Source organism: Colius striatus, chromosome 7 (genome assembly GCF_028858725.1).
Source record: "Colius striatus isolate bColStr4 chromosome 7, bColStr4.1.hap1, whole genome shotgun sequence".
NCBI classification, from domain to species: Eukaryota; Metazoa; Chordata; class Aves; order Coliiformes; family Coliidae; genus Colius; species Colius striatus.
Genome location: NC_084765.1, coordinates 31,535,387 through 31,643,336, shown reverse-complemented (window position 1 = coordinate 31,643,336; position 107,950 = coordinate 31,535,387). Strand labels below are relative to the sequence as shown.

At 39.2% G+C, this 107,950-nt stretch overlaps 2 protein-coding genes and 1 long non-coding RNA gene across 7 annotated transcripts; 2 read left to right on the top strand and 1 right to left on the bottom strand.

Annotated features, from left to right (window-relative positions):
- Positions 1-7,736: 7,736 nt before the first annotated feature.
- SYNM (synemin) lies at positions 7,737-30,479 on the top strand. The gene is made up of 4 exons (XM_010208764.2): positions 7,737-8,624; positions 13,629-13,753; positions 21,479-21,552; positions 23,022-30,479. The coding sequence occupies exons 1-4, from the start codon at positions 7,839-7,841 to the stop codon at positions 26,789-26,791; spliced, it is 4,755 nt and encodes a 1,584-aa protein (XP_010207066.2). The 5' UTR covers positions 7,737-7,838; the 3' UTR covers positions 26,792-30,479.
- On the bottom strand, positions 11,686-18,297 carry LOC133625761 (uncharacterized). Its single transcript, XR_009819062.1, has 4 exons — positions 17,646-18,297; positions 14,824-15,395; positions 12,925-13,000; positions 11,686-11,840 (listed from the first exon to the last, which is right to left on the bottom strand). It is a non-coding gene; the product is annotated as an uncharacterized LOC133625761 (long non-coding RNA).
- Positions 30,480-30,579: 100 nt separating the features above from the next.
- On the top strand, positions 30,580-107,476 carry LRRC28 (leucine rich repeat containing 28). 5 transcript variants are annotated; one of them, XR_009819061.1, is made up of 11 exons: positions 52,357-52,451; positions 56,020-56,248; positions 60,617-60,657; positions 63,276-63,313; positions 64,049-64,186; positions 86,334-86,540; positions 93,595-93,697; positions 97,123-97,298; positions 99,985-100,144; positions 102,978-103,242; positions 103,990-107,476. XR_009819061.1 is itself a non-coding variant. In XM_061999821.1 (10 exons), exons 2-10 carry the CDS (start codon positions 56,081-56,083, stop codon positions 103,048-103,050), a joined length of 1,104 nt encoding a protein of 367 aa, XP_061855805.1. In that variant the 5' UTR covers positions 30,580-30,827; positions 56,020-56,080; the 3' UTR covers positions 103,051-107,476. The 5 variants fall into 5 exon arrangements, 3 of the variants coding, with proteins under 3 accessions (XP_061855805.1, XP_061855804.1, XP_061855806.1); XR_009819060.1 differs by having other exon boundaries at positions 102,978-104,057; positions 104,864-107,476; XM_061999821.1 differs by lacking the exon at positions 52,357-52,451 and adding an exon at positions 30,580-30,827 and having other exon boundaries at positions 102,978-107,476.
- The last annotated feature ends 474 nt before the right edge of the window (positions 107,477-107,950 follow it).

The following is a 107,950-nucleotide window of genomic DNA, read 5'->3' as shown; positions in this document are numbered from 1 at the left end:
CTTAAACAACGATTACAGCCAATGCGAAGCCATGGCCAAAAGATTGTGGGGACACAGGAAAACAAGATTAATGTCAGAGGTGATGTATCTATGTGAGCAGATCTACCACTTTTCCCCATGTTCTCCTGCACAGCCACCCGACTGACAGACAAGAAGAGGAGCACTGCTGCTGAGGCTCGTCTGAATATTTTGGGCCTAATTAAATTCTGAGTGCAAACGCTCTCAGCAGTTTCCTTGCAAACAGCCTGCTGCTAAAAAATGTGATCAACAGCCTCTCAGGTGTGTTTTCCAGAATCTAAAATCACCCAGCTGGGGTGCTGCCCTTCACAAAACTCCAGACAGGGGTACCCAAAACACAGCTGGGAGGCCAGGACAAGCTTAGAGGCCAAAAAAGTGTAGAAGGCTGTAAAGGGGTAAGAAGATGAGAAGGGGTAAGAAGATAAAAAAAGGTCTGAAATAGGGGTGCCAGGCCAAAAAGAGGGTTGCAGACAGAAAACAAAAAGGTGGCAGGCTGGAAACAGGATTGCAGGCCCAGAAGGGGAGGGAGGTAACAAAGAATGAAAGGTTCAAAAAGGGAAGGGAGGCTGGGAGAGGGGTGGCCAGCTGAAAAAGGGGGCAGCAGGCTGAAAAATGGGGTGGTATGCCAAAAAGGAGGTGGGAGTTTAGAAGAGTTTGGGAGGCAGAAAAGTGGTTGAAGGCTGAATAGTGGGGGTAGGAAGCCAGAAAAAGAGGGTGAGAGGCAGAAAAGGGGTTGAAGGCTGAATAGTGGGGTAGGAGGCCAGAAAAGGAGGGTGGGAGGCCAGAAAAGTTAAGAGGCAAAAAATAGTCAGAGGTCTGGAGGCAGCGGGGGCTGCAAAAGAGTTGGAGGCTGGTGGAAGTGAACAGGAGGGAGATAAAGGCTGAACAGGAGGCCCATAAGTAGGTGAGGCTGGAAGGGAGTGGAAGGCCTGCAGAGACTGGGAGGTTGAAGAAGACAAGGAGGTGAAGAGGTGGGAGAGGGACAGACGTGTCCTCCAAGAAGGCTCCGAGTGTTATCTTTTCCCATGGCTCCCGTTTTGCAGCAAGGAATGTGTCATCCATGCTAAAACTGGGGGACATAAATCAGAAAAAAAAGAAACAAACCCCCAAGATGTCAGAATGAACCTCAATACCCACCTCCAGCATTTGGAACTGATGAAGAACATTGCATTAAACCAGGACCCAACAATAACTACGTGGCTGCTCAGCCCTGCTCACATAGAGCAAAACCAGAGAGGGGCTCAGCAGGAGAGGTGCTTCTGATGGCATTTATGGGCCTCTCAGCAGTGGGAGGAAACATCTCCTAGTAAAAAGCTAAAGGAAACTCTCCAGCAACACCCTGTGATAACCACATGAAAGCCTAATTTCTGCGTGGTGGCCTTTTGTCAGGGACCTGCCGGTGGAGCGTGAAATGTCACACGCTGCAGCGAAGCAGCCCTGGTTGCACCCTCACCCCTCCCTGGGTTGCTCCTGGAGAAAAACAGGGTATTTAAGCTGTTTATATCCTAAAGTGTTCTTTTACACTTGGGAACTGAGAGTATAGCCTCAGCATCAAAAATAACTTCATAATAGCCTTTTAGTGGAAATAACCCTTATTTACGAGGAAGTTCTATCGCTAAGCTGAGATGTAAAATAAAAGCTGTAGGTATTACTCATAATGCACCTGAAAAGTTGATTCCATACAAGGCCTTTTTTTATTATTATTTACAAAAAAAACCCAAAAAACAAAAAACAACCAAAAAACTTCTCAAAGCAGCAATTTCAGGTTAGAAATCACAGAGAAAATCTTAGGCCCATTGAAGTCGGCACGAGCAATTTCCTTACCTGTGTTATGAGGAACATTTTAGCTTATGAAAGCCCAGTAGATTTATTTGATCTTCTTTCTTTTTATCATTTATTCTATTTGATTACTTTCTGTGAGTTTCAGTTGGACAGTGTGAGCAGGTTGGTGTCTTTTCTGCTCCTTGTTAATTTAACTGTGCCATTCCTTTGCCCGAGAACGGTGAAGACAACGACATGTTCTTTCAATTTATTTAAAAAAATATGTAATTTAAAAACCAAGCAAACACAAAACCTCACCAAAAAGACAGCAAAACCTAACAGCTCTTATCCCTAGCCCCAAACTAGGGATATCAATTCTCTGCATCCTTCTTGTTGCTTTTCTAAGGGGATCAAAACCGGGCAGTTAAATTATCTCATATTGTTCCTTTAAGAAGGGAAATGTTGACATTCAGAAGGAAAACCACTCTGTATTTCATGTCAATCACAAACTATGTATCTTGGATAGTTGGCTAACCAGGATATGTCACTCACACTCCTGGATACTGAAGGGTATTAGAGAGTCAAAGCAGAATAACATAAGCTGTGACACCCATTCTTCTCAGACATACTTCTGTGCATTTTCCCCATGGTCTATCATAAAACAGGTAAAACACAAAATCACAAGTCTACTGATAGATCAGATTTTGATTCTTCCAAGACATTTTCACAGAGCAACTCTACAAGTTCTGTAGTACAGCCCAGCACAGCCCTACAGAGATGTAACGTGTAACTCCCTGGTCATTGCACATCCCACAGCAAAGCAAATCTCTGCCTGCCATTCTCTTACCATCACGGGAAGAGTTGTAGCTGCTGAGATGCAAATTCAGACTGCAGGGAGCTGAGATCACCCTCCATGACATGAATCTGATAGTCTTGTGTGTTGTTTGCCCAGAACTGTTGTGCTACATATTTAGAGCAGCTGTGATGCGCTGAGAAGGGCCTGGGACATGAAGATCATGTCAAAGTCACTTAATCTGCCTCACAGAAACGTTTTAAATCTTAATTAATTAATACTTGGAAAGAGTTCTTTGGCTTTTTGGGCAGCATGCTCCACAGAAACCATCTTAAAACCATTTTGGAATCGTCTGCCCAAGCAGCTTACAGCTCTTAAGGAGCTTCAGAAGTCTGTGGGAATGTTACACACTTGCTAAAATACTCCCCCCCACCCCCCACTTTCAAAGCTTCAGAGCTCCAAAGAAGTATAAATAGCGTGGACCGGGTTATTTGCAACACCACCACCATTTTAGCCTTGTGGTATTACTCATCTTTGTTGTTTCTGTCTTTCTTTACATATAAGCCCAAGAGCAGAGGCATTGTATTAAAAAAAAAATAGAAGGAAGGTATGCAGTAGATACATTACATAGTAGGTATCTTGCATGTCCAACTGAATGTGCCATATAACACACCTTTTTGAAGCATTTACGTAATACATTTTTCTCATTCTTGTAGTTCACTGCAGCCAGATTCTCATGTTAAGAAAACAAGGAAACCTTAACATCCGTGGGGTTTGGTGAAGGAGTGTTTGCAACCTCAGATAAGTGAGCTTGAAGTTATGTAAAAGGCCCAGGCATGAAGTTTCTGTGAGTCAAACACACCATCTAGAGGTGGGCACCGCTTCTACAAGTGCTCTTCAAAAAATGCAGACGGGAGCTATTAAACCACTCACAGAAAAGAGGAAAACTCACGTCGATAGAGGCAACAAAAATACCTGAAATCAGAACCTCTGCATTCTTTGAAATAAATATTTCTGAGAGTTTCTTAAAAAAACCCACAAAGAACAGGCACTTCTGTACCAAACCAAATCGGGCTTCTGTTTTCAAAGGCCTTGTGAAAAGAAAACCGGGTTACTGCTCATACTTCAAACATCCAAAGGTCACAGAAGACAGGTGCTTACTCTCAGGGGCTGTGGCATGTATGAACAGAACAAACGCCTCTCTTGATAGTTTCCTTCAGGTTATATATTTGCAAAGTTTTTTTCAGGTTATATATTTGCAAAGATCTACCCAAAGGTGTGCAAATATGACAGGGCATGTAGGAAATTGATCTTCCTAGGTATCTCTCCCAGAGAAGTCCATTAACTGTGAAACTCCTGCTGAAGTCAGTGAGGACAGAGGAGACACTGCAGGGGCTGTGGGAGCAGGAAAGCAGTGCCCCAGGTCTGAAAGACCAGAGAAGATCCTCAGTTTCAGCCCACAGTGAAACATTCCCTCTCTTGCTGATATTTTTAGCTAGTTTTTGAGGGTTCTCAGGCTTTGTGGGGCTCAGCAAAAGGGATGCAGAGAGATGAATTCCAGCTTTCCTCAGTATTGATATATCTGATATTCATTAAAATAGTAAAGGCATAATGTTTGCTTTATTATCTGTACTATAAATGTAGGGAATGCAGGGTAGCCTGAAAGCCAAAAGGTGAAGGTGAGAAATACTGCACTTCACACTCCTTCCCCACACACCATGGGGGAATATTCCTACACTGATCTAATAGCAGGAACTGTCTGTAACCAAACGTGTATTGAAATTCCCATATAACTAGGCATCACAACATAGAATCACAGAATCACAGAATAGTGGGGGTTGGAAAGGACCTTTAGAGATCATCTAGTGCAATTCCCTTGCCCAAAGCAGGTCCACCCAGATCAGGTTACACAGGAACATGTACAGGTGGGTTTTGAAGACCTCCAGAGAGGGAGGTTCCACACCCTCCCTGGGCAGCCTGTGCCAGGGCTCACTCACCTCAGCAGTGAAAGAGTTTTTCCTTATGTTTAAATGGAATTTTTTGTGTTCCAGCTTCTTTCCATCACTCCTTGTCTTGTCACTGGATATGACAGAAAAGTGTTGCCCCAACCTCTTGCCAAAAACGCCTTCCAAATGCTTGTAAATATTAATGAGATCCCCCCCCCCCCCCGAGTCTCCTCCAGACTAAACAGCCCCAGTTCCTGTAGCCTTTCCGTGTAAGAAAGATGTTCCAGTCCCCTGATCATCTTGGTGGCCCTGTGCTGGACTCTCCAGCACTTCCCTGTCCCTCTTGAGCTGGGGAGTCCAGAATGGGACACAGAACTCCAGATAAGCCCTCACCAGGGCAGAGTAGAGGGGAAGAAGAACCTCCCTGGACCTGCTGGCCACACTCTTCTTGATGCATTCCAGGATGCCATTGGCCTTCTTGGCCACGAGGGCACATTGCTGGCTCATGGTTAGTTTATTATCAACCAGGACTCCCAGGTCTCTCTCTGCAGAGCACGTCCATTCTCAGCCTGTCCTGGTGCATGGGGTTAAACATCTTGCACCATTTTATCAAACTGTGTTTTCTTTGTGTCAATCTATCTCAAGAATGTCAGAATTGGAACATTTCCCCTGTGACAGCTTCATCCTTTAAACTCCGCAGATGAGAGAGCATGCAGAACAATATTTGCTGGTGCAGGATTAAATGTTACCAGGGTGACACTTTGTAGTTTGCAGGATGCTGACAATGAGCCTCTCAAAACCACAAGACCTTCACTGGAGCTGAAGAGGCCACAGAGACCCAATTTACCTCTGCTGTCACTGAGGTGTCAATGAAGATTGTGAATTGCCCCTGTCCTTTCCCTTCCTGGATCTGACTACTGCCTTTGTGTTAAAGCTGACTTCCTAGGGGCAGGATGTGACCCCTGGCACCAGGGATTTACCTTGGAAAGAGGGATACTCCATGCCATTGCTTGTCTTGGTTATGCCAAAGGTCTGCTGCTTCCCTTTCTCTTCTGTCAGGCTCTCCTGCAGTTGTTGGCAGTGTCAGTTAGGGCACAAAACCATGTCTTCAAAACACTTCTTCCTACAAAGACAGTGAAATAACAGTGGCAGCAAAAGCCTCTGAGTGTTTCTACTTTGCCCTTTATTGGTAGAGAGTATCAGATTTCTTTCCCTTTTTTGGCAGGTGCAAATTAATTCATTAAAGTCTTCAGGAAGAAGAACTCAAATGACTCACTTGCATTTCAGGTCTCTGTGTAATTATATGGGTTAGGGGATCCTTAGTGGCTTATTAAGTGTTGGAACCTAGTTAACAAAATTTCCAAAATTTCCAAGATTCAGAAATCCTTTGCCCAAACTTTGCTCATTTCAAGCATTCCTTGTCCTAGACCACAAAGTCTTTGGCCAATTGCAGGTCCAGGCTGAGAAATTAACTAGAGGCTGTTTAGCATACATCGGTAGATAACACTGATGGAGAATTAGATCCTTCAGCCTGGGAAGCTATCCAGCATCTAGAGAGAGGTTTATGGTGGATTTTTTTCAAGAGAGACAAGAACAGAGATTCAATACCTACTGTGTTTTCAACAATGAAATCATAAAAGTTTATGAATACAGTTGCGGGAACAAATTTGTCAAATTGTCAGTAAGGAAAGACAGGCCTGACATTGAGCAAGACATCCAGTGAGCCCTGACAAGCTCATTGAAACCAGCCCCTAGCTCCTGCCAACGCAGCAGGATTATGCTGTGCAGTGCACTGATCGCCAGTGAGCTCTTTACTTGGGGTTTTTAGGAAACAGTGACATCAGAGGCAGAAAAAGCCTCATAAACCACAGGAACTTACCTCTTCCCAGAAGCATAGTGGTTTGCCTCATAAAAGACCAGCAGGTGTAAGAGTGTCACCGAGGGACTTGATTTTGACCACAAAGACAAGTAAAAGCAAGTGTCTTGAGTAAATCTGAGCTTCTCAGTGATCTCTGATAGAGCAAATCTGCCAAGGCAAATTGGCTGACTTTTAGGCCAAAGCCAATGATTTATCGGTGTTGGTTGGGCTCAAATCCTGGAAGTTTTATTGAGATTAGAAGGAAACTTACTCAGCAGAGAGCAAAGTAGCAGCCAAAATTTGGCCTTTCTGATAGCTGGGAGATGTGGTGCTGAGGTGGAAGGCTTCAGGAAGGTGGGATTGAGCAGGGAAGGGAGTGAGGTGCCCGGAGCAGATTGGTGCAATGGAGCTGTGTCCTGATCCCACCTTTGCAGCGCTTGTGCCAAATCGCAGTCCTTTTCCTGTGTGAGCTTTGGTTGGGAGCAGCCCCAAGGAGTAAATGCAGAGGTGGTAGCTGTGCTGCCTTATGTGAGACAGCAAATCTCTGCAAAACTCCCAGTGCTGCAGCACTGGGTGAGATTTAAATGTGTGTGTGTGTGTGTATCTAAGCGAGAGAGGGAGAGGAAGAATTCCTGAGGAGATGAAAAAGGTTGAAATGAGTCACTCATCTTTTTGTCAAATTTGGTGGATGATATAGGGTGTGATGCTCCACTGCCTCCTTGCTGAGCGGCCAGTTCCAGTGCAGTCAGTGAAAGGACTTCTCTGGATCCAGCCCATATATGGTGCAAAACAAGGCAGAGAGGAATGGGGCCCAGGGACACATTGGCTGCAGGCGCTTCTGCCCTGCGTCAAGCCTGGGAGGTGGGACGCTGCTGTGCTGCGCGAAGATGTTATGGTAGCAGCTCAAAATTAGGAGGCATTCCAGCGGCTTCCTCAACTGAAAAGTGGTGTTCTAAATTGGCATTTGTCACTTTGTATTAAGTAACGGTCAGAGCAGCCAATGGATCGCAAATACCTCCCGTCTGGGGAATGGAGGTGTCGGGAAAGGGGGCAAGCTGAGCCCCAGCCTCTATGGCCCACACCGGTGGAGGGGAGGACAAGGGGCGTCGTGAGAGCGGTGCTGGGCTCTCCCTAAGCGCGGATGTGCCCCCTAAGCGATGATCCGCGCCCCGGTCGAGGCCCTGTTCCCTGGGCGAGGCTTCGCTTCTCGGCGGGGCTTCGGCTTCCCCCTCAGAGCAATCGGGGGACACGTGGCAAAGGGCCGGCAGGGGGCGCCTGAGGGCAGCGGCGCGGGGCGGGGCCTGGAGCCGGGGGCGGGGCCTGGCTGCGCGGGGCGGGGCTTGGCGGGGCCGGGCCGGGCCGGCGGCGGGAGCGGCGGCCAGAGGCGCGCGGGGGCAGCCGCGGGTGCGCAGCGGCGGCAGCAGAGGGGCCACCGCGCGCCCGACCCCCCGTCCCGGGCAAGATGTGGCGGCGCTGGGAAGCGGGATGGGACGAGAAGAGGGAGCTCCAGGAGCTCAACTCCCGGTTGCGGGTCTTCGTGTCCCGCGTACGGGAGTTGGAGGAGGAGAACCGCTTTCTGGCGCAGGAGTTGGCGGAGCTGCGGGAGCAAGAGCTGATCGGGCTCCGGGTGCCCGAGCAGGAGCTGGCTTGGCTGCGGATGCAGCTGGAGGAGCTGAGTCGGGCGAAGTTGGAAGCGGAGCTGGAGCGGGACGGGCTGCGGCGGGAGCTGGAGCAGCTGCAGGTGCTGGGCGCCGAGGTGCTGGCGATGCGGCGTCGCCTGGAGCCCGAGCTGGCCGGGCAGCGGCAGCTGCTGGAGCGGCTGAGAGGCGAGTGCGTGGCCCTGGAGGAGCTGCTGCTGGAGTTGCAGGCCGAGCACGGGCACCTGGCGGAGCGGCAGCGGCGGGAGGCGGTGGAGATGCGGGAGCTGCGGATGGACCTGGCCGCCTTGCCGCCGCCTTTAGCCGGGCTGAGCCTGGAGGAGCTGGAGGAGACCTACGAGATGCTGCTCAGCCAGAGCTGCCGAGAGACCCTGCTGCGCTACCAAGAGCAGATCCAGATGCTGCAGGAGCAGGAGGCGCAGCGGAGCCGGGAGAACCTGGAGCTGCTGCGGGAGGAGAGCCGGCAGTGCCGCCAGCACCTGGAGGACCTCCACCGCCAAGGCCAGGAGCTGTGCGGGCTGCGGGAGCGGCTGGAGTTGGAGTTGCTCGCCTTGCAGGACCGCCACGGCGCTGAGGTGGAGGAGTACCAGGTGGGTCCCCCTATCCCAGCCCTCGTCACGGGACTCTTTAGCCGTGCCCGTTTTTGCCCGCTGTCCCATGCTTGTTGTAGTGCTGCTTTTTGCCCGTCCTCCGCTGCTTGTTTTGGTGCTCGTTTTGTTGCTCCTCCGAGTCTCGTTCCGCCCTCCCACTCGCTTTTTCCCTTCCGTTCTGGCGCATCGTGAGATGCGAGTCCGATTTCCCGTGGCCCTGGCGCTCGAATCGCTTCCACTAACGCACATCCATCCTGCTCCTTCAAATGCCTAAATCCATCGGAAGGCTCCCTGTGACTCTGACCAGGACTTCCTTGCCCCACGTTGCATCCTTGCAGTAGGATTTCCGCAGGCTGGGAGAGGAGGTGGCCCAGCAAGCGCTTGTTGCAGCTAAACCCACCTCGGTGGTACAGGGAAGTCTCTTTGGCAGCTGCTGCTCTGTTTCGGGAGAGCTGGGTGTTAAGGGTGGGGATTGACAGGGAGATGGTGACCCTGTGGACATCTTTCCAGTGACAGGTGCCCCATTCCCAACCTGCCCTCGGCAAGTACCCAAGAACATGGAGCTGGCACAGAGGCTTGCCAGGGCTCCTGCTTGGGTTGGCATAAGCACATGGGACATGGAGTAGACCCTGGGAACAGATGACCTGAGTCCCTGTGTGGTGGGACACAAAGCTTTCCTTCTAGCCTGATGCTCCTATGCACTTTGAACCTAGGGAAAAGCTCATGAGCCTCAGCATAGTTAAGGAAACTTTTAGGTGTTTCAAGGCAAGAAGACTCATTACCATGCTACGGGCAGTGAGCAGAGTGGGATTTTTTTTTAAACGAAACTTTACCAATGCAGGTGACTGGTATCTGTTCCAGGTGGATGTTTGATGGTGTTAACCAGAGGGCTATAGCATCTGCAGCTGAGATTTGCTTGCTGCCAGAATAAGGTTTGGTATAAAATGATGTATAATGGCTCTGTGCGTGTGAACAGATCAGCAACTGTCAAAACAGCAAAATACCAGTTGATCAAATGCAGAGTGGAGAGCACATATTAGATCATCCAAATCATGGATCCATGTCCTGAGGGCAACATTTATTTTGTTCATCATTAGACCTTTTATTAACACTCTGCCAGAGCTTGGTGTTGCTCTGAGCCCCGTGTGCTGATCATCACATTGTGTCCAAGAGCCATGGTAGATAATGGAGGTGCTGGCAACTGGGAAAGGACTGGGACCTGTTCCTCTGTGTGTGTTTGGCTTTTGTACATTGCTGGATTGTTTGTTGCATAGTTTGCAGATGCTGTGAGTGGAGGCAGATACGTTGGAAGTAATCAGGAAGGCTTTTAACTTTGTAATTTTTCAAGAAAACTTTTGACAGGACAATTTGTTCTTCCAGGGTTTTTTTTCTTCATCATTATTTCTTTCATGGATAAAAGTCTGTTCAGCTTGGATTTTTAAACTACTTAAAGAGCATCTATTCCATGATTATTTAATGCAAAGTGTCCCGTAGAAACGATATGTACGTACAGGTTTGAGTCAAGTGCTTACTGTTCATTGCAGCTCTGATGGCAGTTAGATTTATTCATACTTTCCATATACCCTCCAGTCGCCTTATATGTCCATCATTGCCTCCTGCATTGTCCTTATCCTAACTAAAGGGTTCAGCAATGCTAAACAGAAATAGGTATTTGGAATTATAATTTAACTGAACCAGGCAAGCTGTGATTCTTTGGAAAGTTTTCATTGGTCCTGGGTGCTGAAGGGATGAACTCAGCAGGTCTCTTACTTCCATAATTTTAGCTGTGAAAATAATCATGAAAAAACTCACAGTGATCTGAGAAGACCCTGTAGTTTTTGGATGTAGAAATGGCCACAGCTCATCTTGCTGCTTTGAAACAAGGCAGATATTTTTCAACAATATAGTGGATTTAGAGTCAGCTTCTTTGTCAGTGTTGTGAGCTCCAGAGGAGAAGAAAGCATCTTGTCAAATAAACAATATCAATATGTCATGCATTTTTTTTATGTACCAGTTTGTAGCCAGCTAAGTGCAGAGTGTCAGTTCCTCCCCTGCTGAGCTGCTGAATGAGCTATGGGATCAGTAAATGGTACCAGATGGAACAGGCTGGAGCCTGGAATCCTCTGTTTATTCCCTGAGTAGGTGCAGCTTGGACAATCCAAGTAAATTCTTTTCCCCCTACTGCCCTTCTACAATTTCCCACTGCTGCCTGGAAAGGAACATGTGAAGGGTTAGAAAGTCACTTCCATTCAATTACTTAGTTCTAGCAGGACATCACCAGCATGGTGGGGGGGTCGGGGGTAGTATGGGATTGTTGTGGTTGAGAAAACTTTCCAAGCAAGTTTTGTGTGAAGCAAGCAGAGAGAGCTGCAACAAAACAGGTTACCTTTTGCAAAATGGAATTTTGTCAGCCTGCCATCTCCTTAACTTTTGCCTGAGTTGTTTTGTGTACTTTTTGGCATGCTTGGAATTAGGACCTAAGACCAGCCATCCTTTGCATTATGTTTAAGCATCAGTGACTGGAGCGCCAGAAGAGTGGCTGTCTGCCATCCAGGCTATCCAGTGTCTGCTCCTGTTGGAATGAATTCCTTTGGAACTGTTACACAGCTGGCTAAGTTATGTTGCCCCTTATGGTAATCATTAACTCAAACTTTTGGCTCATGAGCGGTCTTCAAATCCAGTGGGTAGAACCTAGGTGGCTATGTCTTTAGGTGTGAATATGCCATCTGTCAGAGCTCCACACACCCTGTAGTCCAGTGTACAGATTCTCCATATAGGTTCTTCTGGGACTACAGCAAGACCTGTGCATAGTGAAGCTCTTTTTCCCATCTGCATGCACATGTATAGGTTAGTCTCTGTGTTTAATCTGGGGCGGGAGGAAACCAACACCTGAATCACTTAGTGTCAGAGCTGGGTAGTGGTTGGTCCCAGAGAGCTCTGGTCATTTGTTCCTTTTGCTGACGACTCTGATTCTGTAAACAGCCTGTTCATTCTTGCTTGATAGCCTTTTCCTTTTAAAAGCAGGGCCTGGCACTTTTCTTCCCTTCTCATCTTGGGATTTTCCATTGTGTCAGTTCTTGAACAGTTCTTGCTAAAGGTCAGAGGCTCTGTGTGCCGCTGTGCATGGCCATGCAGGGTGCTGCCTCTGCCGTGGGCTGCCTGAGGCTCTGGGATGGTTGATGGTACTTGCTCAGATAGACAGATAGGATTTGCCTTCTGTTATGAAACGGAAGTTTTAGGTAGACTGAAGATTAGGCAAGGTTTGTCACGTCAAACAAAACATCAGTGTAATAATTCAACAGTGTCTCCAAGTGTAGAAATGGATTAACATCTGAGATATACACACATGTATGATGTGCAGCTTACTTCATAAAGGTTTTTTGTTAATCATTATAAACCGCAAAGCTAGTCATATTTGAAATGCCAGCACTTTACATTCTGAGTTCTAAACCTTCCTTCTCCCTAGCATTTTATACTGGCATTAAGCAGTCTGGGGAGCCTCCTGCTGTATCTTCACTTTTATGCTACTGTGATACTTGATCATTTGCTGCATATAAATTATGTATCCTGAATTTTTTTAGAACTAGACTGTTGGGGTCTTGATGTTCCAGTTTGCAATCCAAAGCATTTATTAGGATGCAATCTAAAACAGGCTGTCATGAATTTCTGCTCAGTGTTTTATTTTACATGTGTTTGAAGTTTTGCTCTCAAATGACAGTTCAGTGTCATTGTATAGTGCAGGGTGATGTGAACAAACTCAAATCAAGCCTTTGCCTGAGATGTAATTTCTGTCTTCCCAGCCCCTAGAACAAGGTATAATCTATAGTATTCCAGACAGCATCAGTTTGCCATTTGAGGAGGTCTGGTCTGGGTTAGCAGGTTCTCTCCACAGCAAGTAAACCATTAAGAACCACACTGAACAGCTAATACTGATAGCTTTAGTTCTGAGTCTATACTGAAAAAGCTCCTCTCCATTAGCAGAGGAGAGTTTATTTTCCAGAAGATGCCAGTTTACCCTTCAATTGGGAGGTTATACCACTGATTAAAGCACTTGCTTTCTGCAATGCTATTTTCAAAAGCATCAGAGTCAGTTGTCTTGCTCTAAATCACATTGCAGTGTTCTGTTGCATTGAATCTTTGTTGTATTTTCTGGGATGTGCAGTAACTTAGTATTTGATCCTCCATTTAGTATTTCAGAGTATATTCAAATTCAGATTATTTGGGACTTTGGTATTTTTCTGCTCATCAGACCAATTCTCCCATTTCTAGAACTTGTTAAAGAAAGGTGGGCAGGCCTGACCTGCTGTCATCAATGCTGCTGCTCTCAAGTCATTTGTGGGTGCCATACAAACTTCAGTCCTCCCATACACACAAACCTGTGAAGGTACAAAGTTACATTTGGTTATCAAGATGAAAACCAGCAACCCTTTGTATATCTTTCATGTAGCAGTTGGGACAAATGAAGCAGGTATCCAGATATTGTAGAAAACTTAGCTCAAAGAAACTACTGGAGGTTCATCTTTCACATTCTAGGTACTATGAACACCTTCAGATCCAAAAACTCATTTGGACTCGCATGTCTATGGAACTGAAGCTACTGATTAAGACAAATAGGCCAGGTTCTTTTGGCAAAGCCATCACCGAAATTCCTGACCTTGAGTGTGATTTAAGCACGTGCATCTGTGCTCTTCAAATGACAAAATGTGTGACATTGAAGTCATATTTCTAAAGGAGTGTATTTTCCTTGCTGTATATACTTGGTAACTTTTGTACAGGGCATCTGAGTGGGTTTTACTGAAATATTTAACTAGCTTAGTAAGGCATCAAATCTAGGTGTAAAACTCTGCTTCAGATTGCCAATATTCTGATTTTGTTAAATGATGTAACATAGTACTTTATTGCTCCCTCAGACTTTTTTCTTTACTGAAAAGGTTAAGTCATTAGGCATTCAAATGTAGATGTCTTTATGCTATATTGAAACTAAAAATTATTGTTTCTCTTTAGAGGATCATTGATGCTCTAGAAGAAGAAAAGCAATTCCTGACCATGTCAATCACAGATTACCTGAAGGACTATCAAGAACTACTGCAGGTGAAAGCAGGCCTCATCCTTGAAATTGAAACCTACAGGTAAGAACTGTGATCACACTCAATTGTCCAACTGGAGGATCATTTAAATCACCTGTTTATAGATAGGGGAGCCCCACTGATCCTCTCTCCAGCATTTAAAATACAGATAGCTACTTGGAGAGTCTCAGATCAAGACTTCTTGTATGAACTGCAGTTTGTTAAATAGAGTGAACGGACTCCTCATAGCAGCTTTTGGCTTGTTATTGACTTCTTCTGTGACATGGGTGACCATGTTGTTCTGTGCTTGACTGTGCTGTCTGTGAAATAAAGATAAAACCCCTTCAGAAGGCACTAATATGTGTGGAGTTATCAGAGATCTCTGGGAAAACTGTAAGAACAGTAGAATACCACTATTATTTAGTAACACTGATACGTACTACCAATGGGCAGAGGTGGCTGGATTTTGAGCACTTGAGCAAAACTATTTCTGGTAGTAGTTCATTCTATTCCTCTGTCCCCAGAACAACATGTTAGGGAATCACACAGAATCACAGTATCTTAACATTTGGAAGGGACCTGGAAAGCTCATCCAGTGCAATCCCCCTGCTAGAGCAGGACCACCTAGAGTAGGTCACACAGGAACTCCTCCAGCTGGGTTTGAATGTCTCCAGAGAAGGAGGCTCCACAGCCCATCTGGGCAGCTCCTTCCAGTGCTCCCTCACCTCAACAGGGAACAAGTTTTTCCTTGTATTTCTTTGGAATCTCTTATGTTCCAGCTTGTACCCGTTGCCCCTTGTCCTGTCATTGGTCATCACTGAGAACACCCTGGCTCCAGCCTCCTGACTCCTGCCCTTTATGTATTTGTAAACATGAATGAGGTCTCCTCCAAGCTAAAGAGCCCCAGCTCCCTCAATCTTTCATCAGAAGGGAGAAGCCAACATAATCCATAGGAATCCTATTAACTTTGTACAAATACAGTGATATGTAAGAAACCTCCTTAGTCCTGGTCAGATTGATATCAAATTGATGTGAATTGTGGACGCAGTATTTGTTTACAAGCTGAGGAGCCACTATCCCTAAATTGCAATCATTAAAACATGAGGTAGTGTAGTTGCCATCTGTCAACTTACATGGTATATTTCATTGTTTAAATATGTTGATAAGTGTCCACCTGCAGCATCAGTTCAAGGAGTGAGTTCCCCATTCTTGTTTCAGCTGTAGGATTGTGGGAAGATAACAGAAAAGTCCGTTTGATTAAATCCTGTCTTTGTCAATCCTTGGTTATGGAATCATGTTTGGATTGAGTGTGAGGTATCAGCAAACAACATCTCTACTAATGAATCTTCAATGTGTCTCTAGCCACTTAGTAGCTGTGGGGTTGAAAAGGCAGATCAGTTCTTCTGTCTGGAGAAACATGATGTATCAATTGGCACAGGACATCACAATTGGTTTTGTTTTTCCTTCCAGCACACTTTGGAGTAAGATGTTGCCTTCTTGTAAAGATCATGTAGTTTTCTACAACTAGCACAGTATTTTTAATACATTTTGTTGAGATACTGAACTTCACATACAGTGAAGTGCAATCTAATTGAGCAAAGTAATAACTTGAAAAATTGTAATGTCAGCCTATGTCTGTATTCTTCTGAAGGAACACACCTCAGTCGTAAGCTTGTTGATGTTGTCTACATGATTCATGTTCAACCTGTGGAAACAAACAGTGTTATTGCCAGTTATATATTCTATCTGCTGCTGTGTCCTAAAGTGTTAATGCTGTGTTCTACAAAGCAGTTCACTGATAAATATGTTTAACTGTAGTTGCGTAACTGAAAATATGAGAAGTTTGAAAGATTAACTTGTGAGTAGCTCAATAATAGACTAGTGAGCAAAGGATGTCAAAGAGCAAAAATCCATTCAAGATGCCTTGGGTATTATGTGCTACAAGGTACAGACCAAGGCTGGCTTCTGGAGGAGCTGAAATCACAACCAGTATCATGGAACAAGTAATTTGCAGTCAGCTTATTGGTGAAATGGGATTCCTGTGACCCTTGGAAAGCCAGTAGTGTCTGGAGCACGACTGGAAGTTGAGAAACTGTGGAAGCAGTAGCCAGTCTCCACATCCTTATCTGTGTATGTTAATTCTGCATACTTTGCTAAAACATGTGATTCTTCTAAACATAATCCTAGCTCTGATGTTGACTTTTACTCTTGTCACTTAAACTTTCTCCTTTCGTTTATGCATCTGCAAAATGGGATTAGCACTTTCACAATGACAGAATTGTCACAATTGTTTTGATGATTAGTATTCATCCAGAAGTAGGAATGATAAAGCCCAGATATTTAGTTGTTTTGACAGGCTTTTAGTTAGTTAGTGAACCATCAGTGCTTCTGCTCTGTAAAACCTTGTAAACCCATTAAATTCTGGAACTAATACAGAGGTCATGTCACTGATGATATGATGACTGTTGGCTTGTCTAAGGATTCCCTGCCCTTGTTAACTAGAGGAAATCAATCTAGCATCACCTGCAGCATGTGTGTGTTGTCCAGCTCCTGAACCTGCAGGGTTTCTTGATCTGATTTTAGTGAATGCAACTCTTATCACTGATTGTGTGGCAAGGCAGACTTCAGTAGACAAATGAGTAGCTACCTACTGAAAATGATCTACAGATGTAAACAGAGAAATGGGCCTTGCCACAGAGCAGTAAACATGCTCTCTGATGCCTGAAGTGGAAAGTTGATTGTTCTGATTTATGTTTTCATGTTTCTGCATTTTTTTACACACACACATACACACACACACACACACGCCCTCCCCATAGTTCAACATCCTGAACTTGCCACTGAGGGCCCTGCTCTCCTCCTGACATTATCAGTTAACGGTGTGGAATCTGCTTTAATTCTGAGAGCTTTCTTTGTACGTCCCACCCTGCATTTTCTCTTTGTTTTACAATTCTTGCTGGTCCTGGTTTGAAGCCCTTAGTCTTTCTATTAGTCAGCATGGGATGAGGGATCACTGTTGAAAGTAACACCCTTCCCCAAGGACCAAGTGTACTTCCTCTCTGAGTCTGTTCACCCTTCCTGCTCTGGGAGCTGATGCTCACTCAGGAAGTGAAATATACATCTTATGTGGCTTTATGAAGTTATACCTTGTGGGACTCTTCATTCCCAATCCTTTTTCACCTCTGTCGAAGTAAATACTTATCAAATGTCTAGCAGTTATGTTCTGTCTTCTTGGAACTCTGCAAAACTGCAACAACTTATTCTATGCCCAAGTTTTATTTCCAGAGAAAAGTGATGAATCATTCAAGGTATAAGACTCTTAGTTTTACAAGGAGATAGGGAGTTTGCATAGGATCAGAATTACTATCAAGCCTTGTTCCTCAGCAATCAGAAGCTGCTTCTGTTCAAATAGCAGAGGCTGCCCAGAACCTCTGCCATAGGTTTAGTTTTCATTAAAAAAAAAAATAAATTAAGTTTTAGTTTTTACTAAAACTTTAGTTTTAGGGATTTTTTTAGTTTAGTTTTTCTGCCCTCTCTAAAATACATTGTTGTAGAAGGGTAAAAGATTTTACTTTGAAATGCTAGTGTCATGCAAAGGTTCTGCTCTAGGTTACCACCCTGCGTTTTGAAGCAGCGGAGGCTACAAAGCTTTGTTGTTTGTTCTCTATTTTTTGTCATGGTCATTGTCAGGATCTCTTCATAAAAATTTGGCTGGCATACTGTCCAACCCTCCTTTGGTTTGTTTCCTCCATCAATACTTCTTCTGACCCGTTCCATGCCTTCCTTTCAAGAAATCACCAGCATTAAAGCGTCCTCAGCTATTTGCCACAGTTTTTTCATCATTATTTCTTGTTTACAACCTGTATCATCCAATATGTCCTATTCCTGTATTTGATGTATTACGAGAACAGTCAGACTTTTCTGCACCCAAGGAATTTGTCATGCAGTCAGTTACCTCCTGTTCTTCACGCAGTCCTTGTCCTCCCATCTGGTAATGGAAAAAGAGATGTGGAGTGGCCTTTACCACTAACAATGCTTCCTCCATTCCTCTTCCTGGAGAGGTTTATTTCTGTAACTCCTTACCACGTAGACAGGATGAATTTTTACAGCCTGTTGGCTAACTGTGCCCATCTGAGATGTTATGTTTCAGTTGTTGAAAGAATGACCTTGATAACATCTGCATTGCACCCATTTGGTTTTGATAACCTTTGTCTCCCCACCCCAACTACTTAATCTCATCCACCTGCTTTCACTGACTAGTTACTCTGTTGTCATCCAGCACACTGGGGCTTCAGGCTAACAAGCATCTCACTACTATCTTGAGATAAATGACATGAATAATGAGATGAGTTGAAGGTGCAGTTGGAATATTTTCTGGCAACTTAAACTAAGTATTAACACAATGTGTGTATATGTGACCAGAGGTCTGATTTCCAGGTTATTTTTTAGAACATTGCTGCTTGAAGGAATCCTTTTTTTTTTGGAATTACTGTGAATACAGTTGAGACTATCACAGAATCGCAGAATGGGAGGGGCTGGAAGGGACTTCTAAAGATCATCTAGTCCAACCCTCCTGCTCAAGCAGGTCCACCTAGATCAGGAACATGTCCAGGGGGGTTTTGAAAACCTCTCTGGGCAGCCTGTGCCAGTGCTCTGTCATCCTTAAAGTAGTTTCTCCTTAACCCTGTTCTTGAGGCAGTCTAAAAGCAGTCTTCACCACAGAGAAGTTAGTTTAAGTGATTACTATTAGGAAAGGATGCAAAGGAACAGAGAAACAAAATGACTTGCATAAACTAAAGCTATGGTCAAGCTGAGGAACATAACCTGAGTTTGCTGGCTTCCAAGCCAGTGCTCAGAACATTGCACTACATTTTCTCGTGCTAGTCTATTAAGCCAAAGTTGGTTTAACTTTTTCTTCATGCGATAAGCTTAAGAGCAACACATATTAAGGACTGTGTGCATTAAAATGCTGAATCACTGTCAGTCCAGTTGTATACAGGTTTTGTGAAGCTTTGCCTTTCACTTTCAAATACAACATATTTTAAGTGGTAATATTTCAGATCCAGCTATTCTGTGTGCTATTGCCCTTTGCCATATACAGTTACCTCTTGGAACTTATTTTTAGTGACTTCATACGTTGCTGCAGCAACTGAACAACTGTTGTTTTAACAGCAGCCAGAAATCCTTAGTCAGACTACCCACATTCCTAGTTTCATTCGTCATGGTTAACGTTTTCGTTGCCAGCTCCTTGATACGTTTCTGCAACGTCACCAACAGCTTCCTTAGTGTGTGTCCATCAGAGCAATTTGTTTGGCACCCACTAGCTTCATCAGATCAGATTTTTGGTCTTGGGAACGTTCTCTGTATGTGTTGAAGTCATCTAATTCCTATATAGCCTCTGCTAATGGAGGAAGACAAATTGCTGTCTCTTCATTCTTTTGACTAACAGAATAAGAGCAGAGGTGTTCATCTCAGCCTGTTTTAAGGGGCAAAGTAACCTATAAACATGTTCAGTAATTCTAACCTGTCTGTTCTTCTGAATCTAGGCAAATCTATGTTTGCAAAGAAAATCATCCTAATCATATTTTGCTGATATAGCATAGTTTTACTGAACCTAGAGGCAGGCAGAGGCCAAAAGAAGCATAAATTGTCCTAAGTGATCAATCATATCAAGTGTGAAATACACAGGTGGCATTTAAAATGCCTGCTTTGTTAGTATTGTCAGACATGCCCAGCAAATGTGTTCATGCCACAATCCTAAATGGCTTTCAAGTCACCTCCTAGGGAGTCAGAAGCCTTGGCTATCATAATCCTACAGCCCTACTCTTGACAACTTTTATGTTGCAGCTGTATGTTATCAGTGCAAAACATCTGGCAATTCCAAAACAGGAAATGATGAAATGAGTATCTCACTACTAGAAGTGACTATGAAAACACCGAAGTTACTGTACTGATGGTAGTGTTCTGTTGCCTGTTGAAAGAACCTACTGTAGAATTTCTAGGCTGTTGCACCAGAATGCTGCAGCTGAGCACTTTTAATTTTTGATGGCATAGCTTGTGGCCCTGCAGAAGAAGAAAAGGGTCAAACTGATTTGCTTTTCCTTTTTTTCTTCTTTTTAAAACTGCTGGACATAGTTTATGTCAGACAGTACAAACACAGATAGCAGAAGGGAAGGAAAGCAAAGAAAGATTTGCAGAGAATTTATCAGGAATTCTGAGACTCAATTCTAGTGGATAACCATCTAAAACTTCTAGGACTGAATAAGATCACCCTAATACCTACTTTCTGTATTTGGTATGTGGAAGAAGCCAACAATTTTGTCTTACTTTTTTAGAGCACTTGACAGATTCTAGGGAATGTACTTCATTGTGGTCTCCTCTGGAGAGGACAAAAGTATGCTGTGTGCATTTTTGATTGCTCTTAATGCAGAGCAATTACTGCCAAAAATATTTTGCTCCTCAGCTATTAGCATAGCTGAGGTAAATGTACCTGTGGAGTATTTTCCATCACTGTGGAAAGGAGAACATGTAGGATAGTAACCTTATGCAGGAATAGAATAAGCCTGTGGTTGCTGTCAGGTGGCTCTTGAAGGAATGTGGTTCCCGTGCATGCTGTATAGAGAATTAAGTTTGGCGTAAAGGAAGGATAGCCAGTGTTCTCAAGCAATCAGCTGGGTATGTCTCCAAGAACAGCTACTGTGTGTCACCAGCATAGAATAGGCAACTCCAAGAGTCTCCCTTCTGTGTGTCAGCACACCAAGAATAAATAGTAGACACAATTGTGAAGCAGATATCAATGGTTGTTGCCCAGTTTTGCTGTTTGCTTGGAGCAATAGAGTTTCCATAGTGTAAAGGTAAGTAAATCAGTCAATTTCTGGTCAATTGCTGCTGGTTGGTCAACAAAAGGGAGCCTGAACCACAGTAGTTCTGTGGAAATACTGGCTTCATGGAACTAGAGGAGCTATTAGAGAGTTGCTGCAAAAGCTGCAAAAGAGAATGAATGGAAGACTGAGAAACAGAGGGGGCAAACAGATGTCATTAGAAGAAACCAAACAGTTTCTGTCACAAAGAATTTCATAGTCCTTTGTTGATTTCCAACTGAATAGAAAATAAGAATAGTTACTTTGATACTGTAAGTTGTTTCTTCCAGCACTAGCCACTTTGTCAGTAAAGTAATATATCCTTCAGTTTTCATTTGGACAGGATAGAACTTAAAAATCCAGTCTGTAACAGTTCCCTTGGATATCACACTGAGGCAACACCTTTAGTACTATACTACCAGCACAAGCTGCTGACTATTTGCTTGCAAATGTGTTTTTCACTTTTGCCTTTTCTTTACAAAATATCTCCATGTGTGTTTGAAAAAAACTGTACTGAATATCTGTTTTGTGTGGCTTTGCTTTCTCCTACCTCTATTACAAGATTATCATTCCAGAAACAGTTGCTGGCTTGTTTGATTCTGTAGTGGAGGTCGGTGCATCTGGTCCACATCAAGAAATGCTATATTGGCCTATGCTGAAGATTTGATCTAAAACTGTACTGTGGCTGCTGCTGTTAACCTACTGTAGGACTACTGCATTGTTCTCATCAACCGGACTCTACAAACTAAGAGTCTGGAAGATGCTAAGGATCTCTCATTCTCAGTAATAAAAATAAGGGCTGTGAAAAGCACTCAGATCTGACCCAACTTGCAGGATAATTGTTTCCATTTCTAAGATTGTAAAGTGTTAAATATTATGATTTTTCTTCCTAATATTTTAATGGAATGCCTTTTAATGTGCTTTGCAGAGCTTTGTTAGAAGGGGAAAGCAACCAGTGGATTATTACGTGGAGAGATCAGCATAGAGGGAAATTGCCTCAAGGTAAAAAATGAATATTGCAAAATGAATGTTGAATGAAATCAAATAACTGGAAACTATTGCGTTACAGTATTGCTGAAGAAAATCTTTTACAAACATAATGCAAAGTGAATATCAAATTATTTTGGAGTGTTAATATTTTAAATCAATGTACTGCTATTCTATATGAGATAATTTATAAAATCGTGACTAGAGTGGAGAAGGTAGGTAGGGAGTTTCATAGCTCTAATAGTACAAGAACTTTTGGATGCCCGTATGTCTTAAAGTTTTGAAATACAAAGCAAGAGGTCTTTAACAAAACATGTAGTTAAAACCAAGAAATTCATCATCCTGAGGCATTGTGAGTGTTAAAAAGTTTACATGGGTAAGAGAACTTTTAGCAGAGTAATGAAAGAGATATCAAAGACTTACTAAACATAAAGATACCATTTCTATCTTAGGAGCTGCAAATCTCTGGAGGCTGTGAGAGTATACCAGGGAAGTATCACCATTTACTTGCCCTGTTCTTATACTCTTCCCTATATATCTACTGTTAGCCACTGTAAACAGGATATTAGAGAAGACAGACCTTTGATCCCACTGCTGTGGCCATTATGAAATTATTCTTGATAATACTCCTGAGTTTAACCATGTGTTGGCCTTAAAGCCCTCAGACTGTTGCAGGCAGTAGTCCCAGAAGAGATCTGAAAGCTGTATCCGTTGTAGGAAAGTCAACAGATTAGAGTCTCAGTTGAAGGGCTCACATAGAATTACGTATGCTGTTAATCACTGTCCCTGGCAGAGTTGTGATTTGAACTAGCCAGTCCTCTTGCAGACAGTGCTTGGGCGTATTCAGTGGTTACCACAGCCCAGGAAACACTACCAAAATCAGAGGGTACATAGCTAGCTTTTTAGGAGTAGGAGATTTGAGTTGTACAGAGCTGGTTGGCCAGACAGTGATTCCTGGTAAATTTTATTAAATGGTGTAGATACAGCTGAAAAAGTTTGCTGTTTCTCTCCCTTGTACCTTGTGGCTGTGAAGGGTTGTATTTGTGTGTTTAGTTTCCAGGATATGGTGGCAGGTATGCTGTTAATTTTCAATAAGAACTGAGAAACTTCAGGCCAAAGAAGTGAGAAACCCAAGCCTAGGATATTAGCATACATTATTTAATAAGGAGTTGTAAATGTAAACAAGCATTAATATAAATACTAAAGGTGTAATTCTTAAGTAAATGCTACAATACTCAGCTCGCAGCAGGTAAAATTAGCAAGAACTTGCAGCTTAGTAAAAAGCTTCCCATTGAATTTTAGTGTAATTTATGCATAGACTTAATTTTGTAAAACCTGCAGGAATGCCTTTACAAAGCTCCACTGAAAATAAACCCGTTATTTCTTTCAAAAACTCAGTGTGATGTTTCTTAGTTCATGCCTTCTATTTGGTAATAGATAAAAGACATTATTTTAATGTTTAGTTCTGTATGCTCTTTTTGCAGATGTTATAAACACTTCCTATAACTACACAGATATTTACTCTACTTACCAAGAAAGAAATAGAAATAAAGCTTCACCAGCTATGAGGATCACTGATACAAGACACAGAATGCCAGTGACAAATACTAGCAGTTCTGCACACTACTCAGCTCACTCCGCACAGGCTGGATCACACACAATGGCCAGTGGAAGAGCTTTTGGAAGAGATGTACTTGGTTCAACATATCGCCCTTCAACAACTGTTACAAAGGACGAAAGGATTGTAACAGAGCAGAAAGAATCAAGAACCTTTACTCCAGCCTACAGTAGCTGGAAAACCACGGAAATGCAGCAGAAGATAATTCCAGAAAGAAAGAAAACAGAGGTTACTGCTTCATCTACAGTATCTTTTTCAAAAGAATCGGGAAATGTTGAAAGATCAGACAAGGACCACAAGCCTGACACCAAGCCAGGGATTTCTGAAAATTCAAGAACAAAACCAGGCTTCACTAGATTTCCAACTTACGAGCTGAATACCAATTTTAAACCATCTAAATATGAAGAAACAATAACTGAAATTAAGACCACAGTAAAAGAAAAAAGGGAAGGCAGCAAATCAACTGAAGAGAATAAATCTTTGCTGAAAGAAAAAGATAAGCTAGAGAAGCAAACACAGGAGGAGAAAAAGAAAACTGACGGGAAACCTTTCACAGAAGAAAGAAGTTTTGATTTTGGAAGGAAGACTGAGCAGAGAAAATACATCCATGAGGAAGTTGTTGACCAGAAGTTAACAGGGAGTGATATTTCTAATGCAAGATCTTTGAAAAGCGAATTAACCAAAAAAGATAGAAATGTGACTGTGGAATCCAGAAGCAATGAGGTCATTGAGATACCAATCAGTCTTGAAATGCCTGTTCCTGACAAAGAATCTCAGAGTAATAAGGAACTTAAATTAGGGGGATTTAAGACATCCATAGGAAGAGAAACAGATGACCATGTAACTAAGTCTGCTGAAATTCACAAAGTCAGTATTTCGGAAGAGGAAGCCAAGCTGAAAGATGAAAACCACCTTAGTGACAGAATGTCAACTGAAAATATGGCAGAGAATATTGTTGCTGACATCCTTAAAAGTTTTACACAGTCTTCTAGTTCACAAATATCAACAGACACGAAAGTGACCTATTTTGATAAGAAAGAACAGGCAGATGATGGGAAAATGAAGACTGAGATCACAGTACAATCTCAAGTTAAAGAAAACATAGATATTTCTGGCAAAGCTGACATAGGAGGTCTGTCAAACCAGGATGTAAGGAAAGTGCTTCGAGAGGGTGTTGAGGGAATTCCTTCCAAAGAGGAGATAGAAGATATAGTACATCATGGCCTGAGAGGAAATGAGGACAGAAAGAACATATCTGTTAATGTTGAGATCGTAGAGGAGCCGCTCGATTACGCTGCTGATGAAAAGACTGATTTTTCAACACCTTTTGAAGTGGAGGAAGTGGAAGATACATTCCCTGAGAGAGAGAGGCGTTACGGTGATGAGGAAGAAAATGTAACATTCACATACGGTGATGCCAAAAAGAAGAAACAACGCCACGAGAGTTTCACTCATGTGGAAGAGGTAACTGAGGAAGATGACTCGCCTATTGAACAAAAGTATTTTGTATCTGTTCCTGATGATCATCCTGTTATTAAAGAAAAAGATGATGACTCAATATATGGACAAATTCATATAGAAGAAGAATCAACTATTAAGTATTCTTGGCAAGATGAATTTTTGCAAGGCACACAGAGTAAGAGAGATGAAGGTGTAAGGTCTCCGGAAGAAACGTACCATGTGGTAGGGGAGGAAGCAAGTGCCCATATTTTAAAAGAGCATCCTGAAGCCGAAACGTCCCATGTTGAATCTGTTGTTATTGAAAAAGAAATAAAAATTCCTCATGAATTTCAGACTTCAATAAAAGGGCTTCTATCAAAGGAAACAAAGGACCCTAAACATCAGTTGAAGGAAGCTTTGGAGCAGTTGGAGGGCAGTCTCCCAGAAAGTGTGAAAGAGGAACTGTCTGCGTTAACAAAAGAAAATAAAGCCGACTCCAGTAACTTAGAATTTGATATCAAAAAAGTTAATCAAACAGAGGAGGATGGCTTGGTGACAATTGTTGCTGAAGTCAATCTGTCACAGACCCTTGATACTGATGAATTTGATGTAGCTCAACTTGATGAAGTAATTTCAAGTGAGAAGGAGAAGGCAACATTGCACTCTCTGAAGAAAGACAGCTCAGAGACAGTTGTTGATGGTAGAAGCCGTATAGAAGTAGATGTTTCTTCCCCTAGTGATAAACACATGCCTTTGTCTGACCAAGAAATTTATAACTCGTCTACAGTGAGAAGGAGTGGTGGCACAGAGTATCATGCCACTGAACAAGTTATTTATGACGGTTCAGTTTTGGAAACTGCAGATTTTGGAGAAGCCACTCGCTTGCCACAATCTGTAAGGCATATTAAGGTTGGTCCAGCAGAAGTTCAGAGATACGAGCAAATCATATACGAAGGGCCTGGTTCTGAAACACTGGAGGTCAGTGCTACAGAAGGACTTGTTCAGACAGAAGGTTCGTCAGAGTTCAGCCGATCTGTGAAGCATTTTAAACTGGGTCCTAAAGAAATTCAAACTACAGAAGAAGTGATCTACACAGGCCCTATCACCACAACTGTAGAAGAGATTGATTCAGGGAATCTTTCTCAGAAGTTTTCAACAGACTTCAACAGGTCCACAAGACACGTCACCGTAGGATCAAGGCAATTAACTGAAGAAGTCTCTTTTGAAGGGCACACGTCAGACTCTGTGGAGCTCAATAGCTCAGGTAACCTTTCTCAGACAGAAGGGTCTGTGGATGTCAGCAGAACAGTAAGGCACTTTAGATTAGGTCCAAAAGAGATTCATACCGAGCATGTTATCTTTGAAGGACCAATCTCTGGTAAAGTGGAGGTCACTGACACTAGAGACTTCTCACAGACAGAAAGTTCGGTCAGACACGTTCAGTTGGGTCCCCAAGAGTTTATGACGGCTGAAAAAGTCATCTACCAGGGGCCTATCTCTGAGCATGTGGAAATCAGTGAACTGGAAGACCAGACTCTTTCAAAAGGCTCAGTAAAGCATGTTAGACTAGGTAAAGTGGGAGTTGAAACAACTGAACGCATCATATATCATGGCTCCCTTTCTGAAACTCCAGAGATCACGAACAAACAAGGACATCATTCAGAGAGCGAAGGAAGCTCCGATACCAACAGATCTTTCAGGCACGTTAAAATCAGTCCTGTAGAATCTCATACTGAGCAAATAATCTTTACACAACCCATTTCTGAAACACAGGAAGTTCTTTCACAAACAGGAGAGTCATCTGTAAAGCACATGAAAGTAGGATCCAAGGAAACATCTTTTTCTTTTCAAATGGATGTTTCCAGTATGGGGGGAATATCTACAGTAAAAAGTGGAGAACAGCAAGCAACAGTGCTCATAGCCAATAAGCAAGACCCTTCTGTTAGTCAGTCACAGGTTGTAGTTAAAAGTGCTCAGACTGTAGAAAATGACAACGAAGGAAGAGGCTATGTTGTCTCCAGTTTTTCTCAAGATCATAGTGAAAACGTAGCAGAAAAGTCATTTTTTGATAAAACTGTCCAGTTGCAAAGAATGGTAGACCAAAGGTCAGTTATTTCTGATGAAAAGAAAGTCGCTCTTCTCTATCTGGACCGTGAGGAGGAAGACGATGATGAAAATGATGGACAGTGGTTCTGAAAGGACTCTAACAAAGTCTGCTTAGCAGCGTCTTCACACATATTTTTCATTATCCTTTTTTTTAAAAAAGAGAAAAAAAAGGGATGGAGAAACACTCAGACTATTTAGATTACTAATAGTGGACTGAGAAGTGTTGAATCTAAGCCTCTACCTATTCAGCACAGTTTTTATTGCAAACTTTATGTGGGGGAGAAATCTTGCTATAAATATTTTCCTCAGAGACCTGTGTCCAATAATTTCAGGTTTTTCCACCTGTAGTGACTGTAGGAATTTGCTACTGGGCAGTTCAAAGGATTGTGTTTTCTGTTTTATAGCAGGTCAGTTAATAAGTGTGTGCTTGAATAGGACTTTTCCATTTCAGAAAGATACTGTATTTTACTTGGTTACTACAATACTCAGCAGCTCTATTTAAACCTCAAGCTACTAAGTACAAATATAACAAACTACAAGACTTGTGAGAGTGGTAGGTAGCTGACTTTCAGTTCCATTTCTATGCACTTCTATGCAATACCTAATCAAGACATTTTAAGATACAGTTATTGCATCCATTAAAAAAATACAATTCTATAGCATCAAACTAAGCACAACAAGAATTAACAGAAATTGTTTTATTTGTATAGCTGGAATGCAGTGCAAAGAAGAAAGATAACACTGAAGCAAGTGTTTATCACAGTATTCCCGATGAGAAATGGTGATTTATTATTTTTTTATGGTTAGACAGTAGTACATTTAAGATCTTAAAAAGCTGGATAGTATTTTCACTGAAGTAAGGAGAATATCACTTCAGTGTCTAATAACATTAATATATTTGGCAGTGTACAGGTTACATTGATGCTAGGTATTGCTTATGGTAAGTGTGAAGTGTCAAATTATTACCTGGTGCCTAGTTTCTTAACACAGTGAAATTAGCTAATACATGTTTTGTTCTGAAGAGAACTTGTGAAAATGGCATTGACAACACTTACGATTCAGTGTATTCAGTAAACTTCCAGATGATCTTTCCTTTGTTTACAAATGAGAAGATGCCCTTTTGAATTACTAGCCCTGCAAATCCAGCCTGAAGATTTGGGGTTTCTCTTCGATTTTTTTTTTTCTTTGTTTGTTTTTTTTTCTGATTGTGATATTTGGCTTCAGGCCAAAGTTGCTTTCTACTTAAATTACTTGAAAATAAGCTAATTTCACTTGGATTTTATGTTGGTTAAATGTAGGACATAATTTACAATCATAATTCAGTGACTTCAAAGTCCAGATCAGAAATCAGCACCACTAACTGTATTGAACTGTGCAGTGCTCACAGATGCATAAATAGCAGCCAAAATATTTTTGTCACTGGGGTAAGAAGATATCATACTGGACACATATGAGAAATAAGATACATAAATGAGAAGCTGCTATTTTTACATGCACGCACACACACACACACACACATGCACATTGGCTCACTCTGTCACACCTTCTCTGCATAGCAGAAACACGCCTGTATCCGGATGGCTGTGTTGTGCCAGTCTGGTGGTCGCTGACTCCCACTTTTTTCCCTGTGGTTATGTAAGCAGAATTTTGTATGTGCTAATCCATATTAGAATCCAGTTAAACTATCTTAGTCTGGCATGGCTAGTCATATTTTCAGTTTCCTTAATATTAACAGAAGCTAGATTTCAAAACTGACTGCTCCATTATGATATGAATGTAAATGCAAAGCTGAAGAGAAGCTCCATGCTGACTGAGATATCACACTGTTTCAGAGATGAGACAGTTTATGTGCCTTAGTAACTAAGTTTGAAATTGTACAAAGCTATTAATATTCCAAAGATTGACTCATGAGGTTTATCTGCACTACAAATTTTCCTGCATGTTTCCTCATTTTGTGTAACTGTGAGTACCAGTGTACTCAGGATCGGATGTTTTTCCATCATGTACTATGAAATCATTTGTTGAAGTTGGAAGTGTAACCAAGAGCTGGAAAATGAATAGGAAACTGAGTTGCACAGAAGTGCTGAAAGCATGTATGCTAAGCTTATTTATTCTGGTGACTGTGTAACGGATAATAATATCTTTAAAAATTATTCATATATGCTTAAAAAGGATCTTGTGCTTCCATTTATAAACAGGGTGTTATGAATGGTAATACTTCTTATATTATCCTATACTTCCGATTCCTAGCTGACCTTATGATTTTAAAGATAACATCTCTGTGTTTGTTGTAATAAGCATGTGTAAGTCTGAGTTTTCCAGCTAGATAACTAACTGCAAGCAGATTCCATACTTCAAGTATTAAATAAATGCATAAAGGAAGAAGTCAGGTCTGTAAGAAGGAACAGAATTTAACAAAAATAATCAGTGTTAGTTTTCTTGAAGTGTTATTTTAAGATGAAACTTACACATTCTCTGTACAACAGGTATAAGAATATCTGCAGAAAATGTGTAACTGTCAAAAAGCTACTGCCAAAGTCAAACCCATCTGTCAATAACTTGTGGAATCTTTGACAGATGTGCTCCTTAGGAACAACTCTACAAACATTCTGTTACATTTATCTTCACCTGCTCAGAAGACGATAATTTTAGATGAAGAGATAAACCAGTAAGGAGCATGGGAATCATAAAATGTAGATGGCCTTAGCATTGAAAGAGAGAAAAAATCAGTACTGTTTACACTGAGGTGTCAAAAGCTCTTTAAAAATTCCTTTACACATCACTGTAAGATACAGTAGGTTATACCAAGATATATTTCTGTTTTGATTGTCTGGAGGGAGAAATTTGTTCTGTGTACTTTCTTCAATTCTGTTTAAGATCAGGATTTTAATCAACTGTTGCAAAGTTAGTTTAGTACAGGGAACTGGAAACGGGCATTACCATAACATTTAACGATATGCACAGTTCCTTTGCGTGAATCTTTTCAGACTGTGAAAACAAAGATATCTCACATAAAAAGAGTGTTAAGTTTTAAGAATGTTTGTGTTAGCAGCTCATTTTCCATTTAGTTCTTAATAACCCAAGATCTTTTGCCTTAATATGATGGCTTTTGGATACTACTACCTTCAGGCAACAAAACGTACCTAGGTGGACATTCACATCTTGCAGGCTTAATGGTTGCATTTGCAGAATCAGGGCCATAGGAACATACATTGCTACTAAAAGCAAATAAAACCTGCTTGCTGATGTGATAACTCACCCTATATGATCACTTTCTGCTTAAATATTATAACCTGTAGCTGAAAGGATTGGTGATATAACCTCAGTCAGCATGCACTTCTGAAGCTTACTCATATAATTTGTGCTTTTCATTAAATGCAAGTAAGAACTTTATTGCTGAGTTTGGATTAAACAAAATGCTTTAAAAATATAATTAGTAATCTGGGGGGGATTTAAAACTATGTATTTAACAGCTGATATAGATCAGAAGTGGGGCACTGTTTTCCAAATTGTGTAAACCACTGGACTAGAAAACAAATATAGAATATAACGAAAGATGTGTGAGAGATCTAGAACTCTGTATTGACTGATGTTTGTGAATAGCAGGTGTTTAAAAAGACGGTAAGAATGTTGAAACGGGGTTTGTTGATGTCAGCTGTGTGAAACTTTGCAGACAGCTTGTGTTTTGGTCATTTGCAATGAAACTGCATTTTTGTGGTGGTACAAGCTTCGTGATTTTACACTTTTTCACTCTTGAGTATTAAACTGTAAAAATCAATACTGATGTTTCTCTTTCTTCCTGTCCAATGTGTTTAAGGCTGCATTGTCAGAGAAAAAGAATTTCATGTCTATAAGTATCTTGCTCTAAGGCCTCTCAGACTGAGGAATTAATTTTAGTTCAAAGAATGAACATGATTTTTCATTCCAGCCAAGGCATACCTCTTTCACATTGATAACAGAAATGATAACAAAACACAGAATTTTTTTTACTGCAACTACATACCACTTGGGTCGACAAGGAGTGGTTCTTGACTTCAACAACAGGTAGAGAGGCATAGTATGTAACACAGAAAGTGGAACTCATGCCAGCATCATAGTCTTCCTTGGATCCTGGGACTTGGCCAAGGTAAGTCTTAACTTATACCATTTTCTAGCACATCTAAACCTTTAATGGAAGAGAATATATGTATTCTTTAAAAATAGTACCATTCTCTGCTGTGAAGTTTCTTTTTAACCACATAATTTATTTGTAGTGAAGAAAATAACATTTTTAACCTAATTTTCTGTGGACTAAAGAAATGGGTCATAATGAGTTTTCTGTATGAGATCATCCATCTTGAATACACTAGGAAAGAACATATAGGTCTCAATTTATTGGAAATAGGGAAAAACAGTATCTGAAGCTACTGACTAAATCACAACATATTCTGGAGATGGTTAACAGATCAGCGAAATAGTTTCCACTCAAACTGGCCTCTTTCAGGAAAATAATTTGTCAGCCTTCATCTACTAAGTTAAGTACTATTATTGCTGTTTATCTCAGTGGTGAAGATCTGACTTCTCTGCAACTTGAAGTGTGTCTCTGAATAGTAAGAATGGGACTCACAGTGGGCTGGTGTTAAATACACTGCTTCATATTTCAGTTTTCCTGCTCACCTGTTCTAATTTCATTCCTATACTCATCTGTGTAACCAAACCATCTTCAATGAAATATTTTCCCCCAGTATTTCGTGTTAAGAAGAGACATTGGGCTTTCCTCATGGAGAATAGAAATGGAACAAATTGATTCATTTTCCTTAAGAATGGGAAGCCTGACATACTAGCCTTATTTCCTGATAGTCATGATGTGCTTTGGGACAACAGAATGACAGTCATGGTGGGTTGATGCTTCAGTGTGTTGGTTTGTACTATTTGAGTTTTATTTGTCAGCTTTTATTTGTGGCCTTTAAAAACAGGCAGGAAGATACAGGTTGTAGTTTAATATCAGGTCAGCATTTTTTTCTCATTTGAACTTTGTGTTGTTGAGAGTGTATTCCTGCAAGATATGCATCTATTTCATACAACTCTGTAGAAAGGCAAATTCTCTTAATAATTGGAAACTGATGCTTTTGGTTGGTTGATTTTTCTTGTAATTTGGGCTTTATTTTCACTTAATGTCATTGCATCATCCTGTGAAAACGATGAGATGTTGTATGACCTCTCTCCCTATTTCCTATTATCACTTAAGCAGAGGGGTTATCCAAGAGAATTACTGATTTTCTTCTTTTTGTGAACATATTCACTTCTTATTTTTCACTGGCTGCTTTGTTTAATCGAGAAGCGTGATGGTGGCACATAATCAAATCTTTTCAGGCAACGGCTATTAAATCAGTGATACATCTGACATTTAGTGGCGGAAAAAGTCTGAAGAGTTAGTGGTCTGAACTGCTGCCCTGGGAACTTTCCAACAGTTTGACTCATCTGTCTTTTCCATGAGGTACTGGTGTGACTCTTGTGCCTAAATATCTTTGGGAAGTGCAAAGGAACATACATTCTAACAAGATGCAGAAAGATGCTCAGCCAAGAAGAGATCTAATTAAAAAATCACTCTGAATATGTCAGCAGTTTCTTGAATTGCTATCAATCCTTTTTTTTTATTGTGGGTGCCAAATGAGATTTGTAACTGAAGGTAGTACAACATATAACTCAACAATACACATTTCTTAAACTCTCACTGGAGTAAACAGAGATAGTCAAATACGTCCATTTTCCACTAGTATATACAGATGTATTGAAAAATATTGTTACTCTGACTAATACAGTTATCCCTGTGCCAGTGAAACTCAATGAGGACATGGTTAATTTCATTAAACCTCTCAGCTTTCATAAAAAGATTGCTTCTGGTGCTGTGCACCAAGGTGGGAATGAGATTAAGATAATTTTGTATGTGCTATCACATTACTGGGAAGTTTATTTATTGTAAATAGCTTTGGTGAACATGTATATAAATACTGGTTGCTATTTAGGTGTCATTGACAGTGCAGAATACGTTCTGGTCAGCAAGATGTTTTAATGAAAGCTTGGCCAAAGGTTTCTATTTTTTGTTTCAGGCCAAGGAAATTGTTCTTATAGCAGAGCCCTAGAATTTTGCATTAGGATTTTAAAAAGACATTAAAGTCCTTAAATTACCAAACAAAACTAGGGCAGAATGCCTTGAAAATGAGTAAGTTACTGAGAATTAATGTTACTGTATCCTTTACTACCATGGTTTTGGTTTTTTCCTTGGAATGTATAAACCAGAGTTTTTCACTTCCCTCATTTATAACAGCAATTTTATGCAAACCAAAAAAATGTTTAAAGGGAATGAATAATCTGGATTTACAAGATTAGACTTTAGAGAGTTGGGGGTGAGAAAGGGGATTGAGGCTTAGTGTTGTAATACTGTATTTATTAAATCTGCAAGTAAATACTGTGGAAAAAAATACACTTTTAACTGCATGAGGTGATCTGGAAAAAAAGAAAACAAATATGTTCAGCTATGTATATCTTTCTTGTTCTTGGGAGATTAAGGTTATTTATTCTCACTTACATGATCCCTTCCTGTTGAATGCAGTGTGTGCTGGGTGTTACACCTGTAGACAGAGATAACATGCTACTTACACAGAGTCTGCCTCATCTGAATTTTAAGTGAAGAGTACAAGAAATTGGGAGTTTTTTAATAAGTAGTTTTATGGTTGGTTTTAAATGCAATAATAGAAATCGTTAACCTTTCATTTTTGCTGTTACCAGTTAGATACAGACGTAGATTTTGGAGATCTCTTTCAAATGCTAGTGATACTTCATACAAAGGTAGATCTTGTTCCTGTAGTGGGAGGAAATCTGAGTTCTTTCAGCCCACTAGCTGTAAATGTCAAGATTTAATTTCAGCACACAGTATACTTGAAATAAATTATTTGCAAGCACCTTTCTGAGTGGCAGTAACTGAGAGATGAACATGAAATACTTGATAAATGGTACTATATCTGAAAAATCAGATGGTTTTTCATCATCTGACTGACTGTTCATGGTATAATGTACGGATCCTGCAGTGGTTTGGAGAGGGTAAGAGAGAAAGTACAAAGTAGAAGGTCTAGAAATTGGTACTGTAAAAATATTCTACAGAAAACCAGCAATAGGCATGTGTCTGTCCCTCCCTGTGAATCCTCCTCTAATAAAACAGTCCGAATCCCAGATTAGGTGAGCTAAATGAAAAGCTGTAACTTTCTCAATTTGGTCTTTTAAGCTACTCCTCTAATTCAGCAGTAGCAAGTGTTACACTAAACACAGCCCAAGTACTTCACAGCTGACATAATTCAATACAATACCTGTAACAGAATAGAATAGACTGTACTCAACAAAACTTCTGATAAACTGTAAGGTAATATAGACATTGGTCTCTGCTAAATATCAGAGTTCAAGTTGAGAATTCCTATTCTACTAGAATGCCTAACTACTACAATATTATAAAGATGCTTTTCTGATAGCTAAGTTGTACCTTTGCAGAACTGATTTATTTCATAAGATTCCATTTCAATGCATGGTAAATAAATAATTAGGTTGGAAAGTTGGTAATCTGTCCTTTTTGAGTGAATAATTAGATATATACTATACAGCATTAATGGGTGTTTCTTATGTATAAAATCCATTTTCTGAAGCCTTAATGGAAATCTCTCTGTCTTAATATAGATTATTAGACAATTTCTATTACTAGGAGGCAAAAAGACAAACTTGTAGGGGAGCAGAAGGGAAGAAAGCTTGGACATATTTTTGTATCACTCTCCAGATGAAGCCTAGTGGAGCCATTAAATTTTTTGGAGCTGGCAGGTTCTTTGAGCTGAGCATTGATTAAAGCTTCTTAACTGCTAAAGCACTGTAGTCTCAGCTTCCAATTTGCTTTTTATACTGAAGAGCCAGACTGTTTGGCACACTCAAACCTACATCTGGAAAAGCTTCTATTGAAATGGATTTCCAAATGGCTATGCTGGAAACTAGCCTTGCAGCTGCTGTTATAATGCAGGATGGACAGTTAAAACAGTCCACAGAAACAGCCTATGTTAAGAGACTACTGGTCTCAATTTTTTGAACCCTGAATCGGGCAACTTCTGTGGCTTGGGTTCAGCTTTGTAAGTTCTGTCTTTGTTAGATGTTGCTACTTGGCATCAGGTTAGTGATTTCAGTGAAATATTTGGCACAATTCTCATTGAAGGAAAAATCTTTTATTAAACTTGATAAATTTTTTTCAATTTAAATTAAACCAGTAACAGCACATTACTGTGTAGAACAACAACCTTTTCCTGCAGAAGAAGATTCTGAACAATGTCATGTGAATAAGAATTGGTTTTTATAGTGTTCTGTATTATTTTTTTGAAGTTGAAGTGAGCCACAATATCTCTTACACTGCTATAGCTGCTTTTGAAATGAAGTGTAAGACTGCATTTTCATAAAATCCAGCAAGCTACTTGCATTTTTTGGGGGAGGGAATGTTTGTAAAAAAAAAAAAAAAAAACCCAAACCCCTAAGTGATTGTTACTTTAAATAGTGAATTTACCAAAGAGGGGAGGGCTAGCAGGCTAATTCCCTGCTTTAAAATAAATAAGGAAAATAACACATAAACCGTTATTTTAAATTCCTTAAAGGGAAATGTAATGCAACCCAATTTTTTCTTTTGCAATTCCTGTACATCTTATTTTGAACCATGGTTCAATTAAGAGTAAACACAACAATAGGTTAAACTGGTATTATAAAATCTGAATTGGAGATCTGCTGCTTATTCTATGTGACACCAAATATGGATTTGCTTACTTGTAGCTGAAAATAGATTAACCTCATTTGAAGCATGGGAATTCTCTTTAAGTGTTGCTTAACACTAGGGAAAAAGAACAAGATAAGTAAAAGTTGCTGGGGGAGAAGAAAAGGAATGTTTCTTAGCAATTATCTGAATATAGTATGATTTGCAAAGAGTGGCTGATAGTTGAGATATCAAACCCATCACAATGTAGCCTGGTGACTCCCTTTTAGGACTTCTTTTCAGAGGAATAAGATGAAAAAGATTATTTTGGAAAGCAAACAGTGACAATCTCTCATCTTCTGTCTTGAAGCAGAGCAAGTATTTTGTGGTATCCTAAATGAAAAACTTCCTGCTGGCAAGAGCAAAGAGGAGGAACCTCCACTTATCAGTGCCAGTGAACCACCAGCCAAATTCCTAAGAGTGCAGGAGGGGTCTGGCAGATGGGCTCTGTCACTTGAGGAGATTATTGCCCCGTTATCTGCCAGTCATTAGCTAGCACTCTATCAAGGACAACAGAAGGGGACGTGAGGAACTTCTTCAGCTTTTACAATTCACAGACATGAGTGTTATTGTCAGCTTAGGCTGAAATAGTGATGGTTAAATTCTATTTCTGGATCCAAGCAGATGAACAGACTTGGATGTTATTCCGGCACCTGGAACAGGTGCACAAAGCTGGTGTCTTTTAGTCCACACACTGATGTTGTAACTGATGCTTGCTTGTTGCCACAAAGCCATGATTCACAGCAGAGGAAAGTAGGGAAGATAGCAGAGATAATATCAAGTCTGTTATCCCCTATGGAGATGAGTACTTGCCTCCCACCATAGCCAAGTTCTCAGAAGTGCTGACAGAATAAGAAATGTTAGCTATGGGTTAGTATTAGGTGGCAGGGCTGAAAAGCATAGCTTTTTCCATGAGTTATGGAGTGTAGGTGCCAGTGTCAGATTCTCCATCGGAATCAGTTAGCATCAACTACAAATATGGGATTTATCTCCACCGCTTGCTTTCGTGCTTCCCTAGTTCTGTGGATGATTTGGATGTGCCAAGTTCCCATTAGCGATATGAAGAACCCTTGTTCTTTACAAAAAGTCAGCCAGCAAAAGAGCTGCCAGGGTATAAATTGCTTATCTGCAAAGCATCTTTATAACATTGCCAACTCTTAAGCTAACGGTTGTACCTGCTTAAGTTTCATGTATGCTGTATTTGTGTGCCCTTTTACCTGTTCTGTTACTTCTCGGCGCCCTTCTGTCTCAGTTACTTCTGGGCTAGGATCCATGTAGTAGCCATTCTAATTCCTGGGCCTTCTTTCCACAGCACAGTTGCTTTTTGTGAGAGAAACAGTGAGCAAAACATTTAAGAACTGGTGCTCAGAGAAGAGTGGAAAAAATATCAACTCTTACAGAAGCTAATTAACTTCCATTTTTGTTACAGAAGAGGGTGGAAAGTAATCCTACTTATTACAAAACCCAAATCTTCTCTGTATGTGGCCTAATCTTAAAATGCTCTTCGATAAGACAGGACAGGAGGACATAAAATCACATCAGGTGTTGCCACCTGAATTTCTTAATTTTAACAGAGAGGGAGCCATTACAAAGAGAGTAGCAACTAAAAGTTTACTTTTTGGGATTCAACTAAGAGAGGTAATATTTTCCTGTGTTTCTGCTAACTTGCTTTTGCAAATGGTCTCATCTGAAGCCTTCTGAATAGACAGGAGAGCTTGCCATTATCTTCCATGATTTTCACTTTGATACTGTAATTCTTACCCTTAAATGTAATCCAAATGTGTTTGTCACAGTTTTTGTCTGTAAAGCCTGTTGATTTCCTGGGCTAATGTTTGCAAAATACATGTCTTTTCTGAAATACAGAAGGTCTCTATTGGTAACAAAAGAAGCAAATTGTGGCTAACAAAGCAAATGTGTAGTTGTGACTATTTTCCGTTGTGGAAGTGCTCTCCTAGCATGTGAAAATCTATGCTGTATATACAAGAGCATCTCCTTGTTCATGGCAATAGCTCTGTGAGCCTGAAGAGTAACCCATTGCGTTCTACTTCAATCAGCACCGATACATGAGGAAACTCTTATAGAGGCACTGCAGATGAAATTCCTAGCAATCACAACCTGATGTCAGTGCCATTTAACTCATTCAGCAGGAGGAAGAAGACCAAATTAGTATCCATGTTTCTCTTTATTTCTTTACTGCTATTCATGGTAAGCTGAGTAGAAAATTATAGTATTATATGGAAAGACTAGAGCTAAAAAAATACCATATACATACTGCTACTGACTTAACAAGTCAAGACAGACAGGCTATTGTACTGATCTTTGCATTTTTTCTTTTGAGGCTTGAAGAAACAGATAGGAATAGGCCTCAGTTTTAAAGCATTATTTTCCACGTTACCCTCAGCTTTGTTGAAAGAATTCAGGAAGTATATTCTGGCCACCTAAACAAAAGCTAAAAGCTAAAAATGCATCCATTAGTAATTACCTTAGCTATCCCAGAATACAGCTGTAATGTTAAAAATGGGATGTAATGTTAAAAATGGGATAAATTGACTGTTTGAATGGGGGAAAATAAAGAAATCCATAGGTTTAGCTTTTAATCATAAACTTATAAATAGTTAGGGGAAACAAGAATTAGTTAAGAATTTCTGAATATTGAATTATTTCACTAGTTCAACATGATAACGCAGAATTCTTTATATTTACAAGGATATTTTTGTCATGCTGCTTTAAAAGGAGGTCAGGATGAAAAACAAGTTATTGATTTCTGTTTGGTGAAAGAATCTGAGAATTTTTCCATGTAAATTCTGTGGAATTTTGCTAAACAGGTACACCTTTAAAGGACATGCTTTGGGATTTTTTCTTTCCTATGTGCTGTCCCTTGTGCCCTCAGGGATACATTGTTTTTTCTGTGGTAAGTTAAATGCTTTACTTAGATTAAAACACATTTTAGAAAAGATTTTTAACTTGCTTCCAGAGAAGATTTAGAGCAGAAATAGGTTGTGACTGATGTGGTATACTTCGAAAGAGGTATGTGTAACTTCTGCACTTCGTTTGCTGAATGACAGACTAAATTATTTGTGGATATACATCTGGTAGCCCATTTTTCTAACTGAAAACAAAGCTAAGAAACATTTAACTTGATCTTATTTAAAGGCAAATCATGGAATTATCACTGTTTTCTGTGGTTGTGTTACTGAGTAGCATCAAATTCTGTTCTTGACGCATAAGTTGCCCAATATATATATTCTTGTTTAGAGCATTAGCTCACTTTCTAAGCCTTTGGCATTTGGGCCAGTCTGTAACTGGTACCTCAGTGGTAGCTATTTTAATCTTTCCTATGATCCCTAGTCACTACCTGGTGAAGCAGCTCTTTCTCTTGTTTTCTTCAGGCCTGTACAAGTGAAAGGAAGTATTACTCCTGCAAGTCCTTATAGTTGTCTTAATTCTGTGAATGGCAATTCAGCTCCATAAAGAAGGGGTTAGTTTCTATTCCAATACACTCTGTTTATGACATTTGTTTGTACCTCAAATATATAGATCAGAAGTGCCTTTCTAGGTTGTTGTACTCAAGCACATGCTATTTTAGGCTGACATTTTCCAACCAGGCCTGAGGGAGTTAGATGTCTAAATTAAATTCAGTTTGACTGATTGGGACATTGAACATCTCTGAACTAAAATCCTAGTGATAGACAGTAGGTCTGTGTGTATTTTATTGAGTGACAAGCAAGTAATTCATTATAGCTGGTTTCCTCATGTAAAAGAATGTATATATTTCAAGCTTGACTTTCGATAGTAGAGATTAAGTGTTAAAAATCAACAGCATTGAACCTGATGCACGTTAAACTTCTTATCACTGTCTCAGAATAGTCTTATGCAATGATAGTTCTGGACAGAAGTGTGAACAAGAATCTGGGTTCTATTCCCAAATTCTCGCTTGCTTATTGTTGGCATTTTTAGCAAAATGATGTGAGTATTCTGCATCCCAGCTTAATCATCTCTCAGATGAATTTAAAAAACTCAACAGCCTTAATGAGGCGCAGTAGTGTTTATGAAATGTTTTTAGATCATCATATCAAAGGTGCCATAAAATGGTAATACTGTTATTTGTATAGTAAGTTATAAGCAAAAACCTAAAGTGTTTTGTACAGCACAAGGGATGACATCTACAAGCATGAAATACAAATTGAGAAAGTTGACAGCAAATAGAACTCATTCCAAAATAACCATAAATGTGGCCCAAATCTTCTATTGAAATTCAGTACAATTAACCTGGTACCGAAGTGTGACAATTGCAACCTGGGGAAGAATAGCAGAGTTAAAGAAATGTCTCTCTGCCTGGTGCCTGCTGTGTTGTGCAGGCTCTGTATTCAAATGCTCTTTAAAGAACACAGTCTGGAAGGGGCTCAAGCATTGAAAAGCACAGGGAAACAATTCCAAACAAGGCCGCCTATGTGCAGCTCTGTTTCTGGTATCACCCTTTGAAGGTTTACACTGAAGTACTCTGTCTCACAAGCTACTTCAGATTAATATCATTTATGGAAAGAGCTATAAACAAAAGGCAAATGTCTGGAATTCTTTTCAGTGCTGGGAAGAATCATTGTTACAGAAGTCTTATACCAGTTGACACTGGCCACCCTGGTAAAGGCCAACCTCCCTCAGATTATCATCATTTTAGAATCATAGAATTGTTTCAGCTGGAAGAGACCTTTAAGATCATTGAGTCCAGCCTTTGTCCCAGACCTATCAACCACTAACCCATTTCCCCAAGTACTACATCCACCTGTCTCAAACTCCACCAGGGATGGTGACTCCAGCACCTCCCTGGGCAGCCCATTCCAATGCCTGACAATGCTTTCAGGCAAGAAATTCCTCCTCAGATGGAGTCTGAACCTCCTCTGGTGCAATTTGAGGCTGTTTCCTCTTGTTCTATTACTTGTTACCAGGGAGAACAGACCCACTCCTGCCTGGCTACAGCTTATTTTCAGGTAGTTGTAGAGAGTGAGAAGGTCTCCCCCGAGCTGCCTTTTCTCCAGGCTGAACAGCCCCAAATCTCTCAGCCCTTCCTCATCTGAGATGTGCTCCAAATCCTTTCCTGGCTTGGTACCTGCCTCTGGATCCTCTCCAGCACCTCAATGTCCTTCTTGTAGAGAGGGGCCCAAAACTGGACACAGAATTCAAGGTGTGGCCTCACCAAAGCCAAGTCCAGGGGAATGATCACCTGCCTGCTCCTGCTGACAATACTGTTCCTGATCCAGGCCAGTATGCCCTTGGCCTTCTTGGCCACCTGGGCACACTGCTGGCTCATGTTCAACCAACATTGCCAGGTCCCTCTCTACCTGGCATCTTTCCAGTCACTCGTCCCCAAGCCTGTAGTGCTGCTGGGGGTTGTTGTGGCCCAAGTACAGGACCTGGTCCTTGGCCTTATTGAAACTCATGGTGTTGGCCTTGGCCCAGCCATCCAGCCTATCTAGATCTCTCTGTAAAGCTTCCCTACCCTCAAGCAGATCAAAGACCAAAGTTTATCTAGTATAGCTCTTTCTACAGTCACATAAACCGGTATGAGCAGTTACCCACAATGGCCTGTGAAACTTGCAGCTGGGAGAAAGTGTACTTGTATCCCAAATGCTATGGGGAGGTCTGTATTTGAGGTCTGTATGTCTTTGGAATATCAGGAAGTCTAGCAAAAATAGTTTTAACCTTGTTAAGTCATTAACAACTGACTGTCTTTTGGAATTGATAGTAAAAGTCTTGGCAGAAAGTTCTCAGCTCTGGGAGTGATTTTTCATGGGACTTCTGTGCCTCAGGAGGAAAAAATTAAACATTTTTAATTTTTTCACCTTCTTTCTTCAATCAGCTTAACAACAGAAGGACAATCTGACTTCTGTTTTTTTCTGACAGAAACTTTTCTATCTGAAATAAGAGCAATGGCTTTTCTTCCCCTTTTAAGGAAGTGCTTTCTGTGGTCTCTTAAGATTTGTAAATAGCAAATCTCTTAATTATCTAAGTTAAAATAAGAAGGCAGATACCTAGAAAAACACAAGGGAAATAAAATGGTTTGTTGGCTAAAATACTGGTAAGATTAATGTAAACTTAAGACATGACAGTAAGTTTGCTTTTCTGATTATTGTTTTCTTCTTTAATTTCAGTGGACTTTATATCTAAGCACTGTGAAGAGAATTTACCTCTTCAATGAGGGATGGCAATGAGGAAATGTCCAAGGGCTCTGAAAACAGAGGGAAACATAGCTAAGCATCATGAACACAATGTCAGAAGTTTGCTTATGCCTATCACATGGGTTAGGAAAGTCAAATACTGCTGGAAAGGGGTTTTATTTCCCTTCAATTTAATTTCCTTTTATAAAATTGACCTCCACAAATCTTTCATAGCCTTCTTGTCTCTGGTCACTTGAAATAGCCTTTTAAAATATGCATGAGACTACTTTGCTACCAGCACTTTTACAAACCAACAGAATCTTGAGCATAAATCACTCTGTGGAAATATCTTTTCCCCACACACTGCATTTTACTGATCTGCTTGAACTGGAGAGCTAGTGCATGCAGGAAGGTTAAAGGACGTGGGCCTATCTTTATCATCCAGTGACCCTCTGCAGTCAAGGTGTTTGTAATATTTTAAAATAATTTATTCAGCTCTGCAAAATCCCTGGTTTACCTTGGTTCCTTACCAATTCCTAGTAAATGAGCATAATTTCTTCCTTGTGCTAACATTCACTAGAGTTTGCTGTCACTGAACTTCCAGAGATGAGAGTCTGTACAAGCCCCTGGACATTTCATATTCTTGCACTCAAAGCTATAATATGGAGTGCAGTATTATGAAACAAACTGCAGAGCTCTCTGAATTGAGCTGAGTTTCAGTTTTACTGCATAATGTTTTCTTGCAAAAAGATCCTCCCCTATAATAGCTTTTTATAAATAAAAGCATAGGCAATACTACTAGCTTTTGAGCAGTGTTGCAATGTTGTTCTTGTAATATCTGCATATTGCAGAGTTTTGTGCCACAGAAAGAAATTGAAGTGAAAAGAGAAAACTGAAAAATCCCAAGGAAATGTTGAAGAAGTCAAATAGGACAACATCCTAGTAGTGGAACAGTCCTAAACAGACGTCAGTTAAGATGGAGAAAATTGATGGTATTGCCCTTCAGATCAATGTTATCCAACTGCAACAAAGATGTCCAGCAATATACTCAAACTTAGGGCTAGTTGGATGTTATACAAAGCTAAACCTTATCGTTATTTTATGGCCTATCACAAAGTAGCTGTTTGTGTTACTTTAAGTAGTTCCAGCTGCTAACTTAAATACTGCTCATAAAAGCCATCAAGCATTAGACAGAGAGAGGGCACAGAGTTAATACATAGCACAGAAAACTGCCAAGATGCTGTGGGGAAAAAAACAATATTCCATGAAAACTACCATATAATAAGAAATAAGTAGTTCAAAAGTCCAAATATTTGACTTAATGACACAGATATGATTGCCCTCTGTGGGATAAGAAAAAAAAAGTCAGTTGTAAGAATATATTTTCTGAGGGAATAAAACCTTAGAAATACAGTGTTCTGTGCATACTAACATTGTTTATCTCATTGCCTTCAGCTGACTTGGTATCAGACAGCTTCTAAGTACATCTATTAGTCATACAAATCAGCTTCCTTTCTGAAGCAAAGGGCCTTAGTCTAGAGAGCTTCTTACCAACTTGCTGAATTACTTAAATAGCTATGTCATTTATGAGATATATATTTTGTAACAGTCACTGAAATGTTTAACAGAGGGGAAAATACCAAATTCCCTCTTACTTAGATACTTGACTTACTGTTGTTTACCGGGAGGTACATAAATATTACAACACCCAAAACACCAAACCCAGCAGTATTTTTAAAAACTTAATTCAGCAACATCAAGGCCAGTGATAATTTTAAACTTATTACAGATGTGTTGTAGTAGGCAGCAAAACGCCATACAGCTCTCACCCCCAGTGCGATGGGGGAAGAGGAAAGGAAGAGTAAGAGCAAGAAAACTTGGGGGTTGAGATTAAAACTGTTTAAATTAAGAAGAAGATGAGAGAAAATCATGGCACAGGTTACTAAATGTGAAACACACCACAAACAAACTAGCCAAGTGAGTAAAGTCTTTCTGATATAAAGGACAGTGGGTACAATATCCATGTAGGGAAGCCTCACAGACTAGTCACATCCCACTGCCCTGAACCTGCAAGTGTCATTTCCTTGATGTGGTGGAAGTAACAACTAGGGGAGGCAGAGTGAGAAACAGATGCCTTGATGCTATGCAAGCACTGCTCAGCAATAATGAAAATATTAGTGTATTACCAGAATTGTCTTGGTCACAAATCTAAAACGCAGCACACTTTGAGCTGCTGTAATGAAAAATAACAGTCTCAGCTAGGCCCGTACACCCTCTAAATCTGCCAGGTCCAAAGTACTTTTAAACTAGTATAAAAACTGTGCAGAATAATCTTCTTCCAATATTGAAACTAAACAGTTCAACAGTGCTCAATAATGCTGTGTTACAGTTCACAACACAGACTGAAAAAAGAAAACTATCTTGAAGAAGGGAAAAGAAAATACTTGTGTATTTAACATGGAGCCACAATACTAAAGTTAACAGAGCACCTGAAAAACACTGCTCATTGCCAGTTCTCTGGGAGATGGTGTTCTGTCTCAATAGGGCTATTACAGCATGAGTTCCATCCTTACTGAACATGGGAATTCTCCTTTACATGTGACACCTGTTGTAGTTTCTGGACTCTTTTTCTATTAGATATTGAACAACTTCAAATACTTTATGACAGTCAGAGCACTGAGACTCATCTAAGCAGTTATGTTGTGATGTTTTAACTACTTAACTTTGCTCCTTTCCGTTTTTGCTCTTATCTTTCACTATTGCATTGATCCTTGGCTCGGTCGTTCAGCAAAGAAAAGTATCTTTAGTACTTGTTTCACATTGTTTAGGTACAGTCCTTCCCCTGTTAGACTGTAGGAAAAGGACTGGATGTTTTTCAAACAAAAAGGATTTGTCATTCACCCTGTTTTGCTTTGACACACGTGTGGTGAAGAGGTCAGGCAGGGAATACCTACAAACTGAAGCAGGAAAAAATTCTTTGCTTCATTAACACAATTTTCTCTGCCAGAGGTGGCAAAGTCATTGAGAGGTGAGCCCCCTCTTTGTCAAAATGGAACTTGCCCTGTCATCAACCCATACAAACTTGATATATGTTGTTACATGCTGGCTACTGTACCACATAAATCTTCCATGGAAGTGTGCTTCTCCATTTCCTACTACCACAACACATTATTAGTTTCACCTCTTTCACCACTTATTGAAGGGTATATTAAGACTATTAAGACTGAATTTTTAAAACTTAAAGGCCAAACCAAGGTGCATTTATTCACCTGTTTTCCAAATCCAGGTGGATCTATTTCTCACCACACCATCTCAAGGCCAGATTTATTTAAATACATGTTTCTGCTTTCCTGAGTTTTTGCATTCTTTCCCTAGACTTATGTTAGCCCACAGACCTTTGTCAGCCGTTCTTCATGTAGGCAAAGAATAATAATTAAAGAGTATTTTCTATTCCTGTTTCCATAAAGTAACTGGAACGTGCTAAAAGAGTAAATAATTAAATGAATAGTTCCTTTGTTGAGAAAAATGAAAGTCATATAGCAGTATCTAAAGAAGTAGGAAAAAAAAAAAGTAATAACATGATCTTGGAAGTTTTGTATCCCAAAAGAACAGTAGAGGGGGAAACACAGACACATCTTCAACAGGGTTTAAGTAATGAATGAAGCTGGAGCAGTTTCAAGGCTCACTGGTATCTGATCGGTGAAAAGAACAATAAGAAAGTGACCAGTACCTGAATAGATTCTGAGACACATGTCTTCTTTTGTGCTATGAGAAGATTAACAGAAGCCTTTTTATATGTTTTGACAAGTTTTGGGTTAAAATAGTCTCTGCTGTGGTGCATATGTGTCACCTGAAGCTCTCTCCTGACTCTACCAATACCAAATTCCTCAATTTAGAATTCACTCTGAATTACAGCTATACATACATCTCGATTCTTCCAAAATACTTGCTATTGTAAATAGTCTTTAATGTAAGGCACAGTCCTGCTCACATATAAGATCATTTAATACTTGTGTGTTTAAGATACTGTGTACAAAAAAAGGTAAATTGATTAATGCAAGGGCTAAAAATATTGTAAGATATTTTTACCACACATTTGATAAAAGACACACAGAGAAACAGTACATGCTCTGAAATAGTTATATCTATACATGTACAAGTAGATTTGGATCCTTATTTACTTAATTTTTTTCTTCCAATGAAATAAAAGGAAAAATTGCTTATGACTGTAAACTACAGACTGTAGCCCTGATTAAATTAGAAACATTATATTCTTGCAGCAAAATAACAAATAGGTGGGTGAAAGCAAATTTTAAATTAGTTTTCTTTTCTGTTGTTCTAGGAGATCCTCGGTAATTCATTGAGGATACACTGGCTTATTGATCCACTAATTCAAGGCAGGGTAAAAATGCAACAGAACCAAAAGTCCATCTATGGTGATTCCCTTTCAGTTGCTTAATAGGACTGCAGCACTGACGTGGTTGTATTCTCCAGCACACAAATTTTGTGTTTTGTATGTCTGGCTTCTATGTTATGAAAGAAACAAATATTAATTCAAGGCTTGTAATAAAGTTGCAGCTGGATTTATTTTGTAATCTGGTTTGGTAGGGCTATCTCTAATTTGTATCTCTATGTATCTATGGATTACCATTTTCAAGATACAGTCACCCACTCAGGATAGCTGTTACATCAATGTGTATTTAAGAAACTTGAACTACTTAAGCATGACTTCAGTGCTAAAAGCACTAGATCACTAAAAAGAGTTTAGTAGACCTAATTACTTCACTGTCCCTGAATTATGGGGTATTAATTCCTGGAAGAGAGTAAAAGGCACGTGACTCTTTCTTTCTTATGCCATTGGTACAAAATGAAAAATAGTTTCAGTGTGAGGGTCTAGTTATAGTCACTTGAAGTTACTCTGAGTCTCCATTTCTGATTTTGAATGGAAACTAAATTAGCTCTTTTTGTCAAGACAGAACATCTTACCCTGCTACAGACATATGGTCTGGAACAGTTCCCTAGGAGCAGGGCTGGTGCCAGACACAATGCCATATTGTCCAAAACACTCATTACATCAAGGATGGGAGCTGGGATCTAGTAGCATGCCTCAATTTTATAATCTGAAAAAGATTCTATCAGTGTTGTATTGTAAACGTGACAAAACCAGGAAGAAAGTAAGGACTCAGAAAACAGTACATAAGCTAAGCAGCCACTACTGCAAGAGTGTTAATTGACCACTACTGAAGAGCCTCCTCAAGCCCAGTTACATCTTGATGTGTGTTACCTGTTTTAGCTCAAATTTTGACTGTTAGGCTTCCTAGTAACAAAATGCTCAGGAATACACATGAAAAATTTCTGGGAGGATATACAAAACATAACAAGAAAACAAATACTTTTGATTTCTCTGTTTTGGTCTCAAAACCAAAAAATTCTGCATTTAATGGGAAGCAGTTTACTGAGTATCTCCCCAACACATGGAACATCCAGGCAGATATTTAAGCTATCGCTAGTGTGTTCAGGAAACAGAAAGGTCAGACCGCAGCTATAACTAAGTGGATAGTTGATGTGAAAAGAAGAAACCCTGCTAGCTCTCTAAAAGCAAGTCTCCCTCTGGTCTCAGGAACAGAAGATTTCTATATCTGAGTTCACTGTAACAGGTTCCACAATATGCTTGCATAAATCAAAGAGCCGTGTATACACTATGCTTCCCCCTTTCACTATTTATATTCACTTGGAATGAAATATAGCTCACCACCTGCCTCAATTCTATCAGAATGTAACAGGCCACAGAGTTAACACCCTTCTGATATGAATGACAGAATAAAATTACAAAAACAGTCAGTCTTACACAACCAAGGTATTTGGCAGCTCACTTGGAACTTTTCCATAATACAAACATCTCAGAACATGTACATCTCAGAAGTACGTGAAAATATGGCATTTCAAGTATGTGTAATGTCACCAAAAACTAAATGCAGCACATTTCGATTTCAAACTTATATGTACTAAAATTACATAATTCAGTGGACAAAAGTATAAGTAATTGATATTTTATCAAAGTTTAAATTTATAGGAACAATAAACCTTTACTGACCATATGGAGTTTGTCTACAAAATACGACCTTGTTCTGACACACAGAAGAGCGTGGGACTTCTCCTTCAGAAAAAATCAATGGCTAAGAGAGGAGAAAAAAAAAAATTAGGCAGCAATAGTCATATCAGATTAAAGAGTCAGAGTAAATTTGGTATCAAGAAGTAGGAATAATGCAGAATAAGCTTAGAAACACTGTTTTCAGGTGAATGAATCTTTCGGTCTGATTAGATCCAATCAATCATTAGAAGTTCTTTAGATTATTTTGACCACTATTGCAAATTCAGAAAATCTGTGGGTTGAACTGAAGGGAACAGCAGTGAAGAAGAAAGCAGATTTTTGTGCCAGGCAGAAAGACAGAGAAATAACCACCATAGTGTCATTGACAGCAAAGGGCGGTAGTAAAAAATAATAGTATTGAGGTCATATAAAAATAGACCAAAGAACATGTCATGCCATTTGCTGCCTGAAACAAATAAACATCCACAGGCTGCCTAAATTTGCTATTTAAGTTTTATTACTTTTCCAGTTTAAAGTGAAGTAAAATTCGAGATAATATATGAAGTGGCTTTAATTGAACAAAATCAGTCAAGTTTAAGGTGTTTCATAAAATAAATTCCAAAAGATAGAGTTTTATTCATTTTATTCATTTGTGACATACAACAATGTTGATAAGTTGAAAAATACTTGGTTGATTGAAATTAATTTTAAAGTTTCCATTATCTTGTCAACAAGAGGCAACACAAAATATCTCCATATCAGCTATATGCACCTATAGCAGTCATTAAAGAAGGACTAACAGAACTATGAATAAGCCATAGAGAGGTGGCTGCTGTGTTACTTTTGTGGGTATCCCATATTGAGGTTTCCTGATGGAGCAGAGGCAGAAATGTTGATTCTGCCTATTGTTATATTTGCTTAGCACATTAACAGAGGAATTTAGTTTCTGGAGCAGTCAGTGAGGCATTGTTCTTTTTCCAATTGAGATTAATTAGATCAGTGGGAATTTAGAACGAGCACAGACTGCATCATCAGGGCCAAAATCCACTGCTAGCTTATTCTGTGTTAGAGTTGTTCCATTCCAATTGCAGTTTGTCCAAGTTATTAGTTCTTTCCACTACTTCTTAGGAAATCTATTCCAGAACATAATCAATGTGATTACTAAGAAGTTTTCATAAAAAACCGAGTTCAGCCCAAATTAGTGAGAGACTTTTAAAGGCAAACCTGATTTGAACCATACCAGGTATGACAAGTAATTTTCTTTCAAATTAGTTTTTCATTAACATTGAAAAAGGACAATGAAAAGGGAATCGAGTGAAGTTTAACAAATATAATAACAAACTGAAAAGAAAAAGATTTAACCCAGAGGTGGATGTATAAACATTAAATGCCGTCACGTTAGCACTTGATATGCAGGAACACCATCTGCCGTCAGTTTTTGGTACTGCTGCAGGATCCGAAGTTTTAAGTAAAAGGTTTCTGGAACTGAAGTTAGAAGCACTATGATGAGTCACTGTAACTTTATTCCACTCGAATAAGGCAGCTTTGTCACTGCAACAAAAGTACTAACTGGAAGTTTAGAAAAACCTCCTACAAAGAGCCAGGACTCCATCAGTAAACCAGAAGATTCTAGTGTGTTTATTTCTTCCTGGTATGAGAGACAAACCAATGAATATTTGTGGAATGCAAAAACCCCTCCTACAGAAAGACTAGATACTAAATTCTTGATATTTATACCAACTGAGATCTTGTATCATTGTCTATATGAAAGCTTTATATACTATAAAAGCATTATGTAAGACACTGTAAAGTGAAAACATGGGTAAGTAGAATAGATATGAAATTGTAGAAGAAAAAATGCAAAATGAAAAAATTCTTAGCAGTGGCAATCACACCAGAGCATATATTGTCTCTCCAGTAAAGTAGGCAAGCCTGCTTCTTAAAGGCTCAGTTTGCAGAATCTGGTGATGACTGAGAGGCTGTGGCTGCCCCATAACTAGAAGCATTCCAGGCCAGGTTGGATGAGGCTGGAGCAACCTGGTTTAGTGGAAAGTGTCCCTGCCCGTAGCAAGGGGTTAGAATGAGATGAACTTTAAGGTCCCTTCCAACCCAAACCATTCTATGATTCTTGCTTTGCTATAATTCACAGAATACAGTGACATACAAGAAAGCCATCTTGTACCACTAGTTGACACACTAAAGAGTGGAAGTTGAAAAGAATTGCTAATTATCTGGTCTTAAAGGAGAAAAAACTCTTTTCCTATCATGTTTCACTTGGCAAAACCAAAGAAAATGGTTGCATAAAGCTTTACGATACAAAGATGTTGCCAACTGCAGCTTACTAAAGTTGTTAGTCTCAAATACTAACCTTGTGTAATAAATCTGATAACACGGCATCATCTCTTTTTAATCACAATACATTGATCTGTCTTGTGTAAGTTCAGCACAAACAAAGGATCACAGGTGAAGCTGTGCTCATTTGCTCCAATTGCTGTATTTGTTTCAATAAACCAACTGCTGAAGGTTGGTCTTAAAGACTGATAACTGCAAACTACCTAAATAGACCTACTTCTTCAAAGTGGCACTTAAAATCAAGTACTATCAGTTTCTTTATGTAGGCACAGAGAAGAACAGTCATCCTTCTGAGCAAGATGTTAATTTCAAGCCCCCCTGTTCCTTGCTCTCACAAGCACAAAACTAAGAATTAAACTAGACTAAAGAAACAATAAAAGTTTACTTAGCAAGGGGTATCCCATTAATCTCACTTGTTAGATGGGAATGACTTGGTAACCACGAGGCAAGCACTATCCATAAAAGAATAACACATTCCAGTGCCCCCTGTGCTGCTCATCATTTTTAGCCTTGTGACTACACAGGCAAGACTGTACACTTGTGCTGTGCAGGATCAGAGCTTCAGAGATCAGCTTTCAGATCTGAGGGAACTGTGCTTTTAGAAACACAGAGCAGAATTTGTTGCCACAAGCCTAGGAGACCCTGATGGCACCAGTCAAGAAAAAAGTATATCCAATGTATGTGTAAAGAAGCACATTAAGTATTCTGACTCTGCTAACAGCAGGTCTCCCAAGAAAAAAAAAAAGCAAAGCTTCATCTTTCTTGTCTGTACTGTAGTGGAAGAAGGCAGGAACAGAGCTTCTGTCCTGATCAATGACTAAATGTCATACAGAACATTTGGTTTGACACCTCATTGAATTCCCTCTGAGAAATGTACTGCTAACTGTGCTCATGCTCAACTTGTACTTTGGACTCCAGTATGTATAACTTTTAATTTCTTAGGTATAGACAACGTGGGACCAACCTGACATTAAAAAGTATAATGTAATGCTGGTTTTGAAACCATGGTGGTATATAAACAAGCCACTTCCTGGGATTTAATATCCAACTGAAAGAAACAGACAAGCACTGTCAATGACAGTGAGAAATAATGTGTGCAGTATGGTATGATAAATATGGAAGATGCTGAATTTTGAAGGGTAAATTACTTAATCTCAAATTATTTCAACAAAATCCAATCTATTTATCTGAAAAAACAACTCCCCAAAGACTGTGAGTGGCAAGTAAGAATGAGCAAATATACTTGTCAAAATCAATTATTGCCTTCCAAGTGTAGGAAAATGACAAATGAGCGATTAGGAACTGGTATTCCTTATTTAGAACTGAGAAAGAGAGAAATGAGCTTTTTCTCCATGTTGCCTTGCTTACGTATTCTGTGAATATACAGGAGAGAAAAAATGCCTTCTGCGAGGTATTAATCTTCAGTTTCTTGGTTCCCCTGCAGATCTGCTATGTGAATCTTGTTAAGACAAGTTTATGTTGATTAATCTGTGGGAACTAGAAAGAGGGTTTCTGCAGCTGGGCTTACTTTTTTAGGCAGCTGGTAGGGCAAATCTTCAGCAAGGAAGAACTTTTAATACCCACTAATGTTAAATATTCCAAGTATCACAGAATTTGCTGTCATTAGACTACTGATATGACACAACCAGTATCTTCCCTAAGATAAGATTTATGCCTTGTGTCACCTCATTATGCGTGAATGCACGTAAAATAAAAATCGAGTGAACAGTATGTAATTAACTGAGCTTCCATAATTCCTTTACTTGTTTCAACAGGCCAATTAACCACGGGTAAAAATAGTCTTGCAGGGCAAGTTGGGGCTGTAGGCAGGATTGCCTCAGGGTCTTTAGTTTGCTGTTAACAAAAAATAAAGACAATGCTAGCCGGCTGGCGAGATGGCCTCTGGCCACCCCAACTTTTACCTGCAAATGCCGTTCTCGGGATGCACTTTAACATCGGCAACAGTGTAAACATTAGGAAATGCAAGTTGCGGCTGCAGGTCCCCTCAGGAGACGCCTGGGCGGGAACCCCGCGCCCACTCCCCTCCCTCGGCCACAGCAAAGAGGCGGGCGAGCCGCTGAGGTGGGGCGCCTTCCCATTGGCTGGTAAAAGGGAACTTGTGATTGGATGGTGGACGCTGGATGCCTTATGATTGGCCGAGGGGCGGGTGTGGGCGGTGAGGGGGCGGTGTTGTGGCGGGATGTGAGGCGGGGCGGCGGGGTGGTTGGGTGGCGTCTCGCGAGAGTGGCGGGGAGTGGTGGCGGTCTCGCGTGGCTGAGGCGCGCTCCGCCCCCGGGGGCTTGGGTTGGTGGAGGGGCGCCGCTGCTCGTTCTGGCGGCACCGGTATCGGTGAGTGACTGTCCTCATAGCGGGATGGGGGGCCGGGAGCGGGACAGGGCGGCTCAGGTTCGGAGGGAAGTATGTTTTCTGCCTTACTGCTCTGCCCACCAAAGCGTCCGAGCGCGGCGCCTTTTCCCTGAGGGGGTGTGAGTCTTCCCCGGGCCCAAGCTCCTTCTTCCTGTCTCATCAGCCGGAGGGGTGGCCCCACGCCGTCTCCTCACCCCTCATACGCCTCCGCCCGTGGCGGCCCGCCACCACTCCCCAGACGGCTGGGACAGGTCGATTCCCCTTTCTCCCACCTGTGACAGACCGGCTTCTCCCGTTTCCCAGGGCCCAGTGGGCACCGATCAGGGCGGCTCCGTGCAGCCCCACCACAGAGACTCGTTCTCTTGTGCCCTGAGGCTCTTCCAAGTTTTTACCCGCATGTTTGCACTGTTTTCCCCCCAAGCAGTCCCACTCAGCTGGAGGCAGTCTGCAGGTCTTCGGGGGTCTCCTGAAACTCCCGGTTGTCACCACTTCCCTGTCCTGTTCTCAGTGAGAGTTTATTCTTGTCTTCATCATCTGTGAAACGTTGGTTTTCTATCTTGAATGACTGAACCTCACACGGGAGCCTCTTCACTGGCTGTTACCTCACCTCATCTTGTCTTCTTCCAGACCGTGATTGTGCTTGTTCCTTTTTGTGTCTCATCTCTGGAAAACGAGTGTTTACAGACAAAGAGTTTGACTGCTGGTGGAAGGGAATATGAGGGTTTTCCTTTGAAGTAGGAGCCAAAGTAGAGTAGGTTATGGCTGGACTTTGAGTTTGTGAGTTCATATGTCTATGTAGTTGTGTGTGCCATGGTTAACTATCATCCAGTTGGAGTACAGAGACACAAGTCTGAAGAGACAGCCACAAGTGGAGAACACCTAAAAATTGTCTCTGGACAAACTGACAGGCTGTAGGATACTTACACATGTGCTTTGTGACTTCCAAGGTTTTAATTAAAAAAATATATATTTTGGGGAAAGATGAGCTTTCCGTTACTGTTTCTTAGGTTGTATCGGTTAATGTTCAAATAATGATCTCAGGTTATGCACATGAAAGATTCCGATGCTTTTCCTTGAATGTTTTTAATGCTAATCACAAGTGTGGAGTTGCAGTAGCTTTATTTACTGAACTATGATAATTTACTGAACTAAACTAAACTTTAATGTTTTTAGGGCAAGGACTAGCATAGCGTGTGTACCTTGTCTCCTTAACATAGCTATAGCTAATGAAGGCAACTGTTAGACCGATGGTTCTTCTCATTTGAATACCATCAGTTAAAGTTGGACTGATACTTTCTGATGCTCTACAGGATTCTCAACAGCGTAATCATTTGCTTGCAGAACTGATCTTAATGTGTTTGAATTAGGAGAACTCATGCCTAGAAAAGGTGTGCAGAATATTACACCCATGGTGTGATTAAGAGACTGTAAGAAAAGAAATGCTGTAATCTAGGACATGGATAACTAGTAAAAGCTGCCTATCTGCAAATCAAGTGTATTACTGAAACTGATGAAGCAGAGTGATTTAAATGTATGGTCCAGTTGTCAGTCTTCAGCTGGGTAAGGAGTTTTGTTTATGAAGGCTACCATTTAATGAGACTAGGATTCTTGTTTGTAACTCAGTACCTTCACTTCCAGTCTCTCTTATGATTAGAAATCTCTCTTTTGGTGAAGGAATGAATCAGAATAGATGATGTTGGTGGAAAGCTTTTTTTTTAACAGAAATTAGTTTGTATACATGAGTCTGTAGCAAACTGGTAACCTTAAATTAATATATAGTCTGGATTTATTTTAGCCTCTTGATTTCATAGAATAGAATGGTAGGGGTTGGAAGGGACCTTTAGAGATCATCTAGTCCAACCCCCCTGCAGAAGCAGGTTCACCTAGATCAGGTCGCATAGGAACATGTCCAGGCGGGTCTTAAAGACCCCCATGGAAGGAGACTCCACAACCCCTCTGTGCAGCCTGTGCCAGGGCTCCCTCACCTGAACAGTGAAATAGTTTTTTCTTATGTTTAAGTGGAACTTTTTGTGTTCCAGCTTCATCCCATTACCCCTTGTCCTGTTGCTAGCTACTGTAGAAAAAAGGGATGTCCCAACCTTCTGACATCCACCCTTTAGATATTTATAAATGTTAATGATATCACCCCTCAGTCTCCTCTTCTCCAGACTAAACAGCCCCAGTTCCCTCAGCCTTTCCTCGTATGAAAGATGTTCCAGTCCCTGATCATCTTGGTAGCCCTGCGCTGGACTCTCTCCAGCACTCCCCTGTCCCTCTTGAGCTGAGGAGCCCAGAACTGGACACAGGACTCCAGATGAGGCCTCACCAGGGCAGAGTAGAGGGGAGTAGAACCTCCCTTGACCTGCTGGCCACACTCTTCTTGATGCATCCCAGGATGCCATTGGCCTTCTTGGCCATGAGGGCACATTTTGCTGGCTCATATTTAGCATGTTATCAATCTGGACTCCCAGGTCTCTCTCTGCATAGCTGCTCTTCAGCAGTTCGTCCCCCAGCCTGTACTGGTGCATGGGGTTGTTCCTTCCCAGATGCAGGACTCTACACTTGTCCTTGTTGAACCTCATGAGGATCCTCTCTGCCCAACTCTCAAGCCGGTCAAGATCCTACTGTGCTCCCGCTGAGCACAGCCTTTTGGGGAATCAGACAGTCCTCCCAATGGCAATTTCTGAGACAATTGAATAGATGTAGCATTGCTGCCATTATCTAAATCTAGAGAACATAATAATGATTACAATTTTGGTTAAACTTCAAAAGCAAGCTAAGTAAAGTCTGGTTTTGAGATACAAGTTGATTTTTAATGTCTTCATGATTTTATTTTCTAGGTTTGAAGTTGTCAGTTTAAGCTTGTCATTTAGTTCTTTCTGGACTTATTTTTAGATAAGAGAGATGAAAATATCCTCTCACATGTTGCTCTCTATAAAATTTCTTGCTGTAGGTTTCCTGTTTTTCATATATTAGTTTATTATTCTGAAATGCCCTAGCTGGCAGTCCTCCTTCAATATCTCATCCAACTGCTAAGTTATTCTTAATACTTCTATATGGAAAAGCCTAACAAACTTTCATTGCCTGTTGCCATTCTGCTTTAAAGGCCACATGAAGGCATTTTAGTCATCTGAAGGGGGCTGAAGATGATGGAAGAAGTCTTTAACAAATTGTGTGTTTTTTCTTATGATCTATGCGTTCTTTATGTGTGCTTCACAGAGCAGATGTAGGATGTCAGTAATGGGTGGTAGAGAGAGATTTATTTTTCTTATGGTGGCAACTTTAACAAAGTTATCTGAAATATCCATGGAAAATGGGTATTATGTACACGTTAAGATCTTGTTACTGCTGATCCAAAAACATTCCACAACTTCATCCAGAACATAGTCAAAGACTTGCTTCTAACATGTCTTATGGTGTGTATGTTTTGGTACTGTATTACTGTGTTCAGATAAATTACTATGTAATAACTAACTTTCAAAAAAAAAAAAAAAGCATGGCATACACCTTGATGATGGTTTGGGTTTTTCTTTCTCTTTTTGTCTTCTAGAAATGAGTCTGCTTTCAGAAGATGCAATGCACTAGATGTGGTGCTTGGAAGAGGATTAGTCATGGCATCAGAACTATGTAAAACAATCTCTGAGGCAAAGCTGGAAAGGCACAAGAACTTATTCTTAAATTACCGAAATCTTCATCACTTTCCTTTGGAGTTACTGAAAGATGAGGGGCTGCAGTACTTGGAGAGACTTTATATGAAAAGAAATTCCCTGACCACATTGGTACGACAACCTCTTTATTGCAATGTTTACTTGTCTGTATGTTTAGGAGTTCTGAGGAATACCGAGTTTTGGAACAAAAAGACCAAGATAGCTTTTAAAGAAATAATTATATAGTGAATCTGATCGTTAATGATGTCATCCATTGTGTAATATGAGTATTTGATTGTATTCTGTTTTCACTTGCATAGGTCATGCAGAGCATAATAAATGGAAGCTTGACATTTTTATGGTTACCTTTTTGAAGCTTTGTGAAGATCTTTTGGGTTTGTTTTGAGATTTGCTAACTGCTGTGAATTCAGCTCAATGTCAGTGGTCACAGCTCTCTGCTATTAGGTGGTACTGTGCAAGTCTAATCTACGTTCCTTCATTGGCCAAACAATTTTTATCTTGGTGAACGCCTTTTAAAGGCATTATCAGTCCCAGGGTGTAATTCGAAGCTCGTTGTTAAGGTACCAGTGGAAACTCATGCCTATGTGTTGATAGGAGAACAAACAGTTAATTTCAGGGATTTTAGAGGGATTTTATGTTGTCTTTTTGTTTGTTTGTTTGTTTCCCTAAACTGAACAAATTCTTGCCCTGAACTTACCTTGTGATCTCAGAATTCAGTGTGGGCTAGTTAAGTAACTATGTGAGAGATTCTGAGCTGGTTAAGACTCTCAATAAAGCTTGCTGTTGTTAATAGGCTCAAGTTTCCAGGAAATTCAGTTGGGTTTTTTCTTGATCTTCCATGGTATTGTGAATAATAGCCAGGGCAGAAGAACTGGAAGGCCTAATTACTTAAAAATCACCAAAAGGATTCTGAAGGTTTTATGCCTTTTCTTCATCTTGAATGAGTAACTTAGGTTGGCATATACTGCAGAGAATTGTTTTGGCACTTTTTGTTTTTGAGTAAGTCCTTTGCTTAATAATTTAACAGGACGATAGGATTCATGGTTAAAAATTGAAGCTGCTTTAAAAATTAACCGTAGGTTGTAAACAGTTCTGCTCCAATGCTTTGTGAAATTCGGTGATTATTTAGTGGTGTAAGGTTCATGAAGTTTTTATTGCTCAAAAAGTGAAACAATAATACGGAGAGTTTTGCACATAACTTTTCTGCATGTACTTAATGTAGGTGAACCTGCTTAAGCAGGAGGGTTGGACGAGTTATCTCTAGAGGTCGCTTCCAACCTGTGCTGTTCTGTGAATCTGTTACAGCCTGTTTTTTTTTTTTTCTCAGAGCAATTAGCAAGTAGAGACAAAAACTAAGTCTTGTAACAACTTAGTTTCATTTATTTTTTATGTTTGTTATTACTACCAGCCAATAGAGGTGTAAAATGTCATAACCCATGGTTACTATCAACAGAAGATGTATCAAATGAGGGAGGCAGCTCTCACCCTGTACTCTTAGGTATTACAATTGAGGCCTGGAGTAAAGGAATTGAGACAATACTTAAAATGTAGCTCATATCCGGGCAAAGTTACTTGCAAACAGTGTGAAGTAGAGCATTAGGATTCTAAAGGAGCAGGGTAACTTATAATAGGTGGTATCTTGTACAAGCTTGTGGCCCTGTAGATACCACCTAGGCAAGGGAAATTGTATCTAATTCACTGAGTGTCTGTTCAACAGAATAGATATTGGAAGTTGTAGTGTACCAAAATAGATCAACTCATCAGCATGTTACAAAAGACAGATGTCTTTTTGGAACATGCAAAGTTTCACAGTCTCCATCAAAAGCAGAAGGGAGTCACTACTGGATACTGCTAAAGCATAAGGTGGAGCAAAGACTGAGTCTGGGATTTCTTACTTGGGTAAATTGGAAAGAAGCTCAAAAGCAACCACAACAAATTTTTAGAGAGCATGTCCTATGAAAGAAGGTTGAGCGTTACAGGTTAACTCTGCTTGCAAAAAGAGGACACAGAGGAAAGCAAAATAGAAGAGGAGGAATGGGGAAGAGCACACATCCGAAGTATTTTTACAAAGCTTTTTTTTTTTTCTGGCATGACAAGGAATACTCTCAATTTCAGTAAAGAATTATTAAGTTAGTTACATGGGAGGGGAAGGGTTAGGGTATCATCTGGGAAGTTGAATAGATGATTGAAGGAAGCTGTATTTATTTCATTAGGAATTTTGAAAGGGAAAATGTACCAGTTTCTTTGAGAGGTGATCCTTTCTCAGGAGTAGTTTTAAAGTCTTTTCTAGCCTTGTTCTCCTTTAATTTTCTGCAATACGATGAATATTAATTATGTTGTACATAAATACTTTAAATTGCATATGAATTGTTAGCAGCCATCAAAACTAAATTTGTGCCATATGTCTTTCAAATAAGGTGATACTTTTGTCCCACTGCTTCATGGTTCAGTGTTCTGAAAAATATTTTGTTGTTATTTGGTCTTCTAAAATGACTTGTTCTTGGCAGATGGTTCCTATGAAGATGTCTGGAATAATTACACTGACAGAATTTACCCATACCTTGCCTAAGAGTAATTTCATTTTGTCCTCATTGGCAGGATGGAAATGATAGAGGGCTATGACATAATGAATGGATTGAGAATCTGTATAGCACGCTTGTAGCTCAGCATCAAGTCTTCTAACTTCTTATTTAACGTTTGACTGAGAGCTTTAGCCTTCCAGTAATCTTATTTCCACATCTATCAAAAGGAAATCTGCATCTGCCTTGCATCACGCTTCTGATGGTGCTGTCAGCTTTATCAAAGAGTAATTGTTCTCTTAACTTGGAATATGGAATGCTCTCCTGTTTAGACAGATCAGCAGGTTCACTTTCTAAGTGTCCATTGAGTGTGAGGGCAAGGCAGACTTCCATAAACTGGTGGCAGAATTTATGATTCATTTGTTACCACATGACCAACAGAAACCAGAGTTAGTGTTACCTCTCAAATGATGAATCATGAATAGTGTGTTTATCTTTCATTGTAGGATGTTGTGTTGAGCAACTTTGAGTCAGATACATTGTTTTTGTGGAACTCCAGAAGATACCAGCAGAACAGGGTTACAGAACAGTAGAACTGTCAATCTCCTGAGTTTAACTCTTATCATATGAAGCAATTAAGGGCAAGAATAAGCATAACTTTCATGAAAAATGTGAAAATAATTTTAGTAAGGCTAATATCCTTATTGTAATAAATCATGTAGGATGAAAGTAAGGTAGTTGTTTTATGTTCCCTTTTCAGTCTTTCAAATTGAAACTTGATTTCGTGTGTGTTTGTGTGTGTGTGTTTGAACTTGTTGCAGTCTGTCCTCATTTCACACCTTAAGTGTTTCTCTGACAAAATTATGTGCCGAGAAGACAACTGTTCTGCAGCAAATCTTCCAGCAGGTGGCAACAAATGATTAGTTGTAACCATTCTCTTGAGTCCTGACGTCAACGGATTTATTGGTTGAGCGAACCATCATTTGCTGCTCCCTTGTTAAAAACTATTTTTTGTACTCTGATCTAGGATGTGACCTGCTTGCTACACAAAAATATTATGACATTGTTTTTTCAGGTTAGCATATTCCTTCATAATAAGTTTACAAACACAAAGTTAAGTATTTTAGGTGATATACCTTAAATTTACGTAACAGTGGAAATAGCTAGGTATTTTTTAACAGGAAATTGACCATGTGATCAGACCACTTAAAGAACTCATTTATTTTTGCATATGTGTGTATTGTAAACATTTTTTTCAATAAAACATGTCTATGTTTCAAGTAGATTTCTTCAGCAATAAAACTGTATTGATCTTAAATAATTTTGAGTATGGTTACCAATATGACTTGTGAAACTTGTGAAGCTGATTCTGTGATATACTAATGGTTATCAATGCTATCAAGAAACAGAATGGCAGCTAGGGATCCATTAACAGTTAGGAAATAATGTATGTAAATATGCAAATCTAGTTTGATGGATTCAGCACTTCTGGCTTGGTGGTAATTGATTAAGCTACACAAAGTTTGTAGGTCATTTCCCAGTTTAGCAGCATTAAAAAATAAAGTATGTTAGGATTAGGTGTTCTCCATAGTTCTTGCACTGCTCTTGGCTTCAACTAACATGCATTTGAATATATTGTAAAAGGAAGGTTTTGGTAATCCATCCTTTCAGCCGCAGAAGTCTGACTACTACTTGGTTAAGGACATGTTCATGTCACTTCTAGGCTATAGTTCTGTTTCATGAGTGAGTGGTTCACACTTACTGCATCGCAGATTGCTCAGATGGAGAACGTGCAGGGATGTGGGAATAGGGTATTGTATACTACCTCCTTGTTGCCATTCATTCTGTGACTAGCTGTTGACATGCTTTAGTATGGTTATTAAAGTGAGTTGAGTACACAATATGTGTGTGTCTATTTTTTTTAATTGCAAAACCTAAAAAATCTCTAACTCTTTTTCAGCCAGAGAACCTTGCACAGAAGCTTCCAAACCTCGTGGAATTGTGAGTTTGTGTAGGAGTTCTAATATATTGTTATGCTGATCTACCTTTATAGTAATTCTAGAATGTTTTGCTTGCACATAACTTACCCCTTAAGTGTGAAGGGTTTTCTTGGAGGGCAAGAAAGAATCAGTTTTTGGTTGGGGTTTATTTTTTTTTTCTTTTTAAAGGAGATATATCCAGATGTAGTCAGTTTCATGTTAAATGTATTTATAATCTGTGGTTTGTTGTATAACAAGAACCATGATGCAAATGTCTACACTGCTATTGGAAAATATACTCCTTAACTCCTGTGTAGACTCACCCTGATAAAGTACTGAAACTTTCAGATACAGTGGTCAGGTTGTTGTGTCAGAACCAGGGTAACAGGTTACTGCCACCAGCCCAGCCCTGGTTCCTCCTTTCCACCCCAGCTACTAGAGTTATGATGTTTTCAGTCTTACTGACTATAGTAATAAGGTTTTTTTGGAACCTAGTTCAATAGGGTTGTCAGAATCAGGAATGAGCAAGTAGGAGTACTAAGTATTTCATTATAACACTATTTGGTCTAAGCCAAATCCAATCTTGTCCAAAGAATGAATGTCACATGAACTGTGTTATTTTGGCAATTAATTTTAAGCCATAAGCCCCTGAGTCAATGTTCTCTTCCCTCCTTGTGTAAGGTAATGATTTCCTTGTATGGTAGGATTGGCAGGGAGGTGGTGTGTTAAAAGGGACATTGTCTTCTCCCTTTTTAATGCCTTTGACTCACTTCCAGTTGAGTAACTGTTGGACCATTGATTCTGTTTATTTAATAGAAAGCTCCAAATGGGAGGAGGTGTGTATCTGAGCAGTCTTAATTCATTCAGGTGCCTGATCTTGTCATCTTAATTTGGCCCTTGAAACCACACCTTTCTGGTACATGGGACCAAAATGTAATTGAACTGCTTTGTAGGTCACCGCAGTCTTGGACTTGCTTAAGAGACAATCTTGTCTCATCGTGCCTGAGTCTTGAGAGTCTGTTTATGCTCCAAAGCAGTAAAATAATACCTTTGCATTTGATATGCATGGTGTTTAATTATTTGCCATGGGGCATCAGGAAATCTCCATCTTATCTGATGGTACTTTTAGGAAAACCTGTATAAATTACATCTTAAAACAAAAAAATCATAGATGTCAAACCTAATTTTTTGGGGTTCAGCAAGCTCAGTTGTACCACTGTTAGCCCACGCGTTCTGGTGATCTAGAGAGAACTACAGTGGGCCTGTGGTTTGTGTAGCTGTGATAGTACAAATCAATTTTTGATCAGACAGTTAGAATTCTGTTGTCAGAAGAGACCACTAAATTAAGGTCTACTTAAAGAAAAATTTGTTACAATACCTTTAAGTTTTTAAAGACAAATGTAGCTGATTTTCATTTTCATGGAAGTTACATCCTTGGCATATTCACTATATATGTTTTTTAAAAGTTCATTATTGTCTGTGTTTCTTTGTATATTGTGTACCTCACCCTGGGATGCTAGGTGTAGGTCCTCATAATATACATTTTCTTTTTTAGCTTGAGTGAAATATTGTACCAGCATTTTCAGGAGCTGCAGCTGAAATGAATAGGAGAATTCTCATCCTGAGGTGTTACATAAGGATTTCTACAGGCATATCTGCTAACGAGCATAAATTTGTTACCATTTTATTAGACTTCTAATGTCTGTGTTTTTTGAAGAAAAAGATAGAGCTCAGACATTCCATTCAGTTGAAATGTTTATGTCTCTTTTTCTGCCCCTATCTGCCTGAAAAGACTCCTATTTGGGGAAACGCTGCTTGTGTAGACTAGAAAAGAATGAGCTGTGCAAATAATTTCCATGTGTACCTAAGCAATGGGACACTGAGTACTCAGTATCAATATTTGAATTTTTTAAGCTATTATTTTCTACAGAATAGCTTTGTTCATTTGCAGCAATGTTGATAGAAAAATAAATAATGTAAAATTGCAGAATAGATGTTGTGTTACTGGTAGTACTGGAATGACTCCAGTAGGGAGTGCTGAATATTCTGAGTGCGAGTTCTGGCCACCCTCAGGAACTACCTGAATGTAAAAGATAAGTGTTTTTCTTTTGAGAACTGTACTCTAGGTTTGTAAAAATAATAATCAGGGAGTAGATAACATTTGTTTCTCCAGTCATTAAAGGGGTAAGACTTTATGTGGAGGGAAAGATGTATAGATTGTGTAACTTGTATGGGTTTGGGCTTTTAATTTCTCTTGCTTAGCTTTTAGTGTGGAATAACTAGGTGATCAAATATGGTTTATTTTGGTTACTCTGTCTGTTTTATCCTTTTTTCCTTTTTGTTTTCCTCTTAATGACTTTCAAAACTAAAGCCCATTGTTAATACAACTGCTAATATTTTGTTTTAAATAATTGTGTATCCTTCTCTTTTTATGTTAATCATTTAATAGTCTAAGTGAAACTTAAGTACCTATCCACTGACAGTTTATACAGTTTCCACAGCTTTTGTGGTCAGAGGGAGGAATGGCTTTGAGGGTGCTCTTTCAGTCTGAAATTGAATATTTTGCAAACTGATTATGTAGCAGAAATCCTTGAGGGTAACAGGTGGTGTCCTTTGCTTTTTTTTTTCTCCTCCCCCTAGGTACCTTCATTCAAATAACATAGTTGTTGTACCTGAAGGTAAGTAATCTACCAGCTCACAATAAGTGGCAGAAAGCATAAAATATTAATTTTTTTTCTTTAAAGAGGCCCATTTTTTCCTTTATTTTCCCATAAAACATTAAAGATATTCATACAGAATATACCAGTGCAGCTCTTAGTTGATAATGTCTTGTTTATGCTATGTTGAAGTCTTTTAATGATTCCTCAAATGTACCTAAATGCTGTTTGCTTCAGTTCTAATTGCAGAAAGTGAGAAGGCTAAATGGCACTCATCTACAGAAAGAAAAGGTGGAATGTCTTCTGTGTTCAGCCAGTTACCACACAGAATACTTAATTTTATATCATGATGGAATTGAAATTTAAAGTATGAAGGACTTGCACCAGTTTCTCTCTCTTGTCTTAATTGTAGAGTTATCTGCCCAACTCCAGGAAAGTGTTTTAAAGTTGTTTTGAATATTTAAATTGGATAGACAGAAAGCAAAGGAATAGAAAAAGTTATTCCAGAACAGAGTTCTGCACATCACTAGTTGTTGACTTATTCTCCCCCCTCCATCTTACTGCCAGCAGTACTATTTCTTAGCTAGATGACCATTTCCACAGATCATGTCATTGAGTGGTGAGACTGGCTTTAATACATCAAATCTGCTCAGACATAGGCATTAGGTATTGTGGCTTTTTATCCTCTCATAGTCCTATTAAGATTTTAACGTTACCATTGGGTCACATTCATGTTTTAATCTGTTCTCTCACAAGCCATTGGCTCCCTCGTTAAACTGCAGTTTCTGGACCTAAGTGATAATGCCCTCGAAATCGTGTGTCCAGAGATTGGCCGCCTGAGATCTTTACGTCATCTTCGCTTGGCGAACAACCAGCTGAAATATTTACCTGCAGGTAAGTAGAAATGCATGAAGGATTACAGCAGTGACAAATTCCATTTGAACAAAATTTGCCTAGTGATCTGCTCTAGGTTTATTGACATCTTACAGTTGAAACATGGTACAACTTGCATTTAAAGACCGGGCAGGGATTGCCATTGTATGTGTTGGACTAAATACACTCTTTAGTTAGCGAAAAGCCACATTGTATGTAATTTAGGCAGAGAAAAGGCATGAAAAATGCTTCTGAAGTGAGAAAACAATGTATGTATTTAACAGTCTTTGCCATACGAAAATATTTAGCTTCCTTGGGAAGACAAAAAATTCCAGTGACAACTGTCGTTATGATTAAACGATGTTTCTTCCAATTTTCCAGAAGATAAAGGGTTCCAGTCCTTTCTTTTTGCCTAACAGCCCCATTCTTGTATTTTCTAAAGAGACACATGTCTAATAGGTCTGCCTATGGCAGTTCTACCTCACTGTGACAGTAAATAACAAATGTTTGACTTGCCAGTTGATAATAAAAAAGAAAAATTTATTCAAAGCCAATGTGACAAAGTCAGGAGAAGTTGGCCATAGGCAGATTTTGACTTTTTTTTCTCATTGTAAATACTTTGAGCAGACATAACCAAGTATTATTCTTCCATTGCCCTTATATCTTTCCAGGTAAGATGATGGTGATTTTTGAGTTTTTATTTTCCTTTATTTTTGGATCTTTCTCTGGTGTATTTGTATTTTCTGATAGGTAGAGATGATAAACATTTGAGGCCAGCATTTCAAAAAACTGCTCTAATATAATTGAACAGGATTAACTTTTTGCTGTAGTTTCTTCTAATTTCTCATTGTGACCTTCATGTGTTTGTAATCTCACACTGCTTCTTCCCAGGAAATACATTGCAATCACTCCTTGAAATTTTGGATGTAGAAGTCTAGCTGTCCTTTCCTTGTGCTTTTCTAGTAATAATAAGCTTAGTAAGAACAAGTCAAAGGATGATTATGATTAGCAAGAAAAAAAATTCATATGACTATGTAAATTCTCTGGAGTGAAATTAGATAAACCTGTTAAACATTATGACCCAAGGCCAATAAAATTTCCATCAATTTTCAAATGTCCTACATTCAAAAGAAAGGCGTGACTTGAGTGTGCTTTATGTTCCTCAAAGATAATTTACCTTTTGGTGCTGTACCATGAAAGAAAGACTTGTTCAAAGAAGAAGTGACACATTTTCTGCAAAACTTCACACATTAACTTAAAAAGGTTCCAAAAAACGACTTTCAAAAGGATAATTTACATTACTGAAGAGCTGATTTTGCGTCTACCACATTTGATTAGGAACTGGTATCAGCAGCATAGGCATGCTGCATTTAATTTCTCCTGAGGTTTATGGGATGTTGGTACTGAGCATGGTCCCTAAGTGAGTTTAGTTTTCTGTACATGAAAATTTTGCATGCTTAGAAATAATAGTACTCTTGCCAACTTTTGAACTGTAGAATCCAGTGTTGTCTGGTCTTTCTGGTTTTGCTGGTGGACTACCATCAGTTTATATGTCTGCTATTATACTGCTATCGTTACAAAACTTGTCTGTTGAGATGCTGTCACTATCAGCATGACTGGATGTCATACAGCTTGAGTGTTCACTTAGACTGGAGAGTTTGCCCACTGGAGACTTAATCTACTGCATTGTTTCCTAAACATAACACTTCCTGAAGAGGGTTTCCAAGCATATTTTAATAGTTTCTTTTTGTACAATGGTAAAGATTTCAAAGGTGACTTTAAAACAAAGTCTTTGAGTTGGAAAAGAACATTTATGTTCAACAATTACAGGAATAGGGCAAAAGAGTAAGTTTTGATGGATATTTTTCTCCTTAATTATATTGTTAGCATGAATCTTCGTAATAGTGTTAAACAGCATTCTGTCAAGAAAGCTAGCAAAGTTAATAATAGTCTAGAGTCAGATGTGATTTCACTGTAGTACATCATTTTACTGTGTGCTAACTGCTTTCTTTACAGAAGTTACTGCATTGCAATGGACTGCTAGGGACCAGAGCTCTTAATTGCGCTTAATTTTGATAACCATGTAAGATATTATTATTCTACTAAGTACAGCTTGTGCAGAATTTCAAGGTCTGCATTAAAAGCACATTTCAGGTATAGGTGAACAGCATTCATTGAAGTAACTTTTCAAATCTGGTGACAGTCATTTTCTTAGTCCTGCCTGAGATGTCTCACAAATGGCAGTGAACTGTTGATCACAGCAGAGGACCCAGTTAAGAAAGGCGGCTTAGTATTCATTTGGTGTAACCAGATAGAGCAACTTGTAGTGTAATGCTGTCATGACATAAAAAGCTTACTTCAGAGCTGTTGCCCTGTCATTCCTCTTGGCTCTCCCTTCCTGATGTCTCGTGTTATAAGTACTACATTTTATGTTTTAAGAATGATTCTGTGTCGAGTCTTCCTTAATTGTGTTTAGGAACGGAAAAAAAATGCAATTAGTAGTGTATGTTAATTCATTATTCATGTTTAATGTTTTTGTTCCACAGTTGTGCTCTTAACTTTCATTTTAGTACTTAAGATTTACCTTCTGTATGTCTAGCATAACAAATTCTAAAACAATTGAAATCATATCTATAATGAAGCCATATAAAGATTTGTGTCTTCAGTCTGATTGTAGACATTGTTCAGACTTAAATGACGTCACAGACTCAACCTTTATTAATCTGAGATGTGATTTAGAGATTTTTAGTCTCTAAATACCTGTTTTCATAACAACTCAGTGAATTTAATAATGAAGACCTCTCTTTTCTCAGATTTGGGCAGGATTGTCAAAATAGTTTTTAGATGTTACTTTAAGGGAGAAGGTGAGGGAGAATGATGAAAATACATGCAGACAGAGTGAATATGTAAGCCTTAGTTTTACGAAGGAATCGGGCAATACAGGACTGATGATGGGCAAGAAGGATATTAGATGAAGCATGAAAATTGCATTCCTCGGCAATTAGATAACTTTTTTTTTTTTTTCTGTAGGACTCTTGTAGTGTAAATGCTAATATTACCTTTGCCCTTAAAACACTACCAAATCAATGTCACCCATGGACAAGGTAACGTACTTTGGCCTGAAGGCACTTGGTTTAATTGTGCACTACCACTGAAACAGTCATTGTGAGAGTTGTTGAAAGATGACTAAGCTAAACTGAATGAGAAGTTAAGGGAAAAATATATCTAGAATAAGCGTGTTGAAATGGAAATATAAAATGTCTGCAAGAAAATTCTCTTGAAGTCATGTTTTGAATATACTTTGGGTATGTTTAATAAGTGGACCAGCTTCTCTGTAATGCAGAGTCATCCATATCTAGATTCTGTGGTAATCAGAATCACTGAGATACTGTTTTTGAGAGGACAACTGATGAAAAGAGTTGCAGATAAGTAGGAAGATGAATTGTAATATTATTGAGTTCTCTTGAGCACTCTTCATTGAAATGCACAGTGGCTTTTTTTCTGGTTTTTTGAGGGCTATTTGGAAATATGTAATGCCAGAGATCTTATTTGAAGAAATATTAGACCTGCAGTATAAATATTTCATATTATTACATTAGTTCACACATAAGCCTGACTTAATGACATTATGTTTTCACAGTAGCCTAACTTTATTTTTTCTAGATGTCCCATAAAGATGTCTCTTTATTCAGAGAATAGATGTCCCATTAATTTAGAGTTGTGGAGTTAGTCCTATACGAATATGCTGTCCGAAGCGAACTTCCTGAGTCTTCTTGCTTAGGAATGACTGTTAAGAAAGCTCCCCTTGGTTTCTAATGTTTATAATGCATATTTCAACTAATTTCTTTTTTGAGAAATGATAATTATTTTCTCCTTGTGTAAGAATTATTACATCACTTGTAAAAAAAAATATAAACATCTAGTGAGACGTAATGGAAAAATGATTCTTCCGGAGTCGCAAAGTTATCTCTCAGTTTTGTGTGTTACCATTTAGATTTGATTTGACTTTAGTCTTGGAAACTTTTCTTGTGGTGTTGACTCCTCAGGTTTACAGGTTGGTCTTATAGTTAGTGAATGCATGTTTGGACAACAGATGACTTAAAGAGTCAAAGTTGGACTTAAGTTTCATATTTGACAAGGATTAAGGTTTTTTTATCGTGCATTATTGAGAGAGATTTCTCTTCAGAAATGGCAAGTTGTAGCATCTTGTTCTAAGATTTAATTAAAAGTGAGGTTATGTTTACTCAGCACATGTTGGAGTTAATTATAGATTTACTGAAATGAAAAGCTTAATGTTTTGCCAAGTCAAAAGCAAAAGCTAAGTAATTAAACAAAGAATAGGGTATGGTTTATGGTCCCAGCCCATCTTTTGGCAAAGTTCCCTTGAAGGGGGGGAAAAATACAGGCAGTTGTCTTTACATGGGCTAGACCAAATTTCCTTTTGTGTTTGCTGTCAGGGAACTTGAAAAAACAAGAGCTGAGTGCATTGAACGGCAGGAAAAGGAAAAAAAAAGCGGTCAAATAATGGAAGTCAAACTTCATGAAATCTTGGCAATGCTGTTTCTTCAATCTGTAAAGTGAAAGTGCACGTGACTGAGGAGCACAAGCAGTTGCTGGTGCTGAAGGAGGGATGCAGATCCCTGCAAGAATCAAAGGCAAGTTTTGAATCATAGAATGGTAGTGGTTGGAAGGGACCTTTAGAGATCATCTAGTCCAACCCCCCTGCAGAAGCAGGTTCACCTAGATCAGGTCGCATAGGAACATATCCAGGTGGGTCTTGAAGACCTCCAAGGAAAGAGACTCTACAACCCCTCTGGGCAGCCTGTGCCACTGCTCCCTCACCCTCATACTGAAATAGTTTTTTCTTATATTTAAGTGGAACTTCAGCAAATGCTTTTTCTTGCCTATATGAGGAGATGTGTGGCTTCCATTCCAAATTGATATTTTCGTACTATCTCTTGAGATTTCTGCATATTGCATCAACTTGTTGCCATTTTGCTTCATAAAGGTGCAATCTGAAGGAAAACGTATTCCTCTGCCTTTGGTGTTTTTCAAGTGCAAACTGCAACAATATTTGAGGGAGGCTAATGCCACATATACTCATCATTTCTGTTCAAATCCTTCTCCTCTTTAAGGTAAAATATCTTAAGAATATAGTCAGTTTAATCCTAATTAAAAGACATTTGTAGACTTACAAAACTTCATCTTCAAAGCATTTGAGAGAGATCCTGTGAAGCTGATAAGGGAGTGTTATCCTCATTTTACAGAATGGAAAAAAGTGTTTTTAACAGAAGTGATTTGCTCGAGGCCACAGCAGGAGTCGGTGTCAGCCAGAAATAGAACTTGGGTGTTCCCATTCCATTTAAGACCACACCTTTTTGAGGTTGATGGTATTTTATATTGGGGAGGATTGAGTCTTTACACCCGTTATTAGGAAATTAATAATTACCTCTCCATAATTAATAACCTTCTAAGTTAATAGGAAATTAACAGCAGTAAGATCAGTGAGGTTTTTTTTTGTAACTGAAACAACTTGTGCTTCCAGAAGACTGGAAGAGTTCATGAAGATGAATTTGAAAAACTATACATGAATCCTAGGTAACTTTCTCTTGCATAGGTGACTTCAGTGGGAATGGCAAGAAGGGTTTCATTGTTATTAAAATTATAAATGAAACTGTAATTGTTGATTACTGCTTTGTCCATTTATAAAGTAAACTCTGGAATGTTTACTGATTATTGCTAAGTCTGTTTTGCTTAGGAGTTTGCTTTGCTAATTGGGGGCAAGAGAAACTTTGGGACATGAAAACTGCATATTCATTTCTCTCACTTTTTTAAAAGTTGCTATAAAGTACAATATTTGTATTTACTATTCATACCAGTATTTCACTGGTAAAGAGTTCTTGAATACCTAACTTAGCAATTCTGAACAGAGCTCAATATAAGGTATTTCAGTAAATCTCAATTAAAGGCATGTAAACACGACTTCTTTCCTACCTCCTTTTCTCAGTAGATTTCCACTGGTGGTAGGTACAGCATGCCATTCTTATTCTAGGCCCTGCCCTTTTTTCATGTTTTGATTTAGAGCCTTCAAAATGGAGGGGAATAAATTCACCCTTTATCATCCCCCCTTCCACTACTTCCCTTCTGCTTTTATCACTGCCTCAGATCAGGGCAGATTGCTGTCATACTGAAAGTTAATTTTCTTTTTAATATAGATTGTGACTTTAAAAGCAAAGGCACAAAGTGATGCAGACCTTGTTCTTTCTTCAGAGTTGACATAACCTCAGTCCACTCTGCTTTCCTAATTTAGTAACATGGATAAAAATATTCACGATGGGACAGGTTTGGTACACCAGGCTCCCATCCAGGAGTGTGGTGTTTTTAAATAAATGGACTTGTGGGGATTTGAGGAAAACCCGGATTAGGTTACATGAGCTTTTCTCTAAGTATGTGTCTGTTTGAAGGAGCATGGACTCTTAAATAGAAATCTCTCAATTATTATCAACTGTTTTTTTCCTTGAAGTAGTCTGATGCCTAATTACTAAAAGTTAGGCGCTTTTTTTCCCCCCCCAGATCTGTAAAATCTATACTCTGTTTAATAATTAATTTTTAGATTCAGTTTACTGTATAAAACTAGAGTCAGCATACTAAGATATACATTTAGGTTCAACACAAAAACCTTTTTTTACCTAAGTCCATGCAAATCATACCTACACTTGCCTCTTACTGAATTGTTTTTTTTCACATCAGAATTAGTAAGGCTTCAGTAGTTCTTATCATCATTAGAAGCACAATAAAAATATCTGATGGGAGTGTGAAGACATTCTTTGGGTTTCTAGGAGGAAAGATTTTTACGTGTTCTGGTCTTATCTAAACTCTAGTACAGCTTTGTCCTCACAGCCTGAAAGGACTGAATCTTACAGAAGAAAAATTTTCCCTAGGAAATAATAGCAGAGTGTCATCTCTGAAGAGTCAGGAACAAAATGGCAATTTACTGATTGTCATTGGAGTTGGTGGCCTAAATAGAAGAGAGCAAGGCAAAGGGCAGTATATTGTGCAGGGAGTGTTTTTTACAGATGGATTTTTGTGCATATCCAAACATGCACAGTGGTACGTGTTTAATTAAAGGATGTTGGTTGTGTGAGATTTTATACCAGTCTGCCTTGCTCAAACATTTGATTTGAGTTCAGTTCTCAGGAGGACTATTAGTACTTCTGAGCACTTTAAATTTATGGGAAATGAACTGAAGACAGATTTTTAAATTTCCATTAACTTCTTGGAAATGTTCAGTAACTGAAGATTTTTCCTGCATACTCTCACCTGTACACTGTGTCAGAATGAGTCATCTTTGTATACATAGCTGATCACTATTCTTTACTTGTCTGCTTACCCCTTGTTACAGTTGTTTTTTTCCAGGTATACTCCATTGAGGGGCTTTTAAAAGCTTCTTTGTTAGTATTATACATCACTTTTTAGTATCGATTCATAATGTCACTAGATGCTGGCAGCAAAAACAGTAGCATAAACATGTAGCCAAAAAATGCCAAAGCTATATTTTTATGTTCAAAATGATGTTCTAATATATGTCTTTGTTCCAATACTTCTTCCAGATAGGCTTCTATTGGTCATACTGAAATGTTTCCTGTAATCGTAGCACAAATGACGTTAAGAAACAAAAAAAAACAGCAAAAGTATCTCTTTCCACAATGGCCTGTGGTGGTACTCCTGGTGTTGCACAGCAGGTTCTCAAAAATGCATGTACTGAGTATGTATGTGTTGTAATTCATTAATCTGCAAACTAATAGGAAACAGTTGCAAGAAGACATCAGTGCCTTTTGTTGTAACATTTAAATTCAGTATTCAAATCCTGCTTTGTGTACTAGGCTTATTGGACTAGAAAATTCCAGCTTAAAATTTGCTATTCTAATTTAATGCAATCACTGGAAAAAGTGTTTGGAAATGAAGCTACTTTAAAGAGAATGGTTTTAGTTTAAAAAAAATAAGGAAATCGTGATATAGCTCAATGCATCATATTTGCAAGTACCATGCAGTTTTATAAAATGTAAATCTTAAGTAATGACCACAGAAGTTGTTCCATCTGGAGAAGGGATCAGGATCCAACTTTAACTGGCATTGAGGTTTCATGTCGATTAAACTGAAGGTTAAAATCCTCTGGAAGCAAAACTGTAATGACCAAGCGTTTGAGTTTGAAATATTCTAAAACTAATTGCACAAAATTCTAATAGAACTTTACTCATTTCACTTTTTTTCTTCTTTCCTATTTTTTTTGAGCATGGTGGTAATGATTTTGGCTCGATCACACTTTCACTAAGATGGGTGGTGCTTTTATGTGAAAAATCTCAGCCTGTTTGAGTTTTGACTATTTAAGTCAAATAAACTGTAATTACTGAGTTAATGAATAGATCCAAGAGTGTCTGAGAGTAGGGTGCTCTACATGTTTCAAACTGCCTTAACGTCATTTGTGTTCTTTCTTTGTGGGCAGAGATTGACCTGTAAAGGTTCCGTTTTTATGCAAGTTTTTACTGGCCACTAAATCTTAGGGACAGTTAATGGTGTCATCACAGAGATATAGAATCATAGAATGGTAGGGGTTGGAAGGCACCTTTTAGAGATCTTCTAGTCCAACCCTCCTGCAGAAGCAGGTCCATCAGAATGACACCACATGAATTCTAATCACTGAAATATTTATTATATTAGAGAACAAACTCAATGTCTAAGAATGGACTGATGTCATTGGTTCCCTACTCTTCCATTGAGATGCTTATGGAAGTTACAATGCATCAGACTTGAAGAATCTTGCCCTGACAGCCCCATACCTTTTTTTTCTTTCCTTCTCCCTATTTCTCTTTTCCTTCTCTGAAAGGAGTTAAAAACCCTGGTGAGGCATAGGTGAAATCAGGACGAAGCAAAGAGAAGCCAACCTAATTAGTACCAGTGGTGCTCTTAAGCCTGTTGTGCTTCTGGCTTTGCAGTATTCCACTTGTGAAAATCAAAATCCTTGCAGGAACATGTATCTCTTCTGAGCTCTGGGCCATGGGCTTTCCCCCTGATAGCTGCCCCCCTCAAAGGCTTTTAGATAGGAGATAAAGGAGTTGTGCCAAGATGAAGGAGTTTTCATACTGTTTCTGATGGTGAGGCACTTGGCCAGTTGGTACATTCCTGAGAATATGGAAGCGGATTGAACCGGATCCTCTCTTGTTAAGAGATTTGGTACTGCCTCTTGAATTCTGGCTCATTCTTCTGTACTGCTGTCCTTGGTTTCTCAAGTCACTATTGGCCTTGTTTCTTCAGGGGTTTTTTTCTTGTCTGTGGCGGGTGGGCAGGAATGTTGGAGATGTTGGGAATGTTTTAAGTAACGGTGACAAGCATTCATCTTGAAGCTTAAAATTGTATGGAGCTGTTGAAGATCTTAAATGTAACTGTAGAAGTATGGTAGTTATGTTGCATGTTCTCAAGCCTTTTTAGGAAATAAGGAATCTTGAGTACAACTCCTTTCAACACAGTTCATTAAACATAGAATTGCATCATTTTCTAGTACATATGAAATTTTTCAGTAAATGGTTAAAATGCAGCTTTTTTTAAGAAAAGAGTCTTGCATGTCCAAGTAACTGCCAAACTTTGCTTTAAAAAGTCAACCACTCACATGGCATATGTGAAATATTCAATGGAAAGGGATTTAAAATGAAATATTGATCTCAATACTAGAGTCAGGTCTTTAGGTGATAATGAAGTCAGTAATAGGATAACGTGGAAATGCTGCCACCACCTACGAATAGTTTGTACAGTGGCATATAAAGAAGTGTTTTGATCATCTGATAGAAGAAATGACAACCTGAATTTTCTAGGGTATATGAGTATAGAGCCCTGATGGAATTATCTACCCCATGCTTCACTCCTCAGTGATTAGAGGGCTTCTGAAAGAAAGTCTCTTGACCTTTGAATATACTCCCAATGACACGCTGAGCCAGAGGCCACAAGACAAAAGTGGGAAGTTTACGCGGCAATATATAACTTTAAAGAACATTAAGTTGTCATTGCTACTTTGATCAGTGATAGAGTATACTTTGATAAAACTCAGATAAAGGGCCTCCGGCTGTAGCATCAAAACAATGCATTCTCTTCCTTTTATTTTGAAAAATGTGTCTCTACAGTCTGTTTTTAAGAAGTGGAATGTACTTGCGAGAAGTGATTAGACCTGGCACACAGACCTAAATAATGAAGGTCAAACAGAATTATTTGTTTTTTATGTTTTGCATGTTTGAAAACTTGGGTATGAGATTTATGGAGAAAACTCACTGTGACATAGTTACATACCACAGAAAAGTATAACTATGGAAGTGGCCACAGTTGTGTTTGAATTCAGCAATTATTCCATTTGTGGTGTTTGTTTTATGGGAGTCGACTGACTGCATAGCAGAGGAGAGGAAGAAGTGTAGAGGGTCTTTGGTTGCTTTTGATCAATCTTATTCCTGTGGAGTTCAGTCTAAGATGTAGAAAACCAGATTACCAGGAGTTTAATTTTGTGGGTGTGTATTTCTATGTTATATAGTCTCTCTCTGAGTGTTTGAAGGTGCCAGTTCTATACACTGATTTGAAAATCCATAAAGACTATGGAAATTAACGTTTCTAATTGTTTTAACGCATTACCTGAGTGGGCTCTACAGATCATTCATTATTTCATTAGTAGCTCTGGCAAGTGCTCTCCCACCCCACAGACTGTTGGTGGCATCTCTGGTAATCTTCCTAATGGAGAAGGTGTGATGCTTCATTGCTTGTCTAGCTGCTTTGGTGTACAACAGTCTTCAGTAATATAATGACTGTTGTGTTTATTATGATAGAATGCTTGGATCTGTATGAAGATTCACGTGTGGGATTTTCTTTGCCTTTATACTCGAAAAAAAAATCCCAAAAAGGAAGCTTTAGGGTTTTTCAACTGTATTATTAGAGATATAAAAATTTAAATAAAATTCCCATGAGTTACTGTAACCTTTATTTTTTCATGGTGTCGTTCCCTTCCTTTTGAAACTTCTTCCCTCAACATGCTGAATCCTCTACTGAGAGTACAGCAAAGCCTCTTTGGAATTTGATACCAGGGTTTTTCCATGTTATGGCTGGCAACAGGCACTTTCTGAGCAATATAGCTTGGGGCAATCAGGAGGTGGATTCTCCTTCTTGCGCAATGCATGTGGTAGCCTGTCTTTGAGAAGAATATGGGACTTGGAATAAGTCTCTTCCCTTTTGACTGACTGTTCTTTAAAAAGTATCATCACTAATTATTGAGAGTTAACATATTGTTAGAAATTGAACTGAAGTTGAGTGATTGTATAGTGCCTAATATCAGACTGACAACTTCCTAAGTAAAGGAATTTCAAAAAACATTTGTTGAACTCATCTGTCAGCACTGAATTCTTCTGCTGATGATTCTGATAGGAAGGGTCTGACTTTACTGATTTCCTGGTTGAAGGCACATATGATAGATATGAAGTTCATTTCTGAAATGGAAGTCTGTCTTTTTAGAACTGTTACCCAAAGCAAAACTGAACTTAAAAGGTGTGTTAGAGATGCTCAGGGCCTCTTTCATAAACATTTGCAAATAGCTGTTCACGTGGGTGAACACAGATGTGTATTGACAAGGCTGAGACTAAACCTCTGATATGGAGAGTTGGATGTGTGCTAGGAAAAATGTGTTTCATAAACGAATGATAGTTCTCATACAACAGAAACAAAACCTCTTTAATACAGACAATCTGTTCAATAGCAGTCAGGCTTTCAAAGAACCTCAGCTTTGAACAGATATTAAACTGTGGGTCTTTTTTCATTGGTTTGTAAGCATGTGAAAAAGGAAATGGTAATAGTAACTGCTTTGCAAATTCCAGGTTTACATTAGAAATGCCTTGCTGACTTCAGCGTGCCGTAATGCCAAAGGGGATCTGACTTTGTTCTGCTGCATTGACATATTTCAGGAGGGTCCTAAGGAAAGACCAGGCAAGCCATGCAGCAAAATGATGAGTCCATGTTTATTGCCTTTACTGACATTGTTTTTAAATAAATAAATAAGTGAAAGCTGAAAACTGCAGTTCATTGTATCCTTTACCACCATAAGGAGGTCAGTAAAAGTTAAAATATGTCAGCTACAACAGCACAGGGCTGCCAACTTGTTTGTGAAATTCAGCACTGTTAGTTCATGCAGCCTATTCAGCTGTTTAGTTTTCATAAGAAAATTACCTGTTAACTAAAGTAATTTGCTACTCATTTTTCCTGTAAAACCTCTTGCTAATTGGAGATTTTTCAGATGCTTTTGTTGCACCAAATTAACATTTATAACAAGCAAAGACTGTCAAAGCTTCATTTTTTCTTTTTTTTTCAGGTTTGGATTTTAAAAGTTAACTTACATCCAGCTTAATAAATAAAGACTTAAGAGTTCATTATCTGTGAATGTACTTTTGTCTCTTTGGTTGCCTTGTTTGGTTTTTTCCTTTCCCTAAGCTCTGTGTAATGTATGTGCAGTGATTAGCTACATTAACGGGTAGTTGATTTTACTTCTGTATTAAGCAAATGCAATTTACTAGTAGGGCTGGAATGCTCAGGGAAGCTTGGAGAACAAAGTCGTTCAATCTTTGAAAGTGAACAAACACTAATGAGTAGTGCTGTGCAACAGAAGAATTCTAGTTTGTATCAATTTCCATCTTGACCTTACTGGCCGAATATAACTTTTAAAACACATACCATTTTGAGAGTTAAAGTACTACTTGTTATCGACATCCTTGTGTTACTCAGCTAGTCTATTAAATAAATTGAGACAAAATAAAATGCATCATTTACTGACACTAAATCTAAATGGAAAAGGCCTTTAAAGGAAATGTGTAGAACTCGAGATATTATGTGAGATTAACGTTCCTCTGGTTCAAGTCACACACACAGAGTTTGATACCTCTATTCCAGTTATCTTAACTTTATTGCAGTGGTATTTAAAATAAAGACCTGTGTTTAACTTAGCTTTGTCCAAATCTGCATTAAATTGTTACTCTTTATGCTAGGCTTTGATACCAAGCAACTGCAAGTATACTCCAGTTGGTAATTATTTAATGTTTGAGAGCTTTATGGACTAATACTACTACTTTGTGTTGCTCAAGGAATACGATTCAGAATGACTAAGTGAGGGTTTGGACTATGATTGCAAGCCTTACTTGTCTGCTTGGTGCTGATTTGAAACACTAAGCAGCAGCATCTTCCACTGATTAAGGCTTGCAGCATTTTGAAAACAGGACACTGCAGCAGCTGGTTCAAGTCAGTTGTTGTCTTTATTGGTCATTATCTTAATGAGAAACTGTTAGTTGTCAGTTCATGCCATTTTCTCAGTAGTAACCATGTTCATTGTAGTAGCTCCTGCCAGCCCATCTCTAGTGATGAACTAGCCATTCTGCTGAGTGCCCATAGAGACGTTGCTCAGCACAAATGAGCCAGGCATGTGAGGAGGAGCAAGAGAAACTCCTGTTACTGCTGCAAGTAAAGGGCACCTGAATCTATAGTTCACATCTGAGAAAGATGCATCTCTGTTACAGTGGGAATATTTCCTGTGTCTAGCCAGTCTCTCCCTTGTAATTGCTGTTGCAATGGCCTCAAAGAACTCTAAACTGTCCTAGGACTTCAGTTTATTCCATCCATTAGTGTTCCTTTGGAAAACAAACATGGTGACTCCACTGCCTAAGAGGTTCCAAACTAACAATCTTCCTTTGATTCTTTTCCCTCATCAAGTTTGTAGTTGCATATTTTGTTAAGGAGACAGAGTTTACCTTCAGGGAAGAGAGTTCTTTGATATCTCCCAGTAGTAAGATAAGTGAGCATAATTTGGCTTGATACAGTGTAATACTTCTCCACTGAGGGATAAAAATCTAACCTGGACCTATTGCTTTTATTATGTGTTTAGTTACTCTTGAAGAGGAACTAAAAAACTCAAACTCACTAACCTCAAAAGAAAAAAAGATGTCTGACGTTTCCAGTTGGTTGGAAACAGTTGATAGCAACAGTCACAACAGATAGGTTTTTGCTTGGATTATTTAGTCACTAGTGTAGTAACGGGTTAGGAGCTACTAATTTATGTTTGTCAGAGAGACCAGTTTGTTGTGTTGATCTGGAGTTTTTCCTTTGAAGAAAAAGACAGGAAAAAGTGTCCTAGAATTTATAGCCAGCGTTGGCCCTGTCTCTGTGGCTTCCTGGTCTACCTTTAATCACTTGTTAGGATACTCATTTTGTTTGCCTTAATTTTGGGCAATTACTAGTTTGTTGAACTTAAAGCAGGATATTTAAGTAGCCATCTCTAGCTGGATAGCATCTTGAGTTCAGATTATTAGCTGATTATTTTCTGTACAAAGGTTTTTCTGGAAGGCTTTCCTTTCCCCTTCCATGTAGTGATATTAGCACCCAGTGAATTGTAGATGTGCAGCACTAGCGATAGTAAGACATAAAAAAAGAAAGAGAAACATAACAGATGTCATGCTGTATTCATTTACATTTGTTTATGTTCATACCACCCAGGAACACCTAGAAAAATGAAAACAGCTGCTTCTCAAAGGAAAGTAAACAGCAAAAATACATCACTTCCTAAATAAGAGACTTTTCTGTAAGGTGCTAAAAAAGGCGAAACTTTTCATGCAATATCCTTGACAAAGTAGCATTCTGTCTGTTCACACTTCATGTGGGGTCCTCCATACAATTTTTTGGAAAATAAAACCTTAGAATAATATTAACGGATTAATGTGACATCTACTACTTAGTTTTGTAGCAATAGTACCTTGCTGTGGGGCAGAAAAGTACTAGGACAGAGTACACTAGAAGAAAATGAAAGGATAGATTGTCTTCTAAAAAAAACCCCAAACAAACAAGGAAACAAAAACCCAAAGCTAAACAAAGAGGAAACCTCATGGTTTCATGGCCTTGAGTTACCTTTGTGCATAAACAATTTTTTCTCTCTCTTTTGCCCTTTTACCCACCTTTTCCCCTTTTCTCATGTATGTTCATTTCTGGAGTTACCTCATTTGTTCTAACTGTTCTCATGGAGACCATTAAATTAAGTAAGAAAATGGAATTCCAAACCTGTGTTGAGTAATATAGAGTACAACCTAAGGAGCATTCTGCAGCTGTATGCTCTGACTGGTGCTTCAGTGCTGATGCTGAGGAAAGCCCAGAGTGTTGGACTCACGAAATACAGAAGGTTGCCAGTTTGTTAATTTAAGCTTAATTATGGTTAAAAAAAAGTGGAACCACTGACCTTTACAAGAATTTGACTTAACAAGACCCTCATGCCTGGTGCCTGTTTTCAGTCACTTTTAATGGAACTTAAATTACTGTTTATCAAAATTGGACTTTGGAAAGCCACTTCTTTCACATTTTTTGTGAAGGATGGTAGAAAATAATTAGGTTCAATACTAAATTTGCTTATGACATTTAGCAAGATTGAGAAAAGATTCTATTTGGGTGTGTTCAGTACAGGTATGTATTTTTCACTTGGTTTTGGTTTTTGTCTGCTGCTTAAATGTTTTGGAGAAGAGTTGATACAGTTTATGGCTGAAGTAGTTGAAACTGAGAATTGGGAACATCTTTGAGGTGTTACTTACATGACTGTTCATTCACAAAGGCAATCCTGCCCCAGAAAACCTTACGTCCTGTCTGGAAAGAGCGGGGCAATATGTGAACTGCAACCATAAGTATCATTAAAAGTAATTTATTCAAGTTTGATCAGCTGGCATAGAGGCTTTTTTTCCTAGAATTTGTATGGGTTTGAACTCACATTCAGCACCTTATTTAAAAACAGGTTATTCACAAAATAGTTGGTGCAGTATCACAATGTCTCTTCTTTCTTTTTTTCCTTAAAATATTGAGCAAGTATTAGTCTACATGGGGAAAAATACAAGGAGGAAAAAAAATAATCTTCAGGTCTTTTAGGCTTGTGGAACAGAACATTTTTGCAAGCTCTCTCGCTAACAATATAGTATCAGCTGCATACAGCAGTAGGAAAATGTTAATGTAATTCGTTTTGCTTCCCCTTTCTTGGTCCTTAAACCTAATGAGGCCAATTTTCAGTTATGGTCAAACTTTCTTCTTTGAAGATGGCACAAGTCTATCATAAGTGCCAATTTGAGCTAGAAAATTTAATTTTTATAGGCTGTGAAATGTGACCTGTGTAGTAGGACAGTAAATGTAATGTAATATATAATAGGCTATTTAATTTGTTTTAACTATCTTTAATTCTATTTAAGTCCTCCTGAGACATCTCAGAGCAGATCTAAAGGAGATCTTTTCCATCAAGCTCTTAGTGATTAAAAAACTTCTAGTTCCTTTACGTGAGAGTTCCAAACTCATAATAGTATCACAATTCAGATTCACAGGCATGGATAGGGACTTGCTTTTTTTTTTTTCCTCCTAATGGGACAAGTAGTAAGCTTTGCCAGTATGAAAGATTTTGAGTGTCTTTTTCTCACAGTTGCATGGTTTTACTGGTCTAATGAGAAAATGCATCTTGTGCTCAGGTTCATGGTAGTTGACTCAAACATCATTTCAATGGTGAAGGATGGTAGCCACTTTCAGCACCTTCTGTGCTTTCCCTGAAGCCAACCAGCTTTCTTCTTACACCCCAGGATAGAGAGGGATCACTGACTATATGAGGTCCAGTGCTTCACAGTTGTAGCCAGTCATCATGATTGTGTAAGGATTCTAAGGCTATATCACAAGCTGGAAAACATGACTCCATGGTATTTAGCAAAGATAAAGTACAGAGCACTGCAAGCTTGGAGCAATGACGTGCTGTTGGCATTGCAGAGTGGATGGCAGGCAAGAGAGGATTGCTTTGGTGTTGGAACCCTTTGGTAGCAGGGTGGTAGATGTAAATGTATGATAATAGCAAGATCATCATTATTGCCTACAGTACAAAGGTACATTAAGACCCTTTCTTGCTGACTGTATATACAGGTTGCATTAGTTATTTTCAGTGGTGGGTCATTATCTTTCTCTAGCCACTCCTTCTCTTCCTATAGTGTTCCAAGCAGAGGCCTGACTTGCAGCACTTTCTTAGGCTTATTTTCTATTATTTTTCATTCCATTTCAGTCAGTTAAGTCTAAAATTTCTTGCTTCTCTTCTTGTATGATAATGTGGTTCTCTGTCATGCCAGCACTGCTTTAAACGCTTGTGTTGACAGAAAACCAAAACCAAGGTAGAAAATGGAAATTGTAAGCAAAGACCCTTGGGGAACACCACCACTAGTAATGTTTTGGCATGAGATGTGATTCTCATGTGTTGTCATTAACCAAGCAATTTCATGAAAGAAAGTCAATATAATATGACTTCCATTTGGAAAGATCTGGATTGCATTTTCTTTGTGTTTTCTATTTATGTTCCAGTTGTTCGTTACTCTTGGTTACTCTTTCCCCTTACAGCAGTTTATCAGATAGTGAAGAGCCCTGAGTTCCCTGAGTTCACATTAATGGGGCTTTTTTGAACACAGGTTCTGTGTTTTTCTGCAACCATAGGCTGCTATCACAGAAAATGTCTTATTCATTGAGAATCCTCGTGCCTGAGCTTGCAGTTTTGATATAGAAATGTTTTTCATTTGGTTTATTTGAGACAGAAATTTTTTAAACAGCCTCATTTAATTTTAGTAATGGATGTGGTGATTTTTCAGTGCTTTGTCCTTGTTCTCATGAGGTATCCTGTTTCTGTCCTCATACACAGCATTATTCTTAAAGGAAAAAATGATGCAGAAAGCTAATCTAATATTTCTATCCCCTGTTGACACAAATTCTTAATTTCTTTCTCCTTATTTCATGTTGAGAAACCTTTTGTTTGTCTGTGAGTTCCCATTTTCCTGGCCTTCTGGCAGTTTTCATTTAAATTCTGTGGCCTGACCTCTAAGTGCCAGCTCTCTTTGCTCATCAGTCCCTTTTTCCATTCCTTGTAGGTGCTCTGCTTTCTCTTAATATCCTGCTTTGAGGTGCATTCTCATGCAGGTAGGTCTGTAGCACTCTCCTATCCCTCTTTTTACCTTTAATTGGATGGAAAGACTCAGCATTTGGTTTAAAGTAAATCCATGCCTTCCGTACAGTCAAATACAATTGTGTATGTGTTTCATATCTCTTTGGATGCTTTTTTGGGTTATGTCCCAATAGGGAAAGGTGGGATTGCTCTTGAAATGTAAAGAGAACTGTTAGTTATTTTTGAGTTATGCAGCTGGTGAGGCCTGTACCCCTAGAAGGCTGAGGAAGTTTGAATAGCCTTTTGCAATTATTATGTGCTGTATAGGCTGCTTACTTCCAGATGGGATTTTTTCCTTCATGTAAATCCACGGGAATGAATTTTAAAAACTGGCATCTAAACCATCTGAATGAAAAACTAATTTCTGTCTTTTTTTTTTTTTTCCCCTGATGCTAGGTATGTTTATACAAATACAACCAGTTTTGTTAGGGGTCAATAATTCTGGAAATACCCTGAAACTTTACTTTTTTTTTTTTTTCCCTTTGTGTTGAGAAACAAATGTATTTGACAGATTTTCTCTTTTGTTAACCCAAATACATGTGTTGACAGTTCACTTGTCCCTTTCTCCACATGATTGGGAAAGCTATTACCATGAATGCAAAGGCTGCTTTTTGGAGCCACAGTAATCACTTCTGAATCTTCATATTATCAAGGATGAAAAAGATTAACTAATTACTTGAGTGCTGGCAGTTTTTAGAATGCAGTCTGAAGTATTTCTTTGTATGTCTGTGACACTGGAACCACTTTCAGAAGGTTGTAGGTAGCACTTGGGGTATAAACCTGCATTTACGTTTCTGTGAGTAGCATGTGGACTGTAAGTCTGTCAAGCCACTTTGTGTAGAGTCATAAAATCGTTTCAACTGGAAGCTCATCGAGTCCAGCCTTTGTCCCAGCCCTATCAACCACTAGACCATTTCCCTAAGTGCAGTATCCACCCATCTCTTAATTTCCTCCAGGGACGGTGACTCCAGCACCTCCCCGGGCAGCCCATTCCAACGCCTTTTCAGGAAAGAAACTCCTCCTCAGATCCAGCCTGAACCTCCCCTGGCACAACTTGAGGCCATTTCCTCTTGTCCTATTGCTTGTCACTATGTACTGTGTCATGAACCCATTTGTACCATATGGCCAAGGCAGAGAATTGCCCAGCTATATGTGAAGGTAGTAATCCAAGCAGGTGGACACAACTGAAACACGTGGGTCTAAAGAGTTGGAGAGGAGCTTCATGTTTGGACTCGAGTCTTTCTGAGTCAGAGATTTAGCAAAGCTGCTGGGGATTTTATTCTTGCTTCTGATGTCAAAATGGAGCTCGGTGCCATGCTGTGTGTTCATCCTAGAGCTAACATACTTTAAAAATAATATATTTATTAATTTGATTTCAGTGTAATTGTAACTCTTCCAGGTGGTTCAGTGGTGATGGATAATGTTTGTCTCTTCCTTATCCTTGGGACTGGAGGGGATCTCTGAATACAAGTCCTTTCTTTCTCAGTTCTTTTTATTTGGGAATGGTTAATTCCTTTTCTGGATCTGCCTCAAATTTCCAAATCCACCTTTGATGCATGTCTGAGTGCTTGACGAGGTGATAGCAAGAGAGATCTGTAAGCCTTTCACTGTGTATGTTAGCCAAGCCATTTATGTTGGAAGATTTTTAAAGCATGGATAATAATATTTAGTAACTAAAGGCTTGAAAAAACTTAATGGACTGTTTATTATTTTCTCTTATTCCTCTTTATTGTTTTCCTTAGCTTTATTAGAGGGAAAGAAATTTAGTGTCATTATTAAATGTCTGAGCATCTCCTTAAGAATGAGATTTCAACACTATGGTGAGGACTCTGGGCCTTATATCTTCAGTGTGATGGCACTTTGGTTTACTTTTCAACTTCACGGGTCAGTGGGTGTTTCTGTAACATATGGCACTATCTGTTGAAAGTGGATGTTTACATCTGGTATGCATTGGAAGATTAAGGTAGAGAGGATGAAGTTTGGGCAAGTATGTGTTTTTTGGATGAAGGATAAAGTGAGAAAACTTTTATTTCCTTTTAGATTTGAAACATATCATTCTAGCAATGCCTTTGAAACTCTGCCAGCTTTGCCAACCGTAACATTTATGGGATTTGGGATCTAAACTGAATTAGAAAACTGTTTTTTGTGGCAGAGAAAAAGGTTAGTGGATGAAAATAGCTAGACCTGTTATTGACTGCATGTGGTCAGTGGTTTGGCTGAATGTAGGTGGCTCTTTTCCTGTCAGTGTTTTCAAGCATATGGCTTTGTTTGTGATGAATATAAAGCTCTTTAAAAAAAGTTCTTCTGCAATTCTTTTGCACAGTAGTCTTTTGCTATTTAGTAGTGATTATTTTGCATTTGCCACTTTGTTTTCTTGTAGTAAAAAAATCCCATACTTCAGTTAAAGCTTATGATTCCTGTTGACATCAAAACTAAGAGATTTGAAGAATGTAGTCATCTGTGTGTAGCAGCTGCTTCTGTCAGTAATACCTTCTAAAAAGGATGCATATGCTATGTGTGTGTCATTGCTTCCTGTAGGTAATGCTGGGATGTTTGCAGTGGGCAGAAGCTCTTTCTACATGTGCACATACATTTTGTTTGATTCTTATTTCTGTGACAATATCTAATACTAAATTACAATGTCTCTTTTTTAATGTTTTCTGTCTTAGAAGTAATAGCAGTTTTACCATGGTCAGCTTTGGATTTGCTCTTCTTTTTTCACATTGTCTGGAAGACAGCTTGAAATTCAGCTAACATTTGGTTGCTTTCCTTGGGTGTGGTATATAAGATGCTACATCAGAGGTCAGGAAATAGTGTATTTTCTAGCTCCTGTTGCCTAGAGAGCTTAAGGGCACAACAGGTTCTGTTTAGATTTAACTTGAAGAGTGTTACCCTATTTATATCTCTTTAAAAAATCTGGGTGGTAGAACTGCAGATTGTGGATTGTGTAGATTGTATGGTGTTTTCAGGGTAGAAAATTCAAGTGAATCTTGTTTTAGCAGCTTATCAGATGCAAGAGCTGGTTTCATTCAGCCAAGAGCTAAGTACACTTGGTTCTGCAAGATGGTGAGAACTGCAGTGAGAATTAGGGATACCAAGCACTTCATGAGTTAGTTCCATTGCTGTATTTAAAAACAAAGCAAAACTGTTTATAGTTTCCCCACATTTGCTTGGGAAAAATAATCTATAAAATTACCCTGTAGTTTTAGAGTAACTGTAAAAGAATCACTGAACAAACAATGAGAACCTATAGAGTTGCTTAATATATTTGTTAATCAGTGCATTTGGTCCCACAGGCCAGACACAAGGAAAATTACTCTGTTGCCCAAGTGAGGCTACTTGTGTGATCACATCTTGCAGCCTCTTAAGAACTTTGTTACCTACATTTAAACAGTATTGTATAATTTTTTTAAACACGAAATGTAGTTTTAAAATACTTAAAATGTTAAAAAAGAAAATCTTTAGAAGCTGTAATTAACTCTAGATTAGAACTTGCTGTAATGTCTTCCTACAATATAACTTACAGTTATTAAGAATGTCTTTTCTAATTTAAAATAAGTCTTTTGAATTGTATTAATGAGACAGAGCTGTTGTTCCCAGGCATGCTTGGTGAAAAGACTGTCACTAAGCAAGATATACTGTGCTTGTATTTGTTAGGTCTTGCTGCAGAGGAATCTTAAGGTGTATATAAGCATTGTCTCCTCAAATGTTTTTTAAATAAAAGATTAGTTTGAATCTGCAAGAGAGCAGAGTCGTGCTGAACCCTCAGTAACAACAAGCAATGTCATGTGTTTTGGTTTGTGGTGGTTTGGGGTTTTTTTTCTTGTTTTGGTTTAGGACCAGGCAAGTGCTTGATATTTTTGACAATCGTTATTGTCAGTGCTCTGTCTTGAGAGATCTTATATTTAAACATACTGCCTGGCTGATAACTGTGCCTCATTAAAAAGATGTGAAATATGAAGATGGCATTTCTATCAGTTGTGAACAGGAGTTAATAGAGCTGTGTCTTGGGTGAAAAACAGCACAGCTAACTGCTGGCCTTAACATGAGAGATTTTGTTCTGGTCTTGTTTGTGAACATGAATACATGAATAATTCTCACTGCCTCCTGTTTGGATTGTAGAGGTTGGAGACCTGAGGGAGCTGCAAACGCTGGACATATCAACCAATCGTTTGATAACGTTACCTGAAAGGCTTCACATGTGCCTGTCACTGCAATACCTGACTGCAGACCGAAACCACCTGTGGTACGTGCCCCGCCACCTCTGCCAGCTACCAAGCCTCAATGAGCTCTCCATGGCTGGAAACCGCCTGGCATTTTTGCCACTTGGTGAGTCACCCCTGTCATTGGGCTGGGGGTGGGTCAGAGAAGAGACAAGAAAAACAACTTTGCATCTTGAAAGAAGGAAAAAGCAACAAGTGTTTTTTCTTTGGTGGTCCCTACAAGATCTGTTTATGGAGTTGTCACAGGGATTGTGTTGTTGGAAAATATGTTAATTTAAAAAACACTGGTCAGGGTTTCAAGATTTTTTGAAGCAATAGGTCAGCTATCAAATTTGCTTTATTTTTAGCCAACTGGGGGGGAGGGGAAGTTAAATGATCTTGCATTTAAATATAGTACTATGTAATCTGAGTTCCACCACTTAGAGTAATGATCTGTTTCCGTTTGCTGGATCTGATGATGTAGTGAAGATTCTTCAGCTAGGGTTTAAACCTTACTGTGGAATCTTGGTAACTCCACATAAAGTATTTTTTCATTATTGGGAGTGTCAGTACTGCATAATCTAACAAAGATTTAGTTGATGCTCCATGTAGGCATCCATCAAAACTTCCTCAGTGGTAGCACAGGAAGAAATTTATCTGCCTTTGTGTCAACCCTTTCGAAGTTCAGAAGTGGCGAAGCAGGTCTTCAAGAGTAGGAAGTGCAGTCAATGTGTGGTGGTTTGCTGTAGGTAGTAGTTGTGTTGTCAGTAAGTGTGGACTCTATTCTGTTTGCACAAGGCAAGTCCTCTTCCCTTTATTTGTTACTTTTTGTCCCTGCCATGGGTTTATCTCTGCTGGAACAGAGATCCACATGCAGATCTGTCATGTCACTTTGATAGTTATTAATAATTTTTCTAGAATACAATCAGAGTTTGGTGTTAATTAGGATGTGGATGAAGTTATGGTAATCACATTGAAAAGAAGCTAAAAATTAGGTGGCTGAAAATGCAATAGTAATTTCTAAATTAATTACATAGTAGAGATTTAAGTAATTTTTTTCAGTACTAACTATTTAGTCTTCCAAGATGTTTATGATCTTTTTGATTTTCTTAGGACCTTAGTTTATATTACTGGAAAATAAGTACAAATACTGTCTGCAGATACAGTGTTTTTACTATATCCTGACTTGTGTCATTATGTAATGAGAAATGGAGTTCCAGGTTGCATCATCCAGATTCCACAATACTAAAACAAGCTAAGTAAGTTCTCCTACTTTAGTAAGTATTTCTAACTCCATTTCATGAGATAGGAAGTGAAATGCTTTTAATTTTGCACAAGGAAGGTGCTTGTTCAGTAAGACGAGATGTGAAATTTCCAAGGGTAAAAGTTTCTGCAACTTCTGCACTAGTAGCTTATCTGTGAGCTATGACCTGGATGAGCCATAGATCTACTGAAGTGTTCTAAGTTCAAAAGGAGGAAATAAATCTCTGATATTATGACACACCTTCTCTTTTTTTTTCTTTATTTTTAGATTCCAATTCAAAACATTCAAAAGGAACTTTTGAAATAACGGGAAACATCAAAGACTGTCAATTGACCTTGTTCAGTAGTTCTTAATAGTGACTCATTGGTGAACATTTGGAGATAATTTGCTATCTGTGGATATGGAACTGAATCATAAATCCTAGAGTTCAGAGGGAAAGCAGCACAGTGTAAATGTAAATGTTTAAACCTTCCTCTGAAGAATCAGAAGGCTTCAGAGTGGTCAAGGTGTGATGAAATAAAGGAGAAGTAAAAGTTAGTACATGGAAAAGCAAAAAGATCTTTTGTTGTAAGGGAAAAAGTATTTTTGAGAGTATTCCTGAAGTGAAGGCATAATTGTAGCATTATTTCTGCTGCCTGCACGTGTTGGCTAATATTTTCTTTGTGTGTATTCTGACATCGAAATTCCCTTTCGTATTTAATGACTGAGGATGTTAAATAAGAGTAAAAGATACTGTAGGAATATCTACAAAAGACAGTCAATCAAGAATTGACCTTTTTTTTCCAGTTAGGCATTTGAGTTGAAAAGCAGACATTTTAATTCATCTTTGGACAGAGTGTGGGGGTTTTTTTTTGTTTTTTTTTATTAGATGGATCCATGCTAGAAGAGATGTGTTTGGAACATATTGCCTAATGCTTTTTATAGTGTGATTTACTTTATTTCATATTGTGGTTGACATCACTGTGCCAAGGAATCCATGCTTCCTCGTTGAAGAATGTCCCCAGTAGCTGCCAGTAGAACCTCGTGTTAAGTGTAATGGAAATCTGCATTTTCCTGTTCCTAGATTGATAGCTGTAAGGTGTATTCCAGCAGTAGCACAGATCTTTCATAGCAGCAATAGATAAGTAATATGTAGCTTTTTCTCTGGCAAGGGAGTTGGACTAGATGATCTTTCGAGGTCCCTTCCAACCCTTAAGATTCTGTAATTCTGTGATTCTCCTGTGCTTTAAAGTTTGAGGGCACATGCATCCTAAGAAAGAAGTGTAACATAGAATCATGGAATGGTAGGGGTTGGAAGGGACCTTTAGAGATCATCCAGTCCAGCTCCCTTGCCAAAGCAGGTCTCACTTAGATCAAGTCACACAGGAGCATGTCCATGCAGGTTTTGAAGACCTCCCAAGGAGCCTCTACACCCTCCCTGGACAGCCTGTACCAGGGCTCCCTCACTTAAACATCCTGTCACTAGATACAGTAGAAAAAAGTGCTGCCCCAACCTCCTGACATCCACTATTTACATGTTTGTAAATATTAAGAGGTCCCCCCTCAGTCTCCCCAAACTAAACAGCCCCAGATCCTGCAGCCTTTCCTCATAAGGAAGATGCTTTAGTTCCCTGATAGTCTTGGTAGCCCTGTGCTGGTACTCTAGTAGTACCCTGTCCCTCTTGAGCTGGGGAGCCCAGAACTGGACACAGGACTCCAGATGAGGCCTCACCAGGGCAGAGGGGAAGAAGAACGTCCTTCAACCTGCTGGCCACACTCTTCTTGATGCATCCCAGGATGCCATTGGCCTTCTTGCCCATGAGGGCATGTTGCTGGGTCATGTTCAGTTGATTATCAACCAGTACTCCCAGTCTCTCTCTGCAGAGCTACTCTCCAGCACATCACTCCCAGCCTGTCCTGGCGCATGGGGTTGTTCCATGATTAACCAGTTTCACAAAATACAATAAAAATACCTGGTCCCACTCTCTAACTTTCAGAACTGGTAGGTAAACAAGCAGATGGGTGAACAACAATGAACTAGTCAATTGTTCTGCAGAACACATATTTCAGTTATGTTCAAAGAAACAAGGCTACATGGATTTGAGCCTTTGAGTCTCCCTAATACACCTTTAAAAACACCAAACTCAAACTTTATGACTAAGTTGAACTGGAAACTGCATCCTGGATAGCTGTATTATTGTCAGGGTATTTTGCATGCTGCCTTAATAAATGGTCTTAGGAATCCTCTTCTTGAATGGCAGATGGAACTAGTGATCATTTTCTATCAATCTACTTACAATGTAAATTATCCTTTGATAGAAGTTAAACTTCAAAATTTTATCGTTAGCAAATATTCCAATGCCTGGAAACAAATTCCATTGCAAGCAGAAATTTGAATCTGATGACATAGCAAAAATAAAAATGATTTATGTAATAAAGTGCAAATATGATTAAAATAGGCCATAAATTCCCAAGTGTACTGACAGTACAGGGGATGTTATGACAGCAACTTTTCAGTGTTATATCACTTTATTGAGGGTTTATGTGCACTTTTTGTTTAGAAAATGGGTCTAGTAATTATCAGTGCACAATAAACAAAGGTCTTATTCTACCTCAGTATATGCTGCTTTTGTGTCCTTGCCCTCACAGTATGGTTAAAAGAGCATCAGTGCAGACACACAAGAGTTTTTGTTCCATCTTCAGCCATGTGGAATGCATATGCCAGGGCCCTGGGGTTAAAAAAAAAAAAAAAGAAAAGAAAAAGGGAGGAAAAAAAAAAAGAGGAAAAAATAGAATTGGGGTTTGTTCAGGACTCATGGCATTTGGTCATTTCTGGGAGAAAGGTCTTTGATCTGGGAGCCTGGAAGGAGGAAAGTGGAAATGTTTTAGACACAGTACAGTGCTTGCAAAAGCCACATGAAAACCTTCTTTGTAGCTTTAGCCTTTTCATAGATGGACAGCTTCCTTACTTTACAAAGTTCTTCAGAAGCTTGTTTTTTAGAGAACTTTGAACAATATTTGTTGACTGATATAAGACATAAAAATTAATGTGGATGGAATACAAAGAGCTTTTTAAAGTGATGATTTATTTAAATTTAAACTTTATGGAACGTGTTTGAAACTGGAAGAAAAAATCTTTTGGGGACTAGAAGATTCTTAGTTATTTAATGCAAAGAAACTATATCAAAGGAACATTTATAGTTACAGGCTATTTGGCTTTGGGAATTGAATTTTTCCTACTGAGATACTTTGTCTAACATCCAAAAATTTGCTTTAATTACCTAGGAAATGCAGTCAACTCAGAACTTAGAATCTAAACATAGCATAAGATAAAGACAGAGGGAAGAGATGAGATGCAGCCTAACTCCCCACTCAATGCATATGAAAAGAACAGCTTTAGGGCTTTTTTTGACTTGCTTGATTTTCAGCCCATTTGCATACATCTGTGTAGAAATAAGCAAGATGAGCCTCTTGTAAAAATTTCCTTCCATTCTGTAAGTTAATCAGTTAAACAGTAGCACATTCAGGCTACCCCAGCAACCCATAGTTTTCTGCTCTTCTTGGTATAATTGGCTTCTGCAACATGAGGCAATAATCTCTAAGGTTAGATGTGCCATGCACACACCGTCTCCTTTACATTTTACTGCCCAATTCTTTTCCAGCCTTACAATACTTTCATGGTGTTACAGTGCCTCAGTAATGCAATAGTTTTATTGATTGTAAGATAACAATGTTTTTGCTTCATCTAAAAATATCCCAGAACTTTACTAAACTATTTTCAGCCCTGCAGTTCTCAGCCAAAATAAATAATCTTTTTGAGGTTTTTAGCTCATAACTATGCACAGTAGCATCTCACAGCAGTGCCCGTCACTCAGCAGAGGTATTTGTACATGCTTCCATATGCCAGATAGCTCCATGAACTAGAAGGTCTTTTGGACAGGGTTAAAGAAGCATGTGATGGTTGAATGTGTCCCCTGATGCCCGGTGACTCCAGTTTGAACAAAGCCTACATTATGGTCCTTGAAACCTCCATAAACTGTTGCAGGGCAAGGACCTGTATTCAAAGAAAATAAACCAAACAACTGAAAAAAAAAAACCCCAAACCACAAAACCCTGAACACAAAAGCTTCATTTTCTCTGTGTTAACGTTTTTATGTCAGAAAATGAATCTATTAGTTTTCTGGTGGTATCATCACTTATTCTTGATATCAAAGATTTGATACTGTGATACCCTCTGAAGATTTTCCTCAGCGTGAGGCTGTTAAGGTTTCTGGTGCTTGCAGCTGCCATTCAAGTGTGTGACAGCTGAAGACAGGGAGTGTATTTTAAGATGGCCAAATGTTGGGGAGGGGAATCACTCAAAATATCATTTGCTTTATCTGTGCTAAGTGGTGTCCAGAGCTTTTATGTACGATGAAGCTATTAAATAATGAAGAAGGGATTGTATTACCTCTTGTCATAGTAGGGAATGGTAAGGGGTAATTGTTCCATATAGAACTTCTGAATAGAGGTATCATGGAAATGGTTTTAACTTTTATTCTGTTCTTAGCCGTGATTACAGAAAGGACAGAAGCTATGCTAATTTGTCATGTTATCTTTATGCCAACCGAGGTAGCTGACAGTTGACTAAGATAAGAAGTCAAATTTAGTTGGTATTGTCTTGTAATGTGGCCGACTGAGACAAGTATTTGTTTATCGTGACTAATTTCTAGAACACAATCATAAAAGTTTAAGAAGTGGAGAGGCATACAGATATTTTGCAAATCATCTTACCATGATGCAGTTTGTCTGGGTTGCAGCTATCCCCTCCCAGGCAGAGAGGCTTTCAAACATCGTTCCCTTGCTTTGTGCTTTGTGTGGAACGTGTATGTCTCTTCCTAACCCAGTATCTCGAGTGTCATAGGAGCTACAAATGAAATGGGCTGCCTAGGTCATCCTACATGGCAGCTTTCTTGCCACTTCAGAAGTCGTTTACATCGTTATTTTTAATTTACTGTTTGGTTTGGCTTTTTAAATGTCTCATTAGTGTGTATTTCACTTCTGATAGCAGGCAGTTTTACCACAGATTAGATTTTGCTGATAAGCAAAATTGTCATTTCTGAGAATTCTTCATAGAAGCCTAAACTTTCTCACTTCAGTTTTGCTCCATCTTCTCATTTTAGTTTTCTAAACAAAATACAATTGTTCCATACCTGTGTGCTCCTACCTGGAGGTATGTTAATATGTTTCTAATCTGTGAAGGTATTTCTTAACCACGTGATACTTCCTTCTGAGTGCCAGCTGTGAATATTTTCACAGAAGTCATCTAAGAGGCACATCTTCAGATCACTGATCATTTACTTGTAGCCACAGCTTTTGGTTTCTATTCTGCAGTTTAATGGTTTTCGTGTGTTCTGTAACTTCTTGGAGCATACAGGCCTGTTTCTAGATGATATACTTATTATATTTGGCTATGGCTAATGTAATCAAACAGATATCTCTTCTGACCCACTCTTTCTTTTCTCCAAGACCACATTTTTGTTTACATCTTTACCACTTTTCCAAAGATAGTGAAGCTGTGATTTCAGTGACATGAGACGAGTTAATGAAAGCAGGTTTGACCTTATGAACCTCAAGTATCCACTGTAGATTTGAAATCAATTGTCCCTTTGCTGCTTCAATTTGTCCAAGTTAAAACTTAATTATTTATAATGGAATTTTCAGGGCTACTGAAAAGGGGGTTGTTTTGGTTTAGTAATTTTAATGCTACTTTCTGAACAGCTTTTCCACACATCTGTAATAAAACATTTGGCTGAAATTTTCCGACTGAGGAGGAGTAATTTATGTTTGCTTACCTTCAGTTTGATTAGCTTATTTTTAATGAAAGATAATTGCTTTACTTAAGGGATAACACAGTAACAATTTTCTCCCCTTGACTTTTCTTGTTTTCTAAACCCAGATTTAGGTCGTTCTCGGGAGCTACAATATGTTTATGTGGATAACAATATTCATCTGAAAGGCCTCCCATCCTATCTCTATAATAAAGTCATTGGTTGCAGTGGGTAGGTATGAATTAATTTGGATGTCTTGCATACCTATTTCTTGTAAAACATCTCATAAATATCTTCCTGTATGATACAACTAACTATTTTTTCCTGTGTGATTGGTTCAGAACTGACTTTGAGGGCATTATTGCAGCTTCCAGTTTTGTTTTCTTTTTGTAATAAATACACTGTGTTAATTGCTGTTATTTTAGCATTAAGCTATAACAGACAGTGCAGTTATTCTGAAGGAATTTGCAGTGATCATGTCAGGCTTAGCTGCCCTTAAATGTTAGTCAGAAATGTAGGGGCTAGTTCATAATTTCTCACGTTTCTGTAAGTGGCTGTATCTTGGAATGTAAGATGTAGCTCTTTCACTCATTTTACGTCCCAGTAGCAGTTTCTTGTAGGTCTTGGTACCTAACAACTAAAGGCAGTAACTTTTTTTAGGTATTTTGGCTGGCCAAGTATATTTTTACATGTGGATTTTAAAAATATCCTCAGCTGTTTCATGTTTGTGGTTAGGATGTGAGGGGAAAAAGTGGTCTGTCCAGGACACTAGCTTAATTCTTTCTGCACTGACACAAGCATAAATTAGGATCAGCAGCACTGATGAATGGAGCCTTACTGGTGTAAAACTGATCAGAAGAGGATTGTCCCCATTACCATCTAATTATAAATTTCTGGTATGCTGGCTCTCAGCAAATCTTGCATTAAATATAAATTCTCTCTCTCCAGCCTGCACTCTACTGCAATATGCGAGATGCTGAGTCTTGGCATTTTAAGGTTTTTCTAATATTCCCATGTCAGCTGGTTGTGTGATATTTAAATACTTGCAGTTAGATTATAATTCTGCTGAACTGTGTGCAGTCTCAAGCTTCTACTCATTTATTTTTTTTTTCAGGAAAAAGAATTTCTCATCTTTGTTCTTTCAGAACTGATTATAAATAGTCAGACATTAAATTGACCCTAAAGGTAATAGGACTGTATTGACTGTGACCAAAAACAAATGCAGGGTATGTTCCAGCAAGTTTGTTCCTGCCTTTTTCAGCTTATGTTAAACAACCATGTTTTGGTTTTTAAATAACTTTCTCTTTGCACTGACCTTTTGTGAAGATCACCAGTTCTTTTTGCTCTCATTACATGTACACTGCTGGTAAGGCCAACTGCTGATATCTCTTATGGAGAGTATTATAAATCTAGTATAGAAGTCACAAAAAAGTTACAAGCGTTGCAGTTAATTCTTGTAATGCTTCTGTGGAATTAAAAAAAAAAAAAGAGAGACTTTTAAAGAAGAAATTCTTTTTAGTAAGCAAAATAATCTTTATATTTGTATAACATACAGATATTTGTCTTGATGTTGTGAAACCATCTTGAGACATCATAGGTGACTTTTAAGGAAAATTTTCAGCATAGGAAGAGCACTTAGATGTATTATTAAGAAACCAATGGGTTGATCTAATAATGTGCTGAGTGGTGTTAAAATTATGTAATGTGAAGAATTTCTGTGTTCTTTCCAAGAAAGCATTAGTAACGAGTGCAAGGTTTTCATGGGTCAGGCGAGAGTTGAAGATCCAGGCTTTAGTGCTTTGTCTGGTCATCCACTGGAGAATGAAATCTGACATGCTGCCTGTTACTAACGTAAGGCTGGATTTCTGAAAATAGAATATAAATTGCATTGTGTAAGTAATGAATATCTGTCTGGGAATCCTGCAGTCAGACCGACTGAAAAAGTCTTTTATGTAAGAGGTGATGATCTCAGCACTCAAAATAAATTTTGATCTTATTCTTTGCAGATTGGATTTCATAGTCTCCAGCTAGGTGTCTGTCAGTCTTGTTGAAGGCAGCCAATAGGTGGTCATCATAACTGGGTGTTTTTTTCCTAGTTATTTATTCACCGAGGTTCTTAGTGCAGCTCCATTAGTTAGTTAGACCATTCCTATTCTCTGTGGATTTAGTATGCTGGGTTGTTTTAATTCTTAGTTCTTTTACCCAGTATTACTTTCAGGTTGAAATTCATTCCCTAATCCATCCTGATTTCTGTATCTCTTAGATTATTCCTCTGGATGATCAACAAGATGATTTTCTTGTTTACTCTTTCTGTGCAGGTCTAAGCATTCATAGCCACACCCTTTTACCAAGTAAATAAAATGGCCCAGCTCAGAACTGCAGAAACTGTAGTGAGTTTATGGGTGTTGTCTTCTAGCTAAGACAGTAAGGGGTTAATCAGCTGGAAACTACAATGTTATAGGTTTATTTGTGGTGATAGCTAACTCATTGTGTATGGATTGCCAGGGAAGGGATTGTTGGAATATTGGATCTCTGAATTCCCAGTTATATTTTAACCCCATTAATGATTTAGTATTGGGAAAGTATTAAATATTTACCAAGAGAAGAGGCTTTATTGACTGGCTGTTTGATGCTGCCCTTGTTTTTTTCTTGTCTCTCTGGGCTGTTTTTTCCTTTAATCAGATGAGATGAGATTCTTTGTTATCAGAGAAGTACTATGAGATTTCTTTCACATCTGATAAGATCGAATGTAGTTACCTCCGTTTTAGGTCCAAGATCTGGGAAGGCTGACAAATTTGTGTTTCTGTTCCGTTTGTTAGGACTGGCCCTAACAAGTTGCTCTTGGCTTCAAATTTAAGTTGTCATAAACAATTCCAATTCCTCTCTTGACTTCCCCAAGCTCTTAGTAGAATTTTCCTATGCGTGTCTCTTTGGTATGATAGCTTGCAACAGGGATCATGTAAAGAGTTATTATTTTTACTACAAGCTAAGTTTCTCTCCTTGGATCCAAATAACCTTCCTTTTCCTGACAGGATTTGGGAAGGGCAAGTCTAGCAGATTTAGCAGGGCATCTTCCCACTACAGCTTAGGCTGTTTTCTTGTTATTTTCCCTTCACTGACCTCCCTGTACCTTCCGAGGGAGCTCTGTGGCTGGCCAAAGGTATAGTACAAGAATCACCAAGTGGCACTTCAGTAATATTTTTTGGTGCCTGTAGTTTGCCTCCTGTATTACAGTTGAGAAAACCATTACCATTTTCAGTTGGTCTATCCAAGACACAGGAAGCCAACTGTTAGGAACTGTTCCTCTGTGTGAAGTGTTTGGTAGTAATGGCATTCACATCTAAAGGGCATTAGCATGTGGGTAAAGGAAGGGACACACAGTGCACTTGGTTCACCTCCTTGGGGTTATGTTCTCATAACTACAACTTTTGCATGTAATTTGGTAAGTAAAGACTTCAGATGTGCCATGACTATCATGTCACAGAAGGTGGGGATCTGTAGAAAATAGGTGCCATGTATTGCACTGTGCAAGGAGCCCTTGAAAGGTGCTGCACTGAAGAACAGTGTCATGCGTGCTTTGGTTGGTCATCTGTGTTTCCCCAAGAAGTTCCTCTTTTACCTCCTAACCACTTTTTAACTTTCTTCTGTCCTTCTAGTTGTGGTTCTCCAATTCAAGTTTCAGAGGTGAAACTGTTGTCTTTCTCATCGGGCCAGTTAACTGTGTTCCTGCCGGCAGAGGTGAAATCTATAGGAACAGAAACAGATCATGTGCTGCCTTTGCAAGAACTGGCCATGAGAACCCTCTATAACACCTACTACAGGTTTTTAAAAGGTAGGAAATTTCTGCCTCCTTCACGTTACAGGAAGAGTAGAAGTGCTCTCACAGCAGTGAGAATAGCTAGGCAAGGATTAATATTGTAAGAGACTTAATCAAATTATGTTTGCAATGATGTATTAGAATAAAAATGCCCAATACAAAAAAGACATCCAAAGACTACTTCTGAGGTGAGTGGTGCTTACAAATGGTTTCTTTCTTGAGGATTGTATAAAGAAGGTTGCTTTTTGCAGGAGAAACTCTTTAATGGAAATAGGAGATGAGAAATACAGTTCCTGAGGCAAGATTAGATGCATCAGCCAACAATGCAACTTCTTGCCAGGGAGCACACTCCTAAACTGGCAGACTTGTTATACAGAAGGCAAAAGAAATGTTAGCAGCCCTTGGCCATTTCAGTACAGCATGACAGCTGAGCTGTTTTAGTTCTGCCCCAATTCAGACTCTTAGCTGTAAAGTGGCCCTTGGCTCATCTGATTTTGTATCATGCAATCACATGAGTTGGCAATATCTGCCAATAACCTGCAGATTCAGATTTTGTTGGATGTAGATGTACTGTGACTCCCTCACTATTCCCAGCACCTTGGGAATTCACCAGCTTTAGAGCTGAAAGTAGAAAGCAGAAGGATAAAGAGCTATAATAGAAACATTAGAGAGTTGATGGTAAGAGGTCACTTGTACCTTGGCCAGTGGAGTAAATCCTAACTGCTGAATTACTGCTTTGCCAGGAAAAATGTACAAGGGGGTCTGCAGCAACTATGCTGGAGGGGGAAGAGCGTCATGTTGAGGGGTGGGACAGCCATACAAGCCTTTCCACGTAGCAAATGGTACTGCTTTGTGCAGAATCACTGACATAGAGAACATCTTCACTGAGCAGTTTGCAGTTGTGCATCTTTTATATTTCTGCATATGGTGTAGAGAGGGAAGGTTTTTAGTTCAGCATCAGGATGTCAGCTGTGCCAAAATTACCCCATGATGAGTGCTGTTCCATTGGGATTTGCAAAATTCTAGTCCTTGGATAGGAGTTTGAGAAAATCAGGTACAAGGTCTTTTAAATCTTTTAGATTCTCTTCTTGCCCATTTGTGACCTGCACAATCATTTCTGTAATATGACTGTGCTAATGTGGTACCTGAAGATGATCGAGTTTGGTTTAAGAATCGCAAGCTAGCGTTGCAAAATCAGTTTTAAGAAGTGGTTTGTAGATGGTTTATACAAGGCTGTGAGGACTAAATCTAGTTGCAGCTATGGTGCAGAACCTGAAATAGATGATGAAATATTTGGGGGTTTTTAAACTATCTTGCCTACTTCTGGTTTGCTACACTGCACATGTAGTCTTTTTACATGTTTATATATACATATATCTATCTTACTCTGAGTGGCCTTATTAAAGACTTTGTGCATTACCATGGGTGACACCCACGTTTCAACGGGGCAGGAGTAAGGCATAGTTCAGCCTGTGCATTACTCAGGTAATTACATCAGGTGTAAGATAGTGGTGTGCTGAGGAAGCAGGTGGCACATATGATTAAAGCAGCAGATTTGATCTGTCACTGCCTAAATTTGCAGTTTCAAGGGTGCTGTTAAACACTTGGTGGCTGCCAGGTAAGTGTGACAGAAGGGACTGGGCTACTTTTTTTCTCAATCTTTGCTTGGCTACAGAATGTGACCTTTTCTTTCTGACGCAAATTCATCGTGCTCGTCATCTCCAGCGAGGCTGTTGTGGTACATTGTGTGTGGGGTTAAACCTTCCAGTGTTTGAAAGCTGAAACTGGTGTGATAGTGCAAAACTGATTTACCAGGCACTGCATCTTGTCTTCATTACTCAGCACCTAATTCACCTGTCTTGGCTGTCACTCAGTTTCTACATGGAGATTAGCATGTTGGTTTTAATTTATAAAACACTATGTGGCTTGGGCCAAGCTGGAGAAAATGATTACTCTTTCCCATGAAATGACCCTGGAGTCCATTTTGGTGAAAATGATGGCATCTTGTAAACAGTGAGGGCACACTTAAGTTATTATGATTGTATTGATCTTTTTAGAGTGGTCTCTAAAACTTCCCTGTGAGAATTATGCTGGGCTGGATTGCATTTCAAGTAATTCTAACTATTTCAGATCCCTGCTTGTGGATGGTGGAGTTTGGGCTTGTTAGTGAGCTTAGCTCTTCTGCTTGATTGGTCGCTGAAATGTATGAATAAAATACTACTGAGGTCCTTCTCAGAGTTTTCTATTTTTTATTAGGTACTAAACACCTTTCTAGATCTGGAGACATTCAAACCCAGCTGGACTAGTTCCTGTGTGACCTACTCTAGGTGGTCCTGCTCTGGCAGGGGTGTTGGACTGGATGATCTTTCAAGGTCCCTTCCAACCCTTAACTTTCTGTGATTCTGTGTTCTTTGTGTCCAAAAATGCTTTTATGTATTACAGGTTTTTATTACATGCTTGAGCTACAATATATTCAACTGGGTATTTGTGTCTTATGCCCACAGATGCTCAAATATTTAAGTTTTTGAACTTTGACAGGCATCATGTGTTTCACCCTCACTGAGGTATTACCTTGCTGTTGTTTAGACCAAATCTTAAGATTGCTGATTTTCTGAATTGTTCATGCATCATGCTTGTTGTGTTTGACTTCATCATGCAGTTGTTTTGTTACAGGCCTTTTTCTGTTTCTTTTCTTCTCTAGACTTGAACTTTCTGACTCCAATCTCACTGCCCAAAAGCCTCTTGGAATTGCTGCACTGTCCCCTGGGACACTGCCACCGCTGCAGCCAGCCTATGTTTACCATTGTCTACCCAAAGCTTTTTCCCTTGAGGGAAACTCCAATGGCAGGACTGCATCAAGGGTAATTATACAGGAAATTACACTGGGGTTTCAGTTAGGAACAAAAGCACCTTATGGAACAAAGCATATTCTTAAGGGGGTTTTTTTAACTTAGCAGCCCCTCAGATCTAACACCCCTGTCTTATGATGGCATGGTGAAGTTGACAAGTCTTTTATTTACAAGAGACCAGAATACTGCTGTTAGACTGTTTAACAAGGACTACCACACTGCCTCTTTCAGACTGCTGTAAGATAGTGAAGGGGGTTGATACGGGATTGATTTGTTTGTAGTAGGGCAGCACATGCATGGCACTTCAATGCCTTTGGAAGAAAACAGTGGTTAACACCAGTATTTCCCCTGATGGTCTCAACCTCGTCTTGCATTCTGCATTGTAACATACATTTTGTAGCAGTACATCTCATTAAAAATATGTCAGTTTTTATGGTTGTAGCAGAGGTCAATGTGTCTGCAGGATTCACAAGTCCAGCAGACAAACCTACACAGACTTCCTGGTCTGCTGAACAGTACAGTCATGGAAGGAACTCAAAACTGGGATGTGGTTCAGGGAACGTTGTCCACATGTAGACAAAGATTTAAAATACCTTTAAGGTCATCACTGATTGCTTTGAAGTGGTTCTTTCCCTAACCCCTATTAGACTGGGTTGATATGCTTTTGCTGAGTTGAACTTAACATGAGCTGTAGTATTGAAAACCACTTTTTGCAGTGCAAGAGCATCATCAGAGAAACTTCAACTGCTTCTACTTGGACAGTGTACTTTATTAGGTTTTACTTGGACAGTATATTTTATTAGGTTTGAAACCTAATAAAGAAGGTTTAAAGACAAGTCACGTGGAGTTAAACAAGCAAATGTGATGTTGAGATTGGTTTTGGAGATTTCAAGTCAAGCCATGAGTTACAGAGCATATGCCTAAAGGTGGGGAGCAGAAAAGAAAGGTCCTTTATAAAGGAATGTTTCTGAAGTTACTTGTTGGTGTACATATAACACACAAGAAGCCTTCTTAGTTCTTGTCCTGCTGAAATCCTTTGATAGTTGTCTTCCATACAAATAAGAAACTACTTTTCAATAGGAAGGTCTTTCAGAGAAGAGACCAATTGGTGGTTCAGGTTGATGGTACCTATTTTCCCCAGCTCTATCACAGGCTATTTTGCTCTGAGTCTATGGCAGAAGAGGTGTCCCATTTGTAAGCAATTCCACTTTATGAAATGAAAACAACTCAGGTATGCCAAATCTGGACAGCAGCCAGATGGCTGCATAAACACTGTTTTGGACAAGTCATCTTTCTTAGAAATATCTGATTGTGGAGATTGCATACTGCCTCTTGCCATTCTGTTACACTTCACTTGTATATTGAAATTCAATCGATTTTGTGTTAAGTAAAATAAATTGCCTCCACATTACAGTTTTAATATTCAAAGTGGCCTAAGATGTCATAATTGTGCTATAAATCAGTTTCTTTCAAGCATTGAACAGTATCATTTTCTAGGGAAGAGATGGAAAGCTACTTGCTGGTCACTAAATCCTTCTATGATCTGAAATAATGCAACGACGAGAGAGTTTGGACTTAGAGAGCTCCACTTTGTAATTAATTACTAAGCATTGTTCTTTGTAGAACTTACAGTAATGAGGTGACAGGCATATCAGTAGAGGCCTTTAGGAATTATTCAAGTTTCAACTCAACAAAAACATACTTAGTGCTGTTTCAGAAGAACCCTGTGTTAACCTTATAAAATACACCAATGGAAAACAGGTATTTCTGCACAGTATCGTGTGTTTTCAAAAAACGTGTGTCATTCTTTTCCTTAGACAAGAAGGTTCTGCAAAATGCCATTGTGAATAGAGTCTTAGGTATCTGACATCTGATGCAAATCCACAGAAAATGAGATCTAAACAGGGTAGGGCAGCCTGACATCCTTATCTCTATAGCTTGTGCACTTGGCGTGGTAAGATTATGTGGAATTGTGGAGGTGCAGTAGCTGGTTTAGAAGGATGTGAAGGACAGGGTTTCTGTTCTAAAGAGCTTACAGTGACCATGAAAACACACAGGGTAGAGATCTTGAATTCTTAAACAGCGCTGATTAACACATGCCACATATCTGCCAGTAACTTCTGTCTGGATTTCTGTATGGCATTCTGTATCCTCTTACAGGAAAAGACTGTTGCATGTTGAACTGGATTTCTCTATCTGTAAAAGCACAGATGACACGAGAGCTGGGTAAAGAGTGATTTCTGGGTTAGTTAAAAACAGATCTTAACTTTTTTGAAGTGGATATCTAGGTGCCTGCCAGGGGCAGGAGGTGGGTCATAGCGAGGCTAGTGTCATGCTTTCATGTTGCCACCCCTGCGGTGGTACCTGACACGGTGCAACAGCACTCACTACCTGTCATTTGTCCTTTCTGAAGATCTGGGCCCAGTTTGTTCACTCAGCTGAACCAAAGGAGGACACTGGACTTCAGTGATTTCATGCCTACAAACAGTAATTTAAGAAACACATGGGCAAAGCTGAAGCAAAGAATTACTGAGCTCTTTTGCTTTCAGCTGTTCAACCTACTGGCTGTAACACCCAGCCGTACCCTCCACAGAGAGAAAAACCACATGCTGCTGCATTAAACTGAATACATATGAAACCAGGAAGGTTTCTGAGAACCCCTGCAGTGCTTCTCTGCCTTTGTGTCAGGCACTCATATAGAGCAAATGAACCTTCTTTTTCTAAAGTGTTGAGATCAGCTAATCCTGTATTTTACAAACCAGCATACAGTCTGCTGTGGAATGAGGCCAGGAGCTTTAATCTTCACTGACAACTGTTCCCCCCGCCCCTTCTTTTTTTTTTCCAGGAGGACAACTGTTAGTTTTGTGGCATACTGCTGCTCCACCCAGTGTCTGCAGACTTTTGACCTACTGAGTTGATAAACATTTAAAACTCCTCAGGAGCGCTGCCAGTTGAAAGCTGCATTAAACGTTGTATGCCATTGGTACTGGAGTGTACCCTGTGTGTGTGAGCCTGTGCCAAAGCAGCAGAAGTGCCTGGTTGGGAGCTCGAAGAGGCACTTAAATCCTGCCCTATCAAATTTGGATGAACTGCAGAAACTTTTCGGAAATGTAAATACCAAGCTTTTAAAAGTGTTAACTTCTCTCTCCTCCAAGACAGCACAGAAACCAAATTCACAAGCTCTGACTTCAGGATTTCCAGTATTTTTCAGTGACCCATTGCATCATTGGAGGCAGTTTTCATTCCTTTAGAGGGTGGGGGGGAAAAGGTTCCATTATGACAAGTTTTCACTTACTCTTCCCCTATCCTCTTCACCCCTTCAGCTGCATTCAGGTGTATAGACTAAGCCTACAGAAACCTTTGATGGACCCCGAGGATGTTTCCCCATAGAATTTAGCTTAATTTTTCTCCCACTCATCTTAATATTTTCCCCAGCAGAATGATCCTGGTTCTATACCGACTCTGACTATTTAACAGTGGTATTTCAATCCACATACTAAAAGCAGATCGTTCTTTCTGCTCTTAGAAGCCACACTGATTTAATTAGAGTAACTAGGGTATGTCTGGAGACTAAAGATCCTGTTTCAGTCAAGAAGGCTTGTGGTGGTGCCTACACTGAGTGCTCTTGCTCCAGCATGTTTGAGGGTGTGTTTCTTTTTTCACGGCTCACGTTCTTTATTTTTAAAAACACTTCCTCTTTGGCTTCTTTGAGTTCTCCAAGAAGAAGATGTCAAGTATCGATTTCACTTCGAAGAAAAACCCCCAATAATAGGATAGTAAATATTTATCTGTATTTATTATATTTTTACAATTGCAGACTGTAGATCTGCAAAGACTTGGTCTTCATCTTTTTCTAGATCCAGCATTTGGCTAACGTGTATCAGTGGTGTGGATGCCCCAGAGAAGGCTGGAAACCCAGGGGGAGGTGTGTGTATCTCCATGCATAGGTATCTGTGCATACATAGATATTTTCACAGAAGGGCTATAACGTTTATTGTCATGTACTAATGGCAGATTTAGCACAGATTTCCACTCTCTATCCGTGGGAATCTTTTTCTGTTAGGTTTTGTTCATCATGAATAAAGGACAAAAGATGGGAAAAAACGGCCCAAAATGCCTGTACGACTTAATTGGAATTGTACACTGAAACAGTTCATACAAAATCAGACCCTTTTGACTTGTTTTGGAATAGATCATTATTTTTTTAACACAGTGTGTTCATTTTCACTTTACTTTCTATTTCTTAAGGTGCAACCTACTTGTTGGTTTAGCAGCATGCTACTCTGGGCTGTAGTTAGTTACAAGCTGCTGCAATGGATATGAATGAACCAGTTTGTTATAAAAATGGCAAGATAAAGAGACTTATTTGGTAGGATATTAGCATATGTTGTGGTGAGGTGTGCGTACTTTGAAGGGAGGAGGCATTAAAATGTTTTTCCTTTTGCCAAAGAAGCATTTATTCCTACTGCAGGCTTCCTGGCATCTCTTCAGTAAATAGAGTATCTTAAGAGCTTAAAAGAGTACCAAAAAGGCATTTTGAGGGTGAAATTTTTAGGTTGTGCCGTGTTACTTGTAAAACCTTTGCTGGTTTTATTGGGTTGATTTTTTTAGAGAGTTGAATTAGCATTAAGAAATGTTGAACTTAATGCTTCAGGAATGTGAGTATCATCTACTGTTTAAGAATTGTGAAACTTTCTAAAATAAATCCCATTTATTAAATCTGCTTTGCAGTAGGGGAAAGAGCCATGTCCAAGCAGGCTTCGTACCATTGGATTTCTGACTCTGGCGTTTCACTCACTTGTTTCAATGTTGATATCCCTCACAGACCTTCCCACCCCACGGGGTTTACACTGAAGCAGGAAAGTGAGTCTTCGGCTTTTTTTTTTGTTGTTGTCTTCAGTACTACACAGTTGAGACATCAATTGCCCATGTACAATTTTACCTGTATCAGAAATGTGCAATGGATGGTAACGGAACTGTGCTAATGTTACAAATACTGATTTTGATCCAATACTCTGGTCAGGAATCTTCAGGATTATTTTCACTATGGTTTCCTCTGTGAAGGAGAGATTCTGTTGGAAGTTGATTTGTCCTCTTTATAGCAACTTACAGACTTAGAAACACAGTTTATGTCTAAATTCAGCCTGTAAATGTTATTTTTTGAGTTAAATGTTTTCATCAGCTGAAAGGCATTGGCATTTGTCTTATTAGGGATTGGGAAGAGTGGAATCTGATTTAAATATATTTATTTTCTTTATTTTTCACATCATCTAATTATTTTTTGAGTTCATAGCAATCGCTATTATTGTCTGCAAGTGAAGTTCAGAGAGATTCTAGTCTGTTCCATAAGCAGCAGGAATCTTAACTAACACTTTAATAGATATTTCAAGAATGGAATGTTGAGTGAATAAATGACTTAAACACGCAATTGAAGCTGAAATGTCATACCCTATTTTTATAAAACATGGAAGAGGAAACCCAATATATAGACTGAAAATGCAGCTCAAGTTCCTGTTTCTCTGATTTCTAATTTTTTTTTTTTATATGAACAGTGTTTGTATTCATCTGTGTCTTTGGATGATACTGTTCTAGATGAAAATAACTCCATTCTCACTTGTCCAAGTTTTTCTAAAGTTGTTCTGCTGTAAGAGCATTTCATAACCACCTAAGATGAGAGCCAGCTACGCAAGTTGCAGAGGGGAGAGGGAGCTCGTTGCTAATTGAGCTGTGCATCACTTGTTTTCCAATGTGAGATGTCACAATACTTGGACTTCTCCTCAATGCATTGAATTCTCACTTGCTCTCGTTCATCAGGGTAATTCACATTGAGATGAATTTTTTTCCTTGTACTGAAAAAATCTGATTCTAATAGTTGTAAAAAAAAAAAAGACCATTTAAAAAGAGGAGCTTTTGTCATAAAAATACATTTTAACTCTTTGTTTAGGGCGGGAACAGAAGTTTGAGGGAGAGGCAAGTCTAAAGAGAAAGGGGCAGGAGAGGGAGGAGAGGAAGTAAGTCTTTAACCCATCGATATTGCTATAAAATTCTTGAGTAAATATTAACTCCTAATGCAATTAGGGAACACAGGTGTAAATTTTCCTTATGTTCTGGATAACAACCACCATGTTACTAAAACTGAGACCCTGCTGCTTCTACAGGTAACTTTTTGTTCTGCCAAAAAGGAAACAGAGCAATCTCTCTGGCTTTGTTTAAAAAATACTCTTTGAACAGTTTTACGGTGGACACTGTTGCATTTGGAGCACTGTTCTTGGGAACCTTCCTGTTACTACCCTGGAGGATCAGAAATACAAATGTCCTTTCCTGTGCAAGGAACAAGCTCCAGTATCAAGATGTGTGTGTTTTTCTGTTTCTCACTGATAGTTCTCTTGGGTTCTTACTGAAGTTCATTACAGACCTTCTATTTACTTCATTGCGGTGAGGTTAAGATCTTCTACTGAGCAGAGTGGAGCTGTTTTATTGCCAAGTTGGCTTCAATTCTTATGTATCCAATTCTGCTGAATCCCTTTCACTGGCATGAGAGGAGGATGAGACTGTTTTAACACCTATGTGGTTGCAACGTGTCAGGTTTTACTGACATCACAGCCAAGCTGAAGACTGGACAGTGACAAACCTTTCACTAGAGAGGATGACTTTACTTTCTGAAGGCCACCGTGGCCCCATCAGAGTACCACTGATCACAGAAGAGCTTTTGCCTTGCTGTCAGTGGAGGATGGATCAAGTTTTAATTGATGAGAGAGAAGGATGTGTTTTACCTTCTTTCTGTTTCCTGCAAAATGAGGCTGAAGTTCACGCCTCCTGCATGGCAGCCTCTCTATCTGCAGCTGAACTTCTGTGATTCCAAGATGGAACCGTCTTTGCCTCTTACGTCCCTCTTAATACTACTCATGTTGTTGCAAAATGTTACACTTAACTTGTGATGGAAGAGGCTGAGTAAATTGAATCCAGAGTTTTTATTACTTTTTGTATTACAGACCTATTTTGTAAGAGACCAAAGGTCTGGTGGAAAGAAATGGCAAGGTTCACGTGAAGTCTTGCTTTTGCTTTTATGTGTGCTTCTTTGGATTACAACTTGAACTTGGATTGCCACTGAGCTCGTTCTGTGTCTGTTGAAAGCATATGCATATTGCTTTTTTGCTCTGTATTAACCAAATGTCACTTAGTGTGAAGGTGAGCTCACTAGCTGTTTTATTTAAAGTTAGTGGTGCAATTTATTGTATATGCTTGTTAATAAACTATATTTTTTGATAGAATTACAGTTTGTTCAAAGTTAACTGAATGCTTGCTCCTGGAGCTATTAAACTACATCAAGGTGTTTCACTTAAATTACATTTCAGTTCATTTGCGTAGTAATTAGCTAAAAAGTCTCGTCCCAAGGCTGAAGAGTTGGGAACTCCTTAAAATGCCACCAAGCCCAAAACACCAGTTCACTTAATCCCTTTGTGATGATGTACTTCACCAGATCTTGTGTAATAAGAGCAAAATACATATGGAAACATTATTTTTAACCCTTCTGTGGACTGATGGAAAGAAAGATAACTTTCCGTAGGGCTGATAGCCCATAGATGTGGCTGTGGTTCATGTCTTATTTACTAAGCTGCATTCAGCAGCCTTTTTTCCCCTCATCTAGTAGATATCATAGGAGCAAAGTTGCCAAAAATAAGTCTAAATTAAGCATCTGTTTTTTCCAGTTATTTCAGTCCTTGCTGTGCAGCCTTTTGCTTCAGTCAAAGCTGCTGCTCTGTGTCTGTTCTGAAGAGTTCTTTGAGTTGGATGCTGAGTTACTGTACATGTACTGAG

What these genes read in the sequence shown, in the direction of transcription:
- SYNM (XM_010208764.2), top strand. Translation starts at nt 7,839, where the DNA reads ATGTGGCGGCGCTGGGAAGCGGGATGGGACGAGAAGAGGGAGCTCCAG. An exon ending in CTGAGGTGGAGGAGTACCAG is followed by an intron (nt 8,625 to 13,628) that starts GTGGGTCCCCCT and finishes GTTTCTCTTTAG; the next exon opens with AGGATCATTGATGCTCTAGA. An exon ending in CTTGAAATTGAAACCTACAG is followed by an intron (nt 13,754 to 21,478) that starts GTAAGAACTGTG and finishes TGTGCTTTGCAG; the next exon opens with AGCTTTGTTAGAAGGGGAAA.
- LRRC28 (XM_061999821.1), top strand. Translation starts at nt 56,081, where the DNA reads ATGGCATCAGAACTATGTAAAACAATCTCTGAGGCAAAGCTGGAAAGG. An exon ending in CATAGTTGTTGTACCTGAAG is followed by an intron (nt 63,314 to 64,048) that starts GTAAGTAATCTA and finishes TTCTCTCACAAG; the next exon opens with CCATTGGCTCCCTCGTTAAA. An exon ending in GCTGAAATATTTACCTGCAG is followed by an intron (nt 64,187 to 86,333) that starts GTAAGTAGAAAT and finishes TTTGGATTGTAG; the next exon opens with AGGTTGGAGACCTGAGGGAG.